Source organism: Mya arenaria, chromosome 1 (assembly GCF_026914265.1).
Source record: "Mya arenaria isolate MELC-2E11 chromosome 1, ASM2691426v1".
Classification (NCBI taxonomy): Eukaryota; Metazoa; Mollusca; class Bivalvia; order Myida; family Myidae; genus Mya; species Mya arenaria.
The window spans coordinates 42956510-43066402 of NC_069122.1; the positions used below are offsets into that span (position 1 = coordinate 42956510).

Here is a 109893-nt window from a genome sequence, read left to right on the forward strand (position 1 = left end):
ATTAAAATAATAAATATATATAATTCTGACACTTATATATACCAGCTAAGGTATATATTATAAGTTACGGGGTTAGTAGGTGACCAGATATAGGATATACGGGGCAAAGGAAACCATATCGAAGCTCAAACCCGAATATTTTTTCCTGCGCCCCGTATACCCCATATCGGTTCACCTACTAACCCCGTAACGTATATATCACGTTGACAACCCGTTACGTTTAAATGTTTCATTAATATCGGAATCAGGAAATAGACGCCATTTTGATATGAATTTAGTGACCCAATATGGAAAAATATGGGGTCATATGGAAAGCAGTTTTAACACATATCCATACCCATAAGTGTTGCCTGTTGGAACAGTAGATAAGTAGGTAAGTAAGTAGCAATTGCTGTTCGAAATAAAAGCTTCTTTGATTTTTATGTTATGTAAAAGATACTCCAGTATTGTTTTTTTCCACTTTTAAGGAATGGTGGTGAGGCTCTTTGATAGGGGCAAATAGCGTAGTTGTGGGGAAAAGGGCGAAAATACTAACATGATTTATATAGTGTTGAACTTTTTTTTCAACATTTTCATCAATGGCACTACTGGTATAATGCTTCATTTGCTGAGGGGAATTTTTTTACCTGGGTAGGGGAAAAATATATGCTGCATTTCCTTACTTTATATAATATTCATTATCTGACATGGGTTTGTAACTTATTCCCTGCTTTTTTTACCCATATTGTTATGGTATGGACTTAACTGTCATGCTGTAGTTCTTTAGAAATGTTTGCAAGTGAAAGATCACAAAAATGACAATAAAAGAAACATTTATTTCAGCCAAATTTTATTTTGAAAACCATAAACTAATAATACTGACTCTGAATACAACACAGAACTTGACTGAACAAAACAGGAATTGCATACTTGTATAACAAACACTTTCAAATTGGTACATATTCATAATACAAGGACTAGATTGTCTTCTAAATCACTATGTCATGGTATAAATTGTGAAGCAATCTATGCACACCAGGCCACAGGAGAAATGACTTCACCAAAGAAATCCCTTTTTTTATTTCAATGCACTGATTTTTTAAGCCTAAGTGTGGTTTTATGTATACTGTTAGTTTACTAAGAGACTGAAAAGTGAATAGGTCTGTAATGCTTTACAAATCAGCATGTTGAAAAAACACAAGATTTCTTGTGTTACTTCATTTTTTACCAGTGGCCTGGTTTTCTTAAATTGCTTCACAGTTTAAACTTATTAAGACAAAAGAGATCAACATAGTATTCAACAGTTTGAGCTTGACTTTTTACACATTTATGTCTGTGATTATGTCTATAGATATTATTGACAAATTCACATGCTGAGGTAATGGGCTTTTAATTACATACAAAACTACAATTATATTAATTTGACACAGTAGGAAGCAGGAAGTGCCCTTCTGACTGAATAAATCTAGTCCAGAGGCATACGCAGGCTGTAATAAAAAAGTTAAACATTGAAAAATAAATAGATGAAAGCTTGTGGAATATATTGAGACTTAAAAATATATGTGCTTTTAAACCCAAACTCCACATTCATTCTTAATATCAACTGGTATGTACATATATATGCTGCCAATAATATATAAAAAATAAATAAATAAACACAACAAGAAATCAACAGTAATTAATCACTGGTTGAACATGATGTACCGTAGTTATTATCACGAGATGATATGTGAAGTTTCAACCATTACGGTACAACTACAATCACATTATCAAAGCTCATCCAAATTAAGTTTATGTTAAGTTTAACGCTCATGTCAGAAAATCGAAAAATAGATCCACAAAAAGACCCCGGTGTATCTATTAGGGCATGCATGATTTCCATAGTGTAAGGTTGTAATTGCATTTGTCTGGATAAGTACACATAAAGTACATGGTAGCTATTTTTACTTTTAAGTTGATGCTCTGTACACAACTATAAACATATATGCTTTTTATCAATTAAATCAACTAGTTTTCAGAGAATAAATAAAATCTTCCTGATGGAGACACAATGTCATGTTGCATGATATTTACCAACAAGATAATGCCATGAACCTCTGACGGATACATTCTGTGTTGAACAGGTTTTGATTGATGACCTACCAAAAGTCTCGAAACCAACCTATTTCGGCAATGTACATGTATTCAAACTGTTAAGTCTTTATTCTTGTTGATGAATTGTTTGACTATCTAAAAAAGTGGTCAGTTTGATGTTAATTGCTCAATTTATCCTGGATTCAGTCTAAAGGTACATGAGCCCGGCAGTCATCAGGAGCGTAACCACCAACATGGCGTATCCAGACTGGTACACCTGCAGCTTAGCGTAACCCTGACCAATATCCCATATCTGAAAAATACAAGAGAACCAGTCTAGAAATAAATCTGAAATACATTAGCCCAGAGTTCATCAGAAGCATATACTACAGACTGGTACATCAGCACTTTAGTGTGGCCCTGCTTTATATCCCCAAAAAAACAAAGAAAACCAGTCTAGAGATACCTATGCCCAACAGTCACTAAGGGCATCTATGATCCGATTTGGCAAAACAGGGATGTGATTGACCTGGCAGCTGGAGGGCTAAAACCATTTCGGCCATGGGTTCTTGGGGCACTTTTGGGGTCAAAAGCACACTGCCGTAGAAGAAAAACTGGCTTTTTAGAAGCTCTTATGACTTTAAATTTGAAGCAAACTGGAATATCAACTCTAACAACCAAAAACACTCTAGTAACTTTTTAAATCAGCTAAAAAAAATAATAAAAATATCTTTTTTTTTTATTTATTTTTTTTTTAGTTTTTGGGGGGGGGGAGTCCTTGGGGGCCATTAGATCCGCGGAATTCCGCGAATCCGCGGACAAATCACATCCCTGCAAAAAAAATAAAACTAGCAGCAGAGCTAGCTTTGACCACAGGGAAATAATTTGAACAACTTTTGCTACATACCAAATGTCAAAAGGTCTGAGACTTACATTTTCAGAGAAAAAGATTTTCAAAGATTTTACTATTCAAGTATATTGAAAACTTGTGACCCATTGGGCAGGTCTAGCATTGACCCCAAAGTCATAATTCAAACAATCTAAGTAATGGTCCAATATGTGACAATATATACCATATATCAGAAGGATAGGCCTTAGGGTTTTAGACAAGACATTTCAAAAGTTTTAAAACATTTACGACGGACATAGGGTGATCAGAGCAGCTCATCATCAGCACTTCTTGCTCAGGTGAGAGGGTTAAAGCACCAAATGAAGCATGTACATTCTCTTGATTCTTTAAATCGACACAGGTATTGGTTCATACCGAAGTCACTGAGTGGACTTACAAAGCTGTCTACAATCAATAAGCTGAAACAAATCAAGCTAAGAGCTCCATACAATCCTACTTACAAAATGCCTGATGCTGGCACAGAAGTGGTAACTAAAGCAGAAAGCGAGTGAGAATTTAGTGGTCCCGATTAGGGTGTGTCCCAGGGGCCCCCATGATTGCATCATCGCGTAGTAGCCTGCAAAGTCCTTACCCCCAAACAGGTACACAAGTGGGCCCAGGTAGAATGCTGGAATGGAAAGAAATATATGTGAAAACTAAAAAGGTGTTCCATAAAATTATTTTTTTAACATGAGATAACTTCATTCTACTATTTAGTATCCTAATTCAGATGTGAAGTTCACCTCTGTTTAAATCTAAGAAGTGTCTTATGATTTAATCTTGACTCAAAATTAAACCAGAGTGCTGATTTCCAATGAAGTTCCATCTACATGTACTTTAGAATGCAGAGATCATAGAAATTTGCAATAACAAGAGCTGTCACAGAGACAGCGCGCTCGCCTATTGTGTACAGGTTGGGGGCATGATGGTGAACAAGCGTGCAAAGTTTCAAAGCCATATGTCAATGGACTTTGAAAATATTTGAGGTGGTACACAAACTTTAACGTAAGTGGTTATGCCGACGCTCGGGTGACTAGAATAGCTCTCCTTATTCTTCGAATAGTCGAGCTAAAAATCACTCTCATATTCCCAATAAGAAATAAACTTTTGAAGAATTTGGCAGTATTAAACAATTACCATTAATACTGCAGACTGCATTGCTCACTGTTTATTCATCGCATTGTTTCAGTTGATAAAACATGACATTGTATAAAATATGACAGAAATATAATCCTCATACCTATGGTGACAGCACTAGCAGTAATTCTGTTTGATATTGACAAGACCATTGGCACATCGTATCTGCAACAAATATAAATGTATAATAGCAAAATTAATTTACTGTAAAGGCAAAAAGGACTGTTTCTGTACTGGCTTAATAATCAAGAGTGTTTTATCTAAAATAACTCTGACAATTTGCATATATGTTTAGTCTTTGTAACTGTTATCATGCTATTTATAAAATAATGTTGGAGCTTTTTCAGTCTAGAAAATACTGGTATTGAGTTATTTATTAAGTTATAAAAGAGCTTTTTTAGTAAGTACTGGTTTTAAGCTAAGTTAAAGGGACTCATTCATAGATTTTTTGTTGGAAACAATTGTTTTTAAACCTCGCTGAAATTAGGTTATTTTTAAAATTTTCAAACTTGTTACTTTCTCTTTAAGGCGAAATAAAACTTTTTCTGAAAATGGCGTTAATAAGTGTGTTCATTGTCAATAGAACTTATTCTATCACTTTATATAATAATATCAGAAAAAAATGGAAGGAAGTCGCATGTACAGACTGATGGTGTGATTTTAAATTATTTGCTCACCTTCAGGATAATAATATAACAAACGATCTTTTCCACCATAAATCATTGCAAAATGAGCCATAACATGTCTGATTTCTGTTTCACAAGGAGCAGAAATACAAACTGCTATCATTGTTTAGATCTAAAATGTACTTTCAGCCTTTCATTTGGCATTTTAGTACTTGACATTAGGTACCATGACTAAATGTAGTCACTGGGGCCTAGTTATTCTAAAATGCTGTCCCGGCTTCTTTTTTTAATGGTGTTTTAAATGTTGAAATGGCCAATCTGTGAGAGTGCAGCTTTAAAAAGATTTCGTTTAAGATAGTTAAAATTGCAATAAACTAAATTTTAAAATTAGTAAAATCAAGATTTATGTAAGAGTTTGGGCTTAATGAAATACAGTTATAAGCTTAGTACTTAAAAACTTTTGAGAAATTTAGACCTGGTATTAAAATTTGACTTCAATGGTAAAAGGAGCTACATGTATCACAAAACTAGCTTACAAAATATTGTATTTGTCAGCTAGATCTCTTAAATGATTTACCCACTTGTATATGCTGAGATGGGGTGAGAGTGGCCGGTTAAGCTGGCGATTCTTCTTCCAGTATCGATCCATCTGGTTGGCAGTTTTCTGGGCTGAAGTTGATCCCATTACAGCAGGAACCCAGCTGAAAATCATTAAATGTCACAGTAGACACAGGGACTGTATCCAGTCATCAAAATTAGACTTTTGAATGAACAGTCCTAAATTGCTCCACAGTGCTTGTTATCAAACTTTGCACAAGACCTGCTAAATGAAATTGAGAAAATTGACTACGTCCAAAGAGCATATAACCAGAGCACGGCTTGAGAGTTTGTGCTTATTTCGATTGATCACGGACTTGCTCAGGGTTTTTAAACACATTTTTTGCAACGTTTTTTCCGTGTAAAGTTCGTATTTGGCACCCCCAATGTTCCATTCAAAAATAGGTACATGAATACCGACAATCAGTTGTACATAACTTCTTATCGACTGAGCTATGTATAGCAATTCTCCTCCCTGTAGAAATATTACTCCCTGATATACATGTACATGAAGGTTCTAGTGTGTCTACAAAAAAACATTAGCATCATATGGGTCTGATGTGTTGTCTTGACCCCCTCCCCCCCCCCCCCCACAGTCCACCCTCGAAAATTATCAAACATCTATCAAACATCTCCAGATATTGTTTAACGTTATATAATTTATGTCATTACATCCAACTTTTGACAAATTCCCGTATGTAAAAACGAAAGAAGTATATAAATTATTAAAGGTTTTAAAATCACCTTTGATTAACATCCAGTTGTGTTGATATTTTGAACTCTAGTCTGCACCCTAAGGCTAAGAAGTATTTTTTCAAGGAATAAAAGTTTTAGCTCACTTTTAGGTAGTCAAAATAATTATTCATTGAAGGATTTCTTTTACGATTTTTTGATATGGCAAATCAGTAGTGATAAGAAGAATCCCGTAACACGTCCATTATTTTAAACTAATTTTTAGGTAGAAATATACAGGACATACAGTACTGTACATGTAAATCTAAGTCCTAAGTTCCTTTAAAGTAAAAACTAAAACTGACCCTGCTTGCATCCATTGCTTTGAGCCTGCCAACAGTTTCCCACATGATGAAATTCTGAAAAAAACGTATAACATAAAATTATAATTACAATGTAAATTATCTACGAAATCTGACCTTCAAGTGCAAAATTACATAATTATAAAAATATTACATAAACATAGGTAGAATCTATGACGATAATTATCTCGAGTCTATATCTTCAAAGCAAAATTCAAGAAATATAACACAAATGTTTACTGTACTGTCTTTGTCAATCAACTTCACAATCTGTGAAAAATATCTTCACAATCCTACCTGAAACAAACAGCCATTTTTGGAGTGTTTACAATTTGTCGACTTGAGCCCGGCGTTTAGTTAGATAACCTACCGGGTCGCGCGCCGTTTCGACAACCAGTCAGTCACCCGTAACCACGTGTAGGGTTTAAAAGCTAGAATGTATTTTAATTTTCCCGCCACTAATACCGCATCCCCTACAAGAAACGTTATCATATAATCATTATAATAATAAGTAATTGTATAAGCAATTATTTAAGTATTTTTTATGCTATAGTTAGAACATATTAGGTAAAATATGAATAATTAAGAAGGGTTGAGCGATCGAGCCTTCACAAGGTACAAGATTATAAGTATCTTCCATGGTCGAGGGTGTTTACAAGATAGGTTCATGCCAACCCGAGCGTAGGGTGTTAAGCATAAACGAGGTTTACGAGTTTCCAGAGAACACCCTGCGCGAGGGTTGGTATGAACATATCTTACACGAGCGACTTTGTTAGATGTTTTTTTTTCTCCCACCGCAGTTGAACAAAATAAAGTTTATAATGTATTTTTTTCGCTGGAAATCTTTTGTGCGTAAAGTGAAAATCATTTGCGTACAGATATGTGGTAAGTCGTGGTTGTTATCGATATGCCCGCTTTGATCCAGATTATGTAAATAGTCAACTACATGTAGTTCTTTAAATAGTTCTGAGGAGAATGCAGCATTAGTTCTTGAATGCACTCTCACAGATTTACCGTTTTGACAACTTTTTAACTTTTTGTCTTTGAATGAGTCAATTTTTGCGTAAATATCTGCAAACCCGTGATATAAATATTTATGCGAAAAGCTACAGAAACAAGCTCAGTAGCAAAAGGTTTAAACATAAACCCGGTTTAATGGCACTGGGTAAACGCCAAAGACATATAACATAAAATCACAAACAAGAAACATGGAAGAACAGCACTAAACTCCACAAGCAGCACAGTGCATACATACTATATATAAGAAAACTATGTATGTTTATCAAGGATTGTTAGGTACCGCCTTGGAACGGTCAGTAAAATGTAAATTTACTGGGGATTTAAACCAGTTTAAATGCACAAACCTCACTCTTATCCCAACAATCCTAAATAAAAATAAAACGCAAAAGGTAAATCTTATCAAAGTATGCATTAACTTATACAAGTCTCATTTTGAATAGCTTACTTTACTGATGTTTTTAACCAAGTTATTAGAATGGGGATGTCATTGGGCCCAATAACTTAAGCTAGCATTGATTGATAGTAATGAAATTTGGTGTGTATGTAGCTTATGTGAAAACTAACTTGGGATTGCTTTTGAAGGGTTGTGGGTCAAGGTCGTAATTAATTGCGATTAGGTCGTGTACTCTAATTACATTTATTTCCACATGAGAACGTCCGTCATTTTCTTTATCGGGGATGAATCGGTCAGGTCAACCATTGGGGTTCGAATCCAGTTAAGGGTTTTCATAGATTTACTTTTTATTCTCTTGCATTTTTAATTGTATTTAATCTTCAACAAGCGACTATCTGCTACATTGTATACAGTTCTCAGATTATTTACGCTAGCTTACGCTTGGTTTTGTGTTCTATGTCTTTGGCGTTTACCCAGTGCCATTAAACCGGGTTTATGTTAACTTTTTGTCACTGAGCTTTTTATCTGTAGTTTTTCAAAAAAAGTATTGAGAATGCTTATACATTTGATCCATTTGGTACTCTGCAAGAACAGTGAAGGTGCGATGGAGATGAACTTTCTGCTTATATACATGTCCAGATATGTAATGAGATATGGAATAATGAATACAAATTATGCTGTCCTGATGAAGATCTTATTTCAGTTTATAGCTATGTACAACGAGGACGATGTTATACGGTTGAATGAGCAAGTGCTCCTACAGTCGAAAGTGAGGCCATGGATGGAAAAAGTGACTAGCATACAGAAATGGGCAGATGCCAAAATGGTGATTATGGACATTTTTTCTGCGCAAGGCCTCCAGCACGGAAACTATTAGGGTACAAGAATACCATAACAGAATGTGCTGCACGCCAAGAAGACATTCTTTAAGAAAAAAAAACCGAAAGAAGTAACTGCAGGTCGCGTAGCAGGCACGTTTTTTTCAAATCAAATTCCGAATCATCAAGTGTCATCTATCGTACTGGTTCCTAAGAAGACCCAAGGAGACTTAAGAATGATACACCACCTGTCTTATCCTATCGGTAAATCTGTAAACGATTTTACTGACTCAGCTTTAAGCACCAAGTCCAGTACACAAATTTTGACAAGGCCATTCAAATGATACAAGACATGGGGCAAGGAGCAATGCATTTCAATAATTAAGAGTGCATTCAGAATTTGTTTGTTTTCCGCATTTTGAGAAAACCTTACTAAGGAAAGTGCATGTCTTGGCTTATTTTGGTTTATTTACATTAAGCGAGCTTGTGTTATCAGGTACTTCACGAGATCCACTTTGCAGGAGCGATCTCGTATTTGAAGCCGACAGTGGAGACCTATTCAGGTGTAAGACCTGACCGTAACCAATACCATTGATTACTGTCAAGGCATATACCATATGACCATGAGGAACCCGGATGAAAGAGCCAACCTTTGTCCAATTCAGTCGATGCTTGGTTATTTTTAGGTACACCCATGTGGTTTCTTGTTCCTCCACCAGAACGGGAGACCACTAATATCACTATTGTGCATTTATAATATGCTTATTTCAAATCTCATTATTTCCGCAATGGTCGAGCCACACAGTTAGCATTAGACGGTGTTTACAATAGTGAGATACAACGGATTGGGAGGTGGACCTCCGACTCTTATAAAACATGCATCCTACAACGAACTTATCTAATTAAAATATGTCATTTTAGATATTTGGATGATTGGCGACTCACTGGACTCACTTCAGACCATGTTAAGCAAATGACCGCGCATCATTGTAATCAATTTAGGCGGCATGATCTGTCATCTTTGGAGCCAGGTGAATTTTAAGCGCATATCTTTTCAGATTAAAAATTATACGTAGCGCTTTCCCTACTACACCTGAAGTTTTGTTCGATATCCTCCCAAGGCTATATTGGAGGAGATGGATAATGCATCCGCGAAGCCAATGGATCTAAAGAGTAAGCGTGCAAATCGTTTGGGCCGACAGGCTGTTTGTAGCGGTTATAATGGTCGGAAAATCGTCTCTCATATAGATCGCAGTATGCCTTGATTCTACTCTTATGACGGTGTCCACCTGTCCCAAGTTGGTTGTCGGATGTATTTTGTCACACTGCATGCAGCTTTAATCCAGTTCTTCAATGCTCCTTCTGCAGTCTAGTATGTTCCCATAAACACTTTAGGCCGAATTCAGAACAACTACTCTCACTCACACTCCAACCACATTCACACGTAAGGGATACTGAAGTGATCACTTGAATGGGACAAGGAAGGGGTGACACTCAAGTGATCTGTTAACAGGCATTGCTTACACTGCACTCCGTCGAGTGACCAATACAGTACATGTACATGCATACCGGTATATATATATTTATGTTTATATCGGAATATCTTATTGTGGGGGTAAATACAGTATACAACGTAAACATATTATGTTTATTTTAATTTTTGTACCTCTTGTAAGAAACGGCAACCAAAAAACGCCAATGCTATTTTGAAACTGAAATGAACATCTTAAGATAACTGGTTCATGAAAAATGAACCATCTGGAGTGTAAAATTCTGATGAAAAATAAGAATTTAATTCTACACAACCCCGGAGTAAACTCAGAGGAACAACAAGAAAGGCTCGTAACAGGTAAGTAAATAAAAATGATATAAATAAATTAAACATCTTCATAATACGTTTTTATATATACTTCGCTTATTATGAACAATAATTATTATTACGACGTTTTGTGAGATAACTTTGTTATATGTTGCAACAGTATATATACACAGTTTTGTGTTAATAATGATGTAAGTGATTCATGGATTTCATTTTGTTATGTTACTCCATGACGTTTAGCAGTATGCAAACTCCCGAATACCGTGCAATTATATATTATATGCTTTATACTGTCCGATTAGACAATTCCAAATTTCACTTTGTTTGTTAAAATCTATTATTCATTCAAATTGATACTGTTTGCAGTGTAATGTTCGCAGAAGTAATCACATTTTCATAACGACACAAACAATAACACACAATTGGTGATGGCTTTTCACATTATGTCGCATGTCAAAAATCCATATAAAAAAAAAAAACGTTTTAGTTTCTTCCTGTTCACTTCGCATAAACCTACAGTGCCTACAGTACCTGAGTTTAATTGTCACCTCATTCCTTTTTGAGGTTGTTACACATTGCGTATTATTTTTTGTTTACTTTTTTCTAAATCCTGTAGCTTGAACCCACCAGAGCCATTTTACAATTATTGTGGTTTTATTCTATTTCTGAATGAACTAATTTTGGATGCCTGTACTATTTCGTCATTTCATTGTTATAGATGGTATATGTAAAGCGTTTAATACTGTCGCTTTTTTACAAATCAAGTTGGGTCACAATTCATGTAAATGCTACAGCCGAAAGAAATTTCGGTAATATATCTTTGGGTTAATTATTGACATGGAATAATCTCCCCACTATATCCGGTTGCCAATGGGTAATGGAAAGTAGAAACGCTGCAAAATAGTAGCTAAGTTGGTACATTATTTTGGAAGCGTTTACATATTTTATCATTTGCAATTGATTCATCGAATGCAGAGTTTTGTAAAACGACAATCTTCAAGAGATATTGACATGAATTTTACTGTAGGCGTTCGGATATGTACATGTTTCGGATAAAATGAACTAATATGGATGCAACTCTTCACGAACTATTTCGATCATTCGAATAGTCACGTACGGAAATCCAGTTGTTTCCCTGCTACTGTCTATACGTCTAAACTCATTTATTATTGGTCATGAGCGAATAAAACCGATAATAAAACGCCTTTTTCGCACTTTCAAAAACCTCTTCGAGGTTTTGCACAACAATAATAATTTAAGAAGCGGTTATTAAGGCTTAAAATTGAATGCTCAAACGTGACTTAATTGTCTCCAAACATTTATACTACCTCATTACATGTTATGATAAATGTGTCACAAATGGTAGCATGGTCCGGTGTCAGAGTGTTTATGGAAATAGTCGACCGCTTCCGGACACGAGAGTTTATGTATATACATGTAAATAGTAGAATTTGGCAAATATTTTTTATTTACGATATAATCAACTGTATATAAAAATCATCTATGATAATTTTGAAGATTTCTTTACTATGTTATTGTATACTTTTTGTTTTTTGATATTGAATCCGCACATTTGTTTTTGTTTTGGTTGCATAAATCATGAACTGATAGCAAGTTAGACTTTGTTTGGTTTAAACGTATTTTATTTGCAGAGAATATTCATAAACAATGATATACACATTAATTAAAAAAGGATTGGCCTGGAAGAAGATAAACCACAGTAAATCTTTTGGCATTCACAATTTTATTAATATTTTGCCCTTTCTGCTATTAAATACACGGTTACAATCTTGTTATCATTAATTAATATTTTCCATAGATGAATTATATAAAATATATATAAATATATTATAGTAAGTTGTTAAAGGTTTATTAGTCAATTGATTTTTGTTATACAGGTGTATGTATTGAATTTGAATGAGTGTCACTTAAATAATTGTTAACGCGCTGATATCATAATTATGACCTGATTATTTCACAGATAGAAGTTATGGCATAGGATCTGTCTTCGAACCCAGCCTGTAGCGCAACGACTGGCATCAGTTGGAATTGTTATCTATTTACAGACACAATCAGTTGAAAACATGTGTTGACATTCATTTTGTTGAGTTAAAGCTGAAAAATGTTTATCATTCATACTTTAGCAATAGTTGTTAGAGTTACTCTTTTTAAGTTCCAAGCATTTACGAATATAATTAAATGGTTTAATTAATATTTCTTCATTTATGATGAGTCGTTGTAAAAGTATGTTGCAAATCTTATTTAGGAGGTATACTAGGAACTATTTTGCACTGTTTTAGTGTGATCAAACCAATTATTGATTTTGCATTTATTTTGACGAAAAGAGACTCTTGAAAAGTGCATGACCTTTAAAATGATAATAAAAATGGTGCATTTATTTTGACGAAAAGAGACTCTTGAAAAGTGCATGACCTTTAAAATGATAATAATAAATTGGTAGTTCTCAAATGAAGTTTTGAATTTTTGTTGTTTTTAAGAAAGAATTATATTTTATTATCACCTCGTCTTTATACACAGAGCAGCTGTTTTATAAATATAGAGTTTAGAATTTATTTCAAATACATGAGGCAATATGCCCATGCACACACGAGCAGTAAAACATATATGTGATTTTTCATAGTCAGTAGTAATACAGTATCAAGTTAGAGAATAAGAATTCAATCATTTTAACTTGATAATATCAAACTCTACATAAAAAGCAACAAAACAAACAAAAGCGTGAGGAGATATTGTCAATATTTATCCGTAATAATTAAAATATATTTTCCTTAATTCTATAGCTTTAAAAATAAACAAACTTCGCTAGTTTTCGGTCTTTGATTACACTTTAATAGATGAATACAAATCCAAATTTCATAACATTTGGTCGTATATAGTTACTCTTACCTATGTTTGTTTTTCTTATATAAGTATAGAGTTTACATTCAAAAACAAAATATATGCTGTTAATTGTGTCAGTTTCATTTTGTCAAGGACGCTTAAGGAAAATCAGATTCATCAAATCTATTTTACGTATTTAATCACATACTTTAACACTTAAGTGTCATATTCATTGCTGTTAAATGAAACTCTATGCTTGTTCTTTTGTTGTATCATCCTACGCGTAAATTCTTTCAATGAAAATGAGCTCCATTTAAATGCTTAAGTTACACTGAAATACCTTTTTAACCTAGTGCAAGAACTCAATAACTGCATATAGAAAAAATAACTAATATTGAGTTCATGCATTTAGGTGACGCTGCAATTTGGTTATTGGTGTTTACATATAGAAGTTGAAATCCATATTAGGCTGAGTTAAGTAAGTTATTTTCTGTGTAACTTTATAGATAAGTTGACTTAAAACAAGCAATCATTGTGCATGCATGTTTTCCCATTAAATCAAAAGCACGGATTGCTTTAACTTTTGATATGAAATCTACTGTGACCCTCATCGCTTGATTTTGGACCTTCTGAAATAATTGACACGACGGTATTCCCCGAGTTGTTACACTCAGTCGTCAAGTCACCACGCAAAAGGACGACCTCCGACACGCAAAAACCAATATGGCGGCCTCGCGAAGTTTTAGGTGTTTACCAAATGGTTTCGTGTATCTGTCTTATTTGCCAACTCTAAGGCAGAAAGTGTGCAAAAAAAACCCTTTGCATCGGTCGATTTTTTAACACACCAGCACTGAGAAAGAATGGGAAGCCGCATGCTATACTGTTCTTGTAAAGCGGGGTATTGTGACTATTCAATCCTAATGAACTGACGTATAGATTTTATAATGTTCAAAATGATATTGAATCATATTCGTTGAACGAGTCTGATCTGCAATATACTTTAGATGCGCATGCTCATTTATTCGGACATGGTTTTATTCGGGTCTTAAGTCTAGCGTTTTAATTTGTATGATTTTAATTCTACATTTGCTAGATAACAGTACTGGGACACAGTTCTGGGACACAGTACGGGGACACAGTACTGGAGACACTTAAAATGCTAAGACCTAACATTTGTCTGCTAGGATAGGTGCACCACTAGGGTACTTTTCACCCAAACCGTACCAAACTGTGACCTTCACATCGGTGAAGGAAATGCTGTCTCTACTCGATAACATCAGTTCAGTTTTTGTCTTGAAGAATATGAATAAAAGCTGTTAAAGCGCGCAATATAGGTTAATGTTAAAATAATAATGATTTTTTAATGTTAACTCATTTGTCTTAAATGAATAAAACCCCAAAAAGCATACGGTTAGGATACGGATTAAAAACAATAACCTTTATAAAAAAAATTAATAGCTACTTAGCCACATGTTACCGAGTTCAAAAAACGCCAAAATATCGCTAATATGTTTATCTGTATCTAAATCAAATCCCTTTTGATCATTTAAGTCAAATAAGTTGAACATTGACATGCATTAAACCTATCAACCAATATTGGCGCCTTTAAGAAACAACATTTAAAACAGATTTGATTAACCACTGGAAATTAACAGATCTCTAGTATGTTGTCAAACATGTTGAACTTCTTTGCTCTAGATATTGCTCGGTCAACATGCACTCTTAAAATAATCACGTTTAAGTAACTTTACCAAATTGAAATGTAAAAAATGACATAAACTGATAAACATAAACACACACTGAAAGTTGTCTTTTATTGGACAATACTGAACATTTAAAAATGAGAACGTAAGTCCATGCCTTGATTTTTTCTTGAGGTTTCTCCTTTATAACTGCACATTCCCGTCTCAAATGAACAATTGCAGTCTCTGCTCAACTAGTCTTTGTTCTAGGGCCTTTTTATTCGCATAAATTTCTCACAGATCCCTTCTGTTGATCAATTTCTGATACCAAGGCAAATATCTCAACGGAAATGCATCTGAAAAATAGTTGCAAAAAGTATAGATTTTTAGCACAATTTAATACATTTTTCTTAATTACTTTTGCATACAATGAAACGTCACGTCTTTACAGGCATAACTGATACAGTATATTGAGTTTCCCAGTGCCCCCACCGCAAAAAAGTAAAATTAAAGTAAATTAATAATAAAATGTGGTGACCTGGCCTTTCCCAATGAACCAGAGATCAGCAACATTGTCATAGTGACTACCACCTAAAATTCAGTGCAGGTATTGTGACATTAAAAGAATCTTATCAAATAGACGAAGACCCATGGTCAAGCATACTGTGAACTTTGTCTGGTTTAACGGTGGAAACAGATCATCATATGTTTGGCACCTTATGAAAAGAATGTCCTCGATTACGGATAAAGTTTGGTACAGCCTAAAGTCGACAAAGCAGTTTATAGCAGCATCAACATCATATGGTATTTATAATGAAAATGTGGCGAAGAGCATTCATCAGAAGAACACAAACTTAATGTACATGACTGTGGATTTATTGCCAATCCCAGGTTCCTTTGAATTGGACCCAGCTTTGATTGGAAGTTTGTGATAACGGAACATCTTGCTCCCTTGAAATCAAGTGCCATTTGGGAAAAGCTTCAATGAAATCAATTGAACTTGTCTCAAACAAATAATTCACAATCAATATATCGAATATCGAGGTATCGAATAAAAACTCCAAATTAGTATAGGAAGTTACTGTAATAAAGTTATTAACTACGAATATTAACCTATAGAGGCAATATTCTTATTTTCAGTATCGGTATGATGACAAAATGCAATTAAAATACCCGGTAATTTTCGTATTTAATCAGTGTCAAGAAAGCAATCGTTATTTACTTATACCAAACATGGTTACTCGCCCTAAAACACGATTTAAGCAAAAATAGCGATTTTGCTAATAAGGTTAAAAACGGCCTAAAGTTATGATGTTATTAGGTTTAAATTAGATCAACACAGCGGCGACCTCATTATTGTACGAGTTGTGGGAGTCGCAAAAACACATTAGCATCTGTTCACCGTTATTATTCGTCCAATTAACAAGAAAGATACGGAGCGAAATTAACGTTCAAAACAATAATTAATATTGCATAGTCGAAGGTCAAAGCGGATAGCAGCATCAACTTAAGAAGCCCTGACGAACCTGGACGCTGATTGGTCAAACGGTTATTAAGCTGCTGCGCTGATTGACAGGCCGCGTCACGTCAACTATTTCAAAAGAAATTCAATATTTTTGTTTGTTACTAGTAAACTTCTTTCCATTGGCGCACCATCTCGTTAAAGATTTATGACAATTACTTTCCTCATATTTCCAAAGCAACCACGGTTTTGTCCCAACGTATTTCGACTGCATCATAATAACATATTTAAACGGCCTGAAAAATAATACGTAAATGATTCATCCAACGTTTCTTCATTTATGTTCCATTAAGATCCAGAGATTAAATTAGTTTAAATTAAGCTAGTTTGAATATTTATACACTATCCGTGTAACTTAAATAATTGTTTTTGTTCTGGCGATATGTGTCAGACATCAAATTAAGAATGCAAAATGCGCAATGGCATGGTCGTTCTTGTAAACAAATTTCTAACGTTAGTTCAGGTATAGCATCGTGACGTTTTTGACTTATTGCTTTCTGAAATGTCGATTTCAAAATAGAATGAAAACGAATTGTACAAGTCCAAAAAGCGTATCTGTCGAATAATGCATGGTTTTTGGTATAAACCCATCCTTAATTTTCAAAGGGCTACTGCTTAGCAACATGAAACATGAAACGCTTCATTTTATAGTTTGTAACTTAACCCATGGATTTCAAAATTGAAAAGGATGCAGTCTGAACCACGATAATACTATATTGTCCCAGCTGTGCTTGGGGTGTAGTTGAATTCACAAGGAAGTATCTGAGTTATTTGAAATAATGGACAGTGAACTATCAAATATATTGATTTGGAGAATTCTATGATATGTAAGTTTTTTCTTATTTTACAAAGTCAAGTAATGTTGTGTTGGTAGTGTTTTGGAATTTCATAATTATCAAAAATGTTCGATTAAACTTCAACGTTCTGAAAGTCTTTAGGTATTCGTGAATAATGAGGCTATAAACGCTTCCGTTTTGAAATGCACATACAGTCAAACCCCGTTGGCGCAAATTCCCAGGGACCGGCGCAAATATATCATGTTTACATATGTTTACATACTTTGAAATAGCTGACTCCTTGATCGACCTTTTTGAAAAAAAATGTTGATAATCGCTTCAGAGTGATACTTTGTGCATAAAAACAGTAAACATATTATGGAAGAAAAAGAAGAAAAGACATGTATACTAGGCCGCGATGCCGCTAGGCCGATTAAGTGCTTGATCGACATTTTTGCAAAAAAATGTTTATAATCGCTTCACAATGATAATTTGTGCGTTAAAACAGTTAATATATCATTGTTTTAAAAGAAAAGGCATATTGAATGCTTTGAAATAGGAAACCATTTTAGGCCGCTAGGCCGCCAGGCCGCTAACTTCACGCCGCTAGGCCGCTTAAGTGCTTGATCGACTTTTTTGAAAAAAATGTTGATAATTGCTTTAGAGTGATAGTTTGTGAATAAAAACAGTAAATATATCATTGTTTAAAAAAAACACATGTTTACATACTTTGAAATAGCTGACTGCTTGATCGACTTTTTTTGAAGAAAAAAAGTTGATAATTGCTTCAGAGTGATTATTTGTGCATAAAAACAGTACATATATTATTGTTTAAGAAGAAAACACATGTATACATACTTTGAAATGGGATACCATTTTAGGCCGCAAGGCCGCCAGGCCGCCAGACCGCTAACTTCACGCCGCTAGGCCGCTAAGCCGCTGAAGTGCTTGATCGACCTTTTTTTAAAAATGTTTATAATCGCTTTAGATGGATATTTTGTGCATTTAAACAGTTCATTTATCATTGTTTTAGCAGAAGACGTATAGAAGAGTGCACTGAATAGAAAACAATTTAATGCCGCTATGTTAATGTATTAATAAAAAAAACTTTGTTTAATCATCTTTTCCCATAAAAACGCATTAACAATTGCTGTGAAATAGAAAACAAAATTAGGCCGCTAGGCCGCCAACTTTACGCCGCTAGGTCGCCAGGCCGCTAACTTCACGCCGCTAGGCCGCTAACTTCACGCAGCTAGGCCGCTAGGCCGCTAGGCCGCTAGGCCGCTAACTTGACTTACATTAAAGATACTTATTAATAATTATTAACACATCGGCTATGATAAACCTTCTTTGCATTGCATGGCAACAGTTCATTTTTCAAACAAAAACGGCGTGAACTAGAGAAGTAGAGTAAAATATACATATAACGTAGAAATATAGGAAATTTACTTTCAGAACTGTTCTAACTTATATCTATTTAATACATTTTATCTAAAGGTGTGGTATAAATGCTTATGGTTTTATCCTTATTGTATGGGTACAATAAAAACCTTACGAAACGCATATCAGCTTCTTTTGAAGATGAAACGCAACTGTCGATACTTGTGACGTTGTTTGCAAAAATACGTCCGGTTGAGGTATTAACATAAACAACACAAACAAATTTTAACCAAAAGTATGATTACAAAACAAACTGATAACATTGCGTAAAGTCAATTTAAAGATCTTTTTCGAAAAAGGTAAAAACAATGTTAACCTGCTGATGAGGCACGACACATCAAAACATGAAAACGTCACTTTGTTCTTTACGATTCCTTTTCAAAATTAATATCTGTGATGTAACAAACACACAAACACATTTATTAATTTTAAAAACTTACAAACTAAGTTTTCAATTTTGATTTTATTTTTTCACTTTGTTATTTCCACAGTTGTTGTTTTTTACAAAAACATCTTTGGTATTATATTTCTTAATAGAAGTATTTTTTTATTTGAAGTTCAGAGAATCTTAATTTTTTGTCGAGTTATTGATTAAAGATGTAAAGGATATAAAATGCATTTAGCTCGGAAAGTTTTCATTCTATTAACAATCGAGTTTCTTTTCTGTGATAATGGGTTTGTTACATGTACCTGCTATATAAAGCAAATTAAACATTAAAGCAGACATATATAAAAAGAGATATTCCTCCAATATTGAGGCTGAGAAAGTTTGGAAACTTATTATCAAAACTGGATTATAAGTCAGCTGGTTATTAGACGCGCCCTGGAGGCCGCGTCTATAGGGATACATGTTTGAAATTGTCAATGGGGAAGTGCATACGGATAAATTTTAGCTATGATTAATGATATCAACTCTTATTCAACTTTACTTAAAATGTGTCGTCAATAACCGTTTTGATGCGTGTAAATCTTCTAAAACGTCATATAAAACGAATAAGTCTAATGTTTAAAACAGGAAACAAAAAAAGTTATTCTTTGCGTTTTTGTTTTGGGAGCAGGTCTTTTCAACCCCAAGACATTTCAACTCCTTCTCAAAACGAAGACTTTTCAACCCCCTTCATCAAAGACTTTCCAACCCCTAGTTGAAATATTTTAATAGCCATATAGCCATATTGAAAACTTTTCAACCCTTATATCAAAGACTTTTCTAACCCTATTTTAAAGACTTTTCAATCTCTATCTGTTTGGACTTTTAAACCCCTAAATCAAAGACTTTTCAACCCCTAGTTGAAATATTTTAATAGCCATATTGAAGACTTTTCAACCCTTATATCAAAGACTTTTCAACCGCTATTATTTTTGTCAGCCATGTGTTGTCTTTTTCATTGTTTTTTGCAAGAAACTTAACACATTGTTATTGAAATACAATTAAAGTTTTGTTTGTCAAATTTGTTACACTTTTCTCCAAAGTATTGGATGAAATTTACAAATTATTTGCCTTGATTTACAAAGGACTTGATGGTTACTGGTTTTCGATATGCTAAAATATCCCGAACATTAACAATGGTACAGTAAAGTAAGATTTTGATGCCTAGTTAGCCCAGCAATTGTTGTATTATTCTAAAGGATATTACACATACGATAACATATATTATGTACAAAGTTATGAACATACTTTTGTTTTTAAGTAACACATTTGAATAATTGCAAAAGAAAATGAATGCAAAGAAGGATTTACGGAACATTCTCCTTATTTTGCCTGTACAATGCCAATAAAAGCATCAGCTTGAACATTTATAAAACTTTCATTGCCTTTAAAAAAGGTCAACAGTCGAAACATTGTTTTTGTAGTACCATATTGCCATTTCAGTACAGTTTGATTTTAGTTCTTCATAATGTATTATCTAAAAATTCTGAGATTTGGGGGTATAGATAAATTAAAAATATTTTTTGTTTGGTTTTATATCCGAAAAAATCATACACAAAATTTATCAAGCTGCTCATCGGTTTAGAATGATGGCCATCAGGGTATTACAACCTTAATTAACTGTCACTTTCAAGTTACTATAATCTTAATTAAAGGTGTTATGAACGCCCTTAATCCCTTAGGAATTTATGACCAAGTCACACATGTTGCCCATTAATGGATGTGCGGCCTTCATTCCATTCTTCCTCAGGGAGATAGAAAGATTTATGGCTAAGCGACTAAATAGCTAAATGGACAGTCGAGCATTTTTTTATATTTATTTCTATGTAAATATTTAATAAATTATTGTTTTATCATGTGTTTCAAGTATGCATATATTGTATGTTTTACATATTTTCTGTCTGTAATATTTTCTTGATTTTTAAAAGAAATTTCAAAATAAATTATTTTCTGTGTGTAGTTTTTTCTCTTAAAAGGTGAGAAATTAAGGGGCTGAAAAGTCCCTGTTTTAGGTGGAGTTAAAAGTCTTAGCACTTTTAGGGGTTGAAACGACAAAGGGGTTGAAAACTCTTTGATTTCACAAATGACAAAGGGGTTGAAAAATCTTTGGGTTGAAAAATCTGACAGCCTTTTTGTATTGACTGGTCGCCGGTCATACCAGTTCGTTATTTTAGAAATTTACTTTCTGTGAAAATGATTTATATACACGCTGTGGTAGTAAATAAGCATGTGAGAATTTACGGGCATATTGTGAATAATAGTTTAAGTTATGCATTTGATAACAAATATAAGTGCCTTAACACGCCATTAATTGACTATCTAGAACTTAAGTGATATAAAATGGAAGTACAAAGCTTAATTCACACGATTTTACTAACAAATTTAACTCGCAATAACAAAATTAACACAATTTAAATTTAACTGATATAAAATGAAAGTTCAAAGCGTAATTCACACGATTTATAACAAACATTTATGAATAAAGGAGGCCGAAAAGGATCAGGACGAAATGATATCTCGGCCGAATCGACCCGACACCAATAATTTTATCAGTGATAATGCAAGGTACCAGTCTAAATAATTTACGCATGCCGGAGACGACCGAGTAACTACGATCTAGAAAGTTGATTTAACCGTCATAGTTCGGCTATGTCCGTGTTTGTTCGGAATGTTATCAATTGTATTTATTGTCACATGACTTAATGATCGACCGCTTGTAAAAGTTAGTCACATGGGGTCAAAAACTATGTGCCTAGGTCCAATCTGGAACACACAAGAGGCATTATGTCTGGTCTAATATTCATGAAACTTAATCAAAATGTTTCATGAACATCAATAGATATATATTAATATTCAATAAAACCCATTCAGCCGCGTCTTTGATGCCTACCATTAACAATCGTCTTGTAATTAATTGTATTCTTCAATGTAATATACACTATGGTAACTCTGCGTACGATCAAAGAAATATTTCATACGACCTTGGTCTTAGAGTTGTAATAAGAAATTCAGCATACGATATAATAAATTTTGCCAACGGCCTTGGTCGTATCTTTAATCATTAGAATTCTGAAAAAGTACAAGATATCGAATATTGCCTTCAACACTTGGTCATATAGTCAGACTGTTGAATTCTACATATGCGATATGTAATATTCCGCACGGCATTGCTCGCATAGGAAGTTGGTTGAATTCAGAGATATGGAATATTGCATTGGACCTAGGCATTTTAGTCTTTAGTTCAGCTTTGCAAATATACCACAATTGGGTAGTAGTTTATTTTATACCAGTATGCTTTATGAGACAGAAATTGCATCGTAGTATATAAAATAATGTTCATGCTCTTCAATTTAAAGAGGAAATAAAAAAAAATCTACATTCAATCTGGTTGCCTTGCTTTAAGTCAGTAGTTGTAATTTGAATATGACCTAATAAAGAATATTGCATGCAACTTAATATAACAGTCAAATGATGAAGCTTCGTTTTTGAAGTTTATAATGTTATTTCATTACTATAAAAACAGGAAAATGTACAATGTTCATATATGAAACTGAGCTCCTTGTGTTGTTACTGCTAAACAGAAAACAGTCGTGTTTTAAATTTCCTCATAAATATATTTTATTTATATCCTGCCTTGATACTAAACCTTTTCTAATGACGCCAAAACCATGAATTGATATTTTTAAATGATATAACCACAATAATATATGGTTACGGGACGGCCGACAGCGGTCACAAGCAGATAATTATGTATTCGTTTTGTAATTGTATACTTTTCCTTATGCATAAATTAAACGATAATAAAAAACGGTCTGCACGCATCTGAGTGTATAAATTAATCTTTACCCTATAATAACCATTAGTTCTGCATTCACTAGAAGGAAGTTTGAAAACAGCCCAGGTCAATTTCAGTATGTGTTTAAAAGTATAGCAGGATACGAAATATTCCATGCAAGTGGAAAACAAACTTGTATTAAGTGTGTTTGAAATATTAGGTGTTTTGCATTAGTGATCCGATACTTGATGAAAGCAAGGGTGAGGGCAATTATTAAAATAGAAACATACGTGTATTTTTATGTATCTAATATCCAGTTGCATAACCCTACTTCTAGGTTAATGTGCCTGGTTTCTATTCTTACTGACATTTAGACAAATAAGTATCAATGTTTGCAACTTAACGTTTTGCTTCGTATGACATAAAACATGGCATATAAAAAGGTTCATACATCACTATTTTTTAATTTAAAGTGGCACTCTTATTCAAAATCAATACACACACAAGTTAAACAAACATATATTTTGAGTGATAAACCTTTATTTACTCACTAAATAATGCATTTATGGAAAATATTAATTACTGATAACAAGATTGTAACAGTGTATTTAATAGCTGAAAACGCAAACATATTAAATGATTGGTGAATGCTAAAAGATTTACTGTGATCCACTTTCGGCTCCTTTTGAGTATATCAAAACATGTAGATTAATTGCGGTAAATCTTATTTGGGAGAAGGAGTGCATCTTTAACGATAGCGGTTATTGTCATCTCCAATTAAATGTATTGTTATATTTGTCATTTTATCATGGAAAGCATGCTAACTTAAATGAAAAACTCCAACTCCTAATAACAGATAAATAACCAATTTAATTTTAACCAGCCTAAAACAAGCTTATGTTTAAAAGAGTATCGCTTTTAAAATAATATTTTTATATCTTAATTATTGTCATCTCCAATTAAATGTATTGTTATATTCTGTTTACTGTTTCTTTCGTTTTTTATATGTTTAGTCGTTAACAAAACTTTATTGGACACAATGCCATATGTTGGTACCATCCCTTCTCATTTCTATTTAAAATAAAAAGTATTTTGCTAAGAGTATCATATTACTAATTTGAAAGCCATATCTCTCTTTGTTTGGCAAGAACTCACAAAACGTTGTAAATTTTTATACTTGTTATTAATGTTTACCCTGACTCTTTTGACCTATTCTCATTCATCAGAGGTTTGATAATAATACTATATCGAACCTCTGTTTCAATCGCTGCAAATCGTGTGCAAAACTGTTTCCAGATCATTTTCTGATATATATATAGCTCTTTTTTTTCTGATCGACGTACATATATTAATTATATTTTAAATGCATGTGTTCAGAAAATAAACGAAAACAAATATGTCATGATAGATGCATGTGATAATGTAATAATGATATGATCAGATATACATTTGCAAACAGAAAGATGATCGAAATTGAAATGTACTTTCAAAATAGTTAAGCATCTGTAGACAAAGTGTATTGCTATTCTCAACAATGGTTCGTGTACCTTCATATCTATGAAAGCTAAATGTATAATTATTATTATTATTATTATTATTATTATTATTATTATTATTATTATTATATTATTATTATTATATTATTATTATTATATTAGTATTATTGTTATTTATTATTATTATTATTATTATTATTATCATTATTATTATTATTATTATTATTATTATTTAAATATTATTATTATAAATTGTATAATGATGTATTATCTCTAAACTTATTATTATACTTCAATCAATCATCACCGGACAAATGAATACGGACTTGTACTTTTTACTAGACCACACTTGAACAATAGATTCCAAATCTCCTTAACATTTTCATTAGGCCTCACAGAAAAGATTTACGCTATATACAACTGCCACACAGGATGTATATATGATTCCAACTAAGTATCCACTCTCAAAACAAAGAAATGCTTCCGTTATACAAACAATGTCTGCAATAGCACTCCTTCAATGTTAATGTTCCTTTCAAAATGGAAGTCATAATAACTTATTTATTTTAAAACATATAACGTCAAAATATCAGATATGGTCATAACACACAAGAGCACACTCGAGTATGGCTGCATAGCTCCACATAAACTTTGACATGAACTTTCACCATAAAGAAGTTGATATAAATTATTGATTATAACATCCTTACAAGCATAGTTAAATAACAATAATCAAGTTGCAAAAGATGAAAATATTAAAACTAAAGATATTAGCATTTTGTAAAGAAGGTTTGTATCCAAAACATCAAATACGTAGTGTGAAAATATGTTATTAATCATACCTCGTTGAAATCCTACCGTATTTTATTGCAACATTATAATATTGGCTGGAACTTGCTGTTATTAATTGTAGCCACTTCCATTGTTTTGTTTGAATGTGTTTATGCATAACTTGCATGCCTTGATAAGTTCACAATACAGTATGGTTTTACGCACGATCCTATTATATATATGTTATATTTATTGAACAAACGCACAAAGGCAGATATGATACAATACCTAAATATAATTAAGTTTAGGCCTAAAAAAATAAATTGTTTGGTTAGGGTAACATCCTTTTCAAAAATAGGTAGGGTAGGTAGGCTTTTTTTATATATATACTATTAGAATGTAATTTTTATCATTGGAAAAGGTTTAAAGTTATCTTCTGTATATGCATTTAAGGTTTTAAACTACATATTGAAAAGCATTTTTTTTCAATTTTTTATTATTATTTTTTATTATTTTTTATTTTATTTTTTTCAAATCGACTATAAAAACGGTAGGGTCGGAGCCTATTCCGTAGGTAGGGTCGGGTTACCCGAACCAAATGTATTTTTTGTAGGCGTTATTTGAATTGAATAATCTTCGATATTACGGGTATAAATGGGTACGTTATGTCCATTCTTAATCAATACGATTTTACTTAATATCTTTTAATTGCCACTAAGGTATCTTATGATGAATATGCTTAAAGGAAAAGGTTAATGTGTTACAAGTACTTAGGTCTCTATTTTCACCCATGACTGATAATAACATTTGATGCCCTCATTCTGTCACGACAGAATATGGAATGGGCAGAAGGTTTATCTCTCTATTATGAGCTCCTTAGAAGCATAAAGACCGATTGGACATACTGTCATGGCGGAAAGTATCATACAGTAGTATTTACTTATGTATGTAATATATATCATCGATGCATGTGTGGGTTGTCTGTGTTGTTTTACGTTCTGTGTCTTAAGTTGATTGCCTGTTGGGTTTGGACAATTCCAATAAACAGGGTCATCGTAAATTGTTTGACAACTGGATGTTTCCCTTAAGTTTACGTTCATTAGCTTGTGTTATTCTGTCACTTAAGAAAGTATGACAATGTGACGTTTTATGACTTTACTGTCATGTCTTTCAAAACGTATAATATATATACCTACTAGAACACAATGTATGGCATAAAGTGTAATACCGAAGCATAAAATCACTCTACTATTACCTCCTTTAAAAGTCAGAATGAATAAGATACCAAGGCGTAAATGTAATAAAGTCTCCTTTTTTCTGCTATCATCTTCTTTAAACTGTTTAATTGGATATGAATATAAAACAAACCTATCTTTGAGCTACTTTAATTTTAGTATAAAAAGCGCTTTCTCATGTTTCGGGTCATGTAAGCAATCTTGTTTAACAGCATTATTTGGTCTTTTCGTGGTATTTGTACATGTTTGGTCTCTTTCAGTTTATTTTGAATCAAGATTTGAGCCTCTCAACAGGGTAAAACATAACAGTTTGAAAAACAAGTGTCCTTAATATCATTGTCATAAATCCAGTATACTATGATAAGATTTTTATTTTACGTTTTATCTTTATTTTGGATTGTTGGGATAAGAGTGAGGTTTGTGCACTTAACTGGTTAAAACCCCCATGAAATTTACATTTTACTGACCGTTCCAAGGCGGCACCTAACCATCCTTGATAAGCATACCTAGTTTTTTTTATAAATAGTATGTTTGCACTGTGCTGCTTGTGGAGTTGTGTGCTGTTCTTCCATGTTTCTTGTTTGTGATTTTATGTATTTGACGTTTACCCAGTGCCATTGACCAGGGTTTATATTTAAACTTTTTGCTACTGATCTTGTTTCTGTAGCTTTTCGCATAAATATTGATACAGACGACCTTTCTAACCAAGGCGTTTTTAATTGAATTGCATCTGTCTGTAATGTATGCTTGAAATGTATGCTATGTGTAAATTATACCTTAAATAATGCAAAGATATACACAAAACCAAACCGTATTCAATTACTTTATAAAATTAGCTTTAGAATAAGAAAACGGCTTAAACGAAGGCAAAGTATTTACGCTGGTTAAGGAAGCCATTGATGCGGCAACCTCGAAATCACAACGAAACAGAATAACATTTATGGAAAATTGCACGAACGCTGTATGTCATACAATCTGCATCTTATTTTGAGTAATTATTTCTAAATTATATGATAAAATAGAAACTAATAATTCATTTTCGCATTCTTAAAGGTATACATGTATATTGTTTATCATTTGTTTCAAAACTACATTGGCTTTTATTTTTGGATATATTTTGGGGAAAATTTACGCACGCTAGTGTCAGTCTGGACTCGTCTAGATTAGTTAGTATATTGAGAAACACATGACATGTGAGGTCCGTAGGAGTAATTTGTGTGCATTTTATCTCCCCTTTGTTTTAGTTTCCATTTTTTATACATTTATCAATTTGACAAACCTGGTTGAAGCTAAGGTTTAAACTTTTAATATGGATTGAATCATTTCCCAAATCGGATATGCACTACTTGGAGAAACTCAATGACTTATAATTGATGATATGACATACGTATTTAGATGATATGGGGTATTTTGTATGAATGGACCAGTCAAGTCAATTATGTAGCACGTTTCAATACTACCCGAAAACGTCAACCACATACCATTCCTACCGCTAGTCGTTTCAACCCTTAAGACCTAGTTTAAGGAATGTTTGGCATGACAATCCCCTGCTGTGCATCTTCTGCTAATTGCACTGTAGGGCCCAGTTTTATGTGTATTTGTGTATTGGCTCAGGGCCATTTAGGGTCCTTTTCTATAATAAAAACCTTACTAAACTGCACAGCAGGAAACTCCGATTTGGAGTTGCGGGGGGGGGGGGTGGGGCGGATCACATATAAAAGGCTTACTTAAACTAGGTCTTTAAGGCCTATCAATGAAACAATTGCGATCTCTCATTAATTGTTTGGTTCTTTTTACCCTTTTTCGAGATTTCAATGGAAAATTTGCACTATTTTTCTCTAATAAAGGCTTTATTACCTTTATGTATAAATCGATTTCGAAATATTCCTTGAATTCAATCGAACATGAAACGATTTATTTCGAAGTTTGAAGATTAACTCATGAAATGCAAGTATTTAACGAAAGGCAACGGCCATCCAAGGTAAAACTGAAAAATGCAAACTGGACATTTTGTCAATAGTTCAATGCTGCAACTTGAACAACAATATATGTCATAAGTCAATGTAAAATAAGTGACCCACAGGGCATATTTTGAATGGTGTTGGTACAGCATCGCTAGGCGATGCTCAATTACAAATGTCATACCACTAAAGTGAATCGGCATATTGTTACCGTGGGGGTGGGGGTGTGAGGATGCAATATTAATTAGATTTGCTTTTAACATCATGAAAGCATTACGAGCTTCAGAAAGGTCGTTTTCAACCTTTGAAACGAGGAATAATGATCACAACCGAGATATCTTGACATAGACAAGCTGAATAAAGTGGGTGGCACTTGGAATGCAATACCGGCTTACGAACTTGATATTTAAATAAGTCACATGTTATCAGCTTTCCAAAAATATGTTATGTAAACATATTTCCTTCCATAAAAATAAAAATCCTTTAATGTTTGACGGGATTTCCCTCTTATTTCACACTTCAACAGAAATACCTTTTTATTGAAAAAGAACAACAATTTAATGATAATATCTATGATTATCATTATCTCTGGTCAAGCTGGCAACCAAAATTAAGGACTGAGCATGCCTTACCGATACAGTCATAAAAGTAAGGGGTGATCATGCCTAACCAAAACTTTTATCTAACGTTAAGGGTAATTATCCCGGATTGATACAGCTATGAAAAGTAAAAATAAGTGGTGATGATCTCTGACCCATGCAGTGTCATCCCTGACCGACAAAAACACCCTCAGTAAAGTTTGATTATCCCTGATCGATATGTAAACTAAGGGATGGTTATTTTAAAGCTGAGGTAAGCATCCCTAACAGACATAAAACGTTCACATAAAGTATGTTTTGATCATCCGGGTTATCTAAAAAAGGGGTGGTTCTTCCTGACCGTGAAGGACCTTTAAGTATGCGGTGATTATCCCTAACCGACACAATTATCTAATGTTAAGAGTGATTATCCTGATATATGTAGCCATGAAAAGTAAAGGCTCGTCATCCTTGACCCCAGACAGTAGAATTAAAATTGGCTAGTCAACACTGACCGATACGGCCACATATAGTAAGATCTGATTATCCTTGATCAATTTGACGACCTAAAGTAAGGGTTTATCCTTTCTTACTGATATTCTAAACTTAAGTGATGGTTTTAGCATCCCTGACCGATATAAAACGTTCACGTGAAGTCAGTTGTGAGAATCCTTGACCGATACGGCCATCTAAAAAAGGGGATGATTTTTCATGACCGTGACAAACAGTTAAACAAGTGCGATTATCAGCGTCTAGAGTCAAACTGCGAATCTTGTCAAAGTTGTGTAACATTTAAGAATTAATCATATCTCGCTGATCAGAAATTTAGCCATGAAAGAGGTGTTGAAATGTTAATGGTCATAAAACACAGTATCAAACTACGAGTTTTGAGGGATTTTAAACGTTTATTATGTTTTGTTAAGATAGTTTTGCTGATACACAAATAATTAGTATTTCACTATAAAATTAAATACTAATTAGATTCCATACGTCATCAACCTTTTACATTTAAAAAAGGATATGAAATATTAGTTACATTCCGTTTATAAACAAAAAGGTTATAACAACCTAAATTTTTATTTTCTCAAAACACTAATTTTAAGATAAACCCTCTTGAACCCGGCTTTATATGAATATTTTCAAAAATCGTAGTAGAATCCTTTTTATCTGCTTTTGAACAATTTTTTTTACAGTTTGTGACAATTCAATATTGTATTCATTTCATAACAGTAAAACTGTATTGTAAAAGGCACCTGTTGTGTGCTTAATCTTAAACAATGTATTGCATTTTCAATCGGAGTTTAAATATTTTTCCAACGTTGAAAAGTACTTTCTATTTATATTCCGCAATTGACCTTAAATTTTGTTGAAGTATAGGTCGAATGTTCTAGTCAAGCAAATTTGTCAAACAAATCTGTACTATGCTTTATTGCTGCTACCTAATACGCAGCTATAATACGGTTTCCATGAAGCGTACACTAGGTGTACAAGATATTTCATACCTATGAAAGGAAATTTAAGCCAAATGCGACGTCAGATGTTTCCTATTACGAATGTCAATTAACTAGAAATTAGCATTTTACTATAAAAAGGAATACTTAATTTTAATAAACTTCCATATATCATCACCCTTTGCGTCAAGATTTGTTTACAGCGACAGGATACTCTTTTGTACGCTATGAGCTAGTTGTCCAGATGTTTTTGTTTACACAATGCACAAATGAAATCAAAACATAAATTTTAAAGTACGTTTATGAATAAAGAAATTGCAATGGGGCATTGCGAATTGAGCATGGTAGAATGATCATGTGACTGGTGCATCTAGCAGAATATGATATGTTTTAACTGTCAGTCATTATTAGATAAAGAAGTAACTCCATCAGTTTACGTTCACTATATCCTCGTGAAAGTCTTCAATATTTGAGATGTGATGGTGAATTGACACGGAAACCAGATAAAAATGGTTATAAATAAAGCAATTTGATCTAGTGGTATATTCATTTTAACCTGACATTAAACATTTTGGTGAATATTTATCAAAACAACAATCGGGTTTCGTTCATTGTAGAAATCTTGCTACACATATTCGCTTGGACACATCTATGAGTATGAACCCATTGCCACGTATTAATTTGATTATGCTAGTTTATTTGATAACCCCAAAACAGTATAACTAATGTATGATGAATACAAAAGTCATTGAACTTTAATATATCTCTTTGCCCGACCGCACAGCCCAAGTGACAATGATAGTAAAAACGTTTGAAGAAAACACTGATTTTCTAAACTACATTAACTGTAAGTGTGTAAAGAAAAAAAGGTCTATCTCAATTAAAACAAATATACATTGTTTTTGTTCGATATGATTTGTATAAAACATTGCTAAAACATTGATTTGTTAAACCTAAAAAAATAGCATGTGTTCATTAAAAAGGTGTTGTACCTTCTCTTTCGACCTAGGTTTACTTTCTGTCTGCATTACAAGTAGAACTATCAGTTTAGCGGTTTCCTTTAAATAAGTTTAGATTGTAAAGTTTAGATCGTTCAGCCTTTCAAAGAGACCCGTTCACATGTTGTCGGGTCAAACAACGATTTTTTTTCTTCGTTGGGAATGTGAAAAAATATTATAACAGTGATTAAATCTCCAAACAGTTCAGATAAGTTGTATGTTAATGATTATTGGAAAATGATTCTGCCATGCTATTTTTACCGAAAGGGTTAGAAGCGCTTTTAAATTGAATCATTTTAGGCATGAACTTTCTAAATTATGTCCAAATTAGTATCTGCCATTAGCGATTGGGACTACCTTCATAAACGTCAAATACATCAATTTAAACGAACTCTAAAAAGGATGCCAACACAAAATCTGTAAACTAGTCTCTTTCGATAATGATAAAAATCTCTGCATATATACATGTATTACTGAAGTAAATTCGAAAATCAATTTAGTTCATTCAAGTGACAATAATTACTTGCCAAAACAATAAATGTGTTTTCAATGAATGTATAATTAATTAAGGCCACTTTCTAAATTGATAGCAAAATGCTTACTGATCCGTGACAGAATGATTACATGTTTGATACTATTTTTGAATATTAGTTATAACATTGTATTTGACAAGAAATAAGAAAACGTAGTACATTTATTCGCTTAAAAATGTAAAATGGACCGAGCAGGAATGTGTAAAATGCGAAAAGGAGAGATGAAACCGCTTTTAATTTCTTTCTTAAAATCAACAATAACCAAGTACCATACTGGCGATATTTAATATGCACACCTTACCTATCCTATTATGCAAGAACTACTTTAACAAATGCATGTTGGTGAAGAGCCATATCATTATAGTTAAATTCAGTATTAAACAATGGCTAATCGTGTAAAAAGTGTTAATTGTCCTAATCCTAATATAACATTAACGTAATGCATACTTAAAATTAACTTTGTGGTATGTATAACTCATTTAAAGAGCTTTTAGTCATTTTTAAAGCAAATCTATGAACCTTTTATTTAAAATACGTCGTATTATGTTTAGGATGACTAGGTCCCTTTGAACCCAAAATCAGTTCGAAAGTGATATATCTTTAGGGACGGATCTTACGTCTTTTTCTTATTTCAAACCATATATTGATCACACAAATAAACAGCTAGACGAAATAAATCAAGGAAGCTTAAAAAATAACATATAAATACAATTCTTGAAGAATTCCCCATTATGGACTAGAAAGCACCATAATTTACTTTCTTTGAATACAAACAAAAATCAGCCGTTTGGGCATCATTTCCATTTATGGATAATTTCTTTATGTGTATCGTTTCCTGCGTTTTACTGTCAAATAACAGTTCCAATTAAATTTGAATTACTCTACTTCCATTTAAGATTTTCTTGTAAAAACAATTTCACCCGAGAGACAAGAAAAAGCCTTTATTTCATTTGTTTTATTTTAACATTTAGGTAAAAATTTGATATCAGAGTAACAAGAAATATATTTGCTTTCCGAAATAAAACATTATTGATCACATCATCAACACAAATAATCAAACTCTACTGAAATAGCCATTTAGTATTAAAAGTTCTAGAAGTTCATGGTCTGTTCTTTATATATAATTAACTTTAACCTTTAGGGAGCATTATGCTTGAAATCAAAATGTTTTTACTGTCTCGCGTAAAAAAAACTTGAGTTCAAAATTCCGAACCACCAATTTCAGCCGTGCTTGAAGGTAAAAAAATCTTCAAAGAAGCTAGGATCTATGATTAGAAATTTATTGTTTTACCTTTTCAAAGTAAACACTATATAAAATTTCGCAAAAAATGTTAAGTGACACTCTTATTCAAAATCAATACATACATACGTATAACAAACATACATTGTGAGTGATAAACTTTTAACTACTTTCTAAATAATGCATTTATGGATAATATTAAATACTGATAACAAGATTGTAACCGTGTATTTAATAGCTGAATAGGCAAAAATATTAAATGATTGGTGAATGCTAAAAGATTTACTGTGATTTACCAGTCTCATAAGGTTGGTAAACCATATTTTCTGCACTTTTCTTTCAAATTAAACATAGTATCCTTCATAAAAACCATTGTTGACGACATTTAATAATCTTTTTTGGTATATCAAACATTTATATTAATTGTGGTAAATTTTATTTGGGAGTAAGAGTGCATCTTTAGCTTATGAAAATAAAGAATAAATAAAAACAACATATCTGTGCTTCTGTGGCTCTGGGTGGATTCAAACTTTTACCTTTAAATACTCAAAAGATTTGTAATCCTTTGCTTAACAACATGGGCTAAAACGTTAAAATTGAAGTGTTTCAAGTTGAGGCATTCATTGGGGGTGCGATACATAAATAAAACACTATTGGAATTATTTATCGTGTCTATTGCTTGTCCATCCGCCCGTCTGGTTGTTTATGTCCGGGCTAATCTTTTGTCATGACGGCAGTTACAATTACTTGGTAAGGACGATGTGTTGCATGTCAGAGCCACGTCCTTCCTCAAAGGCAATGTCAATAGTACAGAATGCTGTTTATTTGTATATACAGTGTAGTTGTTCGTGTCCGGGCTGTAACTTTGTCATGCACAAAGGGGTACTACAATATAAATAAATAGGCACATGTGCTCGGTACATAAAGTCATGTTACACGTGCAAGACCCACGTCCCTACCTCAAAGGTCAAGGGTTATCATTATGGAATACTACGTATATGCATATAAAGTATAGTTGGTCGTATCAAGGATGTAACCTTGTCATGTACAGAAATGTTTTAAAATAAATTGACACATGTGTTCAGTACATAAAGAAAATGTGTCGCGTGCAAAACCAACGACTCTGCCACAAATTTTAAGGTCATACCTAGAGTTTATATATTATGGAATTCTGATTCTGTGTACATCTGGTATAGTTTATTGGTCCATGTTGTCACGTTGTAATACAGGGAGGGATTTTAAAATAAATTGGCACATGTGATTGGGTCGTCAGGTGGATGTGTTTTGTGCAGGAACAACCACCCTACTTAACAGTTCAAAGACAAACTAAGTATTTAATCATTACGGAATGCTGCATGTATGCACATAAATGAAAAATCCGAAACGACTTAACGGCTTAATTTGTAATTCCACACAAGACCACACCCTCTCGTAACATCGTGCCAACAATTGTTTTTGACATATGTTGTAATAATTTGTTTCAATAAATAAGTAAATAAATAAGTTTTAAGTTCATTTGTTATTCACAGAGGGCTGTTAAATTAATTAAAACGTGTGTTCGTTACAGCAAGGCGCATTTTGCGTGTATAATTTACGACCATTCATTAACATTGAGACGAGTGTGCAAGACCCATGTTCTGCCTCTTAGTGCATCACTCCTCCACACTTGACGTCAACCATCCCGGGAGCCAGAATACTCCTATAGTTTTTGACAGCTCTTCATGCATTTAAGCATATTCTAATGCATTGAATGCCACTTCAAGGGCATTCGTCACTTTAATACTGTGTAAGATCTTGATTCAAAATGATATCATTTAAAAGCATAAATTATCCACGCAAATATGGTTACAACCCATGTTTCTTCTTTATACTAGTAATTATTTAGATATCGGTGAACTGTTATGCTACTGTGATTGCCACTGTAGTTTCAAAGGTATTATTTACAGGGTACCATCTAAGCACATGTACCATTTGTACTTATGTTGTAACACTACAATTCATTTATTAATGTTTTTATAATGTCGGGCTAAGTAAGAATATCAATAAGGTTGATATTGCGATTGTTAAGGCAACAACGTCTGCTCATCATAATACTCAAATTATCATTGCATTTGCAACTTTGCTCGAAATATCTATTTTAAGCTCACCAGAGCACGAAGTGCTCAAGGTGGTCTATTGTGATCTGTCTTTGTCCGTCAGTCCGTCCGTTCGTCCGTCCGTCACTTATTGCTTAAAAAACATCTCATCTGAAACTACCTGGCCAAATTCGATGAAACTTCACATGAAGCATCCTTGGGTTTCCCTCCATAAAAATACAACAAGGCGTCACGATTTGTGTACAACAACATCAACAACAACAACAACGAAATGGCCGACTTTCTGTTTTGCTTTTATAAACATCTCCACTGAAACCTCCTGTCCAAATTCAATGCATCTTTACAGGAAGCTGCCTTGGATGGCCCTATACAAAAATAAAACAAGGGGTAACGATTGATCAATAACAACAACAACAGCAACAACAACAAAATGGCTGACTTCCTGTTTTGCTTTAAAAACGTATTTTCTAAAAATACCACTCCAAATGCAATGAAACTTTACAAGAAGCTTCCTTTGGTGACTCTCTATAAAAATTCAACAAGGGTCACGATTGATTAACAACAACAACAGCAACAACAAAATGGCCAACTCCCTATTTTGCTTTAAAAAAACATCTCCTCTAAAACTACATGTCCAAATTCAATGCAACTTTAAAGGAAGCTTTCTTGGGTAACCTTGTACAAAAATACAACAAAGGGGTCGCAATTAATCAGCGGCAGCAACAACAACAAATGGCCGACTTCCTGTTTTGCTTAAAAAAAACATCTCCTCTGAAACAACCAGGCCAAATTCACTTAAACTTTACAGGTGGTTTGAATGCATAACCCTTTACAAATATAAAAAAAACAAGTCATCGTCATCAGTAAAAATTTCAGATTTGTGGCCTCTTGCTTAGGTGAGTGTTTTAGGGTCATCGTGTCCCTCTTGTTAAAATAGCCACAATATATCTTACCGCACGGGTTTGAATTTCCATTTTTTACTTTATTTTAATTCGAAATTGAAATTAATCAAAGGCACTTAAGAAACAAGTGGTGAATCATTCAGATCGTATGTTAGTCCAAAATATTAATTCAATCCTGGGTTTTTTAAGAATGTAAGGCGCTTGGTTTTGGTCCTTGGGTACTCAAAGTATGCAGTCCAAAGATCCTCCTCTTGTAATCAAATTATGTTACTTGTAAGGACTGGTAAAGGAACATAATGCTGCAAAAAACAAAAACATTTTAGTGCACTAAAATTGAACGTTTCTTACCCGTTGAAATTGTTTTCAAGCGTTAACTTGTTGAAAACATGCTGTTTCCGGGAACCATGTATTTCATTTTATCTTGTCGGATAACATAAGTGCATTAACATTGCTGCTGTAATACTAATTTTCTCTTACTGTAGGTATGTTACATAGATGTGAGCCCATACTGACGATGTACGCAGACATTTTTGAAAAGCCGGAGGGACAGAATTGGTTAAAACAATGGAGGGCAGTGTTTATAACAAGAAAGGCCCTCCTGACAACTGTCTCAACCGAGGCCAAGAATTTCCATGGATACCTTTTGCAAGAAGCGCATAAAAACTCTAAATTGAAATGCACCAACATATGCACTTCAAAAAGCTGTCTATTTCATACGTTTTTTCGCGGTGAGCTGCTCAATATGCATGCCCGCGGATCATTGGCAATGAAAAACACAAAGACAGAAAACTGGTTTCACTCACCATGGGAGATCGCCAAGGTGTTCATGCCGCCATCTGGCTACCTGGACAAAACCACAATTGACGAGACCGATTTTAACGGCATTGCTGGATTCATCATCAACTGCAAGCGTTTCCAGGGAAGGATCACAGACAGTATTTGTGAAAAGGTAGGATTTTTGAATTTGTGTTTATTTTCGAGTTCATAAAATACAAATGTGCTTATGTACACATATAACTTTTATTATTTATCACAAATCTGTAACAAATACAAAATGTATTCCACCTACTGCAATTCGGTTTATGACGTCAAGTCATATCACAATTATTCGTGCGAAGTCGAAAAAGTGTCAGAAAGAATTCACCCTAACAATGCATTTCAATATGTTCTAACTGTTTTAAGCAACCTGTCATTTCAACATGAGGTATTCAATCACTAGCGTGTTTTGTATTATTCAGCGGTGTTATCTTATTAACATTTCGGACAACTATCACATTAAATGTAATTTAAGCCGGTTTTATTTCATACGGTTATATTTAAAAAAAAAACATGGCTGGAATTATAGCAATTTCGCGAAAGTCTTCAAAGCATTCTTCTTTCATAAATTGCACAGAACCTTTATCACTGTTCAACATTCGTGTCTGATAGGATCATACATAGCTTTACTAACTAGACACCTTTGAAGTATCTTTTGTACTTGAGTTGAATAAATATGTTTTCCACACAGTACACGTCAACGGGGTATAATCTTTATTATAGCATATAATCATGACAGGCTCGAGAAGTCTTCAAACGATTGGGCGGTGTCTTTAATGACATGTGTTGTCATGGACGTCATATTTTGCTAGGTCACTATTATTGCCTATAAAATAACAGACTGGGGAAGTAGAAAACAAAAGTCGGCAAATTTTGTTCGGGCATCCAGACTTTAAAAGTGTAAATATCTTATAACATTACAGGCTCGGGAAGCGGTCAACAATATTCGGCACATGCCAGACATGTGTGCCAGCGTCCTTACTGACCAGGCCACAACCGAATGTATAGATAACCTGTGCCTTCTACTAAATGAACCGGGACTGAAAAATCTGCCAGAGGTGGTACAGGCTCTAAAGGAATTGGACAAGGTATATTTTAAGAAAAACGCATATTCAACATAAAAATTGAAATGTTATATACACTGTCCAAACAGTCCATTTTTATGTGTATAACAGCTTTGGTCAGTGCATTGACAATCGTTCATCATTCTATAAAAAAACTTTAAACAACCAAATGTAATTATGAACATCACACATTAGCAATGAAAATTGTCGATATATAATTGATGTTTTAAATTCAATATGAACAATTCTCTCTATGCAATAACACAGGATAATGAACATGTTTGGCTCTTACAGGTGATTTTAAATCAAGTAACATGAAATGAATAGCTACTTAGTATAGCGCCATTTATATTTTTCACTGTTTTAATTGAACATATGAGTTTGCACCTATTATTTTGAGTTAACAGAAATGGAAAAAAAATATCAGAATGTTCAATTAGGAATAAGTTTCCCCTCTTTCAAAAACATAAGTCAATACGCATCCTTTTTAGCTGAAGACCGAAGACCTCTCCAAAGATGAAAAGATATGCAAGTATATTTGTCATGAGTTTAAGGATGAATCCCATCAGAGGCTTGGCGATATTGAAATGAAACTCGAATCAATGGAAATTGATACCCAAACCGCTATAGATAGTAAACACACAGAAGGCGACAGAATCCAGAAAAATCTAGGGCTTCTTTGCGAAGTATTTTCTTTTGATTTATCAAAACTCAAAAATGAAATTCTCCTGTCGATAAATGAAGAAAAAGAACGTGCCATTGATCATATAACAGAACACATTAAACAATCTGTAACAGATGGTAAAACAACGATTGAACAATCAGTAGAAAAAGGGCAGAGAGCGCTTGAAGATAAGAAAGAAATACTTGTGCAGCAGTTGCGTAAAGAAGTGGACGAAAATCTACAACAAAGGAAACGCGGTTCGTATTTCTGTGTTGCGATCTGGTTTTAAATGTTAATTGTTTAGTGTTTACATGAATTAGTTTATACTTATATGTAATCCGTAGTGCATAATATAGATATGATATTTTGAAATGTATGACTTTGCATGTTCATTACAAAGTCGATATCATTTGTGAATTAAGTACATACATAAACATATCTGTACTAAACAATTTTAATAATTTCACATATATCAAAGGATATAGAAAATGTATATGACAGACATATAAAACCTACTTTTCAACGCAAATTTAAAATATCTTGTTTTAAACTTGTATTTTGTTCAAACATGACCAGTTCAGTGATAATTGCGAAACTTCAACGTAAATCCGGTACACACTTTTGTTAAGTTAGTCATTGTATATTTTTTAAAGAACCACCATATGCCCAAACATTTCTGGTTAACATGGTAAATTTTATTTCTTCCAATGCAAATTCCTTATACCGTTTGTATAAATCAAATAACATTACTGTAATGTCGAGATGTCAAATCTGTTAAAATGGACTGATCAAGTAAACGCATTGTTCATGTATATTGTATTAAATGAGTGCTTGGCAAATGTCTTTTTAAGACATACTTGTGTCTATCAAGGCACAAATCAACATTCTCATTGCTGATTGAAATTGACTATCTTTGAGAAATCCATTTATTAATGATTTTAACTTACATTTTATATTTGAAAGAAAAAAATGATCAAAATATAGTTTATGGAAATTTCATTAAGCTGCATTCCGTTGAAAGAATCATGTACAGCATTTTATTCTAGAAGAGCTTTTAAAATATTATATATTATATATATATATATATATATATATATATATATATATATATATATATATATATATATATATATATATATATATATATATATATATCAGTTTTAATTGAATTGCAGAAATGTTTGCAGATAGAAAGATTGTAATAGTTTATGAATGTCATATTTTCTTCAGCGGAACCATTTCAGGAGTTTTCTTCAGCGGAACTATTAGGCGGTTATATAACTAACATGAAAGAGTCACATAACAATAAATCGTAGGTTTGCAATGTTTATCTAAGCAAATGGAAATAAAATCTCGTCAAAAATTGAACAATAAAATATGTTCGAATAATAAAAAGGCTTTAATACTCGTCCTGATTAACTTTAGTTAGGGTTGACAAATTGCCGCCAAACTTGGTATATCGGATGAGTTTATGGATACCCTTTCATGTGATCGCGTTTGGTGCCCCTAAGGTCAAGATTATTGTCACTAAAAACGGTTGCTATGTGAATAATTTTAGTTAGGGCTGACATATTGCCGCCTAAATTGGTATAAAGAATCACATTATATACATTTAATAGACGTCTGGGGCCCCTAGGGTCAAGATTACTTTAACTATATATAGAATGATGGGGTTCTGAATTACTTGAGTTAGGATTGACATATTACCAGCAAACTTAATATATTAAAACAGAAAGGGCTTTCATGGGATTACGTTTGGGGCCCATAGGGTCAAGGTCAAGGTCACTGTTCATTAAAGTATGTAGGAAACAAAGTTGAAACTGTATTTCAAAACGTCTGTAAATCATTTAAAAACTGGTTTGGTCGCATATCGGCGGTTTTTTTTTGTTTAATGTATTTGACAAGCACATTTAACCACATTATTGTTATAATTTCTAAGAAAAGAAATCGTATAGGCGAGGGCGCTGTCATTCGATAGGTTTGCCATTTTTGTGCAATTTGAGCCAAAGTATACATCTAACAAACATTATTTAACACCAACATCCATAACATGACGTCAATAGCTAATCATCAAAAAATAAGGCGTGAGATTTATACGTCTGTATGGTGTCGAGAGGTTTCATATAGTAGTCATACTCTCCGTGTGTCCGCGTTTCTATCAATTACCGCATCCTTTGGAGTATATCATTCAAACCGTTATCTCAAAATGGATTCCACAAATAACGTTTAATCGACATTCATTCCTACATGACCTCGTCGGCATTGTTCAGGTTCCTGTTATAAGTCGCTCTGATATTCAAACTGATGAATCAAGACCAAGAGTTATTCTCATTTATAATTATGAAAGAACCGCTTTTCCGGTGGCATGTATCATGTCGAGTTCGATTTGTAAACACGCATTCATCGAGACCGCATTATAAACCTTTCTATGTAGTTATATCTTGTTTCCCATTTCAATTTGATATAGATTTACCAGTATCAGTAGGCGTTACATATATGGAAAAGCTAGCGCGTATGCATATATTGTGACGTACTTTAGTGTATTTAAGTTAAGGTAAGCAACTGAAGTGAAACAAGTTAGCAATCCCAGAATTCACTTTATTGAGCAAAATAACAAGACAATATTTTATATCTCAGCATAATAAATAATTTGCTAAATTTGAAAACAATTATTGATTGTCACAGCACAGAAAAAAACAAACATAAACGGTGTTATTTTTACCAGTATTAACAAATCGTATTTTCTAGTTCACAAGTTACGCGGCCCTTGAAACAACATGTTCAAACGTGTTTTTTGTAGGAGTTTTTGACGATGATTATATGCAGAAATGAGAGAAGTCCATTAGTCAATCTTTATCACTTTCAATGATGCGAATTCACCATTGTTTTGCGCGCTGCTAATGTCGATGGTATTGGTATTATTTATCATCTTTGAATTGGTAAACAGTTGACAATACAATACAATACAATACAATACAATACAATACAAATACAATACAATACAATACAATACAAAACAATACAGTAAAACACAATGCAATTTAACACAATACAATACAATAAAATACAATACAGTACTACAAAACTCAATACAATACAATAAAACACAATACAAAACAAAACAATACAATACAAAACAACATAATACAATAAAATACAATACAACAGAATACAATACAATACAATACAATACAATACAATACAATACAATTTTATTCAATACAATACAATATAACACAATACAATACAAATTCTAGAAGTTATGTAAATGGCAATGCCAGTCTAATGAAAACTTACCATTGAAGTACAGTATTGAAAGATAAATGACAGTTTGAACACTACAGTCACCGTTTAAAACAATACTTACACCATAACATACCATATTTACCGGATTTACACGAAATACAAAAAATAATCAAAACAATACAATACCAAATAAATTCATATAAACTATCACACAAAGAATGCAGTTATATTGATATCGAATATTGGTGTACAATATAAACACTTATTACGCCGTGTCACTATCTCATTTACATTCGTTGCGAGCAAATGAGTCGCGACTTTGTTGTTTCTTGAATATGTATGAATTTTGATGAAATTCCGATGATGTTGTTGATCATTCAGCATTTCTTCTTAGCATTTAGTGGGACTTTTCCCCAATTGTAGGGGATTTGATTGCTGATCTGCCTTCATGGGGAATTTTGTTTTACATTTTGGTTGTCCTTCCAATTGTCATGCATTATTAGTTTATCTTATTTAGTATTATTATGCTCAAGGGACATTGTTCCCTTGATATCACTCCAATCATGTAGTGCCGAAATATGGAAGAAACCGCCTATTTCCCATGTTAATCGTTTCACGAAATAACTGTATTTCTTGTTTCGTGTGTACTCACAACAATATAATTCCAGCTGTGAATGAATTCGGCTTTATTATTCGGCTGAGTTATTGTTTTAAGAACATGAAGACAACTGTCAGAATTGTTGTTTCTTCTTTTTATTTTTAATGATTTCCCCACGTTATATTGGAAGTATCACATTGGTTATGTACATAAGGTCAGCAGCTTCTTTTCCCAAGCCTGAACATTATCATCTGATATCGCCTTTGTTTTACTTTAGGCTATTCTGTGCCAATGCCTGTCCTTGTCTGTTCGCTCGAAGATCGTTTGATATTATGTCTTGCTTATGACCGTTGCATTTTGTGTGGAGAGAATGACAAACATGTGTTGTCTTCCCACCTCCTTTCTTAAGGACTCGATGCATTCGTGAGCATCCTGGTCCGTCTTAGGCCAATCAAGAAGTCAATCCCCTTCTCGCCAGTATCGCATTTACAAATAATGCGAATGTAAGGAGGGGGGGAGCTGGTTGCTTTGCGCCATTGGACACTATATCGTCTATTTCTTTTGTCGGTTTTTTTTCTTCATTGACGTTAAACAACCTTATATGATATGTTTTATATTAAACCCGGTGGCATTGCCTTATAAGTATCTATCATGTGTTTCCGGTACGGATAGAAAAATCCGACCCGAGGGCACGCGCGTAAGCCGGTAACGAGGCTTGGCCAGTTACCGGTCACGCAGCGTGCCCGAGGGTCGTATATTTCGGACTGGAAAAACATGATTGTTATTTTTTCTTGCATACCAAAAATTAAGAATTTGTGGAAAAATTCACGTAGAAAACGCACTTTTGTACATTACACCAAAAGGCGCGTGCGACGTTGTGTACTGACGTCATAAAGCGCAGTAATTTTAAATCCCTATCGACGTCAAATAGTTTCTTTAAAAATCGCGCTTTAACGATTATTAATTTTCAATTTTAATTAAAAGTTTTGTTAACTTATATTTTTGAATCCGCTTTAATGAAATTACATAATATACTTGTCATAAACCATACAATAAAAGAAATAAGAAGTGGCGCGTTGTTGCGCGTGACTCATCTTACATGGGGGTGTAAGATTTATAATATCTGTCATGTGTTTTCGTTCCGGATCGAAAAATCCGACCCGAGGGCACCTGCGTTGCCTGGTAACGAGGCTTGCCGAGTTACCGGCTACGCAGCGTGCCCGAGGGTCGGATTTTTCGATCCGGAACGGACACACATGATAGATATTTTTTCTAGCATACCTTGAATAACACTTTTTTTGTGAAAAATGCATAGAAACGCGCAGTTTTGTAAGTTTCACCAAAAAGCACGTGCGATGATGTTAGCTGACGTCATGACGCGCATAAATATTTATTCACTGCATACGTCAAGTATCACGTCTTTTGAGGGTTATTTTGTTTTGTTTTGAAGGTGTGTTTTTGTAAAGTTAATAGTTCTGGAACTCATCTATTGAAATCTCATAATTATGGTTACAGTTAATATAAAAGAAAAGAAATGAAAAGTATTACGTCACAGCGCGTGACTCATCTGGCATGGGGGGATGCGTGATTGGCTAGTCGGTGTTATCACGCGATATTACCGAGTTAGGTGTATAGCTTAATTATGTCACCCAATTAGAGTAAGCCGTCGTAGCTCAGTTGATACGACGCTGGACTGCAATTTTGGCGTCACGGGTTCTAACTCGGTCTCCGACACATTTATTTTGACATTTTGGTACTTTTTTACAATTATAATATCAAAGCGTTACACATTTTATTTGATAATTGTCCTGAGATTCGTTACAGAAAAAAACTTTTTTTGGTGCCAATATGGTGTACAGTCACTTTAATGTCACTTTAATGATTATTGTCCTAGGACGTAAAGACTTAAAGCGCGTTTGCTAACATGGATAAAGCTGATTTTCAGTATCAAAATTTAATGAAATTATGAGTGACCGCGTTCAACAGAAATGAGACATTTCAATGAATGGCCGATTTTCAATTCAAGTATACATTTCAGACTAGAGACATTGAACGTGAAAAGCTGTTAAGAGCAAACTGATTTTCACCTATTTTTATTCTTTATTATTTAATTTAAAAATAAGCGATACGACTGTTGTTTGTAGTTTGTGCAAAGAGAACGTGTTGTCAACACAAATCTTATTGTCATTTGAGCCTGTTATATATGCTTGATTATTGTGTCCATATACAGTACAGCCTATGACATAGGTACAATTACCTTAAGATGAATCTAAATCTGTATAATGGCAAAATTCTGGTCACTTTCTGTTGTTCTTGTTTTTGTTGTTGTTTTCCCTATACATTACACAAACATAGCGTTTTGAACAGTAAACATAGTCTGATTTTTTAGCTTCTGCTTTTCTCTTTTTGCGATTTGTATTTAATTGTTTAATGTTTCAAAACGTTTGCTTAATCTAAAAGTTATATTCATAGAGATTGACACGCAAAACTTATTCTATATCATCATTTTATGAAAAACATTTTATGATTTGTTTTATTTAGTTCTTCGTGTAGAATTCCATCATAACGATGATGATGATGATGATGATGATGATGATGATGATGATGATGATGATGATGATAATCTAACAATATATTTGTAGAGTAAAATCCTACTATTACTATATATCCGGGCCACCGTATCGCAATACCGTTCACTTAAATATCGACTTCAGCATTTCAATATTTAATTAGAATGTTTGTTTTCGCTACAAGCATAAACTATTATGTCTAACCATTGATAAGAATGCCAATTTAATATTCTTAATTGACGTTAAATCCGGTGTATATTTTTCGTTTAGGGTAGGCTAAATCGACTAAAAAAATCTTTGGAAATAATAAAATATGTTTTATTGAGAAAAGTGTAATAATGAACAACTATATTTGCAAACAAGAATATTTAACATGTATACATTAAACAGTTAAAAACTTAAAAGTGTCTGGCACGGTTGTACGTCGGACCGGGTTTTAGTAATACCCCAATGCTTCTAAGAATAAACACAGTTTTTAAAGTGCACCTTCAGCCAGCAGACTCTCAGTAAAGAATTGTTATGTCTTACGGAATTAACTTTTTTTGGTAAAACCATTCAAGTGCACTGGACGGAGTGTTTCTGGCCAGTAAAGCCAATCGAGGAAAAGTTTATTCAATGCCTTCTTAAAAAGTCCATTTGTAGGTAATGTCGTGTTTTGTCAAATGTATAAATAAAGAAATAACAGTTACGTTATCAGATTTCAATAATCAAGTTGTTTTGTGGCCTAGTCCCGAGGGGCAACTATGTAGCAGTTTATGTGCAATGTTAAAATAAATAATCAAAATAGAAAAACAACCTACGTAATCTTAACGTAATTTCGACACAATATGATACAAAGTTGATTCAAACAAAAAACATATTATTACAAATTCATATAAACTAAACAGATCATTTAGAGGTTTAAAATGAACATGTCGTAACAAGATAATTTCCGTATATATGTACCTATCTATTCCGTGATTACGGTGATTACATTTATATATACCTATTACGGATACGCGTTTGCGCATTTCAGTAATCAAAGCACACAACGTGCTGATGGACTGTGTTATCTTTTGTTCTGCTCCAGGTATAGAACTGAGTCTTTCCTCCATGAAACATAGTTGCTCCTGGTGACTGGGCCAATTCTAAACCCAGGGGCATAATTTGAACAATCTCAGTAGATGATCTTTAGAGAATCAAACAAATAATCTTTATATATCTTTATCTTTATCAGTTTTTGTTTATATTCAAAACAACATACAATGTCCTAATTCCATTGCGAATATTTTGAACATAAGAAAAAAGATAAAAAGGTCACCTGTCAATGTCAATTTTATATTTGTTTGCAAAACTGTATCATAGACCAGGATTCATTGGAGTAGCTTAGACACTAGAAAAATACATGAACATGTCACACTCAATGTCATCCAAGCACACCATTAATAGTTGTTTTCAAAACTGTACGCATGGTCCATGCTTCATTGTTGTAGCTTCAAAAATAAGAACGCATACCTTAGTCATTGTCATCCTAGAACCACGTTGTTTTCAAAACATGGTCTGAATTTCATTGCAGTAGCTTCAAACGTAGAAAAGTAGGTCAAAATGTAGACATCAAGGTCATCAAAGCACAACAATTACATTTGTTTTTAAAACTGTACATATCATCCAAATTGTATTGCAGGAACCACAAAAATAAAACAAAACAGTCAAAAGGTCACACTCAAGGTTATCCAAACACAACATTTTTTATCAGTTTTCACAGTGTACATGGTCTTAACCGCATTGTTGTAGTTTCAAAATTAAATTTATGTCTTAAGGTAACAGTCTAGGTCATTCAAACATTGACAATTCAAAACTGTACATCTGGTCTTAACTTTATTGCTGTAGATTTAAAAATAATAAAATAGGTCCAAAGGTCACAGTCAATGACTTTTTAAAACTGTTTACATTGTTTTAATTCCATTAAATTATACAATATGTATAAAGATCACATTCTAGGTATTCCATGGACAATATTTATATGTTGACCTCAGGGGCTTAATAAGAATAATCTTGGTAGAGCACCACAAGACAAGGTTACACACCATTTTAGCTCTAGGCCTTACATATTTTTGTCAAAGATACCATTTTAAGCTTGTTGTTTTTCCTTTCGGTTTCAAACAAGAGTTTTGCATTGAACTCATTTTTTAACAATTTTGAATGGGCACCACCCAAGATCATCGCCCTTTGACGTTTTATCAAAATTGTTAAGGCGGTTAAGGAGGAAATGTTGTTTAAAGCAAAAAATGTTACGCGAGCTGCCATTCAAACTATCCGATCGATACCCGCCTGAAAAATCAGCGTAAAGATAAGCCCCATTGCCACCCGCCACTACCTCCGACAATCTGCTTTTATCAACACTAGTGTTATTCACTGGTTTTTCATTCAAATGATGCAGATGAAAGTGGAAAACGTATACTGATTATGGCTTTGATCATGTTAAACTTGATTGTTATTACAGTTTTGCATTTCATTTTATTTAGAAATTGATACAATGCAAAGACACAATAAGGTTAATTTATTAGTTATAATAATTAATTTGATTAGTATAAAATAAGTTAATCATCATTGAGAAAAACAGCGAAACTCATTGAGTTTTGACAATTTTCTTGAGACAAACGATGTTGAGTTTTTTAGGAATTTCGAAAAGAAATTTAGTACAAATTTTGTTAACCTAAATTTGAGGTCTAACATAGACAGTCTTTCCGTTATGAGAAATTGTAGGTATTATTTAGCAATAACTGTTTTATTTTAATTACCGGTTAGAAATTACATCTACCGAAATCATATGTTTCATTCAATTGAATTAATTGTATACTTGCTATTATTTTAATAATAACTTTTGCATATTCTTATCGTCTGCTTCTGCATATTTGTCGGATGGCCCTTACTACTAAAAGGGTTAACGTGACATGGTTTGCTTAGCATTATCGCTATCGGAGTGATGTCAATCGTTGATGACAGACTAAGTACAATAGACACCGAATAAACCGATCAAAATTTATCTTTTATTTAATGACAATGTTTACAATTTTTGAAATAAAACATGTGTGTTTAAGATCAAGTGTCATTGAGAAAAAGGATCATTAAAAGTGGAAGAGGTGATGATAGTCATTTTATTTCAGCATGCAAGTTTTATCTATTATTCGAACACTACAAAATCACAGAGGTTTCACAATTTATAGTAATGTGCAGGGTCAGAAAATGATGGAAATTCCTCGATGTGGCCAAAAAGGAAGTAAGCGAGCCTTTGGTGAGCTTACTAACATAGTTTCTGGACAAGTTGAATAAAACAATGTATTTTATGACGACGGGATTCAGAATCTTTTATCAAATGTTTAAAAAAAGTACAATAAAAGCAAAAACACCCTATTTGTGTTACCTGATCTTGTGATGAACCAAATACCACAAAGCAATGCTGTTTCCCACACTACATGCATTTTAGAAATGTAGTATTATAAATAAAACCACAGATACATGCGATGATTCTAATAATGTTTATAAAGAAGAATACATATTAAAATGATATCCAGTACGGCAGTAGTAATTACAACAACAAAAACCTTTTAATGACATTTGCTATCTTTTAAATCGTGACATCATAACGACATCATAACGCTATCAGGTAAGATGGCGTCATAATTTGCTATGTATGAATGACGTGATTTCCCTTTTAAACACATGAAGTACCGAACGTCATTAAAAGTGTTTGTCACGAACTCAAGATTAAATATCACGTTTTTCTCTTAAGAATTGGTTCGAAACTGATCTACTATTTTCATATATATCTTCATCATAAAAAATTCAAAATGAGAAATAATAGTATGCCTTGCTAGAATATTGTAAGTAAAGCAATTATTCTTTGTCACGGAGTTCGTTTAAAAAACATGTGGAGTGATATAATATCTTACCAATAGGAATAGAGCAATGATATATTAAATATTAAAAATGTGTATTTAGCACAGAAAAATATATGATGGCTATATTTAACCGGAAGCGAGGTATACCACGCGAAAGATAAATTAATTGTTAAGGGTTTATTATTTCTTAGTCTTCACAAATATATGTTTAAAACGGGATTCGTATTATCCCCAAACGTCTATTAAGAGGTTGTTGAACAAACAGGGTGTTTTGAAAAATATCGACATCGTATTTAGAGAAAGTATTTAATGTTTGAAATAGGTTTTATTTACATTGTTGCTGCACATGCAGTTTGCACAGAACGCATCAAAATACAGAAACAGACATTGTGAATATCGTCGGCCGATGGTGTTGACCGGTAAATTTGGACTTGGTCCGACTACAAATCTTGAAAGGTTCGGTCCGTTTCACAAACAGTTTTCACGTTCAAGTGTAATAATATAATAAATATGTAATGTTCGTTAACTATTAGCTACGCTTAAAAGTCAAGAATAATGGAAAATATGAATAAAATATAACCTCAATTTTCTCAATAATGTTTTCAAATTTCTATTTGTTTACTATCCCCGTGTCATATTCGATAGAGTGTAGACGTTTGAATCAGTTTCGATCTAGTTAAACATTACGCAACGTCTACCCCCCCCCCCCCCCCCCGTGGTACATAACCATGTCACCGCTTATATTCCGCGATACTAGAAAATAATCATAAAGTTTGCGATAAGCATTGGCAGGTTTTAAATAGCATTTTCAATTGTTTTATCCTTTGGAACATGCTTTTTGATTGTTAAGATACCGGTACAATCGGAGAAAAAACACATTGCCACAAAATCGACGATTTTTATAACGAGTCATTCACTGTGCGAGACTGTCAAAAAAGGCGATGTTAAAATTGTAAAATCTTTCGGGCTGACAAAATTTCAGATGATGTCAGACTGAAAAACTGCAACTGCGGAAATACTTATAACGCTAAAATTACAAATAAGGGTAGTATGGCTTGTTTTTATCATCTTTCATAGACATTATATGCTTCATATGAATCCCAGAAGGAATTAAAGGCCAAACAAGGCAACAGAACAGTACGGGATAGATTGGCAAGAAAATGTAAAAGTACAAGTATATGGACTATTCTTTCTGTGAACATGCTGTTTTGGCCTTAGTTTCTGAAACCCTGTACATATCTCCGTTATGCTATATAGACAGTATTGATATCCCTAGCATAAACAATTAAGTAATGCATTATCTTTTTTTAATTTTTGAATATGACATATAAGTAAATTACACATACATTGTGTCTAGTCAAAAATACATATTTTGTAGATTTCAAATCTTAGCGTTTAAGGCAGCTAAGTGGGGTTCCGATATAATAGACGGGCTAGCCCTGTGTCCATCATGCTTGGATCATAAATAGTAACTTTATTCGCGAAGAATTTAAAACTTAATAACTCGAAGGATGTTTAAATAATAATGATTTGTTTTTACAAAATATTTGATAACATATTGTTGTGTTGTTGGCATTATTTTCAAATCTATACTGGCAACCACTATTAACATGGACTGGTTTAAAACCTGTTGGTTTATGCCACATTGCAAAACGATGTTTTTCTTGCTTGGAATTTCACTAAGTTCGTATTTCCGTGATTTAGTTTGAATATCACCATTTAACTATAGTGGGTAATTAGAATATAGATATAGTTTTTTATTTCACCAGATACATTTCAGTCATAAATGATACTGGGTTGAATTCAACGTGTACTACCACAATGTGATGATGTACATCTTTTTTATAATAACCCTTGTTTGTACTAATGATCCATTGTTTAAATCCAGTTTGATGCCTTAAAGCAGCACACTAAGGAAATTCCACGGACATTAATCGATTGGTCCGACATCTTAAATATATTCCAAAATCCGGGCCATGTTTGGTCGGGTCATCAACACATCGAAATTAATGGTTTTACATAAATAGTCTTCGATATAAGTTAAAATATTGATACTAAAAATATTGATATTAAAAATATTGATATAATTATGGTTTGGAAACATGTACATCAGTACTCATTTGGAAATATTTTAATTTCGAACATCTTTGTCTGGTACATGGATATATTTCATGTAAGATCATTTGAAATGTATTAGCATTGCAACTCAGAGGGCGGTCTTTGCGCATTGATATACAACTATCTATATGCATTTTTTAACATATTTGCTACTTTTTAAACCTTTGTTTACGTTTGACTGTTTGAATCTTTGCAGCAGCAATAACAATTATCTTCGCATTGAAACAATTTAATACCGAAATATTTCCTTCGACGTTGGTGCGAGCTAAATGTGTAATTTGTTCTGTAGTTTGGACGGTGATATGCCTACTTTGGGGCACCGTCAAAACGGGTGGGGTAGCCTCTGTAAAGGATTCGAAGGGGGAGTATTTGGCATTTAAGTATGTGATAAAATTGATACTTGAAAATATGCAGCATTTTGCGCGCATACTCTCACATTTGCTTGAATGAATATTCTTCACTCTTGGGTAATAACGACAGGCTTCAGTTGGCGTATGAGTACAAATATTCCAAATGAAGATAATCCTTAACTACTATTCCTTTGTATGCTTGCTTAAAGTTAAAGTAGATGAAAAAGAGGTTATGTAAATTTCCGTGAAGATCGTATTTTATTTCAAGATGGGTTATAGAAAAGGCAAATAACGAGTTGCGCAGCCACGAGTAAACATAGTATTTTTTGTATGGTCACAAGTGAGGTAAAACAGGATTTTGAACTGAAATCAACAACTTTTCTTTGATTTCATGGATTTCTCACACTGTCTTATTTCATTTGCCCACTTGAGACACTTTAGTTTGACGACAAACCCTTTCCGTGGCCTACCTACGAAGGAAAGTAAATTTTTTGTGAAGTTTCGTTTCGTGAAGTCTTCTCTTAAATGCTCGAGCAGTAGGTACATAACGCAAAACAGTTCCACGCAGATTGAAACTTCATGTTTCCAAATATTTTATTTTATTTTAGATTTTGTGTAATAAAATCCACACTATAAGCGTATTCATAACTTTTCTAGCAGGGAAACCAACTATAGCTGTCCTTTTAAACATATAAATTGTATCGTTGATGGCGAAGAAATACATTTGACATTGTACACAAACATTGGATTTTTAAAGAAAGAATTCATTTTTGCATTTTGTTAGATAATCGAATTTCAGAAAATGCTTTTTAGCAACAACAGAAAATTAGACTGTTGAGCTATGGTTGTATCTGTCCTTAACTTGATTTTATTATAAGGAAAGGTTCTTCCCGTGTCGCATATTTGCCACTAAAGATTGATTTACAAACGATTTAACGAGGTTTATTCTAATTAAATTGGACTAACAGTATATATTATATAACAAAAGTTTGATGTTGTTACACAAGCATTTGCCAAATGTTAAACAGACGTTTTCTCATTTACATGTATAAGAGTATTATGGTAAAATGAACCAGTTAACATTTTTTATCCCCCCACCCGAATGGAGAAACATAATATATTGAATCGGATGGACAAACATATAAGTAGCATTGTTCGTCGGTCACCATTTATAACTCGTATGAAGTTAGGTATAACTAACTCACTTCTATTCTTAATTAGCGGAATTTACAACGGTATGAGAAGGCTGGTTGTGCATTAAATTCGTGAGCGGATCTCAGAGATCAAGGTCACACTTGAAAGTCAATGTATCCTAATACGGGAGTTGCAGTACTTTGTGTCTTAACCTTTTGAGAGTTAAAAGAGTTCAATTTTCACAAAATTGTAGAGTATGATGAAAAGATGTGTCACTCATTCTCAGTTGTCAGGGCAACATGATTTCTTTGGTCATGACTTCTTAATTTAACAAAGAATTGAACATTAATACAAGTTCAGAGACCTTTAGAGCACAAAAGGAAAACACAAAGGTCAGTGTCAGACTTGGAAGACGATGTATCATCACAAAATATGTTTCATAGCATGACTGTTTCTTCAAAACTTAATCGGTTTTTTTTAAATTTCATTATACTTCCACAGAATTGTAAAGGACAAGTAAAAGATTTTCGTCGTCGACACTGCTCCTGCTCTTTATATATTATTATTTGAAGATTTTTCACAAAGATATATTGGTTTTGAACTATTGCACTACATACACATCATTCCTGGACTTCTGTCATCTGTAATGGCAACGATGTACATTATGAATATTATAGAATATTTCGTGTCTCTTACATGACCTTTGAGTCTTTTAGTTTTTTATATGAATTCAATCTAACTTCCATGAATGTTTTCAGCTGCATTAGGATATGTGGCACATAAACCTCGTGCTCTCAACAAGTCAAGGATCACACATTCGTTTATAAGGAATTAGTGTCAAAGCCATACATAGTCCGCCCGGTTAGCTCAATCGGTAGAGCGTTGGACTATGAATCGGACAACCCGGGTTCCATTCCCGGGCGGAACAGATTACTTCTGTTGTGATTAGTTATGAAATCCTTTGAACGACTATTCGCACTGTACCACTGCCCCTGGCATGTACAGAAAATGTCAGTTCCTTGCAGAGGTGAAGGCACCTAGTACTGGTTAACCGCCTGATAGTATGCCCAGGATAGGTGTGCGGTGGTTGAACTGTCACTCTGGGACACTTCAATGTGCTCACGCCGGGACTACTAACACCACCACCCGCCATACATTTTGAACTACAATGCATTACTGAAACTCACAGAATTATACATTAAGTTGTCATGACATTTGTGCTGTTATCGCAAATGTCTAATGTCAATTCCTGTTATTAATTACTAAGTGATCTTTATAACAATGCCATCGAACATAAGCTTAGTAATGCTTCACATCCCACTTAATAATACAACCGCTAATTTTTGTCCTTTATTAGAAATTCAATAATCAACTTATTTGTTTGTCAAATATGCATGTAACTAGGGAAAGCGTTGGTTTAACTTTTTATTACTTGCTAACAGCATAAAACATCTGATACTAACATTATTATTGAATAGTACTTCATTTCGAAATACCTTAAACGAAAAATTATATGTTTTTCAGATTTACAGAAACAGTTGCTAAACCATTACCAAACAACCGCTGCTGTCAGAATTAACGTCCGATTAGACATTGATGCAGCTGTAGAAGACATTTATGAAAAGCCCAAACTTAATTGGAAGACTAAGAAAGAAAAAGATGGTCAAATAACAGATGAAGATATATCAAAAATAGATCAGATATTTCTGAGCGACAATGACATGATGGCTAAAACAATATTCGTGGAGGGAGAACCGGGCACAGGCAAGTCCTCGCTGTGTAAAAGATTGTCGATGACTGGTGTAAACTGAAGGAGGACGGAAAAGGGGAGACAAAAGAAGACAGCCTGTTAAGCCAGTTCGCGTTCTTATTCTACATTAGGCTGCGAGAAGTTGAAGATCGATGCAACATCAAGGATATGATATTGCAGTGTTTGATTGAACAGATCAATTCAGATTATAAAGAGTCAAAAGAACTGTTAGCCGAGATTTTAAAATCAGAATATTGTCTTCTTCTGCTTGATGGTTTAGACGAGTGGAAACATGGTAGCTGTAAGCGTGATGAACGAATTCCTCATGCTGAAACATGTTGGATGAATTGCACAACACTGATTACAACACGACCATACAAACTAGCGGAGCTAAAGTTAACCCGCTTAAAGCTTGGCAACCATGTGAAGATGCAGGGCGTTCAGTCACCTCGAACACTTGTTCGGAGAGTAATTCAGGAACTTCAGAAAGACGAAGTAAACAAACGTCCAAATACCTGCGTTAAAACCCTAAAAAAGAAAGGTCTGTGGCATTTCAGGGGTATTCCAATCGTGCTTGTTCACGTTGTTTGGCTCTGGTTCAGAAACAAACTAAAGGCAAACATGTCTCAGTCTGAAGTTTACAAGGAAATAATAAAAGAACGGTGGTGTGAAATGGCAGACAAGAAGGAAATAGAGGACAACGACATTCCGAAGGAATTTCTGGATTCTTTGAGTGAATTAGCTTTCAGTAAACTGTTGTCAGCAAATAAGGACGATTCCATTGTTTTTGGCATTAGAGGGGATCAGTTAAAGAAGGAGTACCAACGGATGTCTCTTGAATCTGGCATCATGTCTTGCAGTAATAAAATAGGTGAAAGATCCCCGTCTTATCAATTTTTACATAAAACGCTTCAAGAATACTTGGCAGCATTGTTTTTAGCGAATTGCGGATCCGATTTGTTCAAACATTGTCAACACGTTCAGGAATTATATAAAAATGACATGGAAGAAGGGGTGCTTAACTTGACTCAGATGTTTTTGTTTCTATGTGGCCTGAATATAACTGCTGCTGAAGTGTTTTCGAAGACATTAAATGAAATATTTACTGAAGACATTGAAAGAACCGGTTATTCACCTGAAAAAGCATCGTCCTTCCAGTCCATGCTACTGAAAGGATATGAGGAGGCGGAGAAAAAAGGACACACCGGGATGGAGCTCATGCATCAGCATATTGTCTTTCGTGGTTATCGTGATTACCTGGATGTTTATAATAATTACGCTTATGATGCCAATGATGATTATGATGATGATGATTATAATTATGATGATAATTATCATTATTATGATGATGATCATGATGATTTTGATGAAAAAGACCGTTTTGAAAAGCGAATGACAGACTGCTGCGGTAAAAACAAATCAAATATTGTGTCATTAAACATTAAGGAACGTGACATACCTTCTGTGTTGATGTACAAGAAAGATCCAAGTGTTTTGGATTTAGAGACATGCATTAATCTAAAATTTCTTCATTTGAAAAATGTTACCTGTGAGGACATAAACCTATTGAATTTGAATGGATTATTAGAATGCGAAATAAAATTCAGTCGTAACGTAAGTGCAGTCAAACTGGTAACTTCAATTTTGTCCTCCAATATAACATGTTTGAAAAAACTCACATTGAAACCAATTGATTTGCCATGTAAAGCTGAGGACATCTTCTGCAAACTTCAACGTGTTGAACACCTAAGCGTCGATGGTTCCAGTCTATCAAATAATTCACAACTCGACCTTGGACATCTCAAACACCTTAAAGAACTCGCATTACGTGGTCTTGCTTTCTCTGACGTTGTGATTCCACATTTGCTCAATCTCCACGAGTTAGACGTTATGTTTAGAACACATCAAAGGGCACCACAGTTGATGACGGCGTTACTAGCACAAAGCGACGATTCTCTCGGTTACAATATGGTAAGTGTTATGGTAGTGTTAAGAATAAGTTTGAAAACGCAGAGAGATATAAAACGTAAATAATTTAAATTATGGTTTGATTTCCAACCATTTTATAGAATAATTATTAACGTTGAAGATAGTATCGGTTAACAACAAACCTATCATCTAAATGAAGTCAGTGACATGCTTTATCAACACGCATTTCAATATCTAACTGATGTCGCTAACATTATCGGGCAGACGACAGTTAAATGTCGGTTTGATATCGGTCCGCTTTGATAGGTCCAACATCTGTTAACAATATCACATTGAAGTTGGGCCGACGTATTTAAGACTTAAGATATGATATTAAATATCGAATTCGGGTCGGGTCGATGTTATTTTGATGTCAACATGTAGCCACAGTTCACGAATCATTTGCATAATATTGTTGTGTAACAGTGGGAAATGCAACAATCACCACAACAATAAGTAGCGTGTAAATACAACAGTACATCGTCTGCGGAAGTGAATGCCGAGCCGACGTTAATTTAATATTTGCCAGATATCGTAATTTTCACAATATATTTGCCTTATAACTGCCGTCGGTCCAATATTGCCCTACTATCTCGGGTAAAAACTATTTTATTTTGTTCAAGGATAATTATTACCCACCATACATGGCTATCGCTTACGAATGTCTAATGGACATGCGTGTTGCACATTTAATGCGAATATTAATTTATTAATTTTTAAAATACTATAAAGCACATAAATATTTTTTTAACAACATTTGAAGTGCAACAGCATACATTGTTACATTTGTTTGAGTTTAAGTTATATTATAACGAGATACAAATCTTAAACTGTTACATTTGCCAAGTGGTAACACTCGAGGTATATTCATACATCCATCGGGTAATATAAATACACGACAGACATGAAACCTTTTAAATTAGCAAAGCACAGAAGTCACATGGTGGTGATTTTTTAAAGGGGCTTGACACTAGATGGTCCCAACATCGGTGAATTCTTAATTTCCGCCAAAAAACTAGAATTGTCAATACGAGCTAGTATAAGGCCGATAACACATCATTTTACATAATATAAACAATAAAACACATCCTTGTAAAAATTGCGTCATTTTACCATGCCAATGTCACGTGATTAGTACAAATGCATATACCGACGCTATTGTTAAACTTACTGGGATTTACGTGGTAGACAAACCCAGTGAATATCGAATTGTAAAAGTACGCGACTTCTTCGAAGTATGCAAGTATCGTAAGCGATGTGATACATCAGTAAGAAATGTTCAATCCGTTGTACACAATGATACGTACGTAAAATTAGCGGCCTAGAAGTCTAGCGGCGTGAAGTAAGCGGCTAGCGGGGTGACATTAGCGGCCTGGCGGCCTAGCGGCGTGAAGTTTGCGGTCTGGCGGGCTAGCGGCATAACATTGTTCTCTATTTTAAAACAGTTTTTATGCGTTAATTGAGAAAACAACGATAAATTAATGTTTTTAATTCACATCATATAGCGATAATCATTTTTTTTCTACAATATCGATCACGCAGTAAAGCGACCCAGTGGCCTAACGGCGTGAAGCTAGCGACCTAGCGGCAAAGCGGCCGAAAGTAATTTCTATTTCAAAGTATGTTTTATGCGTTTTAAAACAATGATTAATTCATAGTTTCTGCCCACAAATTAACATCTAATAGTGATTATCAGCATTTTCCCAAAAAATCTTTCGAGCAGCCAAGTATTGTTTTCTGTTTAAGCATATTTGATGCGTTTTCTTCAAGAAACAATTATAAATTGATGTTTTCTATGCACAATATATTATTCTAAAGCGATTATCAACATTTTCCCAAAACATTGAATAAGCAATACAGCAGCCTGGTGGTGTAACAAAAGCGGCCTAACTGCATAAAATTGTTTTCTCATTCAAAGCATTTTTCATGCATTGTTTCCTTAAACAATGATAAATAAATGTTTTTCTTTATTCATAATTGAACAATCCTAAGCGATTATCAGCATATTCGTTAATTTTCGTTTGAGCAGCTCAGAATTGTTTTCTATTGAAAGCAATTTGTATGCGTTTTCTTCTAAAGGCCTCTTTAAATTAATGTTTCTATGGAAAAAATTATCTTTCTTAAGCGATTATCAACACTTTGTTTCAAAAAACATAGCGGCATCTGAGGGCGTGAAGTTAGCGGCCTGGTGCCCTAGCTGCATAGCGGCCTTAAATAAGTTGACATTGTTATGTATTTCAAGACATTTGCTGTTGAGCCTTTTAATGCGAGTTGCAATATTTATATTGATATATCAGCCAAGTGGTCTAGCGGCGTACCTTGGCGGACTTGCGGCCTAGAGACCTTAAATTGTTACACAATTCGTAAACCCCTGTAAGGATTTTCTTTAAACAAGGGTCAAATGCTCAACTTATCAAAAAGAAATCCTTCAACGGGTTAACGACTTTTGTAGCACGCACGAAATCATATGACATTGAACTATGACATTGACCTTGAAATATGAATACATGTATATCTATTTATGTATAGAAATGAGGTTTGAGTGTTGGCCTAAATATGTGAACATGTAACCAATTAAGAACTAAACTCCTGTTATTTACTTAAAAAAAATAAGTCAACACAGACGGCAACATCACTACACTTTACATAAAGAAAATATCCAAAAGTACATTGTGATCTTGACGTATAAGGTATATGTTTAGTTCTTGAATAAGGCATATCGTAATGCTATGGTGAACAGTTGTTCCAAGTCTTTTAAAGACCCAATTATGAAAAAAGTCACAGGCATAACACGAACAACACGCTCATCATACCCACATAGTCAAAAAGTTACTGTGACCTTGTCTGTTGAGCTACGGACCTGCATTATGCACGCCACGCGTTTATATATTATAGAAAACTTTTGTGCCAAGGCATTCTATAATCCGACTGTGCATGGCAAAGTTTTTTAAGAGCACTGTGCTATTGCCCTTTGAGCTACGAATCTGATGTGGTTAACACTTGTGCATGGTTACAAGAAAATCAGTCCATTAATAATGGAAGTCATTTACCGGCCAATTCACTAACCTCACGCAACTATGCCGCTTGACTAAAAGATCAACTCTAGGGCGACTTCTTTAAGGAAATTATGTTACTTGCTTCAGGTATTGTGATTAAAAAACAATAATTCATAATTGTTTGTGAAACAATTAAAAAAAATCTATGAAATAGAAAACAAATGTCTGCCTTATCGACAATGTTGATGGCTGACGATAATCGCCACGATATGAATGCATTGAAATAATAAAAGAAATAAGGCCGCCAGGCCGGAAACCTAAAGCCGATGGATTTTTAAAACGAATTATTGATAACCGCTTGCGCATTGAATAAATTAAATTATACTTTTTAAAGAAAACGCATGAAAATGCTTTCAAATAGAAAGCAATTTTGGTCTGAAAGATATACTTTTTGTGAAAATGCTGACCATATATAGAGGTTGTTGATTTGTGAATGAAAACATCATTCTTTAAGAAGAAAACCCCAAAAAGGTTTTTAATAGATCAATACATTAAGGCCGGTAAGCCGCAAGGCCGCTAACTTCACGCCACTATGCCGCAAGGCCGCTAACTTCACGTCGCTATGCCGCCAGGCCGAAAACTTCAGGCCGCTGGACTGCTTGATCGACTTGATGGGGAAATATTTATAATCGCTTCCGGGTGATAATTCGTGTATAAAAACATTAATTTAATTGCTTCAACCATCTTAAATGGCTTTGAAGTAAGAAACCATTTTAGGCTTTTTGATCGACGTTTAGTACAACTGCTGATAATCGCTATAGGATGTTAATTTGTGATTAAAAAACATTAACTTATCTATGTTTAAGAAGAAACGCATAAATAATGCACTGAAATATATTTTTTAACAATTCTATGCCGCTAGCCCGCCAGGCCTCTTACTACATGCCACTTGGGCACCAGGCCGCTGGCCTGCTATATCGACTTTTTGGTAAAATGTTGATAATCGCTGTCGAATTTGTGCATAGAAATAATTACTTTGTAATGGCTTTTTGAAGAAACCGGATACAAAATGCTGTGAATAGAAAAGAATTCGGGACGCTGGATCGACATTTAGGGGAAATGTTCATAATCGATATAGAATTTTATTTTGTGAATGAAAATGTAATTTATATAACATTGTTATTAAAAAAGAAAGAAAACAAGCTAGGCAGCCAAGCCACTAACTTTACGCCGCTAGGCCGCTGGATTGCACGTTCATTTTGTTTGAAAAAATATTGAAAATTGCTACTGGATGATAATTTTACATAAAAATCATACATTTAAATTTTCTTTTCGAAGACAACCCTTAAAAATGATTTGAAATAGAAACCAAAGTTGGTCTGCTAAATCTGACTTAATTGATGACTTTAGGGCGCCAAACCGCCAATTACACGCTGCTAGGCCGCCAGGCCGCTAGGCTTCTAATTTTCATGCCGTTATGCCGCGTACGTCACGACGATGAGATAGCACTGCAAATATTTATGGGTTGAAATTTTTAATATCCTATGTGCTATATATTTTTCAAAAACACATTTGTGAACAAGATTATACCTATCAACACTCAAGTACTGATACTAAATAAAATGTCTTGATCTACCAGGATAATGAACACTTGAATATGGGTATTCATAAAAGCACCGTCAACAGTGGTTTGATCATTCTTCTTACCTCATTACAAAACATGGCCCCTTACAAGAACTGTGAGTTGAAGCACAATCCATTTAAAGAACTAGCGGTGTCAACTTTCACATAACGAACACTTTGACAAACACGATTATGTAGTTGTAAATATTAGCGTTTCTACAGTTAACTGTTTTAATGCATATGGTCGACTTCTTATTGTGTGTTTACATTTTCAAATAAACAGTCTCCTGTTATATAGTGGAGCAGATTTTTCATCTCATTGTAATTTTTATTTGATATAATAATTTTACATTTTAATTAATGTTACATGTACGTTCATTTGGTATTGTATTTGTTGAACGTTGCAACAAGGATGTATTTGAGTTAAATTGGCATTTTACACCATTCCCCTCAAACGTTTAGACTGAAATACAAACTATGGCAAAGATATATCAGATATAATGCCATTCATATACTGAGTTAACAACAATAAGCATGCTGTAAGAATTTCTGCTACAATGCAAACAATGTCAACCACCATTTGTCTTTTTCTTACTGCTTAGATTAAGAGCATGGACCACACCTGTTGACTTTGCTATTGGTAATCTCTTGGTTCTTACTTCTAATAATCTTCCAATGAAAATTTGTTAAATAAAGAAATAACTGTTTGGGTACAAAATATAATTGTCGGAAACTTTAAATTGTCCTTTAAAACGTCCTTACTTTATGTTCTGTTTGACTGAAATGAAGTTCAGATATTGTATGGACGCACCTATTTTACCTAGTTTTGTCTCAGAAGTTGTCAAAACATTCCTGTGTCCAAGACAATGTAATTCATGAAAATGTGTAAATAAGTAGGTTCCTTTCAAGCTTTCAAAATACTAAGGCAGTTATCAGTTACATAAAGTGCAAACAATATCGTTTGAACTCTCATTGTGGGAATTTAAACTTAAAGAAGCATCGGAACATTTCAAATATGTTTTGTATTCAAAGTAGAAGTCAAAACCGTCCATTATTTCAGTTTTAAAAGTAAGTTATATCTCAACATTATAGTGCGTCCAAGAGTTGAATGTCGATTTCTTTATGAGAGACAAAAAACATAAACTCAACAAAAAGAATCTAATAAATCTTATTGTACACGAAATAAAGAATGTAAGTGTAAGGCCAAATAAAATATTTAGTTTCTCAGTCATCTCCGCATTTATTTATTTTCGTTTTAAAAACATTATTTTTGAATACCCTTTCTTAACCAAATGAAGCCATTTTTAGGGAGTATGATTGCACTCCATTATTTTAATAACAAAAGTTTCATGCGCATTAAGAAACAAAGGATTAAATTTGCATCCGGCCTAAACCATGATATATATATATTAGCACATTTGTTATTTGTTGAGTACATGCATATATATATATGTATAAGCTACCTGAATGAATATTTTTATATGGCATTGTTTATTTTTTCTTATAATTCCTATACATGCTATGTACGTTTGGAGCTCTACCGCAGTTTTGAAAACGTTTATTATAATGATTGATTGCCTATCACAGTGTTTTATACAAAAAAGTATTTAAAAAAAAACGTGAATCGTATAACAAAATCCCATTAGTTACGATATTAGTGGCTTTTCACAAACATTATATAAATGTCAACTATTGATATTTACTTTTTAAGATTTTCACTTAGTATACGCTTTCCGGGATGACATCTTAATTGTAAGAACAAGTGTTGCAAATTACTTTCAAAGTTCGATCAAACATTCAACCATGTTATGCTAGAAATGCTTCATTATTTTAACTTAACATCAATGAAAAAAAGTATGTAATTTGCCAGAATTTGCAACTTAAATTAGATGATTGATACACATACTTTTTAGCATTACCTCAACTAACGGAGCGAAAAAAACACAAACAACAAATTATTTATCTGTACAAGTAAAAACAAGTAAAACCCAGACCATGAAATCACATATTAATCAGTAATCATTATCAATTTCCTTCCTTATCTATATGGTCCGCATGTTTCGAACCATTATTTACTTTTGTTATACATTCTTCATGCTTAAGTTACTTCGCCCAAAACCGAAGTTATTGAAATTATATATGAGGGCTTAAACGCGGTTGTATTCTTTCATTTACGACGGTTGTAGGTGAATTTGAGCCAGGTTTTCAAGGGAAAGTTCCAATTTGCGTGCGTATAAGTCAAAAGCGTTGTAACTTATCAGCACGAAATGTATTGCCCAGGTAATCTCCGCCTTTTTGTTACCATGCCATATGGGAGTTTATGTTAAGGCGAGACAAATAATTTCAATCTCAATCATGGTACAAGGTCAGCTAAATTATCCGTACTTTAGAAACACCAAATTAAGAGTTAGACAGTTATTTAGTTCTAATATTTTCTTATACATTGAACATAACTACTACATTTTATCACTATAATATCCGCTAGCATCTGTAAGATTGCTTCATCAGTTGTTCCTCTGTCATTGGTTGATGTGTTATCAGCGATGAGTTCGATGTACTAAGACCGTTCGCTGTCATATGTTGGTCCGTCATGATCGGTCGATTTGCGACCATGAGACGTTCGGCACTGTCATTGGTCGGCATGTCTTCATCTAAATAAATACAGAGTACCATACTGTTTTACTGTAAGTCGGTTTAATTCCATCAATGGACCTGATCTGTCACATGTTTTTCATCATCAATTATTACAAAGCAAACCGTCAGTCCAGTAACTATTCTTGTCATAATTCGGTCTTCTGACATCACCAATTTAGTCGCCGTCATCAGTAAACCCATTCTCATCTGTAGGGCCGCAGCAAGTGGCCAAGCCAGCCAATGACTATAAATAAGTTTATTATTTTGGATGGCACGAATGAGCGTCGCTTTGATTGCAATACATTTTGGGTGATAAGTTTCCCGATAGCCAAACGTGCACGCACAATAAATTACAGTACTGCAATTGTGTATTATTGCTTCATTAAAACTGACAATGTTCAAAACAGTTCATTTTTAGTGACTCGAAAAACATTACATTGACAGAACTAGTAATAAACCAGTGATGCAAAGCCATGAACTTGGTTTTATAAAATCGTATAAACATTAACGAAAAACGAAATTTAAGAACAACTACTTTAAATACTGTTTAATTGGTGTCAATTAAACACCTCTTGGCGGCTCTCTCGTTTGAATGGCAATACCTATAGAAGATAACGAGAAATAGATATTTAAATTAGCAAACATTTTGTACCTAATTTGATTGTCAATAGAATAAATCTTAAAAAATATTTACTTCATCAGATGATCATTCATAACGATATCAGAGCACAGCTAAGTTTTATAGGAATCTTTGCTTGATTGATCCTTGCCATTGTAGTGTGTCAAGGGTAAGAACCAGCCTCCTGATTTAGCTCAGTTTGTTAGAGCGTCAATTGAGTGTTCCGGTGGTCGTGGAGTTTGCCATTTCCACCGCCGAATTAATAACAGTATTAACTTCGCCTTACAACAAAGGATAACTTTGAAAATTAACAAAGGGCAAAAAAATAAAAATGCACCCAAAGTTATGGTGTCTGTGCACTACACTTCTCCTAAATGAGATTTATCTTTTAAAAAGGATATGTTTGCGTTAGTGAAGCAAACGTGCTTTGGCGATTTAGAGATGCACCGCCTGGCTCCAACTTATGATTACTTAGAAGAAGTATTATGTATTGAGCTGGTATTTGTAAACTATACAAAATATCACTTATGTTTTAAAAAAGTATAGGTAATTTTGGTTAAGTCTTTTAATTGTCTTTAAATATTTTTTTGAACGTTAACAAGTGGAATACACATATACCCCGGCAATCATTAGGGGCCATAAACTATGATTATACAAAGTACGTCTGGTACAAAATTGTCAACAGTGTTCAAAAGATTTATTGAACAAATAATATCTCGGCTATCATTTTAATGTGTCTCATTTTGAGTAAGACTTTCTATCCGACTTGATTATTCAAGTAATATAGCTCTATCTTGCCTTTCATGCACATCATTGCCTTTTTTTGTTCGATTGTTTGGTTGTCCGGTTAGTGCAGTGGTTAGGCGACCTGGGTTCGATTCCCGACTTGGGCGCATGTGAGTTTGGTTTGTGGTCACCAAGCCGGACAAGTGGGTTTTCTCCGGGTTCTGTCACAACACAAGGCCACACTCTCTCGGTAAATCATGCCAACGAGAGTGATTAATATAATGTTATAATTAATTGTTCACGATCGTTGCAAAAATATGTTTAAACTAAACTTTATTGTTCGACTCCGAAATTCTGGTTACAGTTTTGCATGTAAGCACATAGATTGAATTATATTAGCAACTAGTGAATGTTTTGCTTTGAGACTTTGCATAATGGTACTTACCCATCCAACCTACTTAAATTATTGAATAAGATAACTCTATTGTTCATAAAATGCAAATAATGGCCCTTTATTTTTTTACTTACAAAGTCAGGTTAAGGTTTTGCATATAACAAAATTTAAGTCAATATCTCTGCAAATACATCATGTTTTGCATTGAAACTTCCGCAATGACCAACCTACCTAATTAATAAAGTCAAATTACTATTCCTTGCATATAATGCAAAGTACAGCCCTTTATTTTTCAACATAGCAATGTTGAATGTACGCATATGTAAGATTAATATCTCGGTAGCTATTTCATATATTGCATTGAGTCTTTATACAACGATACTCAACCAACCGACCTACTCGAATAACAAAGTAATATAACTGTTTTTTTTTCATATAATGCTATCTTTGGCCCTTTTTTAATTCGAAGGAAAACTTCTAATTCAGGTGTTGCATGTTACCACAGATATGGCAGCGAGCACGTACACATGCTCTATACAACGATACTGATCCATCCAATCTACTTGAATACCACGTACGAAAACTGTATTTTGCATATATTGCAAATAGTGGACCTTTATTTTTCGACTTAGATAATCTTCGTTTGAATGATACAAATCAATAACTCAGCACCTACTTTAAGTTTATTCAATCAAATATGATAACTTATGCTTGCATATTTTTCAAATTTTGCCCCTGTATTATTTGACTCAGAAATTCTGGTTAAGGTTTTGTATGTTATCTAGTTGTACAGTGATCCATGCAATTTTCACCAAATTGTGCAAACCTTAACCATAAAAGCGGCGGAATAGTCTCTGTGACAGCCCTTGTTATGATTTGTAATAAGTTAATGCGGACTATCTTATATCGGTGTGCTGTCACTGTATGCTCTTATGAGTTAGCCCTTCGTATTCAGACAATCCATTGAACACTGTATTTTTTTTTATTTTCATGGGACGTCTTTTTCTTTCACAGTTTTTTCTCCTTTTGGGTAGATATTTTTGATAATTCATTGCCTTTTAATATAGAGTTTATAAAGCGTTAAAGTTAACGTTAACCTAACTGGCGCGGGTTTGAAGTGTGTAAGTTATATTAAGTACTATTGCTAAAAGAGGTCTGCTGTCATTAATTCATCTGCGAACATCTTTGGGTGTGCTATGGTTATACAACAATTGTCGGTCTGCTGTCCTAGATCCGTCTACCATTTTCAGTGAAATGTCTAAAGTTGACTTAATGTCATTTGTCGGCCTCACTCATCTGCCTGACGGCGGTCGTCCCTCTCAATTTGGTCAGTTGCCTTTGGTCTGCTGTAACAATTGTGTGGGTGAATCGTCAACGGTCGGTTTGCTGTAAGCCCAGAGTCATCGATCAAACCGTTTCTCTTCAATTTGTACGACATTATCTTGCAGTTGATCTCGATCTGCTGTTTATTTGTCTTTCCGTTAACCTACGGCAGTCCTGAATTAGTTGATAGCGGCAGTAATTCCCTACATCAAGCAAACTTGCAGTTCGCAAATCACAGACACATACATTCAACGTTGACTGCTACATGACAATACTGAGAGCGAATGTTGAGTATCCGCTTAGTACTTCTAAACCTATGAAATCAGATAAATCGAATCATCGTGGCCTACTTGTTTATAACCCAAAAGGGAAGATCACTATGCATTTTCAAACCTTGTTTTGTTAAGGTTAACACTCAACATCAATAAGTTCCATAATAAGGATTAAACACTTGACGCAAACAGACGGTAAATCTACCTAGTCGAAAGAGCCTTTGACTCAGACATATTTGAGCCTTTGACATTGATTATTGAAACCTTTGACATCTGAGAGTGACCTTCAAGGTACAGACCTTGGTCCAGTGCGCGAGAAGCCATATCACCATGGTGAACCGTCATCGCGATGTTTTTCAAAATCCTAAGATGCATGGTCAAGACCTGTCGCACTACTGCACTGATGCACGCACGTATACACACATACACAAAACCGCAATTGTGCAACTATTTCTCGCTCTCCGCACGCGGACTCGACAGAAATGGCATACATGTTCGCTACAAGAAGACAATATGCAGAGAAAGCTTTACACGAAATGTTCCTTTAAGATCGAGGTAATACCTAAAGCTTTTATTTTTAAAGGCCTATCTTAGCCCACTCAGTTTTGAAATTCTTCCGATGAATAATTTCAAATCGTATGTCGTTTATTTAAATCGGCATTAAACCTGGTTATTTCCAACGAAACAATTACGTTTTACTGTGTTTCAGCTTTACCCCGATTGATGCTATCCTTCCTTTCTTGAGCCAAACATCGTTTTAAACCATTATTTTGTAAAAAAAAAATCACAGAAAGTCACATGCAATCTGTTTAGCTAACCTAAGCACGAATTGTCATAGGGAGCTATGAGAAGGTTAATAGCTACGCCGCAACATAGATTGTTATTGTTTTTGTTAGTGTGCATGTTTCTTGGGCATTTTCTACATGTTTGTTACACAAAATGCTTGTTGAATATTCTTAATTATGTCTCATCACGTGGAGTACGGCGTTTTCCATGCTTTTGTACTCACATTAATTCCAACATCGGAATGACAACAAGAACAATAAGTGAAAGGGGGTATAGCTAAAGTGCTGTGGATTTAAACGCTATTCACTTTTATCACACGATATTAATTGAACATTATCCTTGACTACATGGTATATTTATATTTTAAGTCGCGGATTGCCAATCATTACGCTCTGAATAGATTAGCGCAACGTCATTCTACCAACGGTGCACGACAAAATAGTTGACCAGTCGCCGATTTTAATCATTGCGTTCTAATTGGATTTGCACTACGTCATTCGACCAACTTTACACGACGATATGTTTGATCAGTCGCTGATTGTCAATCATAAAGCTCCGGTTGGATTAGCACGACACCATTCGAGCAACGGTTTGGGACGATATATTTGACCAGTTTATAAGTGACCATCATTGCGCTCTTCCTTGATTACGTATCACCTGAAGAATCTCAAAGTATTTGCGAAGGAATTCATGAGCAAGTATATACTATCTTTAGATGTTTATGTTAAGTTAATTTGTTTAACAATTACATGACTATACTCACAAAACGTAGCAGGCCGAAAGCCTTTCAACGATTTAAGCTCTTTGATTCAAAACGGTACCAACATAGTATATTGTGATATATTTTACAGAATATTTTTTTAACAATATCAACGTACTTTAGAGAAACATATTTTCAAGATCGTACTGTAATTCTATTAGAAATTATTCTATTTGATTGCTAATTTGTGTTTATATTCAAAAATATGCAAATTAAAAAATTATTAATGCGATTGATTCATTAAGTCATGTTCGGAATAGAAATTCCGGGAAATATCATTTTAATTCTAAGTAGCAGTAAGAGTTTATTAAGTACTTCTTTCGTGAATAAGTTACCCAAGGGACCAGAGCGGAAATGATTCTTTGAAATTCTAACTGACTTAGTGTTAGCAAACACACCCCCACCCCCACCCCCACAGTGCATAAGCTTTGAAATTAAGCCTAGCGCCTGTCAAAAAGACCTGTTAATCAATGCAAGATATTGTGACGTTCCTTTGCATATGCAAGCAGTAGGCGTGTCGATAACACAGTCAAAAAAAATAATCACGAAGGGTCGTCTCCAGCAATACGTAAGGATTCTTCACAAACAAGAAACTAAGCATTTCAAAAATCTTGTGCCTCTAGTTGGCCTAACATGTACGGAAAAAGTGCAGTAACGTTGAATTAAACTAAAAGCGGTGCGTTAGAAAAGGGCATTAATCAAAGGGGACGTATAATAAACGGAACATTACGGAAGGGCGCTTTTCTGACGAACTTGATGACGCTGTGTGCTGTGTATAAACATTTATCCTGTCACTTGCATACAAATCGGTCCAATAACAAGGTGCCGTGTAAACTTTAGGATATTAGGTTAGTAAATCACGTGATGTTTATCTACAGTCAGGTTGTCATGTGACCGCGAACACGAACGTCCTTTCTATATTCTGCAATGTCAGAGGAAAAGCACAAATAGTATTTCAGTATCTTATCAATAGACCGCAACCAACCGAACTCAACAATCACTCGCCCATAAACTTCCATTACTCTGCATGATAATGACATTGGCAAAACAATCGACCTGGAAATGTACATGTGATGTAAAAATCTTACCCCACCCGCAAATACTGGAAACTGTGAAACAGCATTCAACGATACTCGTCGATATTTTATACCATTTCTGTGGTGAATGACAAAATCCCCCTTACAACAGAAATGAATGATCTCTTTGCCGGTACAGTTCTGAACATTCAACACTATCAACATAAATTAAATGCTTTTAACATGTGGCGTTGTTTGTAAACACTCGTGATCTTGAACCATGACCTGTGTACTGTACTCTGTGACTTGCGGAATAATTGTTACATCATCAGATAATGTTTGGAGACTGTTCCATTTTTATGTATTTTAAAAGCTTTTTTATGTTTTGAAATAATATTGACGTATTAAAATGACTTTGAATACAAACGTATTGAAAGAAGTTGAATAGTTTTGAGAACTGTTTTGGGGGCGATTTAAACATTGACTCCGAGTGTAATGACGTCACAGGGAAAAACAGTTGCCCCCCTTACTTTTAAAGATACTTAATAATTTTAAAGTTATTAATAGTGTTTAATTAAACAAAGTAACATGAGAAATAGAATACTAGGTTAGTGCCGTGAATGGAGAAAGTTTATCTGGCTCGGCTGCGGATTTGATCGGGTTCGCCTTCGGCAGATACGCGTTTACATCGAACTCGACGTGATACAGGATGTCTGTCATAATATCTCCTATAAAGTCGCCGATTGTCAATCATTGTGCTTTGATTAAATTAGAACGATGTCTGGTGGTTTACTAGGATATATTTGACCAGTCGCTGATTGTCAATCCTGGAGAATATTTCATGTCTTGGTTGAAGGTTATAAACGCCTAAGATTTAAGTAAATCACCTAAAAGAAGTACAAACATTAAAACAATGGAATATCTATTTTGGGATTGTCCGAAAATAAAACCTCTTGGAGTTTTATTTATTCTCGATTTGTGAATATCATGATTACAAAACATTCAATTAAAAATTAAATATACACTTATGCATTTTTCTAACTTATGTTATGAAAATCGTGTTTCTCTCAATAAAATACAAAACGATTTCCGATTAATGGAAACATACATAACGCATTTTAATATATTTATAGTGTGCGTTTGCGTGCTTGCGCCCGAAGGCGCTCATGTATAATCTAAATCATTTGGGTTGTGTTTGCATAAGCTAGTACGTAATTGACATTATATTTTAGTTATCATCTATCGTAATTATATGAATAAAAGTGCCGTCATTTCCTTATTGCACTTTATATAATACATGCAATCCTTGCGCTGAAAATTAAAAAAAATGATCGACTTTGTTAGTAAACACTTCTATTCATGGAATTTAATTAACAATAAAAATATAATGACTTTAATTAATCCAAAATTAGAAGTCTGTCGAAACAAAAGGCAAATTTATGTGCCAACAATAATTATTGTTTGTAACATCAAAACACTAATATCAGGGAAAAATATAACTCTTTTAACGAGATTAATAAATCGCATTTTAAGATTTTTAAAAAAGTGAAATTAATGTCTTAAAGGCGAGAAATTTATTTCATAATGCTAGCATTCTATTTCTTCACATCGTTTTGCATATTGTAATACATTTGAAAAAGTATTTAATTGGTAATAATTGTATGTTTAGAAATAAGTATTGTCACTGATATATATGTATGTTTTTATTTCGTCTTTAAGAGATACAGATATAAAATCATATTATATAAATAATATGATGTCAAAATAAATACATGTGTAAACAAAAAGTTAAATACTTTTGATAACTATAAGTATAGCTATTACCAAACAAAATAACAAAGAGAACAGCCTTGCATATATTTATTATTAACAAAGCAAGATTAAGAATACATATAAAAACTGTGTACAGTCTAACAATATAACCAACCATAATATTCCAACTGAATAAAGTTAAAGATGACGTACAATACGTTAAGCACTGTTTAAGCATAATGAAGTCTAACGTTATAATAGCTAATTAATTGTATTCAAATGTTTGTAAACTTTCTTATCTATGAAAGCATGGGTATTTTATCTATTAAGTATTGCAATTTTCAAACGTAAAACTACCGACCTTACTTGAATTGACCTTACGACAGCGGCTTCTAAGCCACGCCCCCTGATATCAAGGGAGCGAACTCTGTCTGTGTCCGTCAAACAAACGAGGAAGTAATGGCGTCTCGCGTCGTTTCGCTTTCCGATATTCCTGACAAATTATCATAAATGTGACATTACAATGCGAAAAAAATAGAAGTCAAAGGAATTTGTAACTGGCTGCTACATCGGAAGGCTCGATATATCTTTAGAAAATGACGATATCTAACATTTACGGGGTGAAATCTATCCAAGTCAGAGAAAATCGGATAGCCGCCATGTTGTCAACATTGACATCGATACAAAGGAAAAGCGTGTGTGACGCATACTGTAAATGCAAACAAGGGTAAGTTTAACTTTTAATAACATCGGTCCTTCTTACAGTATTGTTGAAACAAAGATTAAATCATCGCACAATATGAGTAAATCATAAATGGCCCGAATGGGGAACCCGGAAGTGACATTAAATAACAGTTACTTGCCAGCTATACAGTATAACCTTGTATTCTATAGTATGAGCAGAAATGGTTTATTGGGGTTATGCATAAAAAGTTTCAGTTCTAAGCGATTGAACACTCCCCCTTATGAATAATAATGTAATAGTTGACAAGTGACAATCGTGGGTGATACCAATCTGTAACTTTTGCATTGCTCAAACATTCACATGCTTTGATTTTTGTTCTTACAGAAATTGTGGAACATGTTCACACACTCTGGCTGTAAAAGTAGACCTGGGAGGAAAAGTGCCCCCGGTGTGGGGCTCGAACTCACAACCACCAGAACACTAGCCCGGCGCTCTAACCAACTAAGCTGACCGGGCAGCTGGTTCTAACCCACACACACTACCCTCCCCCCATTTACCGGTTAAGGCTGGTGGAGGGTCTCCTGCTATTTACCGTTGACACCATTAAAGTATTCTGATTGATGGAGATAAGGAAGTCCCCTTATTATTGTCTTCAACAAGCCTACCGCCACAGGGGACCTAGCATAAGACCGGAAACCGCCCCCCCCCCCACACACATGATATTTGCCAGTCCAGGCAATGTCAACCGCAAGAGAAAACCAGTGATGACAAGTTTTACAAATAATCGGTAGGACCTATTTTAAAGCTTTTTATAACACATTTAGTTTTACTTTGCTGTACAAAAGTAATGGACTATTTGTCCAGAGAAAAACAACAACCACAAAACATTAGCTAGTATCTTGTCAATATTTCATTATGATATACATGTAGAAAGCAAACATCAAAGGCAGTAGCATTTACAGCTAGTATTAAAATATTTAACAATACGTGTAACTGATTTATTTTAATATTGGCATCTTTTATTTATTTCAGGAAAGTGTGGTCTTTTGAAGAGAGTTCTTGAAGTTGTTCAGCATGTTGTTTTGATGGATTCTTGGAAGGATGTACCTCTATGATGTTAGCTTCAGTTTTGGAGTATAACACCAGTTGTTGCATATTTAATATCAGATTTATTAAATACATTGTTGTTTTGCAAACATTACTTAAACTTTGATATTTCTTTGATGTTTATGTATGATATTGTAGGTGAATATCTCTTTATTGCAATGGCAAATATATTTTAAAATATATAGCATTAGCAGAAGTTATTTTTCACTGTTAAAGCTGCACTTTCACAGATTGATCACTTTGACAACTTACACAGGATTCGATTGCATTTATCATGTTTTGGCTCGGAGAAGTTTGCTTTGTGATTTATATATTAGGTCTTAATTTAAAGAATGCCAAAATAAGCCGATTCTGAGACAAAAAGTGTCAAACTAGAATTCTGTGAGAGTGCAACTTTAAGAATACTGTTAATCGAGTGTGCATGTGATCCGGACTCTGAACATTGGATGAACTATCATTAAATATTGTAGATTTACGTAAATGGCCCAAAATATAAGAATAACAATGAAAATACATGCATGTTTGACTTGTTCTTTATTCATAATAAGTCTAAGTCTTTACAGCACATGTTTGGCAGAATCAAGTTCTAATGAACATAATAATTGATTTAAATGTACAGTGAAATAAATTGTTTTATACAGAAAATAAAACCTTACGATTCAGACCGATCTGTTCTCGTTTTGTTTTGGTGGCTCAAATATTTATCTGAGTTTTGGAGGAGGCCTAGCTGGTGTGAGCTGGTCAAATACAGTAGCTGCTTGAGGGTCAGTGTTTTCTTGATTGGATTTCCCGTCGACAAAGTGCTGATATGAAAATAAGAAATCTATGAAATGTGTCGGAATGACAGCTACAAAATCCTTTGTTTACATAGGAACCATACGAGTATATGAGATTCGGAAGCATGCGATGGTTCGGACAAAAATTTAGTTGTACGATATTTCCTGATTTACTTTGTAAGCAAAGCAGTTTATAAAAACTACATAACGGTATCAACAAAAATACCTCTATCTTGAATGAAATCAATCGTGTCCATGTTGAACCTGATATTAAATTGCCATTAATGCCGATTTGACAACACAAGCCAAAGCATAAATGTACGATGTTTATAGTTTAAAAATAGTAACACTTATTTAGGTCATGCACGGACAATTTCAGTATTAAATAAATTTTGAGCGGATTGAAATAAGTAGTTTTGTTCAAAAAAATACTTTTGTACGGACGTATAGATGTTTCGCCTAAAGTTGAACGATCTTTCAAAATTTCCAAGTTCAGCTGTTGATGAGGTCTTCCACAGAGTCTGATACAGCACTTGCATTTTTCTAAATAACTCACTGGTTTCGAATACAGAACGAATTGTAAGCCATCTTTAGTCGGCCTGGCTACCTTGTATCCGAATTACAAGTGCCATGACAACACCTTTTTACCATAATACTTAAAAAGGCGAGGAATTGCCAGCGCATGTATATGACGGACTCTGGTCAGTTTGACGGACAAAATGGCGGATAGCAACACGGCTTATCAGCCCTACATTCTGATTGGCTGATAGGACCTGTCAATCAAATCCTGTCGTAAGGTCAATTGATTTTGTCTGTTCAATACATGAATGTTCATATATATATATATATATATATATATATATATATATATATATATATATACATATATAATATACATATGGTAAACATTGTATTTCAGGATGGGCCACTATCTAACCTAACGCATGTTAGCTTGAAAAACATTGTCATGTCAGCAGGAATGTTAAGACGGTTCCTTAGTATGGTGATACAAACGCGACATTCTGTGGTATATACGTTATACGACTTCACAATAGATTCAGAGGATGACGTGGGGCAGATGGAGATGGAGACGGAGAACCAGCCCGGTCTACAGATGGTGGGTCCACTGCACGCACCACCTGACTATAAAACAAAGATAATATTAGTCCAGACGACAGTGTCAGCAGGAATGTTTACACGTCTCGTTAGAATGGTGATACAAGCACGACATTCTGTGAACTGTAAGTTAATTTACTTTACAATAGAGTCAGAGGAGGACGTGAGGCAGATGGAGGTAGAGACGGACGACCAGCCCGGCCTACAGATGGTGGGTCCACTGCCCGCACCACCTGACTATACAACAAAATTTACATTTTACAATATTACAATGTCTGCAGGAATGTTTAAATGTTTCGTTAGTATGGTGATACAAACGCGACATTCTGTGAACTGTACGTTAGGAGACTGTACAATAGAGTCAGAGGAAGACGTGAGGCAGATGGCGGTGGAGATGGAGAACCAGTTCGGTCTACAGATGGTGGGTCCACTGCCCGCATCATTTGACTATACAACAGAGATTACATTAAAATTGACGACAGTGTCAGCAGGAATGTTTAAAAGACTCGTTAGAATGGTGATACAAGCGCGACATTCCGTGATATGTACATTAGATCACTGTATAATAGAGTCAGAGGAGGACGTGAGGCAGATGGAGGTGAAGATGGAGAATCAGCCCGGCATACAGATGATGGCCCCAATGCCCGGATCACCTGACTATACAACAAACATTACATTAAGCAATGCCCGTATGTCGGCAGGAATGTTTAAACGTCTCGTAAGTATGGTGGTACAAGCGCGACATTCTATGATCTGTACGTTAGATCACTGTATAATAGAGTCAGAGGAGGACGTGAGGCAGATGGCGGTGGAGATGGAGAACCAGTCCGGCCTACAGATGGTGGATCCACTGCCCGCACCACCTGACTTTAGAACAAACATTAAATTAAAATGGACGACCTTGTCAGCAGGAATGTTTAGACTGTTCGTAAGTATGGTGGTACAAGCGCGACATTCTGTGAACTGTACGTTAGCTTACTGTACAATAGAGTCAGAGGAGGACGTGAGGCAGATTGGGCTGGAGATGGAGAACCAGCCCGGCCTACAGATGGTGGCTCCACTGCCCGCACCACCTGACTATAGAACAAACATTACATTGGAATTGATGACCTTGTCAGCAGGAATGTTTGGACATTTCGTTAATATGGTGATAAAAGCGCGACATTCTGTGAACTGTACGTTAAATGAATGTACAATAGAGGGGGACATAAGGCAGATAAAGACGGAGATGGAGATTCAGCCCCTTATCAAAGTTATGGAGTTCAATGAGAAAACCGATCGGTGGGGGTCTCGGGAAACATGGTTCAGTTTTACCGTGAACATATAAAGGTAAGGGACATGCTCACTACTTCTTGAAATATATAATAATAACATGTAGCAGTTTCACTAAAAATAATAAAAATCATTCGGATAGCATACTAGTTAAAAAATATTTCCATTTTAATTTATATTTTTTATTTTATAACCATTTTTGGTTATTAAAGTGCCAAATTGTAAATATTTGGACTTTAAAAAGGGATAATAACATGACTTAGTCAATAATAATTCGGCTTGTTTCCATTTTAAGATTTACTAATTATTCACTATCTTTAGTACATTAGATAAGCAAAACGTCAAATGCTGCCACTGGAAATAAACGAAATCAAAGAATCGATGTCAGACTTAAACTTACAAAACTTGTTTTCCAATTACAATTTATAGTGCATATATCATAGATAACCTAGATGAGAGTAATAGTTTCTTAAGTTCAAACAAGAGCGTAGTTGATATAGTAACGGTTTTGTATCTTATTGTCCAAAATAATGTGCAATAAGTAAACTGTGTATATAATAATAGCGTTGGAGTTTATCTAAATGTAATTGCTAGATTGTTGTTGTTTTTTTCTTTCCCGAGTAACTCAATACCCCCTATTTAAAACGCATATATTTAAGTGTTTGTGTGCGTGCTATGTTGCGTGCGTCCGTGTGTGCGCCCCAACCACTTTGTCCGGAGCATAACTCCTACGTGTAAGTCGAGATGTGCAAATGACGTTAGACACAACTCAAATAAAATAAATACCGAACCATCGTCCCTATATATTTTGACCATATAATCGGAAACAAACAACAAGTTACCTATGATGTATGCACACAGCCTAGAAATGATGGATGTTCTGATCAATATTTGATAATTTTAATTTTATTTTGTGTTTTTCAAATACAACTATATAGTATTCGAGAACTTTTTGTAATCAGCATGTTCGTAGTAATTAGTATCATTATCAATTTTATGTTTGAACGGAAATATTTTTGTTCCAGGTTCCGACACTGTGAAGGAATACAAGGTGGAACCTTTTCAATAAATATGAACTACTTAAGAAAGTTAGCAGGCTAGGAGTAAAATGTGTTTTAAACAATGGTATTTTTCACAAATGATGATTTATAGCAACTACTATACGAACTGGTGTGAAGAGGTTCATCTGTATAGGCTTAAGCTTGTGATCAAACATTATATCTAGCAACGTTGCTGTTTTATGACCAAAAGAATGTTAATGTTTATCGAAATTGTCTAGTGACAAAGACGCTTGTGAAAAATAACTATTGGTGTTCATTTGCTTTGAAAAAATAAGTTACCCTCTTAAAGTCATAATGATTCTAAAAATTTCTGTTTATATATATATATATATTTCAAATTAAAAAGATTTTAGTAATGTAAATAGAGTTTTATTTAAATACATAAGCATGTCCTTTACTCTTATGTTTTAAAAATGACTGTATATAAGTATATAAAATTTCATATGTTTGATCGATACAGTAATTTCAGAGTACCTTATTTCTGTTCATGTTTAGCACGTTAAAGCTCCAGAGTTTAATGTCGCTATATTATATAGATGCATCTTTTTGAAATTGCCTTACTCGATATAATAATTTCAGAATGCATTATTCCTGTAAAGAGATGTGTATGTGTTTATTTTTATTTGCATGTTTTGTAAGTTTAAAATATTTTGAAGGGACTCCTTCACGTTCTTTATGGTAAGACATCAATAAATTCACTCCTTGTGAAATGTGGACATATGACTGCTTTAAATTTAACAAAAACATCATCAAAGTTCAAATAATAGCTTCCTTTTCAATATGTATATTAAAGACATGACATAAAATGCTTTGTTTTGTCGAATAGAATCAATGACGCTATTGAAGATGTAATCATATTTCATTTCGGATAAACAAAATACTGCTAAATGAGTGTCTGCCAGTTGCTCTTTGGTGTTCATCAAAGTAAGTGAAATGTTTTCAATCAATTTTAAGAAAATTGTTGCCAACATTAGATATGTGAGAGAGTCCCTTCAAATGCATTTTTGTTTGTAAAATTAGTTTTATTTGTGTAAATATATATTGTATGCTATAGTGGTTTTAGAATGTATTAAATTACTGTTCACAGAGTTTACTGTTCACAGAGTTTCTTTCGATTAAAGATGTTCGTTCATTATAGTGATTTGTCTGACATTTCTTCGTCTGGAAATGTTTTAAATGTGTTGTATCAAACTATAATTCTGAAGTTCATTGTTACTGCTAGTACAGTTTCATTTGTTTTAATCAGTATTGTAAATTATGCCGATTCTAGAGTTCATCGTGGTTACGAATAAAGGTTCTTTGGTCTATTCAATAGGATTTTTTTATTCTTATAAATGCCTTTCATGTGTAATGACCTATAAATCGTATTTATTTCGACAATTCCTTAGTTGTACACGCATCGTCTGTAACCTGATAGTTTACACAAATGACCTACAACATTTCACACTAATGACATACTTCATTTTACACTACATTTTACACTAATGGTATACTATAGTTTACACAAATGACCTACTACATTTTACACTAATGACATACTACATTTTTCTTTAATGACCTACTTAATTTTCACTAATGAACTACTACATTTTACACTAATGACATACTTCATTTTACACTACATTTTACACTAATGATATACTACATTTTACACTACATTTTACACTAATGAACTACTTTATTTTACACTACATTTTACACTAATAATATACTACATTTTACACTACATTTTACACTAATGACATACTTCATTTTACACTACATTTTACACTAATGATATACTTCATTTTACACTAATGAAATACTTTATTTTACACTACATTTTACACTAATGATATACTACATTTTACACTACATTTTACACTAATGACATACTTCATTTTACACTAATGAACTACTTTATTTCCATTTAATTTGCATTCATATAAATATTTATTTATTCGGATTTGTTTTGCTTTGTAGATACACACATTTTATTTGTTGTACAGTACTTTATTTTCTCATCAAAAATATGAAGAAAAAAAGAAAATTCATTGTTATATTGTGGGTGATCGCAATTTAAAATCCAATTGAATCAATAATTTGATGTAGCTGACTGGAAGGCATTTTTATTTGTACATATGTTTTGGTTAGCATTGTCTTGCTTTATTGGATGACAGTTCACATTTTTCTGTTCGAGCAATTTTGTACATGTACATATTCTATAATGTTTAAGCATAAATTGTACGCTGATTTCCATTCTCACAGTGAGTGTTTGACATACTGTATACCCAAGACGTTCGTGTGAAATTTGTAGTACCAAGGTATTTGTTTGGCCTACTGTAGACCGAAGAAGTTTGTGTGACATTCTGTAGACCCAAGCTGTTTGTTTGACATTATGTAGACCCAAGGTGTTTGCTTCACATACTTCATTTTACCAAAACGGCCTACTTTATTTCTTTTTGTTTGTAAATCTTTATTTATTCGGATTAGTTTTTATATGTAGAAAGATGCTCACAGCTTAATACATATAAACATTTATCTGTAGTATAATGTATTGCTTTGTCATCAAAAATGAAAATATAAAAAAAAGGATCAATGTCTATATTTCTTATGTTTATAATAATATTGTTCATTTATTAAACTTCGTAGATGGTACAATAGCATAGGTTAAGAGGTGCCTACAATTAATTTACTTTTCATATGTTTATATGTTAATAATCACATTTTTCTTTCATTGTTCATTTATTGAACTTAGTAGATAGTACATTAGCATAAGCTGAAACATGTCTACACTGTATTTACTTTTCACGTGTTAATAATTATATTGTTCATTTATAGAACCCGGTAGATGGAAAATTAGCTTAAGTTGAGAGGTGTCTACAATTATCTACTTTTTACGTGTTATTAATTATATTGTACATTTATTGACCTTCGTAGATGGAACATTAACATAAGTTAAGAGGTGTCTATAAGGTATTTACTTTTCACGTGTTAATAATAATATTGTACATTTATTGACCTTCGTAGATGGAACATTAGCATAAGTTAAGAGGTGTCTACAAGGTATTTACTTTTCACGTGTTATTAATTATATTGTACATTTATTGACCTTCGTAGATGGAACATTAACATAAGTTAAGAGGTGTCTACAAGGCATTTACTTTTCACGTGTTAATAATTATATTTTACATTAATTTACCTTCGTAGATGGAACATTAACATAAGTTAAGAGGTGTCTACAAGGTATTTACTTTTCACGTATTAATAATTATATTGTACATTTATTGACCTTCGTAGATGGACCATTAGCATAAGTTAAGAGGTGTCTACAAGGTGTTTACTTTTCACGTGTTATTAATTAATTATATTGTATATTCATTGACCTTCGTAGATAGAACATTAGCATAAGTTAAGAGGTGTCTACAAGGTATTTACTTTTCACGTGTTATTAATTATATTGTTCATTTATTGACCTTCGTAGATGGAACATTAGCATATAAAGTTAAGAGGTGTCTACAAGGTGTTTACTTTTCACGTGTTATTAATTAATCATATTGTACATTTATTGACCTTCGTAGATGGAACATTAACATAAGTTAAGAGGTGTCTACAAGGTATTTACTTTTCACGTTTTATTAATTATATTGTTAATTTATTGACCTTTGTAGTTGGAATATTAGCATAAGTTAAGAGGTGTCTACAAGGTATTTACTTTTTACGTGTTATTTATTAATTATATTGTACATTTATTGACCTCCGTAGATGGAACATTAGCATAAGTTAAGAGGTGTCTATAAGGTATTTACTTTTTACTTGTTATTTATTAATTATATTGTACATTTATTGACCTTCGTAGATGGAACATTAGCATAAGTTAAGAGGTGTCTACAAGGTATTTACTTTTCACGTGTTAATAATAATATTGTACATTTATTTATATTTGTTCATTAATTGAACTTATTCGATGGTTCATGAACGTAAACTCATGGTGTCTTTAATTTATTTACTTTTTCACAGTTTAAAATAATTTGTTAATTTACTGAACTAAGTGACGATACATTAACGTAAGATAATAGTGTCTGCAATTTATTTTCTTATCAAATTAAAACAATTACATAGTTCGATCACTGTACATTGTAATATTCTTTTAATATTTATATTTTATGATAATACTTGAATGCAGCAGTAAATGAAGAGAGAATTACTGTATTTGTAATAATAACGAATTGATAAGAAGGAGTGAAGATCAATCTTGATGTAATTGTACTGGACGAGTGGTCAAGTGTTATGATTGTGTAACAGTTGTACGCGTAATGGTAGTAAGTGTAATACGAGTGGTGACGAATGGTCAGGTGTTATGATTGAGGAACAGTAATACATGTAATGGTAGTAATTGTACTGGACGAGTGGTCAAGTGTAATGATTGTGGAACAGTAATACGTGTAATGGCAGTAACTGTATTTGACGAGTGGTCAAGTGTTATTATAAGGGAACAGTAATACATGTTATGGTAGTAATTGTACTAGACGAATGGTCAAGTGTAATGATTGTGGAACAGTAATACGTGTAATGGTAGTTACTGTACTGGACGACTGGTCAAGTGTAATGATTGAGGAACAGTAATACGTGTAATAGTAGTAAGTGTGATTGACGAGTGGTCAAGTGTAATGATTGTGGAACAGTAATGCGTGTAATGGTAGTAGTTGTACTAGACGAGTGGTCAAGTGTAATGATTGTGTAACAGTAATACCCATAATTATTGGTAGTAATTGTACTAGACGAGTGGTCAAGTGTAATGATTGTGGAACAGTAATACGTGTAAAGTCGACGGATTGGATATTGATAGTAAAATCATTTGTTATATAAATATGTGTGATAGAGTAAAGACAAATTGTTAATAGTAGAAAATGTTAGCTTTGAATGTGGGAGATGAATAGTTGTGAATGAACGTGGAAATATGATATGAATGAGTATTGTTTAATGTTTATCGATATCCTAGTGTGTTAGTTAAGATAGTGCGATGGCAGGGACATTAACCTTAAAGTGTGTTAAATAAATAAGTGCGATGGAAGGGAAAGTAATCTTGGGCATGCTTACGAACAGTCACAAATATAAGTTCAGACTCAATTGACGAACCTGCAAAGATGTATTTCATTATACCTTAGATGATGATGAAATCTGATGTTTTTATTTTTAGTTTAATCTGCTCAATAACCGTTTATAGATTAATTAAAGTCCTTTTCTGAGTCTGAGTCCAGATTCGGACGTGAGACTGTTCGTAATCATGACCCAGGTGAGCGATTGAAGAAAAACATCGACGCTGCCTTGTTTTAAAACTGACTTTTGTAAAAATGAATAGTTTAACCTCACCGCCTCCAAAAATTTCAATGAGATTGTTCCTAGAGACGAGTAATCAGAGCGAATATGTTGTTCTTCATAAACAGAGCAATATGTTAAGAAAAAAAGTTAAATCATAATTTATTGAGTTAAACATACATCTTACCATTGTAAACATACTTCAATAAAGCGAAAATGCGGCGTAGAAATTTCTTTAGGGTTCATTTAATGTTTAGAGTACACTTATTCTTACATTTTATGAACTTTTGATTTCATTGGCATAACCTATAATTGAACGAAATGTCTTGACCGCTAATATCCGATGATCGATTATCGATGATCGACACTGTAGTTTGCATGTCGTCCATCTCATTTGTCTGTTACGTAGTTTAAAAAAGAATACACATGACTGGTCTGCTTTTCCGACTTCTCAGTTGATTTTATTTATGTCTTATTAAATATTAAAAACTATTAAAAATTAACCTAGAAATGGTACGCCTGCGTATAGTTTTTCCCCGTGAGGAATAGGTAGAGGGATTTTTTCATCTGACTCATCTTAATTAAAACATGGCATTATTAACGTTTTCTGACCGTTTTCTCCTTCATGAAATGCTGCCTAGTTAGATTCGTTCCTACTCCAGCCTGCTAACTAAGGTCATGAAACAATTCTGAGACCTTACGCTCAGGAGTTCATCACATATCCTGCCCTTCTTACACGTACCAGATCCACCATCTCATTAGAATGTTTTGATTCCTTAATATTAAAATACTATTATATGTATACTTGTTATTACCAAATGATGTAAGAATGAAATAAAAAGAATGAATGTTTTCAATTGCTTCTTTTATGTTTGATTAACGCCTTACTTGCTGATTAAGATATATATTTTAACACCACTTGTTGTTCACAAACGGCGCCAAAAATGGGTGTAGCAGCCGTTGGCCTCGATCTGAAATACAAGGAAAGAATAACTGCACGTTGTATGTAAGATTGAACCAGGAGCCCTAGCCCTAACCTTACTTAATTGATGGAGCCTAAAACCAAATAATTGATAAACAACGAAACACTTCATGTTGTTGGTGGACATTGCATCCATTTCATTGAAAAACATATTCACCAGATAAGAGAGAGGAGAAAAGATAATCATATATCTACCAGTTAATCTCACGAAAACGCTCGTGATTACCGTGCCAATATGGGACGCTCATGATTACCATGCCACAGCGAGATGTTGATGATTGCCATGCCACAGGGAGATGCTCATGACTACCATGCTACAGTGAGTCGCTCGTGCTAATCGTACAGCCGAGAGACGCGCACGCTTGCCTTAGCACAGCGAGACGCCCATGATTACCGCGCTACAGCGAGACGCCCATGATTACCGCGCTACAGCGAGACGCCCATGACTACCGCGCTACAGCGAGACGAACATAACTACCGCTCTACGGCGAGACGCTCATGACTACCGAGCTAAATTGAGACGCTCCTGCTTAACATGCCTCTGCGAGACGCCCATGACTTGCATGCTACAGTGAGTCGCTCATGATAATCATGCAACCGAGAGACGTTCATGATTGGTGTGCCACAGCGAGACGCTCATGCCTTCCTCGGTAAATTGAGACGCTCCTGTCTACCATGCCACACTATGGCACCCAATACTTGCATGCTACAGTGAGTCGCTTATTGTTATCATGCAACAGCGAAACGCTCATGACTTCTTTGGTAAAATGAGACGCTCCTGCTTGCCATACCACAGCGAGACGCCCATGACTAATTGTAATTATGCAACCGAGAAACGCTTACGATTGCCGTGCCGCAGCGAGGCACCAAATGCTTGCATGCCACAGTGAGCCGCTCATTGTAATTATACAACCGAGAGACGCTCGCGATCACCGTGCCACAGCGAAGCACCATTGACTTGCATGCTACAGTGAGTCACTCATGGTAATCATGCAACCGACAGACGCTCCTAATTTGTGCAGCAGCAAGACGCTCATGACTACCGCTCAACAGCGAGACGCTAATGAACACCGTGCCGCAGCGAGAGGTTCGTGATAATCGCGCCACAGCGATGCTCTTATGAATACCGGGCCACAGTGAGGCCCTTATGAATACCGTGCCACAGCTGGGCTGAGCTGGGATGGGGTGAATTAGAAAATAAATAAGATAACACCCTTATGCTCTTTATACATGTAGTATTTTGTTTTAATAGCCATCTAACACATCTTGTGTGAAATTATCTACAGCTCTTTTATAAGGAAGAACACCATGTTCTATCTTAAGAAGATAAATAAAACACGCAGAACCAAACGATAGTCATTAATAATGAAAAGACGACAGTTTGCCACGATATTTACAAAGATCGAGTGTTTTAATCCGCGCAAAATTTTCAATATTGTAAGCTTTCAGTTCGATCAACCAACCAGAATCAGAGCTACATTTGCTTAATAAAAAGGGAAACTTTAAACCTGCACAGTGAGCTCTTGTTCGAGCACAGAAGATCTCTGCCACCTCGTACGAGCTGGAATTTCATCATTGGCGTTTACTGGTAATGAATTATTTATTTCAGTCCCATTGCCTTCCCCATTGCTTTGCCTAAATTTTGACAGTATCTTTGTTTCATGTTCCATACCTCAACACATAATATCCAAATAAAAAACATATTCTGTACGTGGTCACGCAATCTTTACTATCATCACATGGTGTAACGACAGTGATCATGTATAGCAAAGGGAAGTAACCGCTACGTGGTGTTTGGTACGTTATATGTATAATTTAATATTGGTGTAATTTAACCCAGTAAGACGATTTGATCAAATCATGAAAAAAGCATAACACCGGCAGGAAATATTATTATCGATAACATTTCAGAAAAATAAATGGAGTTATTGAAGTTTAAAAGAGATAATGAGTGACATTGCAGCAAATCAGGTAACTATAAAGTGACACGCAAAATTTCTTTTAAATAAAAACAAAAAGCTAACATTAATTGCCGACGTTAATGAATGGATATGTCATATATTTCCGTGACATATTGAATGTTGGATTATCAAACCAATCAAGATAAGACTGATGGAACCAAGAGGTTGTTGGTTAGAGTCCCACAACGGCTTCTTTCTCATGACCTCTCAAAATGGACACACATACAGGTTAATCCTCAAGAAACAGAGTAGAGAGTAAAATTAATTTTATATTTTAACCCCCTCGGCCTTCCCCTAGTCTAAAATAATAGACAAGTTATACAGGATTCTTCCAATGCCTAACGTCTAAACAGGAATGTGCAAAAAACCGGGGGTGTTTTAAAAATATTGAAATTGTTTTAAGTGAAGTATTTTATGGTTGAAATTGATCATAAAGAGTTATATTTATATTTTACCTTGTAAGTGAAATGTTATTTTGCACTAAACAAGCATTTAATGCATTAAAACAAGTTGCTTACCTTTCCAATAAAACATAAGTTGACTGACACAGACAACAATTATGCGAAAGGGAACAACTAGATACAATCGTAATAACTCGGCCATGGCCGAAATGTTCCGAGCGATTTAAAACTGTGCCCTGAAGCCTTGCAGGTGCCCTTCATGTATATATCGTTATGTTTTGACAGAATGAAATGAAAAAAAAGCTGTCAAACTCATAATTATAAGTATGATATTTATTTTTTGTGTACGGAACTAATATAAAATAACATTATCTGGTAATATTTCTTGTTTTTATGCTATTTTATATACGCTATATGCTTTAACCCGGAATCCTGATCGAAACAAATACCCACTTTTGATACTAAACAATTTGTATGTGAAGGAATTGCCATATCAAAAATCTAAAAGAAATCCGTCAACGTACAATTATTTGGACTAGGCCTCCCCCATCTTAACAATTGTTTATTGAATTGAACAAAACATTTTAATAGCGGTAGTACCATAAGTAAATGTTGTTGATACAAACTTTTATAGGGAAACATTCAACATTAAACAATTATTTAAAAATATATACACATGTAAAGAATGGCCCAATTTACCTCCAGAAAAGTGTATATATTATTTTTCCTGCCAAAAGTCTGCACGCTACAATAAACAACTCTTACATGGCTACCATTTTTTCCCGTAGTAGCCCTTCAATAACCAGTAGCCATGGCAATACACAAAAAGCTTCTGTCTACATAATCCCCTGGTAATACTTCCTGAAGTATGTCAAGTATGATAGGAGGTCTTACAAAAATGTGTCCAGTCTGACAAAAATAATGACTTAAGTCATCCTGTCTGACAAAGAGGTTTGATGGTTTCTGTTTGGTTTGGGAATACAAATTTGGTTCAACCCGTATTTATTGCAGAAAAAATGATCAAAGTAAATAAGCATTAATTTTAACCTACAGAAATGCATAACATACATACAAAATAAGGCTTGATGAAATGCATAAACAGTGAGTAAATCACAGCATTGAGAATTAACCATAATTGGTTTTACTAAGTTTCTCTTTTGTACAGACTTTGATTCAACTGTCCAAGTACTCAGGGCTTTTTCACCAAAAATTGTGAAAAGGCCTAGCCTTTTCATTTTTGGAAATTTAAACGCGTGAAGTTCTGCAAATTGGGAAATTTGAATGCGTAAACGTCTTAAAATGGGAATTTTTTTAAGTAAGATCTTCCTTTTTGGGAAAAATATCTGGGAATTGTGAAAAAAATATCTGGAAATTGGGAAAATATGCCATTTTTTCCAATTGTGAAGTAGCCTTATTTCGGCCCCTAGCAAAGAAGGTGAAAAAGCCCTGGTACTTCACCTTATTTTTCCCCAAAGACCAAGAAATATGCAAATCATGTTATTATACAAGTTGTCAAATTGCACAGACCTATAAGGCTTAATCATATTGGGGCTTGTAAGACTGAATTTTTATTTGTTTCTGTTTTGGCCTTGCGGGTGAAAAAATTGTAGAAACATAATAAAAAAATTGTTGTTTCAATAATAGTCCTGTATTCGTTCTAAAGTCTCGCATGATGAACCCTGGAGCTGCTCCCCCCACCTCTGGGTCTGGAAGTCTGATGGCCGGTTCTTCCATGTCACTAGCTGAAAGAGTGAAGGTTTATCAGTGGATAGGGGAGCTAACGAGCCCAGACACACGAGAGAACGCTCTTCAGGAACTCAGGTTGGTTAAACATGTGTGATTTATAACATGTATAAGAACCAGACAATTATTTGTGAAGTATGCAAACTGTTAAAAATTAAAGAGTTGTTGAAATGTTTGTTTAATTGTTCAAAAGAAATTCATAGCAATCTACATGTATTTGTTTTTAGAAAATTGGTGTATTTGATTTATAGCATACATGATATTAAATATGAAAAGTATATAATTAAGACGATACGACGGTGCCATAATTTGACAAGATCATTTGGCAATATGAAGTACATGAGGATATTTTCAGGTCTTTTGGTCATACCCAAAAATGGTAAATATTAACTTATGGCGCATGTACTGATTTTGTAGCAAAAAGAGGGAGGTTGTGCCCGACCTGGCTCCGATGTTATGGCACAGTTTTGGAACAGTGGCCGCCCTGTTGCAGGAAATAGTGCATGTGTACCCTGCAATAACGCCGCCACATCTAACGGTACGTGGAAATGGACGTCACATTGGATTATGATTTAAACCAATTTGGTGAAGTCTCAAAAATCAACTTGCCAAAAAATGTTGCTTCAGAGAATTATTTACAACGTAATTTCGAAAACATCATAACAACAAGTGGAGTCATTCCTTCGATGACTTTGGTGGTGACCTTTTGACCTATTTTCTTTTTATTAAGCAATAAAAATTGGACCTTGTGTTGAAATTTGAAGAAGCACATCATTATTGTTCTTGTATGAATTTGACAACATTTTTTAACCCACTCTCTCTCGTGCTTTTAAATCTAGACAAACTGTTTTGTAAACAAATTTCAATTTCATCCTAGAATGATTTTGACATTGTTTCTTAATTTTAAAGCAAAAGCAATGAACTTTAAAGGGGGAAATTGTCTGGTAAAAATAGATCAGGTTTTGGACTTTGAGAACAAGAAGTTGAACTTTAAAAACATACTTGTTGTTTTAACTTTCAGGCACACCAGTCCAATAGAGTGTGTAATGCTCTGGCCCTCCTACAGTGTGGCGTCACATCCTGAGACACGCTCAGCCTTCCTCACTGGTATGGTCCATATATTTTGTGTTGTGTTGTGGAAATCGCTCATATGTTCAAAGGCTGTCGAATACAAAATGTTTAGGTACTAAAAATAAAAGAAATATCAATAAATTAATATATAGAAATGTTTATTTCTACAAATTTACAGATTCCGATGTTGGATCGATATGGTAGTGTGTATTCATATTTTTATTACTCATTTACATCTCTCACAATTAACTTCTCGTCATTAACTTCTCATAAAATTTTATCTTCTCAATGCCCTTATCAACTACTATCGGTCATGCGTAAACAGTGATAAACGGTTTTTCACACCTGATCAAATTACCTTTCAACTGACATTGTAATTTTTAGGACTTGCGAAATTTGTTAACACCTAGGATTGTTTGTTTATTTTGGATGCGCGTTCGGGAAAAAGTGTGAAATTATGACCTCGAGGGAGCCATAAGGTTTTGTGCATGATTTGTGTACTTGGGACTCCTCGACATATTTAGGTTTAGATGCAACGTTGGTATATTTTATATGAAAATAGAAGGAAAAAAGTTCGGGACCAAGCTCCTACCTCGAGGGACCACCGGTTTTCGAACCACCGCTTGTTCGAACGACTGCAGTTTTACTGTAACATGTTTCACTGTTATTTTCCAGATGGAAACCAAAACATTTATTGATAAATGATTACCATATCCTCGCATGTTTGTATTCTCTTTGATGTAGCATTGTTTGTCTTGTTCAGATGGCCTGCATATGCAGTGTGTGTTTATAGAACACGATAAATTACATCATATATGCTACGTCAGAAGGCAACATTTTGCTTAAAATGAAGACTTGAATCAAAGATAACTTTATAATAAATTTTGTATTCGCTCCCCATTTCGTAAACCCCTTGTAGGATTTTCATAAAACTTAAGTCAAATGTTCACCACATTGAAACAACATGCAGGCGTACCCACATTCCAGGCACAACAGCTAAAAGTTAAGGCCACAGTTCAAGCCATAGATTCATGATTTCATAGATTTCCATATCTTTCTATCCCCTTGAAAGAATGCTTTTCAAGAGGGGGACACCCCCTCTCAGAAATGCAAATCGTGTTTCACTGATGGTCAATTTGAGGTTTTTGATGTTTTTCCCAAGCCAACATGCTTCACATTTATACTAGGCTTTGTTTTAATGCAGCCATATTCATTTTTGTCTGTAAACACCATGTTTTTTTCATTGCAGTTTCTGTTCGGGCATTTAAGTACAGACATCACCCATCTACGGACTGCAAGATTCATCTCTTTAAAAGGATGTCTTACACCGTCTACGGACTGCAAGATTCATCTCTTTAAAAGGATGTCTTATATGTAGCTTTCCAGGTGGGTGTGTATTAATTGACTGATTGATTGATTGATTGATTGATTGATTGATTGATTGATTGATTGATTGATTGATTGATTAAGTATGAGCTTGTAAAGGAATGGAATAGGTGTGAAGCCATAACTCAATCAGTGTTATGGTGTGCATGTGTGCGAAAATGTGCATCCAACCTCACATATTCTCCATTTCGGTCAGCGAACCAGACCATTATCAGACATTCTGCCATGAATGTGACGGGTTAAAGTACATTTCATATTTTCCTCTGTTACTTAAATGATGTTGTATTTAATTAACTCCGCTGTGTTACTGAGTTGCACTCAAAATTTGGGTCAAGATCATCAAGCTGGCCTTTGGCATATTAATTTACATACTTCCACCAGATTTGTCTCCTTCAAAATACCTTCCTCTAGATTCATCTGCATCAAGTTAATGCTTTGTGCGGGTTTTTTAGCTCACCTGTCACTTTGTGACATGGTGAGCTTTTGTGATCGCCTTTTGTCCGTCGTGCGGTGTGCGTCGTGCGTCGTCCGTCAACAATTTACTTAAAAGACATCTCCTCCTTAACCGCTGGGCCAATATTAATAAAACTTCATAGGGATGTTCCTTGGGTGGTCTTCTACCAAAGTTGTTCAAAGAATTCAATTCCATGCAGAACTCTGGTTGCCATGGCAAACAAAAGGAAAAACTTTAAAAATCTTCTTCTCCCAAACCACAAGGCTTAGGCCGTTGATATATGGTAGGTAGGATCACCAAATGGTCCTCTACCAAGATTGTTCAAATTATGGCCCTGGGGTCAAAATTGGCCCCGCCCCGGGGGGACATGGGTTTTCTCTATATGTTTACAGTGAAAACCTTAAAAATCTTCTCCTTTGAACTTACTTGGACTAGAGCTTAGATATTTGGCATGATTCATCGTCTAGTGGACCTCTACAAAGTTTGTTCAAATTATGGCCCTGGGGTCAAAATTGGCCCCGCCCCGGGGGGTCATGGGTTTTCTCTATATGTTTATAGTGAAAACTTAAAAAATCTTCTCCTCTGAACTTACTTGGCCTAGAGCTTAGATATATGGCATGATTCATCGTCTAGTGGACCTCTACAAAGTTTGTTCAAATTATGGCCTTGGGGTCAAAATTGGCCCCGCCCCGGGGGGTCATGGGTTTTCTCTATATGTTTATAGTAAAAAAAATCAAAAATCTCCTCTGAACTTACGTTGCTTAGAGCTTAGATATTTGGCATGATTCATCGTCTAGTGGACCTCTACAAAGATTGTTCAAATTATGGCCTTGGGGTCAAAATTGGCCCAGCCCCGTGAGGTTAGGGTATTCTCTATATGTTTATAGTTAAAACTTAAAAAATCTTCTCCTCTGAACTTACTTGGACTAGAGCTTAGATATTTGGCATGATTCATCGTCTAGTAGACCTCTACAAAGATTGTTCAAATTATGGCCTTGGGGTCAAAATTGGCCCCGCCCCCTTGGGGGGTCATGGGTTTTCTCTATATGTTTATAGTGAAAACTTCAAAAATCATCTCCTCTGAACTTACGTTGCTTAGAGCTTAGATATTTGGCATGATTCATCGTCTAGTGGACCTCTACAAAGTTTGTTCAAATTATGGCCCTGGGGTCAAAATTGGCCACACCCCGGGGCTGATGGGTTTTCACTATATGTGTTATAGTGAAAACTTAAAAAATCTTCTCCGAACTCACAAAGACAAGTAACGTCTTAATTCAAACTGGATAACATATTTAGTACACATACCAATTTTCAATATGGGCCACATACAACAATTAATAACAAATATACATATATTGATACACACGTAAAATCAAGTAGTGACAAGAGCTTAGATATTTGGCATGATATATCATCTAGTTGACTTGTACCAATATTGTTCAATCTTTGGCCCTGGGGTCAAAAAATGGCCCCATCGGGGCGGTCATGGGTTTCCTTATATATGTATATGATGAAAACTTAAAAAATCTTCTTCTCCGAAACCAAAAGGCGAAGGCCTTAGATATTTGGTATGAAGCATCGTTTATCGGACCACTATTAAGATTGTTCAAACTTTAGTCCTGGGGTCAAAATTGGCCACGCCCCGTGTTCATAGGCTTAGGTTTTCAATATTTGTATATAATGGAAGAATGTGCAGTATATGACAGGTGAGCGATTCAGGGCCATTTGGCCCTCTTGTTACAATTTTCTGATATTTATTGTGTATTTTAGAGTCTTCTGAGGCTACTGTCAAGTGACAAGATGCTCTGGGTGTGCACTGGGTGAAAAAGGCTGCCCAGTTAGAGCTGTTTCATTTTTCTGAACAGAAATTTCTAGCGAATTGTTCAGTTGCAGTGTCTTCGACCCCAGAGAACCAATATAGCCCCATGACAGATATACAGGTTTCGGCATTGTTAACAGTACTCCTGTTTTGGACGCCTCACAATTTTTGTGTGGAAGTGTCATCTGATACACTCTTAACTGCCTGTTTACCGAGGCCTTTTCCCATAATTACACGGTCATTCTCTGTCATTTTAGGTACTCATCGTTATGTGTGGGCAGAAATGTGGAGTGGTACAACAGTCACCTAAGCAGACAAGAGGCTGATGCACCCAGTCGCTGCAGTTTACAGCATAGCTCTCAATTGTAGCTCTACAAATTTTAGGTAAACGATATAACTGGGCTACCAAGTCATCTTAGTCATCTTGAGATGGAACCAAGGGACTTTCGAGTTACACCACAGCCTACCCCCCTCACCAATTGTCCCAACTGATACGCCCATCCGGCTCGACGCAAGTCGTGAAGTCACAGGAGTGACTTCTGGCCAAACATCAGGATCAATTCAGATCCTACCGGGCAATTCGCGTGAGGTATCCACATAAAAAAATAATAGCCAACCCCCTTTTAGTGACAACACTCCAGGTCACTCTGTGCCTCCACTTCAACTGGAAACTACTGTATTATCATCAGCGCCACTCTCCTGATTGTTAGTGGGAATATTTTCGGTTTTGTTTCATGTTGTAATGGATATGATTATGATCTAATGATGAATTTTTTCAGTGTTCACACATTTGATTAATTCAAGCTTACAGTATACGATTAGTTTTCTGAACTTTCTTAATTGCTTTCAATTATGTTGAGAGTTAGTTTATTGTTTTGCAACTAAGACATGCGCGCATGCGTATATTAAACATATTGTTTAGTATTTGTATGTTTTCTATTTTGATGAGCATTTTACATTGTAATATTTTCCATATAGTGTAAGGGAGACAACTTGAATAATATTTTATCGATGGGCTTGTGATGAAATGGAATTACCTTAATTTTGTTTTATTTTTTGTATTGAGTAATTTGTTCATCTATTACAATTTAAAAATAAGAGGACCTTGACCTTTGTCTCCAAAATTCAAGGACAAAATTTAAAAATGGAGGACAAATGTGTAACCAGGTATCCAATGTGTATATAGCGGCACTTATACTTTCTCGCTATAGAGCAAGCTTTTATAGGAACGCGGTAGAGTGTTCACTTGCAGAGGCCGATACGTGGGTTCGAACCCCGACAGGTGCACATAGCAATTTGTGCAGTCTGTTACATATGCACTCCCTATAAGTCCGTACTTGTTTTTAGCGAAGCTCAAAGTTTCGTGAGTTTCGGCATAAAATTCAAGTTGAGATCCCAGACCAAACCTTGTCTCATGTAGAATACTTATATTCACGTGTTCTATAAGCTACATACATGTACATGTACACTTCTTAATGGTGGATAAGAACTTTTTCAAATTGATTGTATATGCGGTTTCCCAGATTTACATCCTCCTTTTGCAGAAACTACCGATGGCGTAGATCCTGTGCTGCAGGCCAGTTTTCCACTGACCAGCCATGTGGAATTGACATCTTCAGCCAAACTACAGCCAGGATTAATATCAGACTCCTTAACAGCAAGGTGAGCTACTACTTATTTATTTCCAGGTTAGTAAACACTGCCAGGAGTCTGGCGTGTTAGCTTTCCTTTCGTCATTTTTACAAAAAGTACCAATAATTTCTCTATGAAAACACAATTGTGACAGCATTGGAGACCAGATACTAATTGTTGTTCCATAATGTATAGAAAGCCTTTTAATGCTTTAAAATCAGATCAGTAAAGAGGATTCTTGAATTGAATTTAACATGCCTTGCGGATTCTTAACTGATGGTTTAAGCAGATTATTGTGTAAGAGGGTGGGGGTTGTAGAGATAAGAAAAGTAAACACTGTTTTATAAGTGTTTTCTTAAGTCACCATTTTAAAGGTAATGATTGTATATCTATAATATATGCTGAAAATAATTCAAATTTTATAACTTATTTTCTTTGGAAGGGAATCTCATTGTGGGTCCACTTAATGTGCCCCTTTTTCGACAATAAAAAAACATGAACAGACGAGTCTGGTGTTCCCTCCTTAGCGCTCTTGAATTTTCATTGTTTTAAATATTTCAGGGCAAATTGGTGCTGCATTTGTCCCCTGAGCTATCGGCAAGATTTCTATAGCATGCTGTACGATGTTTTCTTCGCCTGCTTGATAGTCCCAGGTATCATACTTCATTTGATTTGTTTGTCTGAATTTAGAAGCTGTTTTAATGCAAAACAGTATAAATTAAAATTGTGACGCATAAATTAAATACTTTTGACTATACGTTAAATTATAATTTTGTAGTCTGCTGTTCAAAATACATACATTTAACACACATATTCTAATAGGTAAAACCTCAATTTAACATATGCGGAAATTTTTTAGGACCAAAACATAATTATGGGCTTTTTTTCTGAACCAAAGATATCAACTTTATAAATCTGGTCACAGTAACAATACTCTAAAGTAAAGTTACATTACTATTGGCAGGCCTAGCAGGAATATAACTCTCAGTATTTTTTTTCAAATTCAACATTTACATTCTTTATTTATAACAACTTACTCAGATTGTATAGGAACTGGAAATTGAAACATCTATGTTTCACATTGCATACATGTACTTCTGTATTCAACAACCACAAGTCTTTGACCGAGTATTACCAAATTGCCTCCCTAGACATGAACATATAGGTTAAGCACTAATTTTGAAATTGATTGATAACTTTTGAACCCACACACATTGCAAGAACTAGGACTCTAGCAGTAAAATGTTTAGTGTTTGTATGTTTTCTATTTTGATGAGCATTTTACATTGTAATATTTTCCATACAGTGTAAGGGAGACAACTTGAATAATATTTTATCGATGGGCTTGTGATGAAATGGAATTACCTTAATTTTGTTTTATTTTTTGTATTGAGTAATTTGTTCATCTATTACAATTTAAAAATAAGAGGACCTTGACCTTTGTCTCCAAAATTCAAGGACAAAATTTAAAAATGGAGGACAAATGTGTAACCAGGTATCCAATGTGTATATAGCGGCACTTATACTTTCTCGCTATAGAACAAGCTTTTATAGGAACGCGGTAGAGTGTTCACTTGCAGAGGCCGATACGTGGGTTCGAACCCCGACAGGTGCACATAGCAATTTGTGCAGTCTGTTACATATGCACTCCCTATAAGTCCGTACTTGTTTTTAGCGAAGCTCAAAGTTTCGTGAGTTTCGGCATAAAATTCAAGTTGAGATCCCAGACCAAACCTTGTCTCATGTAGAATACTTATATTCATGTGTTCTATAAGCTACATACATGTACATGTACACTTCTTAATGGTGGATAAGAACTTTTTCAAATTGATTGTATATGCGGTTTCCCAGATTTACATCCTCCTTTTGCAGAAACTGCCGATGGCATAGATCCTGTGCTGCAGGCCAGTTTTCCAGCCATGTGGAATTGACATCTTCAGCCAAACTACAGCCAGGATTAATATCAGACTCCTAAACAGCAAGGTGAGCTACTGCTTATTTATTTCCAGGTTAGTTAACACTGCCAGGAGTCTGGCGTGTTAGCTTTCCTTTCGTCATTTTTACAAAAAGTACCAATAATTTCTTTATGAAAACACAATTGTGACAGCATTGGAGACCAGATACTAATTGTTGTTCCATAATGTATAGAAAGCCTTTTAATGCTTTAAAATCAGATCAGTAAAGAGGATTCTTGAATTGAATTTAACATGCCTTGCGGATTCTTAACTGATGGTTTAAGCAGATTATTGTGTAAGAGGGTGGGGGTTGTAGAGATTAGAAAGTAAACACTGTTTTATAAGTGTTTACTTTAGTCACCATTTTGAAGGTAATGATTGTATATCTATAATATATGCTGAAAATAATTCAAATTTTATAACTTATTTTTCATTGGAAGGGAATCTCATTGTGGGTCCACTCAATGTGCCCCTTTTTTGACAAGAAAAAACATGAACAGACGAGTCTGGTGTTCCCTCCTTAGCGCTCTTGTATTTTCATTGTTTTAAATATTTCAGGGCAAATTGGTGCTGCATTTGTCCCCTGAGCTATCGGCAAGATTTCTAAAGCATGTTGTACGATGTTTTCTTCGCCTGCTTGATAATCCCAGGTATCATACTTCATTTGATTTGTTTGTCTGAATTTAGAAGCTGTTTTAATGCAAAACAGTATATATTAAAATTGTGACGCATAGATTAAATACTTTTGACTATACGTCAAGTATAATTTTGTTGTCTGCTGTTAAAAAAATATACATTAAACAAACAATTTCTATAAGGTATAACCTCAATTCAACATATGCGGAAAATTATTAGGACCAAAAAATAGTTATGAGTGCTTCATAGTTATTACCAATCCACCCACCTTTATTATTTTTCAATGTTTTTTTTTTCTGAACCAAAGTTATCAACTTCATACATTTGGTCACAGTAACAATACTCTAAAGTAAAGTAACATTACTATTGGCAGACCTAGCAGGAATATAGGTTAAGCACTGATTTTGAAGTTGATTGATAACTTTTGAACCCACACACATTGCAAGAACTATGACTCTGTTCCCAAATTGTTTTCCTTGGCATGAAGATGTTAAGCTATTGAACCATAGTTCTGTTGTTTACAAATGGTTTCCTTTGACAAAGAAGTATGTTTGAATATAACCTTTGAATTGAATGAATATCAGGAATTTGTTGTTGAAAATATGTGCTTGCAACCATTTCTAGAAGCATAACTCTACTATTCATAGATCCCAAGGTTACCCCCCTTGGATTTGGTGTTAACTAAATAAACTTTTGTTTTGGTTTAATTTTAAAACTGGACTTGCATTGCATTTGAGAAGTTATACACAGTGCCAAACTTTTAAGTCTTTGACACATACTTTAAACATAGTGTATGTCTGTTGAAGATCACTTTTTTGTGTTCACAATGAGAAACCAAAACCAGAACATCAATTAGCCTAACCTTGGTTAAGTATTATTGTGGATTTATGGTTGAAATTTCGCGAGGTTTTTTTTTTTGCTCAATTTTTTATAACTTAACAATATATTGATAACCAGGATTTTTGATAGCAAAATTAGTAAAATAATTAAATCAAATTGCAGTAAAATGTTTTTTGTTCTTAAGTCTATCGGCATCTCGTTTCAGAAGCCTCGCGCCAGTGCTTGACAGACCAGCTGATGAACAGACCATTTGTCAACTGTCTCAAGAATGATAACTTCACGAAGCGCTGTCTCGTGCAGCTCCAGCAAAACCTAGAAAATTCCGGGCGTGCCTGACCCATGAAACCCTGGCATCAACAGTGAGAGTGAACGTGGAAAGTGGTGGGCTTAGAGGAATTGTGGGGTATGGATGGGAGGGGGATAGGAGAGGTTATTTGGGAGTGTCCAAGGATATGTAGGGGAAGAGGGGGGAAATTGGGTGATAACTTAAAGGGTAGGCCTAAACCTTGACGCCCTTGCATGCCACTGCACGCAGTGATAAGGAATATGAAAGCATGAGGGGGGTTAAGAGTAAGTATAGGGGGATGGAAGGGTGTGGGAGATATATGTGGGAGGATGTTGCGGTGCTGCACCATTAGTGAGGGGAAATCTGCTCAAGGTATAGGGTATGTTGTGGAAGGATGAATAGTTGTTTGAATAGTGAGGGTGTGTCTCACTCGTGAATCAGGGCTTGTGTCTGCATCAACACTAAAAATGGGGAAAAAACTGGGGTTGGGAGATGTTTTTATAGGATAAAAATCAAATTCTTGCTGTATGGCAAGGGAGTGAAATACTGCTAGATTTAAGAAAGTATTAAATACATTAATTCCCACCTCAGAGCACCCTCTTAAATGAACATTACACAAACAACGTAGGGAAATATAAATGAATTGAAAGAATTCTTATAAAATGATCTTTGGTTGACATTCTATGTCAAAACAATTGGCTTCTGTTGAAAATTGTTTAGTACTGCAATTGATGTAATATTTTGTTTATGTATGTTTGATATGGCATAAACATTGACAATAAGACATTGAATTGCTGTAATCTATTTTTTGTCAATAAAAGTTTTAATGTCTACTCATTTGTTGTAAGTTTTAGCCCACTTGAGTTGTTTATGCCCATAAAGGTGGGCTTATTCATTAAACCGCACAATTTGGTTTTTAACAGGTTGATCGTTATGGAATGTCTCATATATATGCATTAATAGAATTGTTCGGGGGAATTTGTCGTTTACTGTAACAGCTCTTGTTCATATTTGTAGTGCGCTTATTTGACTGCATCCTGTCTGTTAGCAACAATTGTCTAAAGATTTCTTCTCTAGAACTGTCCGTTTTTAACATGTTTATTGTTATGGATGTTTCATAAATGCATAAACATAGTTAACTGACACTGGCACCTCGAGGGCAATTGTCATAGCTCTTGTTCATATTCGTAGTGACCTTTTGTGACTGCATGTTGCCAGAAACAATTGCCTAAAGACTTATATTCTAGAACTAATGCTAACAGTGAACCTGTTTGGCTCTTAGGTTACTAAATACCAAGTAATTGTGGTGAGCTATTGTGATAAATTATTGTTTGTAATAATCAAATATTGAAACAAAGCAAATTTAATTGATAAAGGTCATTGTGCCTTTGACCTGAAAATCAAACGTGTCAACAAATTGTCAAACTGCTGATCAAATTGTTGAAATATGAATGAGAATGATCTAGTGATATAAGTTTCCGCCTATTACTCCAAAAGTTGTGAGTTCGATCATAACAAGGGTGATCTAATGGTATAGGTTTCCGCCTATCACACAAGATGTGGGATCGATCACCACAAGGGTAAGATTGATCTAATGGTATAGGTTTCCTCCTGTCACTCAAGAGATGTGGGTTCGATTACCACAAGGGTGAGAATGATCTAGTGGTATAGGTTTCCTCCTGTCACTCAAGAGTTGTGGGTTCGATCACCACAAGGGTGAGAGTGATCTAGTGGTATAGGTTTCCTCCTGTCACTCAAGAGATGTGGGTTCGATCACCACAAGGGTAAGATTGATCTAATGGTATAGGTTTCCTCCTGTCACTCAAGAGATGTGGGTTCGATTACCACAAGGGTGAGAATGATCTAGTGGTATAGGTTTCCTCCTGTCACTCAAGAGTTGTGGGTTCGATCACCACAAGGATGAGAATGATCTAGTGGTATAGGTTTTCTCCTGTCACTCAAGAGTTGTGGGTTCGATTACCACAAGGGTAAGATTGATCTAATGGTATAGGTTTCCTCCTGTCACTCAAGAGATGTGGGTTCGATTACCACAAGGGTGAGAATGATCTAGTGGTATAGGTTTCCTCCTGTCACTCAAGAGATGTGGGTTCGATTACCACAAGGGTAAGATTGATCTAATGGTATAGGTTTCCTCCTGTCACTCAAGAGATGTGGGTTCGATTACCACAAGGGTGAGAATGATCTAGTGGTATAGGTTTCCTCCTGTCACTCAAGAGTTGTGGGTTCGATCAACACAAGGATGAGAATGATCTAGTGGTATAGGTTTCCTCCTGTCACTCAAGAGTTGTGGGTTCGATCACCACAAGGGTGAGAATGATCTAGTGGTATAGGTTTCCGCCTATCACACAAGATGTGGGTTCGATCACCACAAGGGTGAGATTGATCCAATGGTATACGTTTCCTCCTGTCACTCAAGAGATGTGGGTTCGATTACCACAAGGGTGAGAATGATCTAGTGGTATAGGTTTCCGCCTATCACACAAGATGTGGGTTCGATCACCACAAGGGTGAGAATGATCTAATGGTATAGGTTTCCTCCTGTCACTCAAGAGATGTGGGTTCGATTACCACAAGGGTGAGATTGATCTAATGGTATAGGTTTCCGCCTATCACTGTAGAGGTTGTGGGTTCGATCACCACAAGGGTAGGAGTGATTTCTAAAGGCTTGTCCATTCTTTGGACCTTGTTCTGTTAAGGTGGTATATCATACTCGGGAATATAAACAATCCATATGTTCTAACCTTTTTTTGAAGAATGGTGACCATTACCTAATTGCTATTTGAAAGAAATAGAACATATTTTATATAAAACTATAAAATTAAATTTTAATGTGATGTGCTAAAGTATTCATATTCAATTTAACTTTATCATACATAAGTAACCCTTGATATTTCAAAACATAATTAATTATAGGCAACCACGGCTCTTAATAAGAATGTTTGAATTTATGTACTTGATGAAATTCATCACTCTTAATTACGACGTCTTGTGTCATAACGTTGTTACATGTTGAAACAACACAGTGTTTTTGCGTATATAATGATATAAGTTTAACCATTAGGTGATTCATAGATTTAACGTTAAGAAGTATGTCAACTCCAGGAAGCCTTGTTATGATATATTATGTGCTTTACACTCCCAGAAGTATGAGGAAACAGATTCCCTCCGCCTTTGGAATCTGGTATTAATACAATATATATCATTTGATTTAGTGGATAATTCTGAGGCAACCATAACAAACTGCCAGTCGTGACCATATACATCTTCTGTCAATTTAGAAAGTTCCAAATTTTACTTGGTAAGATCAAATCTACTGTTCATCCAAGTTGATATTGTTTGCAATGTAATGTTCACATAAGAAATCAAATTTTCATAACGACACAAACAATAACACACAATCGGCTATGGCTTTTCACATTATGTCTCATGTCTAAAATCCATTGAAAGATGAAAAAACGTTTTAGTATCTCCCTGTTCACTTCACATAAACTTACACCCTGTCCAGTACCTAGGTTTGATTTTCACCTCATTCCTTTTTGAGGTTGTTACACTTTGCGTATTACTATTTGTTTACTTTTTACTAAATCCTGTAGATTGAACCCACCAGAGTCATTTTACAATTATATTTTTTAATCTAGTTCTGAATGAACTAATTGTGGATGCCTGTACTATTTCGTCATTCACTTGTTTCAGATGGTAAGTAAACAGTTTAATACTGACGCTTTTTCCAAATCAAGTTGGGTCGCAATTCAAGTAAATGCTATAGCCAAAAGAAATTTCGGTAATATATCTTTGGGTTAATTCGGGACATCAAGTAATCTCCCCACTTTATCCGGTTGCCAATGGGTAATGGAAAATAGAAACGCTGCAAAATAGTAGCTAAGTTGATAAAAAAATGGAAAAGTGAACATATTTTTCATTTGCAATAGATTTATCAAATGCAGAGTTTTGTACAACGACAACCTTCAAGAGAAATTGACATGGATTTTACTGTAGGCGTTCGGATATGTACAATTTCGGATAGAATGAGCTAACATGGGATGCAACTCGTCACGAACTATTTCGATCATTCGCATAGTCACGTACGAAAATCCGGTTGTTTCCCTGCTACTGTCTATGCGTCTAAACTCATACATAATTGGTCATGAGCGAATAAAACCGATCAATAAGCACAGCTAATATATTTACCGGGAAAACAACGCCCTTTCAAAATCTTCTTCGAGATTTTGCACTACAATGAAAAATTAAGACTGGGTTATAAAGGCTAAAAAAATAATGATCAAACGTCACCTAATTGTCTCCAAACATTTATACTTTATATGTTATGATAAATGTGTTACAAATGGTAGAATGGTCCGGTTTCCGAGTATTTATGGAAATAGTTGACCGCTTTCGGACACGAGAGTTTATGTGTAAAACCTGCAAATAGTAGAATGTGACAAATGTTTGTTTATTTACGATACAATCGACTGTATATATCAATCATATATGATGATTTTGAAGATTTTTTTCTATGCTATTGTATACTTTTTCTGTTTTGTTGTTAAATCCGCAAATTTGTTTTTTGTTTTGGTTGCATAAATCATGAACTGATAGCAACTAGACTTTGTTTGGTTTAAACGTATTTTATTTTCAGAGAATATTCATAAACATTGATATACACATTAATGAAAATAAAGATTGGGCTGGAAGAGGATAAACAACTGAAGAGCCTTTAACTATGTTTAACAGCATGTCATATACAGAATATCTTCAATTATTAAAGGTGCACTCTTTCTCCCAAATAAGACTTACCACAAATAATAATGTTTTAAATATACTATTCATCCAAGTTGATACTGTTTGCATTTTAATGTTCACATAAGTAATCACATTTTTATGACGGACACAAACAATAACACACACTCGGTGATGGCTTTTCAAATTAGATTTCAAGTCAAAAATCCATTAAAAGATGAAAAAACGTTTTAGTTTCTTCCTGTTCACTTCGCATAAACTTACACCCTGTCCAGTACCTAAGTTTAATTGTCACCTCATTCCCTTTTGAGGTTGTTACACATTGCGTATTACTTTTTTTTCTTTTTTTCTAAATTCTGTAGCTTGAACCCACTTGGACCAGTTAACACTAATTATGTTTTAAGTCTATTTCTGAATGAACTAATTGTGGATGCTATTTCGTCATTCACTTGTTCCAGATGGTAAGTGAACTTTTTAATACTGACGCTTTTTTTCCATGTCAAGTTGGGTCGCAATTCATGTAAATACTATAGCCAAAAGAAATTTCGGTAATATATCTTTGGGTTAATTCGGGACATCAAGTAATCTCCCCACTTTATCCGGTTGCCAATGGGTAATGGAAAGTAGAAACGCTGCAAAATAGTAGCTAAGTTGATAAAAAAAATGGAAACGTGTACATATTTTTTCATTTGCAATAGATTTATCAAATGCAGAGTTTTGTACAACGACAACCTTCAAGAGAAATTGACAAGGATTTTACTGTAGGCGTTCGGATATGTACAATTTCGGATAGAATGAGCTAACATGGGATGCAACTCGTCACGAACTATTTCGATCATTCGCATAGTCACGTACGAAAATCCGGTTGTTTCCCTGCTACTGTCTATGCGTCTAAACTCATACATAATTGGTCATGAGCAAATAAAACCGATCAATAAGCATAATTTATACATTAAGGCCTAAACAAGTATATGTCTGTTTCCTGTAACCCGACCAACCGTATTTTTTTACCGCCGACCGCATTTTTTTATGCCTCAAAATTCGAAAAGTCAGATTTTTAGCGATTGCTGTAAAGCAATTATATTATTCAAACAACACAATGCATACCTAAACAGTCTTGCATTAGAATTATGAATATCAAAAATTAAATGAACTCATTTGTTTTACATAAAATGTACAGTAAATGATAAAACATTATCAAATTAAAGCTCTTTAGTTAGTCAGTATTTTTGGGAAACTGCCTCGACAGTAATAATGGCGATTTTTGTGTATATTGTTTTTAAGTCATAAACGGTCGTCTAAAACTATTTAGTAAGTGTTTGAGCCAACCTCTTTATTCTTATAGTATCGTATGTCCACACAACTAAATTAATCTCAAATTCACTTCCATATATTGGAAATATACCCGTTTCACATATACAAAAAAGGCATTGTATTTTATACACTTGGATACTTAAGTGACAACTGGCAGATAATAAAACATACATTCACAATGGCTGTTCACTGATCTCTTTATTAAGTCAAAAGCAGCCTAATCAGGCATTTTGTAGGAGAATTGAAGGTATTTAATTAGTTGAGCACATGCTATACCTTTTTTCCGGTTGAATAGAAACATAATCAATGCTCCCCCACAGATTATCTCCTACTTAGTGTATCACTCTGTCTCTAGTATTACCTTTGGTAGTATCTTAAGAAACAATGAAACATTGCAGTCATTGCTGTGCAAAGGGGATATATCAATTACAGATCCTATTATGCTAAGGCATATATGCCTTTATCTCTGAATACAGCATTGAATGAATTTTGATAATGGTTATTGTCGTTTTGTCTATTTGAAAGTATTTAAAGCATGAACATTAGTTGTTAAATAAATTAGCTAAATGAATATCAACGTGACCCTTTTTCATTTTTGCAGATGGAAAATAAGTCACCTTTTATGATAACACTAAGTACTTAATTATGTGTATTTGTAAAAGTACAATCTTTATGTATTTTTCTCAATATTCGAACCATGAGTCATGCACAATAATTACTTTCTTATTATATCATTCATTTTAGACCAAGAAGCAGATAATGATTGTATTTTTGTCAATTATTACAATTATATAAAATAGTATCGCTGAATCCAATTGTTTCCAAAGTAACTACTCTTAGTATTTCTATGCAGTATACTCCCTATTATGATCCTTCTATTTTGGCTACTTCAGCTGCAGCAGTGTTGAGAGGTGAGAGAATCGGCCATATAATTTCATATAAACAAAAAGTAAAGCGTTATTTTTAAGTGCTAATCCGGGTGTTTCCAAAACTATCAGAGTGTATGTTATGCGAACATTATATTACCATATTTGCATTTCAACTTTAGAGTTATTACATTTTAAACAGTTTCTAGGGTTTAAATTTAAAATGCGTGGATTCGAAATTTTCGGTAAAACTTTGGGTTATCATGGACTAAAGTGCTTTTATACTCGATATAGTGTTGAATCGTGAGATTTATTGCCATTTGTCATGTTAAAATATTTAGTATCTAAATGCGATTTTGAATGTGAAGGTGACTATTTTCAACGAGCTTTAAAATCTACAATTTTTGAAATAGAACTTTAAATCTAACTTTGGTTTACTTTGGAATGATAAAAACATGTCTTGACTCGGTCACATCTTGCTGCATTGCCAATGCGATAGCAAGGCGTTGCTAAATATCCTAGAGCGCCATGAAGATGGCTATGTCACGGCGTTCTCAGGCGACCTTGGCGTTTCTATGGAGCTCCATGGCGTTTTACCGCATTCCTGCGGAAATCTAGTTTGAGAGTGTCTGCGCTTTCATTGCGCTCTCATGGCGCTTTCATTGTGTGCATCGGGTTGTCACGACAAGCGCACTGCATGTGCACTGCGCTTTCACGGCGATCATATCGCGCTGACGGCGTGTTGTTTTGCATTACCTATAAAACCCCTATATTTTCATCAGATCTCGATTGTGGCGGATCCGTGGTCTAGTGGTAACACACTTGACTATCATTCCAGGGGTCACAGTTTCGATTCCCCGTCGCATCAATAAAAACTACTAATCGTCTTCCGGAAGGGACATTAAATGGGAGTCCCGTGTGACAGTGCTATACACTGGTGCACGTTATAGAACCAGAGTAGCTCTAACCAGGGTTATATACTGTCTGTCCACTCTGCTCCAACAACCTAAAATGACTTACAATCTTAACGGAGCACTCTCCGAATGGGCAAGGCCCGAGTGCGAATATAAATAAGCTTACACACCACAACCAATTCTCCATTTTTCCATTCCCTCACGAACAGTTGAGACCAAGCCCGCTAAAAGATGTGTGACAGTGAAGAAAGCAGGATGAGATCTAAAGCGTCTGCATCATCCGGGATCTGTAGCACCTGCATATAGGCAAGCAATAACCCAATAAAGCAATTGCTGTTGCACATCAGTCAATTTGAAATGGTTGTTTATTTTCATATTTCATTCATTCTTAATGTAACTTTTGGCTCTACCATCGTTAGAATAACGACACATGTAGATAAAGTTTCGTTCGATATTTTATTTTGTCATTTACACATCAAAACATGTCCAACCCGTGTAACCACTGGAATGGCAGTAACAGTGAAACGTCCTGCAATTACATAAATAACATTGTCTTACAATACTGGAGACATTACTAAATAACTTATCATTATAAGAATGATAAAGAATGACATGAAGGTTAAAATGGTTATGGAATGAAATATACATTTTAACAATGAGTTCAGGGTGAGTGACTGTTCTTTTTACAATAGCCTATATTCTATACAATAGCATATATTATACATCAAACAACATTGTTTTCATACTTACAAAGTATCTGGTACTTTAGACACGTTACCCCAATCAAACTCTGGCTTTCGCTCTCAAACCGGGACTGGAGGACCTGGTGAAATATGAGCTGTAACAAACCATGCAGTTGTTAAAGTGACTTGTAGAGATGAAATCGTGAGGTTTATTATAAATTAAGGTTAAATGACGTTCAAACAGCCCGCAAAAATATCAAAGACAAAACCCGGTCCGACATCACAAACAAAGACGAAAATACAGAAATAGACAAAGCCTACGCTCTACTTACATTTGTCTAATAGAATATGGATATCTAATGAAGCTGTTATGACACTAAATTAATATGCCATTCTATTATACGTGTCGATATATCCCGATACGATCTACTACAAAACTGCCAGTATCTCTGGCTTCCTCTCGTGGAGAAAACTTACTTAACCCAAAGAAAATATACATAAAGGTTACACTACACTATTGATTTTATCACCCTGTCACACTTAATACTATTTTGTTGTGTTGATTCATCGCTTATCAGAACGCCGAGCAACGGCGTTGTTTTGGGCTTGATCAAAGTGCAAGCCGTCGCTCGGCGTTCTATGCTGACCCATTGCGTTCACTGGCGGTGCTTGTGATTCCACTGCGCGCAGATCGGCGTTCTGGATTTTTCTTGGACGCCGTTGGATCTCGACCCTAGTGCTCCTAAAACTATCAAAATGTATATTATATTACCACATTTGCCTTCCTAAAGTAACATTGTGACATTTACAACCATTTACAGCGTTTTAATATGAAAAATCGTGGTAGTTGACATTTTTGATAACAACAATCGAAGCCCATGGAGGTCAGTATAGACCAATGTGCTTTCTTTCTTTATTTAATTCAAAACTGGGATGTTTAACTTGAATTCGATTAAGTAATTGGAAAAGATAACATTTTTCACCTTGTTTTTAGCAAGAACTCGATTTGAAATGTGGGGTTGGCTCTGTTTAAATAGATGTAAAATCTGAAATGTTCGGAATAGAACTTCAACTTTAACTTTATATTACTTGGTAATGATAAACATATGTAAATAATGAAGTTTCATAAAAAATAATTAAATTGTAATCCTTTATAGTTATTTCGGCAAATTAATCAAACGAAATAAAGCCATTATAACTAAATGTCTGATTTAATATTCGACGTAGTTTTGAAAGTTTACAACACTGTTATCGAATTATTGATGATAATTATTAAAAAAATATATCAAATCTTACCGGACACATGTGAAATATTTGACTGCGATGCAATGTTGCGTCATTGAAAGCTTGGCTTCTACAAGATTCCGATTTGGTAAACAGAATTAGAAAAAACGATTGCGTTTGCAGATGAAAATAATATGTTTCACCAAGTGCGAGTGTAAAATCAAGATCAGATCGTCATGCCCTTAGATTGCTGCGGTCCCAAAGGGGTCATAACTTGACAGAGTGAATGTCATCATATGCAAGTACATTCGATTTGTGCAACGTCATCGCCAAACTGAGAACTCAGGTATGCTCCGGAATTGACGTCAACATTCTTTGATATCAGTAAATAACAAGAGCAAAGGAGGTTTTGGTGCCCCCGAGATGGCTTCATACTTACAGATTGGATGTCAAAGAGTCAATACATTATTGATTCAATCTCATCTGAAGAACAAGCAAAACGGACAATAACGGTTAACCTAGATGACTGTGAGCTCGAAAGAATGGAATGTCCGAGATGATGCGTTCATTTTTGATATTCATTTGAAAGAAAAGCCATCTATCAGAAGTGTAATGTTATTGATAGGAAGTTCCTTAATTTATCCAGTAGGATCTGAACTCTAGTGACTGGTTCATAAATTGATATGACAGAACGTCTGTCGTCAAAGATTGCCATTAGATCAAAACATTACTGGTGCAGTCAGAGAAACGTGGGGCAACTGGTATAAAAAAAACTGCTGAAGTTGTCTGCGGTTCAAATTGCTGTTTCGTCCAAGCCTTTCGTTACAATTTTCCACACTGAAACGGTGTTGTTTGGCAGGTGGGGGAAAGCCCTTTCACACCATTTCCTTCCATCTTTTTAATTACAATATCTCAATCAGCCGGGTGGTTGACAAGTCATGCCACACTTTCTTGTCCTTTTATTCATAATATCTGATACAGTTATGGTGTCGGCCCACACCAGCGGCGTCCACTGTTTTCACTCACACACACGCACTCAGCCAAGGGTTTGCATGGAAACCACTTCCGCACCCTCCCCGTCCATCTTTTAAGTTACAATCTGTCTCAAAAACACAGTGTTGCATGACAAGAGAGGACACCCTCCCCGTTAAAGTATACCTGTGAGGAAAAGTATGCCCGGTATGCGGCTGAAAACCATGACCACCATAACACAAGAATGGTGCCTCAACCAAGCACGAGCACCGGGCAGTCGGTCTTTTCTAACACACACACACACACTTCACCGTTCATATGTTTGGTTACCATCTCTCATACGAGATACGCTGTTTCTTGGCGGAAGGGGACACCCCTCCCGCACCCTCCGCAAAACCGTTAAGTATTATTAACACTTAATAATAGTGTTGTTTAGCAAAGGCACCCTGCCACGCCCTGTTTTAGTTCCAATCAATCAACCAGCCATGCTGATGGTTGATAGGTGTTTCCATTAATGCATTATTTGGTTTTTTTCAGTTACAACGAGTAAATATCTTACTCAGTCACTGACTCAGTCATAGTAATTAACTGGCAATGGTCGAAATCGGTAATCAAGAAAACAATGCATGGCAAACAGTGCCGTAGCCAGACTTAAAAAATCACCGAGGCAGAACGGTCTATGGGGGTCCGGGGGCACGCCCCCCCCCCCCGGATTATTTTTTTGCAAGAAGCGATTTCCTGCATTCTGGAGTATCTTTGGTCGATGGATAGTGTACATTGAGGCAAATAAAGTAAGTCGAAAAAAGTTATTTTAAGAGCTATAGAAATTGTTATATGCCCAAAAAAACACCGAGGCAGGTGCCTCAGTGTGCCTCAGTGTAGCTACGGCACTGGCAAATAATGTCCGAAGTGTATTCCGAAATCCTTGGTAACAACGTGCGTATGAATATTTTTACGAAAAAAAAATTAATACAAAATATTTCTCCCAAAACATATAGAGTTATGATTTATGAATTGTTTTTGTATGTTAGTTAATTTTATTTCGGAGAAAAATGAGTTCATATATAAATGCTCGTCTAAAACATAATATTCGTAACCCTTCGAGCCGACCCCTTAAAATCTACCCGTTTCAGGTTTACAAAAGCTCATTGCCTATACGAAGTGGAGGGGAATTTAACATGAATGAGGCAGTGAAAAATTGAATAAATTTGATGGTCTACATTTCAACACCTAAATATTTCTAAATAAGTTATATATGAATTGTTCCATACACAATATCGTTGATTTGTTTTATGCTCGGTGATCCTACGTGTCAACATTTACTAATATAACTTGAAATATATACAAAACTTGTTGTTTTAAGATTAAGAGTTAAATTTGATTTACACTTCAATTGCAAACGATAATTAAAAGTATCTTTTTAAGACCAATTCAAACGAACTGTAGCACAATTAAAAAAACTTCGTTAAACTAATATGCATAATTATATTATTGTTATAAATTATGTATCC

The 109893-nt window shown here is 34.5% G+C and overlaps 3 protein-coding genes, 4 long non-coding RNA genes and 1 pseudogene across 7 annotated transcripts; 5 read left to right on the forward strand and 3 right to left on the reverse strand.

The window, feature by feature from the left end:
- Window positions 1-812: 812 nt before the first annotated feature.
- Window positions 813-6771, reverse strand: LOC128237849 (succinate dehydrogenase cytochrome b560 subunit, mitochondrial-like). Its single transcript, XM_052953432.1, has 6 exons — window positions 6633-6771; window positions 6339-6392; window positions 5286-5405; window positions 4182-4243; window positions 3403-3569; window positions 813-2365 (listed from the first exon to the last, which is right to left on the reverse strand). Exons 1-6 carry the CDS (start codon window positions 6647-6649, stop codon window positions 2261-2263), a joined length of 525 nt encoding a protein of 174 aa, XP_052809392.1. The 5' UTR covers window positions 6650-6771; the 3' UTR covers window positions 813-2260.
- An 8321-nt stretch (window positions 6772-15092) lies between these two features.
- Window positions 15093-25338, reverse strand: LOC128228936 (uncharacterized). Its single transcript, XR_008260011.1, has 3 exons — window positions 25188-25338; window positions 18066-18164; window positions 15093-15265 (listed from the first exon to the last, which is right to left on the reverse strand). It is a non-coding gene; the product is annotated as an uncharacterized LOC128228936 (long non-coding RNA).
- Window positions 17168-54362, forward strand: LOC128228896 (uncharacterized). Its single transcript, XM_052940443.1, has 5 exons — window positions 17168-17258; window positions 36593-37059; window positions 37850-38014; window positions 38482-38911; window positions 54076-54362. The coding sequence occupies exons 1-5, from the start codon at window positions 17252-17254 to the stop codon at window positions 54360-54362; spliced, it is 1356 nt and encodes a 451-aa protein (XP_052796403.1). The 5' UTR covers window positions 17168-17251.
- A 107-nt stretch (window positions 54363-54469) lies between these two features.
- Window positions 54470-83342, forward strand: LOC128228885 (uncharacterized). The gene is made up of 3 exons (XM_052940432.1): window positions 54470-56272; window positions 74658-76183; window positions 77152-83342. The coding sequence occupies exons 1-2, from the start codon at window positions 54470-54472 to the stop codon at window positions 76179-76181; spliced, it is 3327 nt and encodes a 1108-aa protein (XP_052796392.1). The 3' UTR covers window positions 76182-76183; window positions 77152-83342.
- LOC128228918 (uncharacterized) lies at window positions 71597-73481 on the forward strand. Its single transcript, XR_008260007.1, has 3 exons — window positions 71597-71897; window positions 72240-72642; window positions 72888-73481. It is a non-coding gene; the product is annotated as an uncharacterized LOC128228918 (long non-coding RNA).
- A 1968-nt stretch (window positions 83343-85310) lies between the features above and the next one.
- On the forward strand, window positions 85311-90002 carry LOC128227376 (CCR4-NOT transcription complex subunit 9-like; annotated as a pseudogene).
- A 2705-nt stretch (window positions 90003-92707) lies between these two features.
- LOC128228923 (uncharacterized) lies at window positions 92708-98482 on the forward strand. The gene is made up of 6 exons (XR_008260008.1): window positions 92708-92891; window positions 93847-93964; window positions 94496-94587; window positions 95807-95917; window positions 96448-96539; window positions 97571-98482. It is a non-coding gene; the product is annotated as an uncharacterized LOC128228923 (long non-coding RNA).
- Window positions 98483-105940: 7458 nt separating this feature from the next.
- Window positions 105941-106656, reverse strand: LOC128228931 (uncharacterized). The gene is made up of 3 exons (XR_008260010.1): window positions 106519-106656; window positions 106254-106341; window positions 105941-106032 (listed from the first exon to the last, which is right to left on the reverse strand). It is a non-coding gene; the product is annotated as an uncharacterized LOC128228931 (long non-coding RNA).
- Between the last annotated feature and the right edge of the window lie 3237 nt (window positions 106657-109893).

Excerpts from the sequence above, each read along its gene's own strand:
- LOC128237849 (XM_052953432.1), bottom strand. Across the intron at positions 5,406-6,338 it reads AAGCAATGGATGCAAGCAGG|CTGGGTTCCTGCTGTAATGG; the intron begins GTCAGTTTTAGT and ends AATGATTTTCAG. Across the intron at positions 2,366-3,402 it reads GTGCCAGCATCAGGCATTTT|ATATGGGATATTGGTCAGGG; the intron begins GTAAGTAGGATT and ends TGTATTTTTCAG.
- LOC128228896 (XM_052940443.1), top strand. Across the intron at positions 37,060-37,849 it reads CAGACAGTATTTGTGAAAAG|GCTCGGGAAGCGGTCAACAA; the intron begins GTAGGATTTTTG and ends ATAACATTACAG. Across the intron at positions 38,015-38,481 it reads CTCTAAAGGAATTGGACAAG|CTGAAGACCGAAGACCTCTC; the intron begins GTATATTTTAAG and ends CATCCTTTTTAG.
- LOC128228885 (XM_052940432.1), top strand. The coding sequence starts at position 54,470 with ATGATATTGCAGTGTTTGATTGAACAGATCAATTCAGATTATAAAGAG. Across the intron at positions 56,273-74,657 it reads ATTCTCTCGGTTACAATATG|GATGGGCCACTATCTAACCT; the intron begins GTAAGTGTTATG and ends ATTGTATTTCAG.